We start from the raw sequence: 144,179 nt of genomic DNA on the forward strand, positions 1-144,179 counted from the left end.
CGACCTTTTTCGTTCCACTCACATCCCACTTCAAGTATTCCCTATGCCATCGATGCTCTGTAATTAGTAAAGGATTGTTGAAGGTGGTATGTGGTGGAAAGAAAAAGTTTCAAAAACACTGTTTTAATCGTGCCTAATTGACTCGTTATGTGCACAGTTTCATAACTCCAAAGGAAATGGACGAATGACAATTTTCCTCCAACAAAATATTTCAGAAACAATTGGGCCTAGAGCAGTGATTCTCAACCTTCCCATCCCACTCACAGATCACCTTAAGCAATCTCTTACTCATCACAGAGCACCGATGGCATTGGAATTCGTTAAAGTGGGATGTGAGTGGAAAGAAAGAATTGAGAACCACTGGTGTCAACAGTTTCTTCGCTCTTTCAGCATTATCAGTTCCTCAGCCTGGTGGTGGTGGATCTGATGCTCCAATATCTGTTTCCCAATGGGAGCAACCGAAAGACGCTGTGCGTGGGGTCTTCAAAGATTTTGCGTGTCCTCTTCAGGCAATGATCCTGGTCGATCACATCGATGCTGTGGATGGAGACTCGAGTGATCCTCTCTGCCACTCCTGTGGTCCTGTGGATTGACTTGCGATCCATTTCTCTGCAGCAACTGTACCACACTGTGATGCAGCTGGCCAGGACGCTCTCAATAGAGCTCCTGTAGAAAGTTGACATGATGATGGCCGATAGCCTTGTCGGCTTCAGTCCTCTCAGGAAGTGCAGTCACTGTTACTCCTTCCTGACAAGTGAGGGGATGTTGTGTCTCCATGATAGGTCACTAGATAAGTGAACTCCAATGAACGTTGTGCTGAACAGTATGAAGTAAGAAAGTCTGCAGGAGCTGTGATTATAGTTAATGCCAAAAAGAGCTGGAGAAACTCAGCAGGTCCTGCAGCATCCGTCAGAGGCAAATGTAATCAACATTTTACCTTGACGAAGAGCTCAGGTCTGAAACGTTGATCATATATCTTTGCCTCCCTATGAACGCGTGGGATCTGTGGAGTCTCCCCAGCACTTTTTCAAAATTAAAAACAAATACGGATATACAGCTTGTTAATGGGCCATTTCGGCTCACAAACCCATTCAGCCCAATTTACACTCAAATGACCTACAACCACCGTGCGTTTCGAACAGTGGGAAGATACTGGAGCCCTCGGGGGAAACCCATGCAGCTACGGAGAGAACGTACAAACACCTGACAGACAGCACGGGATTTGAACCCCATTCCCAACTGCTGGTGCTAATGTAGTGTTGCACTAACAAAAAAATCGTATTTATTAATTATTTTTTAATTGTTCCAGCATTCAAAGGAATGCTGAACGTTTTTTGAGGAGGCCTTATCAAAGGCCTTACTGAAATCCATAAAAGACTACACCAACTGCTCTAACCTCATCAACCTTCCGAGTCACCTCCTCAAAAAACGTTCGGCATTCCTTTGAATGCTGGAACGATTAATAAATAATTAATAAACACGATTTTTTTTTGTTAGTGCATTCAAAGGAATGCCGAACGTTTTTTGAGGAGGTGACTTGGCAGGTTGATGAGGTTAGAGCAGTTGGTGTAGTCTTTTATGGATTTCAGTAAGGCCTTTGATAAGGCCTCCTCAAAAAACGTTCAGCATTCCTTTGAATGTTGGAACAATTAAAAAATAATTAATAAATACGATTTTTTTGTTAGTGCAACACTACATTAGCACCAGCAGTTGGGAATGGGGTTCAAATCCCGTGCTGTCTGTCAGGTGTTTGAACGTTCTCTCCGTAGCTGTATGGGTTTCCCCCGAGGGCTCCAGTATCTTCCCACTGTTCGAAACGCACGGTGGTTGTAGGTCATTTGAGTGTAAATTGGGCTGAATGGGTTTGTGAGCCGAAATAGCCCGTTAACAAGCTGTAAGGATCCCATGGAAGGTTGGTGAGGAAAATTCAGGCGTTAAGTATTAATGTTGAGATAGTCAGATGGATTCAATGGTGGCTAGAAGGTAGATGCCAGAGAGTCATGGCGGATAACTGTCTGCCAGGATGGAGGCCGGTGACGAGCGGTGTCCCTCAGGGATCAGTGTTGGGTCCCTTGTTGTTTGTCATTTACATGAATGATTTGGATGACGGAGTGGTAAATTGGGTTAGGAAATATGCAGACGACACAAAAATAGGGGGAGTAGTGGATAGTGAAGATGGTTTTCAGAGACTGCAGAAGGATTTGGAATGCATAGACGAGTGGGCTGAAAGGTGGTAGATGGAGTTTAATACCGACAAGTGTAAAGTGCTTCTTTTTGGGAAGAATAATCAAAACAGGACGTATGCAGTGAAGGGGAGGGCGTTGAGGAACGCAGAGCAACAGAGAGATCTTGGAATAATGGTTCATCATTCTTTGAAAGTGGAATCTCATGTGGAGAGAGTGGTAAAGAAGGCTTTTGGTATACTGGCCTTTATAAATCAAAGCATAGAATACAGGAGCTGGGAAGTGATGTTGAAACTGTTCCAAGGCATTGGTGAGACCAAATTTGGAATACTGTGTGTAGACCTGGTCCCCAAATTATAGGAAGGGTATCAATAAGGTAGAGAGGGTGCAGAGAAGATTTACTAAAATGTTGCCTGGATTGCAGTATCTAGAATACAAAGAAAGATTGAGTGGCTGGGTCTTTATTCATTGGAGCGTAGAAGGTTGAGGGGGAATTTGATAGAGGTATTTAAATTTATGAGGGGGATCGATAGGGTTGATGTGAATAGGCTCCTCCCCTTGAGTGTAGATGAGATTGGAATGAGGGGTCATGAGTTAAGGGTTAAGAAGCAAAAGTTTAGAAGTAACATGAGAGGGAGCTTCTTCACTCAGGAGGTGGCTGCAGCAAGGTCAATTTTTTTCATTTAAGAAATGTTGGATGGATGCATGGATGTGAAGGAATTGGAGGGTTATGGGCAGGGTGCAGGAAAGTGGGACTAGAGGAGATCACTTAGATTGGTACGGACTAGAGGAACCGAGATGGCCTGTTTCTGTACTGTAATTGTTATATGGTTATATAGTCAGAAGATCACAAGATGTAAGAGCAGAAGCAGGCCAATTGGCCCATGGGGTCTGCTCTGCCATTCAATCATGAGCTGATCCTCATCACTCAGCCCTACTTCCTGGCCTTCTCCCCGTAACCCTTGATCCTCTTGTTAATCACATACCTGTCAATTTCTCCCTTAAATACACCCAATGACCTTGCTTCCATTGCCGCTTGTGGCAACAGGTTCCACAGCCTCACAACCATCTGGATAAATAAATTTCTCCGCATTTCTCTTTTAAATTGACTGACACCCTTTTATCCCGATATTGTGGCCTCTTGTCCCAGACTCCCCTACCATGGGAAATAAACTTGTCACATCTACTCTGACAGGAGTTTCTGCATTTAAAATTTCTCTATGTTGTCCCCTCTCATCCTTCTGTACTCCATTGACTACAGTCGATGAGCTGACGAAGCTTCTTCATATGCTAACCTGGGTTAAATAATGTTTTTGGAATTTTGTTTGAAGATAATTGGGTGTTACCATTTACAAAACTGGATTGCAAGTCCAATCTTGCCTCTGGGCTATTTTTACAGCATGTATTCAGCAGAGAAGCTCTATGTTACAATACTGTTAGCAGTCTCTCTATTTCATGTCAAAAATCTAATTTTCTTTGATTGAATACTTACAGGATCAGGTCTCACTTTGTCCCTGGGCAAGATATCCCAATTTGCTTTAACTGACAGACTGTGGTCTACAGACCTTGATATTTGTATCTCTGGGAGAAAATTATGCAAGATTAGTACATGCTTATATTTTCAAGGTTATCATCCAGTTTCCTTACTTAATCCATTAAAACTTGTTAATGGGTTTAAAATAAAGTAGGGGGAGGATTTCAGGACAAGATAACTGCCAAAGATTGCTTTCAGTCTCCTTCAGAACGATGATCTCCCTCTCCCTCCCCTGTCCAAACTCATCACGACCAACATTTCCAAGTGAGCATTCCAGAGAGAACAACAGGAACCCTTCATCGGGAACCATACTAATTGGGATAATGGTTCTTTGGAATCAAATGCTGAGGGAATTTTAAAGAATTGTTATGCACATTCGGTGGTTGTTTGGCCCATCGGGCCTCTGCTGCCTTCTAGTCAAACATTCCTTGCTGTTTTCTTGACAGCCCTGCGAATTATTCTCTCCAAGTCACTCTTGGCCTGAGGTAATCCCACTGAGAACACCGAATTCCAGACCTTGACTACGCTTCATTGAAAGAAGTTTCTCATTGCTTACCCTTGAAACATTTCTTGAGGGAATTTTTCTTGGCAACCACCTCTCTAGAATCTGCTTCCTGCCTCTGTGAATTAAATATTAACTTAAAAAGAGTATTCCAAACAGACATAGAAGCATTAAAATCCACCATGAGTCCTACGGTGCAGAAACGGGCCTCTCAGTTCCCACAGTCAATATCAATTCATGAACCTTACCCTCACCCTACGTTGCTCACCCCACATGCACTTTCTACCGTTATCTGTGATTACAGTGGCCGACTTATCTATGAGCCTGCACATCTTCGAAATAAGGGGCTTGTGAGAGGAACCCAGGAGGGTCAGGGGACAATACTGCAAACTCTTCATAGATAGCACTGGAGGTCAGTACTGAACCCAGGTCAGTGGAACCGAACTTTAGAAGGGAAGCCCAATGAACTGATGAGACCTTTGATGCAATCAACAAAAGGGTAAATTTAAATCCCAGAGTTTTGCATTCGCATTTTCTTTGCGCATTTTCACCTATAGGCGTAGTGGGCTGTTACAGTTAGTTATGAGTAAAACACAAAAGTCTACAGACACCATATTTGAAGTACTAAGACCCCTAATAAAGGCTGAGAGCCCGAGTCTCCTCCCTCATATCAGCCCTTGGACTTGAGCCAGCAGCATGCTGAGGCATACTTGGATCTGCAGATCAATAAAATCTTTGGGCCTTACTTCATGTCTGTGAGTGGTCATTGATCATGCTAGAATCTATTGATCTAAATTTTAAGCACCATGGACAAGGAAATTTGGTTGGAGATGCTGGAGATTGACCCAAAATACCCAGAGGCCTCTGTGAAATTTGACATGTGGCTACACTGCTTGAAGGCCTACTTGAGGCGCCACAAAATCACAGCAGACAGCGATGAAAATTACCTACTATTCGCAACAGTAGGCCATCACGCGACCAACTGATCCGCGATTACATGGGGCATAAAGAGACGATGGCCCTGCTCTGGCTACAGTACGGTGCGCTGAGGAACGCCATGCACGCGCGCTTCCAGCTTGGCTCCCAATGCCGAGACTCAGATGAGTTCAGTTGACGAGTTCATGTAGGCCATACAGGAGTTGGGACAAGACTGCAGCTGCCAGAATGTGATGGCGGCGGAGTACCAGGAAGAGCTCATCCGCGATTGGCTGGTCACTGGGTTCTGCTCGCAATATATCCACAAGCAACTCCTGGAAAAAGGTGATTGGTCCCTACAGGAGGTCATGCAGATGGCCCGGGCCATGGAGATGGCACAAAAGAACTTGGAGGCCTATGCCAAGGGTTATGCAGTCCCCAGATAAGCAGAACGGGCAGCGCCATCTTGGGATTCTGGGCCCCTGCCCCTGATGGCCACCGCATCTGCCAAGCACAGGAGATACAACTATTGTGGCCAGATCAAGCATCCTTGAAAGTACTGTCCTGCTTGAATTGCCAGTGAAAATGGCACTACATAAGGGTATGCCAATCTAAGTCCTCTATTAGCAGTGCCACATGCGGCCCGCAACCCGCATCAACATTTTGGCTCGAGCAGCTCCAGTCATCACTTCCGATTGTGGAGAACAGGACTTCCAGGCCCATGTCATGACAAGGAGGGACGTCACTGCTGGCTTCACTTCTGGGCTCCACCGCGTGCGACCAATAGGGGCGGGCATCTTTGCAATCTTCTGGGCAGTCATCTTGGCGGCTGCCGACTCAACAACACTGCAGTAGCAGATCAGACAGCGATTCGACGTTAGCTTTGATCATCTTGGACCAGAATCAACCACATCAGCTGGGACGTTTGATGATGGACATAAAGGTAAATGGTCACAGCGCAGATTGCCTGTTCGACACGGGGAGCACCAAGAGCTTCATACACCCGGGCACTGCCAAACACTACTCCCTGACCGTATCCCCGGTGAAGTGCCAGGTAGTGCTCGCCTGAGTCCCTCTCGACAGAAATTCGTGGGAAGCGCTCCATGAACATAACCATGGGGGCGGGCGGGGGGGGGGGAAAATACAAAAATTTCAGACTGTTGGTGATGCCCCATCTCTGTGCCCCTGTCATATTAGGATTGGATTTCCAGTGCCAGCTAAAAGGGGTGTTGATGCAGTTTGATGGCCCCCATCCCCGCTCACAGTCAGGAATGACCAATTCCAGGAGGTCCCCCTCCCTTCCTGGAGAGGCCCAATTACACAACTGAAGGCTGGGCAGTGGTACGAACTTGCGGCTAGGCACTAACAAACCGTTGCCTGGCACTACCAACCTGCGACCTGGCCACCCTATGAGTCCTTCCACACCCGCTGTTTCAAAATCTCACCCCAGACTGTTGCCTGGTGGCCACTAATAGCAGATGGTGCAGCCCGGAGGACAGGGGATTCATTAAGTCTGAGGTGGAATGGTTGCTGAAGGAGAGCATAATAGAGCTCAGTAATAGTCAATGGAGGGCACAGGTGCTGATGGTAAAGGAAGGCAGAGAAGAACCAGATGATGATTGACTACAGTCAATCCATCAATTATTTCACCCTATTGGATGCCTGCCTCCTGTTCTGAATTGATGACATGGTGAATGAGATCACAAAATACAGGGTCTTCTCTACCATAGATCTCAAGTCAGCGTACCATTAGAAACAGAAGATACGAGCAGGAATAGGTCATTTGGCCCTTCGAGCTTGCTCAGCCATTCAATGAGATCTTGGCTGATCTTAAAGGTCAGTACCCTGTCCCCGCCTTCTCTCTCATCTGCCCAAAGGACTGACCCTACACAGCATTTGAGGCTAACGGTCAACTGTATCAATCTTTATGGGTCCCTTTTGGCCTCACAAACGGGGTGTCGGTGTTCCAAAGGGAAATGGACCACATGGTGGATGACAATGAGTTAAAAGCCATTTTACCCATACTTGGATAAGCGACCCTAGTTCATATCTGGTGCTGTTTATAAGGAGTTTGTACGTTCTCCCTGTATCTGCGTGGATTTCCTCCGGACACGCTGGTTTCATCCCCTCATTCAAAGTGTACCGGGGTTGTATGTTAATTGGAGGTAATTGGGTGGCATGGGCTCGTGGGCTAAAAGGGCAGTTGTATATCTAAATTTAAAAACTTTAAAAGAAATTAAATTTACTTTTTCAAACAAATATCCGGGATGAGGGAATCGAAAGCTACTTGACTGACCCAATCATTTGGTTAATGATGTGAGATTATTCAAAATCTGATTGGCCAGGCGTAGCTAAGGTACAGAGGGGTGGACATGCCAGGTGACCAATGGGCAGAAGAGGCGGGATAGTTGGTGGAAGCAGTCATGTGATGACTCTTCTCAGAATACATCCAGAATAATTCCCCAATGGTGGTAATGGGTTACAACTGATCTCACTGTGGTGGTAACCACCAAGTTACTCAGATCATGATGAAACAGGCAACCCAAAAGTAGTAGAAGAATTATTAACCATCCGGTAAAATAAATATATAATTTGCTTGCTTAATACTAACTATGAAATTCTTGAACCAGAGGTTTCACTGATATCCTTCAGGGAGCTGATTTAAGAAGCAATAGTCCAAAGACAATATACATTGCCCATGCCATCAATGTCTTGAAGCCTGTGGGTACGTGCTTTCTCACTATGGAGCTTTTTCCTCCAGTGAGAGAAGTGAGAAAAGAGTGTCTCCGGGGTTGTGGATGGTCTCCTTTCGACTCCCTTCGTCCAGATCCAGGATGGTGCTCATTTCTTTAGGGAATGGAGGACTCAGGCACTTTGCTTCCCCATTCTCCTTTATTACACACAAGCTTGGTGGGAGTACCGTCAGCCCCGTAGGGGATCAAGGGGCACTCCGAACATACAAATGTTAAATTTTAAATTAAGTTTGATATTGCTCTGTGCGCGCGCGTGTGTGTGTGTGTGTGTGTGTGTGTGTGTGTGTGTGTGTGTGTGTGTGTGTGTGTGTGTGTGTGTGTGTGTGTGTGTGTGTGTGTGTGTGTGTGTAGATAAATAGATACATCGGCTATAAATACCTCAAGATTCAAGATTCAATTTATTGACATTGTAATAACAGTGTGATATTACATGAAATTGCTTTTGCCTACTGTAAGGCACACAAATTCACCATCGGCAGAAATTTCCTGAAGCACCTCTTACAGTCAGAGAAAGAGAAGCAAAAGAGAGTTCCCCCAGAGTCACTGAGTGTCTGTAGATTCGCCTCCAGAGCTTCTGCAGCCACACAGTGTCCACTTCAAACCATTGCCAACCTGAGTTGTCCAGAGACATACAGGGTTAGTAGATTAATTGGTCACATGGGTGAATTTGGGCAGCATGGATACATGGGCCAGAACGGTCTGTTACCATATGTCTAAATTTTAAAAATAGATTGATGTGAGGGACAGAATTGCCAGCAATCTAGAGCAGACACCATAACCGCACGCAAGGTGGTCTCGCTGGATGAAACAGAGTTCTGATTTTTGACACTGACAGGTCACCTCTGTAGAGATATACAAGATTTATATTTTCCTTCTGCATAGATGTTGTCTCAGTATGCAGATCTCTTTTGCTTGTGGAATTTCTGTAAAATACTTCTTTGAGTAAAATGGAGAGACCCAATACTGCTTTCTCCATAATATGAGCTGCATAATCTGAGTTGCAGTTTAATTTGACTGTATCTTTACAATTCAGTCATTCAATGTCCTGTCAATGCAAATTAGCTCACCGAGCACTTGGTGCATTTTTGGAAATGAATACCACAATGGCAAATACTGCTTAAAATAATGTGGATGAGGCTGTTTTTGTAATGGTGTGTTTTAATAATTCACTCAGGTTTAAATGGTGGATGCCATCCAGCTGAGCCTCCACTCAAGGAGGCAACTCGCACCGTAAAAGACCCCTCACAACCTCTTCTCACTGCTACCTTCAGGCAGCAGGCTCACGAGCCTGAAGGCCAGCACGTCCTGGTTCAAGAACAGTGTTGTTGAACTGTTATCTTGCTCCTGAACCTCCCCTTGATAGACTAATCAAAACCAGCCCTGTGCTGACCAAAAATAATTATCTGAGCAATTGAAAAACTATTTTATTTTAATTTGGCGTAGAATGGAAAGGCTGAAGGGCCCATTTGTGTTCTGTAATGTTCTATAGTTCTACGGTTCCCCACATTCCAACGATGTCAATAAAAAAAATCTCAAGAGGTGTCAGTTGATGTTAATATTTCAATTTGGACATATAGAGGGTAACAGGCCCTTCTGGCCCACAAGCCCTGGCTGCCCAAATCCACCCATGTGATTATTTAATCTACACACCCGATATGTTTTTGGAACAGGGGTTGAAAGCAGAACCCCCGGAGGAAACCCACAAGGACAAGAGGAGAATGCACAAAACTCCTTACAGAAAGTGCCCAATTTGTACCCCGGTCGCTAGTGCTGTAATAGTGTTCCATTAACTGCCTCGCTCACCGTGCCAACCTCACCGGCAATGCTTTATGCCACAGTCTTCATCCCAATGTTCCTCAGCCACTGTAACATCAGTACATACTCCAGATAGCTCTGAGGACATTCCCTGCAACAAGATTCTTTCAAGTATTTTTTTGCTGTTGGCCAAGGAGCGAGTTAGCAGGGTGCTTTTTTTGTTCCTTTGCCAATCACTTGTTCTAAGCTCCTAATTACAGAGGACAAACAGGTACCGTCTCTGATTAATACAAGGTGCAAAGAGGCTTTAGGGGATATTTCTCCTGATTTAAAATCATCTTCTTTAAATTACCTGGTAATTCTTTGTTATGAAGGGATAACTTCCTAATTTCCTGTGCAACCTTTAAAAAAATGAGAGTGAGATTCAAGCCCATTCATCTCAAAGCAGCATGCCCTTAAAATAAAGAATTAGCTGAGTTAGTCACCTATCTCTCTTCCAAAAACTAATCTTAATTTCAATAAGCCACCGTTGTTCCCTATTGATATCCAATGCTTAAATTCAAAGTGAATGGAGAATATGAATGCCTGACTAGTTCCCCAAAATTACACACTTTCCCATGATGCACGGAGAGAGTCACCAAACACACTCAAGGATGTGGCCAGATGTTCCTAAAAGAAATGCCGCATCCCCACGTGCACCAGGGAATACTTGGATCTGGCCCACTCAAAGTGCAGGAGCATTGGGAATAGCCCAGAGAACCCGGGGACCACAACTTAAAGAGAGCTGGATGTTTATGAATGTGGCAGAAGGGCGTTATCTAACAAGGTACCTCTGCTGCCCGCCCGGTCGGACAACTGCTCCTTCTGCAGAAGAATATTGGATTCCTCAGTCCACACTGGGATTGATTTCCAGAAGAATGAAATAAAAAAGCAGGGATATGATTTATAAGGCACTGGTGAGACCTCACTTGGAGTATTGTGAGCAGTTTTGGACTCCCCATTTAAGAAAGAAAGTGCTGATGTTAGAGAAGATTAAAAGGAGGCTCACAAGGATGAGGGTTATTATAATGAGGAGGATTTAGCAGCTCTTGGCCTGTACTCACTGGAATTTAAGAGAATGGGGGGGGGGGGGATCTCATTGAAACATATTGTAGATGTAGAAAGGTTGTTCCCCATGGTGAGAGATCTCAGAACAAGGTGGCGCAACTTCAGGTTTAAAGGGCGTCAGCTGAGAACAGAGATGCGGAGAATTTCCTTTCGCTAGTTGAATTTGGTACCACAGGTGGACGTCGAGGCCAAGTCATTGGGTGTATTTAAGGCAGAAATTGATAGCTTCCTGATTAGCCAGGGCATCGAAGGTTACGGGGAGGTCGGGGAGTGGGGCTGTGTGGCACGTGTTTCCTAGATGGCTGTTGACCCGATGAGAGAATTTGTTCCCCCTTTTGACAGGTTTTGTTCTTCAAGCTGCAGGGTGTCTAGCCACCCTCCGCACCAGACAAGCCTGGTGGGGGAACCGGTTTAGTCACCGACCACCCGACCATGTGACAGGTAGTACTGGGTTACATGGTCATTGTACAATGTACATAGGCACTGAAATTCTTACTTGCCGCAGCTGAGCAAGTACCTTATATACATGTGTAATAGTTGAATTTTGTGGATCAATTTTTCTTTTTAAAATATTTTTATTGATATTTTACAATAAAAATGTTGAACAATACAATTACGAAAAGTGCTACGAAAGAAACAACATTAATCAAAAGTACAAGTTACAAAGCACACTTATAATAACAAAATAGAGCATAACAAAAGAAAAAAAGATATAAAAATCAAAACCCCTTCCCCTAAACAAGGTTGAAGATTAGCATCCATAAATCCAAGTGGTTCAGTCTGAGAGAGAGACAACTCTAAATCTTAAGATTATGGTAGACGTCCAAGAACGAACCCCCATATCATTTGAAAATTAATATTTCAGTTATTAAATGTATATCTAATATCCTCTAGACATTGTGCATGTGTAGGTGGAGTATTATCATTCCATTTAATCAACATGGTATGTTTGGCCATCAGCGAAGAAAAAGATAAAATTTGGCATTGAATTGAGGTTAGTAACACATCATCTTCTCGGAATGTTCCAAAAAGAGCAATTAAAGGGCTAGGTTCCAAATTTAAATTTAAAATTGTCGATAATGTTTGAAAAACTTCCTTCTAAATTTTTTCTATGTTAGGGCAGGTCCAAAACATATGAATTAAGGAAGCATCGCATCAGGGATTTATGTCTGAATAAAAATGAGACAATTTTAGTTTAGACATAGGTGCTCTGTGAACCACTTTAAATTGCAGCAGACAATGCCGTGCACGAAGGGAAGCCAATTTTAGGCTAAAATTTAGGGGGTCAACTATTACTGTTGACCTGCGGTAAGAACCTGGATTGTTCAGGGAGTTTCGACGGCGGGCGGTGGCCAGGACCAAGTGGTAAGTCTGCGTTCGAAGAGTCAGGAGCTCGGAATGGTGGGTGGGACCAGCTGTTAATTCTGCCTTCATGGCATCAGGAGCTCGGATAGGCGGGCAGCCTGGGCCTAGGTGAGAGTCTGCGATTGAGGCATCAGGATCTCCATTGGGGCAGCAGCTGTGGTGAAAAATAAAGGAGCACTGTGTATGGCAGCTTTTACATGAGTATATATGGTACCATTAAAAATAAAACTGCAATAGTATTCATAATTTGAATTAAAATGAGACAATAGAAGATTGATAATAAATATTCACAGTAATCCTGGTGCAAGAAAAAGTGACTGCAATCTTGCAGACTTTTGTGTTGCAGGAGTTAGAGCAGTCCATGATTCGTGTAACATGGGGAGATTCCTCAACAGTAACTTGTTCAGCGATGCCTGATTTTTGTCTTGTCCAGACCACTTGGTTCCACACTGCAGAGCAGCCTTGGCCCAATCTTGGATCAAGGAGCTGAACTCCAGTGCTGAAGTGAAAGCAACTGCCCTTCGCATCAGGCAGCTGTGGGCATCAGGGAACCCTGGAACCGCTGAAGCCAATCGACAAAAATCACAGCACTTCAACTACTGTGGGATGATAGTTGTTAGAGGACAATTACCTCAGACCCAGAACATCGCTCCAAAGGGCAGGAACTTTGGGCCGTTCAGCTCCAACTACTTCATCAAAGATCTTGCTCCCATCATCAGGACAGACATAGGAATGCTTGCTAAGGATAATACAGTATTCAATCCCATTAATAACTCTTCAGCAAATGTACATAGAACAATACAGGCTCTTCGATCCATGATGTTGTTCCGACCTACAGGATATAAACCTACTCAGCAAACTATACCTTCCTAACCACCCACCCATATCCCTCTATTATTGTTGCATCCATAAGCCTGCCTAAGAGTTGCTTAAATGTCCCTATTTGTACCAGCCTCCACAATTACTCCTGGTAATTCACTCCAGACACCTTCTACTCTGTGCAAAAGAATCACTCCTGATGTCTTCCCTCACCTTGTACAGATGTCCTCTGGTGCTTGATACTTATGCCCTGGGGAAAAGGTACTGGATATCAACTCTATCTATGACTCCTACAATCTGTTGTCCTTTATTAACTCATCCTTCTTCATTCCAAAGCCGTAGCTCAGATAACCTTGCCTCATAAGACACGTTGTAAAACTTGAAGATCTGCAGCTTCTCTGATTGTAGTAGAAATACACATAAATTGTGGAGGAACTCAGGAAGTCTCGCAGCATCCATAGGAGGTCTGGACACATTCTCCACCACCCCCCCCCCCCACCCCACCCCTCCCCAGCACATCCCGCCCTGCCATTCTTCAGTTTTTATTCTGATTCCTTCCTGTTCTTTGCTTCTACTTTGAAGAAGGGCTCAGGCCTTCAGTAATATATTTTTACCTCCTGTGCTCGCTGCGAGACCGGCTGAGTTCCTTCAGCATTTCTCTATGTTTTCACTCATGACATACATTCTCCAATACAGGCCATGTCCTGGTAAATCTCCTCTCCATAGCTTCCACGTCTTTTCTATAATGAAACAGTCCTTTTATGTATAGAGCATGGCCAATACAACAATTAAGCATGGGCAAATTATTGGCAAGTAACATTCGTGCCGCTATCTTCCCATTACCCTTGCTGCATGACTCATGAGCAATATTCTGGGATTTACCACTAACCTGAAACAGATGGGTGTGTTCCTCACCTGCCTTGGCAAGCACATTATCGGTGACCACACCTGAAGCTCAACACCAACAAGACAAGGTCGATCCATCCTCAGCCATTGCACTAGAGCACAGAGGCTGCGGTATGTACACACTGCATGAGGCACTGCAGTTAGTGGGCCAAGTTCCTCTAATAGCAGCTCCCCAACAATGCAATATTGATGACCAAGGGGAATGGATTGGTGGCCAGTCCACCAACTGCAAGTTCATCTTCAAGTCATATACCGTCATCACTTGGAAATATTGGGCTGAAACTTCATTGCCCCTGGGTCCAAACCCTGCAGGCCATTCCCATAAGACCGTCAGACATATGCTACTCATGCCTTCAAATCTGGCCCTCCAATTCCCAAGTTAGCCCCACAGCCTGGCATTCTCCTCATAACTTTTGATGCCCTGGTTAATCAAGAACCTGTCAGTCTCTGGCTTAAATACTCCCAACGACCTGGCCTCCATAACCATCCGTGGCAACAAATTCCACAGACTCACCACCCTCTGGCTAAAGAAATTCCTCTGCATCTCTATTCTAAGTGGACACCCTTCAATCCTGAAGTCATGCCCTCTTGTCCCAGACTCTCCCACCATCTACATCTACTCTGTCAACCTTTGAAATATTTCAATGAGATCCCCTACTCACTCGCCTAAATTCCAATGAGAGCAGGCCAAGAGCTGTCAAACGCTCCTCATATGATAACCCTTTCACACTCAGAATAATTATTGTGAACCTCAGCATATCTTAAATGAGGAGCCTAAAACTGTGAAATAAGTAAGGTTTCACGGGTAATACTGCAGAAGCACCTTTACTGGAAGGACACCAGCTCTCCCCAAATTTACTGCCATTGGCAACAAAGTGCCTTGAGACATCTTGAGGTCGAGAGAGGTGTGACATCAACCTTACTCCATAAGGTGCTTCTTTACTTTTAGTGGAAAGGTATTTAAATTCTAACTTGATCAATCTGAAGAGAAAATTTATAATGACAAGATCAGCAATTCAAATCTAATCATCCAAAGACAGAATAATTGAGTTCGTGCGCAGCTAATGAGTTAAACATGATTTGAAAATGAAACCGGCAATAGATTCCAGTTACCCTACACGAAGCAAACTTTGTGCAAATCTCTCTCAAATTTCATTAGACCTTGGCAAAATGAAATTTAAAATAAAGGTCGGCTTATATGTTGTTCAAATGCCATCTATGAATTTTCTGATGTCACCACGGTCGACATAGACGGCAATGAGGAAGCGCACAGGAGGGAGATAGATCAGCTAGTTGAGTGGTATCACAACACCCACCTTGCACTCAATGTTACCAAAATCACTTGTGGACTTCAGGAGGGGGAAATCAGGAAAACAAGAATCAGTCCTCATCGAACTTCAAATTCTTAGGTATAAACAACTCCGAAGATCGTGGGGCCTCCATGCCAATGCAATCTCGAAGAAGGCACAGCAGTGGCTATACTTCATGAAGAGTTTCAGGAGATTAACTATATCTAAATCATTAGATTTCACCAAATACTCTGGAAAATTCCTACAGGTGTACTGAGGGGAGTATTTTGACCGGTGTGGAGGTGCCAATGCACAGGTCAGGAAAAACTTACAAAGAGTTTTAATCCTGACTAGCCCCATCACAGGCACCAATCATCACTCCATCAAAAGCACCCTCTATCTTCAAGGACCCCCACCACCCCAGGCCATGCCTTTTTTGCCCTGCTACCATCAGGAAGGAGGTACAGAAGCCAGGGCACAAAAAAAAGCAATGAACCACAGGCACGATCTCAGTTACTCTTATTTCTGCACTAATTTGTTTCTTTTATAAACGTAATTTTGCTCCATTACAGCCATTACAGACACTCAGTGTCTCTGCCACACTCGCTTTTGCTTCTCTTTCTCGTGCTGTTAGGGGCGCCGGGCAATGCTCATGGTGACTCTGTTTGTCTTGCAGCAGGCAAAACCAATTTTTTTTCATATTATTGCATGACAATCAAAGGAATCTTGAATATATGTGAATATTATGTGCTCTGTATTGTGTGTGTGTGTGTGTGGTGTGTGTGTGTGTGTGTGTGTGTGTGTGTGTGTGTGTGTGTGTGTGTGTGTGTGTGTGTGTGTGTGTGTGTGTGTGTGTGTGTGTGTGTGTGTGTGTGTGTGTGTGATTGCTTCGTGGTCCAGAGAATTCTGTTTCATCTGGATGGATATGTACAATCAGAAGATGACAAACTTGAACTTGAAGAGACCATTCATCCCATCAAGTGTCTTCCTCTGGTTAATGTGTTCAGCCTAATAGCCTGAATACACATGAGATTGCCTGATTTCGGAAGCTAAGCAGGCTCAGTACTTGGAGGGGAGACCACCCAAGAACACCAGGTGCTGTAGGTTTCTGTGAGGGGCACTGGACAGTGTGGCGCCTCTCTTTGGTCTGCCTTACAGTAGACAAAGTTAAAGAATTGCATTACATGGCAATAATGGAACCTTTAGCCCTAATTTCATCAATTCTGGTGAAATAAATAAATAAATTGAGAACTTGTGGAGAGGCTGAGAGAACAAAGAAATAAAACTCGGATGAGTTCAGGGTGTTAGATTGTGGGAGCAAAGATCTGCGGTAAGGCAGTGGGCAGGACTGTGATAGATGAGAGGAAAGCGAGGCAGGAGTTTTAACAGGGCAGAGGGAGGCGCCAGGAAGGACAGAGAAATAGGAACTGATAAGCAGAAGCAGGAGAGGTCTCTATGAGAAATAGGAGGGGTTGCGATATTCCAAAGAATGGGGGTATTATAGGGTAGATGGAGGGACTGATGGGTAAAAGGGATGTGATAGTGCAGAGAGAAGGGGGCAGTAATAGGATAGAGGGAGGGACTGTTATGGACCATGCCCCGAATTCACCTGAACCCGCATGCTGACGGAGGGTGGCAGTGAGGAAACAGCAGAAAAAGACCCAAATTCCAACTCGGCGCCATCATGATCAGAGGATTTCATTGCCGCACCATGAGATCGATGCCATCTTACAGGGCAACCCAGGATGGTGGAGTCTGCAGGGACCTAGCCTCAATGGTCCTAGATCATTGACTGTGAACGTAAATGGATATTCCACTAAATGCTTAATTGGCACGGGCTCTACTGAAAGCTTCATAGACTCACGGACTGTGCAAAAATACAACCTGAAGATGTATCCTTCTCACATTCACATTCTACAATGTTCAACAACATCTGTTGTTTGAGGGGGGGGGGTGGGATTTCTGTAAATTTTGCTTGTATATACTTGATGAATTGTGTGCTCCGGTGTTACTTCCTGTGTTACCTTAAAAGCGTGACCTTGGAGTATTCTGATCCCTTCCCCGCCGGCAAAGGTTCGGAATGGAGGGCCCCTAAAATCAAAACCCACGTGCAGCCTCTCCAATCTAAATATTAACCCCCCCCCACCCCCATCTTCCCGAATCTGTCCTCAGACTGCAAACTCATTGCTATCAAGAGCAGAAGGTAAAATACAGCAGACCAAGATTTTATAAAGTCTGAGACACAACGTCTGCTCGACGAAGGTATCATTGAACCTAGCACCAGCCCATGAAGAGTGCAAGTGGTAGTGGTAAAGGGGTAAAACAAGTCCAATCTAGTAAATGACTAAAGCCAGACTATTAACCGGTACATACTCCTGGACTCATACCCTCCCCACCTTGAATTTCGAACATGGTGAATGATATTGTGCAATATCGGGTCTATTAGACCATCCACCTGAAAACTGCCTATCACCAGCTGCCAATACATTCCGAGGACTGTCCTTATACGGCATTTGAAATTAATGGTCATCTCTATCAATTCCGGAGGGTCCCTTTCAGTATTACTAATAGGGTTTCTATCTTCCAGAGGCAGATGGACAGAATGGTGGTCAAGTATGGATTGAAGGCTACCTTCCCCTATCTCGATAATGTCACCATCTGTGGCCATACCTTGGAAGACCATGACACCAACCTCCATGTGGCGAAAGCCCTGATCCTCACTTATAACTCTGATAAGTACATATTCAGGACTAAACGTCTGGCTATCTTTGGCTTCGTGGTGGAGAATGGCATCATTGTCCTCGATCCTGATAGGATGTGCCACCTGTTCCCAGGACCATGAAGGCTTTGAGGAGATGCCTGGGGTTTTTCTCATATTACGCCCAGTAGATCCCTCAATACGCTGAGAAGGTTTGCCCTCTCTTAAAAGCCACTAATTTCCCCCTCTCGGCTGAAGTGCAAACGGCTTTTAACCACCTCCAGAACCACATTGCAAAAGCCGCCATGCACACAGTGGATGAAAATGTACCTTTCCAAGTGAAAAGTGACGCTTTGGGCGTAGCCCTGTTTACTACCCTCAACTAGGCGGGGAGGCCAGTTGCATTTTTTTGGCGGATATTACAAGGCCACGAGCTCCAGAACCCAATGGCTCAAGCCATTGCAGAAGTTGTAAGGCACTGGAGACACTACCTGGTTGGTAGGAAATTTACGTTCCTCACTGACCAGCGCTCAGGCATATTCATGTTCAATAATGTCAAGAGGGGAAATATCAAGAATGACAAGATTTCTAGATGGAGAATCGATCTCTCCACCTACAATTATGACTTTACCTATCGGCCGGGAGCCCTTAATGACCCTCCAGATGCCTTATCCAAAGGAAGCTGTGCCTCTACCCACACCGGCTAACTGTGGTCTCTGCATAATGAGTTCTGTCATCCAAGGGTTACCCGCATGGCTCATTTTGTCAAGGCGCGCAACCTTCCCTACTCCATGGAAAATGTCAAGGAAATGACCAGGTCTTGCCAGGTCTGCGCAGAATTCAAGATGCTCATCTTGCCCAGCGAAGGCACACCTGATCAAGTCATCCAGGCCCTTCAAATGACTCAGTGTCAATTTTAGGGACCTCTCCCCTCCACAAATGGGAACACCTTTTTCCTCTCAATCAATGACGAGTACTCCCACTTTTTGTTTGCCATTCCATGTCCAGACACGTCCACTTCGTCAGTCATAAAGACCCTGTTTGGGTATCCCAGCTATATCCATAGTGACCGGGGCTCAGCCTTTACAGGCATCTCATCCAGCAGCACTACTAGTTACAATCCCCGGGGGAATGGGAAGGTTAAAAAGGAGAATGCCATGGTCTGGAAGGCTGTCAAACTGGCCCTGAAGTCAAAAGGCCTTCCAGACTTACGCTGTCAAGATGTCCTCCCCATGGCGCTCCATTCCATCTGGTCGCTACTATGTACTGTGACCAACACTACTCCTCAAGAACTTCTATTCACTTTTGGCATCGGGAACTACACTCCCAACCTGGCTCACCACTCCTGCCTGGTCCAGTCATTCTCAGGAAGCATATGAGGAGAAGCAAGACTGACATCCTCCCCACCAGTGGAAAGGGTGAAACTATTCCACACCAATATCACGTATGCCTATGTGGAGTACCCGGATGGCAGGAGGACACCGGCTCCATCAGGGACCTGGCACCTGCCAGAACAAAGGGTCCATTGCCACAAATGCCCGGTGAGCCACAGAGTTCATTCTCACCACCCCCAGTCAGGGCCTCAGGGAATCCAGTTCTGGAGGAAAGTGCATCCCACTCCACCGTAGAGCTGGAGAACCAGCTCACCTCTCCTCTCCCACAAGGTGGCCAGGAGATCCAAGGAGTCCAAGGGCCCCCAGTGCTAAGGTGCTCCACCAGGATCTCCAAATTCCTAGATCGCTTAAATCTGTAAATTTGTAAATAACTGTATATTTTTCAACCATTTTTTTCTGAACCCATGTTTTCTGTTTTCCTAAATTCTATAGGAAGGGATGAATGCAGTGAACTGGGATTCACTGGTAGGGTGTTGTGCTGATGGCTGGCCCCACCTCCCGGTTCTTCCCTATTTGCTCACTTATAACCCTGGTTTCCTGCCTAAACCCAGAACCCTTCTGAAGATGACTGTGAGACCCTACCCTTGGTTATAAGCTAATAAAAGCATTTGTTCTCCCTCTAGTCGAGAGAGCTTTTATTCACGCTACAAAGATAAATCTGGATAAGAGTGAAATCATGCCCTTGACAAAGGGGGATTACAGACAATACCAACAAAGGAGTCTATATAAATGGCCGTAAGAAGACATTAAATATTTGGGGATAAACTAGATATGGATTTACGTAATTTATATAAACTCAATTATCTCTCTTTGTTCCAGAAGATTGAGGAGGACCTTGGTAGATGGAGAACCCTGCCCATAACTTTGATGAGCTGAGACTACAATGTCTATTTAAGTCCTTCCCCATTCCATTGCCCCAGGGCCTCTTTAAGATGCTCAACCCATGTGTCCATACGTTCTTCTGGAATGGTAAAGTGGCTAGAATCTTCATGGAAAAGTTGACAGGATTATAAATTGGGAGTTCTGAAATTGCTGGATTTAAAAAAATATTATTGGATAGCCCAGTCGAGGTTTATCGCTTCTCTCTATGAGGGAGGCAGTAACTCCTCCTAGGTACAAATTGGACTACACATAGTAGGAGCAAAGTTCGCAGGAGAGTTTATATATAAAATAGGACACTAAACTGATATCAAATAAAACGGATATAAGGTACTGGTGAGACCACACCTGGAGTACTGTGCCCAGTTCTGGTCTCCATATTTGAGGAAGGATATACTGGCTTTGGAGACGGTCCAGAGGAGGTTTACTAGGTTGATCCCTGGGATGATCTTCAGCTAAGATCTCTCTTAAGGAATAATTTGGGACCATCTATGGCCCTGCCCATGTGTCATAACATGGAGATTCTAATTCAAAAGGGAAGTATGTATATGTCCATCTCTATGATATATCTCCTACTCCAAAGTGAGGGTCCAAAGCTGGGTTTACACAAGTTGAAGGAAAGGTGGGAGATGGACATAAGCACAACAATCCACGAGCAGTGCTGGTCAGACTGGTATTGGGACAGCATGACATCGGTTATTAAAGAAAGGTACAGATAGTTCTGCAGAACTATACCTCACACCACAAAAAATTGCAGAAATTTAAATCAGAAATTTTGGAAATGTGCTTTAGGTGTAATGTGGAGATTGGAATCTTTATCCATTCAACCTGGCTGTGTACACAGGTAAGCTCCTTTTGGAAGGACCTGGGAGACATTTTGAACTAAAAATTACAGAAGTGGATTTTCCACAGGATCTGGAATTGTGCCTTCTGGGAAACATTATGGACATGAGCTATAAACTGTCCAGATTTAAATTCAGTTTGTGAAGGTCGCCAGGAAGTGATCACGTGGAAGTCCGACTTCCAACTGAATATTACATAATGGAATAGGGAAATACAGAGCTGTATTCTCCAGGAGAAAATCATGTACAATTGAAGGAGAAAATATGGCACATTGGTTAGGGTGTGGGAACCCTATCTGAAACACATTGGTACACAGATATAATTATACCCCTTCTGAATAAAGGAAATGCAACAATCCGTGCCAGGAGATCGATAAAGTGGGTTGTGGCTTTTGTATTTTGTTCCTTAGCTTTTTAATTTTAGGTATTTTTGGGTTTTTCTTACATTCCCTTAAGGGTTTGTGACTTTACCAACATTTGGTTCTTTGTTTAATTTATTTAATCTTTTATTTGTGGTGTTATTATGTGGGAGGGAGGGAAGAGAGGTGTCGGAGAAATTTAGACTCTGCATGTTACATACTATTGCTGAAAGAGATTGTGTTGTTTGGTTGGATTTGTATGAGTCTTAGAAAAAATGAAATATTAAAAAAGAAATGTATGTGCTCTGACAATAATCTTGAACTTTGAACTGTGAATTAGATTGTCCCTTTTTGATTTCATAGAATACAAGATGTGCCACAGCTCAGGAATCTCTAGATTCAGGAATAGTTGCTGTCCCTCAACTCTCAGGCACCTGAACAACATAATAATTCTGATACTCATTAAAGGACTTGTAATTTTCTTCATTATTTATTACTGAATATTTACATTTCTGTACTTGTACAGTATTATTGCTTATAGGAACATAGGAAGTAGGAACAGGAGTAGGCCAAAAATGGCCCATCGAGCCTGCTCCACCATTCAATACGATCATGGCTGATCTAATTTATGACCTAACTCCACCTACCTGCCTTCTCCCCATATCCCCTAATTCCTCTTACATTTCTTTCTTTTTCAATAACTTTATTAACATTGAAATTTCACATCCATAAATACAGAGTAGATGGGGACATATGTTAAAATTCAGAAAGATACATTACACTTAAATCATATCATTTCATCCAAAGTACTCCACATTTTAATCAAATAGATCATTTTGTATTGACATTTTATTATAATAGAAGAAAAATTTTAAACCACCACCAAAAAAGTTGTTCGGCTAAATAAAATCGGAAAGAGAGAATTCTTATCAGAGTGATGAATTACCTCATTAGTCAACATTTCTACCTCATAACAAATCAAAGATTATAAAAATAATTCAAAAAGGGACCCCACAGTGTTGGAAAATTTACATTCAAATAAGAAATTGAGCATCTAATCTCTAAGTTTAAACATGACATGACTCACAGAGCCATTGAACATGATTAGGCGAGGTAATGTCCCTCCATATGAGCAACACCGTCCACCTAGCCGTGAGAAAAACGTGCAGCTCAGATGTAGTTAACATTATATCACTCTCTCTAACAATACCAAATAAAGCAGGTAAGGGATTTGGTTTAAAATTAACTTTAAAAAGTACATAGGAGGTTTGAAATATTTCAATCCAATTCTTCTCAAGACTCTGGCATGTCCAGATGAGGCACCTCAATTGTTGCATTTATCTCAATGAGGAAATACATCTACATAAAAATAAGACAGATTTACTTTGGACATGTGAGCCTTATGGACAACTTTAAATTGTAGGAGGGAGTGACGAGCATATAAAGAAGATGTATTAACCAATTTGAAAATTACATTCTAAAATTCTTCAGGAATTAAAAGCTGTAGGTCTTGTACCCAGGCTTTAAAAAAAAAATATCTGAATGAGCTTATTTTATTCCCAACAACACATCATAAAGGTTGCAAATTAAAAATACATCATTTAAATTCCTATCAGTCCTCTGAGGAAATGTATGTAATTGAGATCATAAAAAATTCTCTAATTTGTAGATAACAAAAAAAGAGTATTTGGTACACTGTATTTAACTGAAATTTGTTCAAAGGAAATGAGACTCCCTTAACAAATAAATCTCTAAAACATTTAATGTCCAATATATACCATTCTTTAAAAGATACATCAATCATGGAAGATTTAAAGAAATAATTGGAAAAAAAATAGGACTAGAGAGAGAAAATCTCAACAACAAACTCAATGAGCGACTTAATTAATGACTCTTATTTTTGCACATTATTGTTTTTTTTATCTGTATTGCAAAGTCAGTTTGTTTACATTTCTTTGATTATATGTTTGGACTACCAATGAGTGGTAATTCTGCTTTGACCCCCAGGCAAAAGAATCTCAGGGTTGTATGTGATGTCATGTGTGTACTCCACCAATAAATCTGAAATCAGTCTTTTCTGAGCCATCCCTATGACTGTGTTCACGCAGTGGCCACATGGCACCAGGATGCTCCACAAGAGGTTGTGCCTGCAGCCACACAAGTTTGGAAGGCACAGTCCAAGGAAGGTGAAAGGGCAAATTCTGGGCAAGGGGTGACCAGTCCCAACGTGTTTCTTGCATCAAAATATTAGCTGGGAAAAAAAAAATCTCTTCAGTAATCATTTACCAAATTTCTCACAAGATGTTGTCTCAAACAAGCAACTGCTGTGCAGAGAAAGAATGCAGTAGAAAAAATCTGTCTAGGGAATAGAAACTTAAGGCTTTATATATTCACCCGTGGAGTTGAAAAGATCTGACATTTAGACATTTACTTTTACATTTAGACAAACATACAGTATGGTAACAGACCCTTATGGTCCATGAGCCCAAGCTGCTCAATTATACCCAATTAACTTACACCCCTGGAACGTTTTGAGGGTGGGCGGAAACCGGTGGGCGAAAACCTACGCAGACACAGGAAGAACGTCTCTCAGCTTAGCGCTTCCACCAAAAGAGGGTCGTCGAATTGTTCAGTGCTCCCCAGTACCCCACCTTATGTTTCAAGTTCAAGTTTAAAAATCATCTGCCTGTCAACATCCAACCAGATGAAACAGTATTTTTCTGGCCCACGCACACACTCACAATACATTACACACGCAGCACATACTAATCACATACAATCATAAAAAAATATATAAAATCAACAAGTATAAATATTCAGCGATAATTTACTTTTTCATTTACAATGTTTCAGAAGTCCATCACACAGCCTGGGTGGGTGGGGGGGGTGTGTGGGGGGGGTGGGGGGGGTGTGGGAAGAGCTATTTCTCAGCTCGGCAGCCTTGATTTTGATGTTCCTGTACCTCCTTACCTGCGAGTGGAAATTAAATGCACCATGTTCTGATTCCGAAGAGAGGGAACAGATAAGGTGGCAAAGGGTTAATGCACCACAAAATTTCAATACTGCTTGATAATTTAAGATTGGTCCTGAGGCCACTACAAGACTCCATGCTCATCTGATAGATCTCACTGCAGGAACTCTTCAATTTTATTGTCTTTAATTCATCAATTAATGTGGAATCTAATCTAATTAGATCCTCTAATGTTACCAGAGGACACCTGTGTAAGGCAAGGGAGGAAAGTTTAGGGGAGATGATTCTCCCATGGGTAGTGAGACCACAGAATGACTGTTGGACTGCTTAAACAGATCTCTGAGTCTCTACTATTTATTGATAATATATCTATATATGTATTGTGTATATGTATTGTTCATCTGTTTCTAATTGTGGATTTGAGAACACTGCAATAAGAACCAGAGAATTTATTGTTGTGAACAAGTCAAGATATTTGGTGTTTTACAACAGCATCATATAGTGCAAACATTCATATTATAACCATCTTACCACGTTACTATAAAAATAATCATGGCTTTGGTTCATTGATCATTCAGGAATCTGATGGCAGCGGGGAAGAAGCTGTCCTTGTGCCACTGAGTGCTTGTTTTTAGGCTCTTGGACCTTTTTCCCAATGGTAGCAGAGTGAAGAGGGCATGGCCTGAGTGGTGGGGCTCTTTGAGGATAGAGGCTGCTTTTTTTAGACAGTGCCTCATGTAGATGGAGTGAATTCTGATGTCTGTGATGAAAAAAGGCTGAGTTAACAACCCTTTGGAGTTTATTCTTCTCCTGAGTGTTGGGGCCTCCATACCAGACAGTGATGCAACCAGCCAGAATGCTCTCCATGGTAAGATTATACTGGTACAATTGGATGATAAGTAAACTTGAACTTCAATATGTTTTTTACACAGACTAGTGGATGCCTGGAATGTATTGGTAGGGTGGTGGTGGAGGCTGGTACAATATGGGGAATTGGAAGAACTCTTTAACAGGCACATAGATGGAAGAAAAATAGAGGATTATGGATGTGAGGTAGGGAAGGATTCGACGGCTGAGTAGATTCCTATAAGTCCACATTACTTTCCTTCTTTGAGTACAGTTTAGAGATACCAGTAAATAGAAATTTTAAATTAATTTTAAATGTAGACACACAGCATACATTTCGGCCCAAGTGTCTGTGATGCCACTCAATTTACACCCCAAGTACAATTCGGACGGTGGGAGGAAAGTAAATCCCCTGCAGAAAATCCATGCAAGACATGGAGAGAATGTACAAATTCCTTACAGACAGCATGGGATTTGAACCTCGGTCCCAATTGCTGGTGCAGTAAAGGCATTGCGCTAACCCACAGGAAAAAGTATCTTAGGGTTGTATGTGATGTCATGCACGTATTCTGTCAATAAATTTGAATTTTGAACAAAAACATTTGTATAAAGCAAAATTTATTTTTTAATTTATTTGTACAGAAGAAGGTTTTCAAAGATTTCAAAAGGATTTGGAATGCTCAGAAGAGTGGGCTGAAAGATGGCAGATGGAGTTTAATATTGATAAGTGTAAAGAGCATCATTTTGGGAGGAATAACCAAAACAAGACGTACGTAGTGTTATGAGACCAGAGGCCCCCAAAACCCAGCAGCAATGGATATTCACCAAGACAAAGGGTTACTTAAACAAAAGTTGCATTTAATTATCTTTAAACATGAAAATAGAATCAAACTTTAATTTATTTCTATTGACCTACTTAACTCTCCTAATTCTAAGTGCATGTGTATGTAATGTGTGTGTAAGTTCAGAAAAGTTCTTTGGTTCACAGTCCAATCTCACTTCTCATTCCTCCAAGTTCACTGGTTGCAGGCAATTCTTATATTGTGCACAGAATTTAACATTTATAAAGTTCATCAGGCTTTGATGCTTGAAAGGTAAATGGTTACCGCTCAGGAAGGTTCTTGTCAGTTTTCAGAGAGAGTTTTGTTGTTCCAGGACATCCACAACTGATGTACTTCCACCAGCCACTCCACTGTCTTGCTGACAAAACTTGCCCCTTCAGGGTTCTCCAGATGATAACATCTTTCTTTCAGGTCACTACAGAGTTCCTTTTAGTTTTTCTTATTCCAAGTGAAACATTACACAGCCAGTCCTCTCCTCTTGCATGAACCACAAGGGCTTTGACAAGGCCATCTTACAAACAGGCTTGCCAGCTTATCCTGTTCCAGCTATCTCTCTCTCTCTCTCTCTCTCTCTCTCTCTCTCTCTCTCTCTCTGACTCTCTGAGAGAAAACCTGTTTGACTTTCTCTGCCTTGCAAAAACCACATGACCCTCTCAGTACAGCACATTCTCTTCCAGACAGCAGTGACTCCGACATGCTCTTTCATCTGTTGCCTTTTGTAAACAACAATCCATTAGTGAAGTCTCTTGAGCACTCTCGAAAAGCTCTTGTAAAAGCTCTGGAGCCGATACATCTACCATGGGGCAGAGATCCAGTATTTCAAATAAGATCTGTTTTAAAGTGTTTGTACGTGATCTACTCTAACAAACCTTTCCCAATTTATCTCCCAAAATATATCTATATACTCTGTCACAGTAGTAAATGAGTGGCCATTGAAGAATCCAGTGGAGCATAAAAATCTAGAAATAACAGTTTATCGTTCCCTGAATGTAAAATATCATGTAGATAGGGTGGTGAAGAAGGCTTTTAGTATGCTGGCCTTTATAAATCAAAGCATAAAATACAGCAATTAGCAAGTGATGTTGAGACTGCTCAAGGCATTGGTGAGGCCAAATTTGGAAAAATGAGTGCAGTTCTGGTCACCGAATTATAGGAAGGATATCAACAAGGTAGAGAGGGTGCCAGAGAAGATTTACAAAAATGTTGCCTGGGTTTCAGAATCTAGATTGCAAAGAAAGATTGAGTAGACTGGGTCTTTATTCCTTGGAGTGTTGAAGGTTGAGGGGGGATTTGATAGAGGTATTTAAGATTATGAAAGGGATAGATAGAGTTGCTATGGATAGGCTTTTTCCCTTGAGGATAGAAGAGATTGAAACAAGAGTTCATGAGTTAAGAGTTAAGGGGCAAAATTTAGAAGTAACATGAGGGGGAATTTCTTCACTCAGAGAGTGGTAGCTGTATGGAATGAACTTCCGGGAAAAGTTGTGGCAGCAGGGTCAATTTTGTCATTTAAGGAAAAATTGGATGGGAGGGGAATGGAGGGTTAAGGGACTAGAGGAGAGTACTTGGTTCAGTACGGACTAGAAAAGCCAAGATGGCCTTTTTCCATGCTGTAATTGTTATATGGTTATATATAGATAAAATACTTGTTCTGCATATGTATTATTTGTCTGTATGTGTTTTGTGTCTAGTTGTGTGTCTGCTTGTTTCGAACTGAAGACTGGAGAACAACTGTTTCATCGAGTTGTACTTGTACAACCAGATGGCAATAAACTTGAACCAGATTGTCCCTTTTTGATTCAGTGAAATGCAAGACTCATCCAGTAAACGTGCCAATAAAAGGGACTCGGGGAAATTGAATAGGACCATAGAATCATAGCATACTACAGCATAGAAAACAGGCCATTTGGCCCTTCTGGCCTGTGAAACATTATTCTGCTAGTCCCATCCATGTTGTGGTTATTAAATATATACATGATTGCAACATTGCTAGAGGGTTCTGGTTAATCTTCTAAAGCAATGGATTACAAACTTTTCTTTCCATTCACATAGCACCTTAAGTAATCCCTTATTACCATAGATACTCTGTGATTAATAAGAGCAATTTACTTTTAATTTAGACATTCCACAAGGTAACAGGCCATTTCGGCCCCCAAGTCTGTGCCGTCCAATTTAGACCCCATTAACCTACACCCCAGTACATTTTTGAATGGTGGGAACCCCCACAGAAAATGGATGCAGACATGGGAAGAATATACAAACTCCCTAGAGACAGCGCGGGATTTGAATCCGGGTCCACTCCCAATCGCTGGTGTTGTAAAGGCATTGAACCAGATGCTACGCAAAACCATTGAATTGCCACGAACACCTTTCAGGTTTATATTATTATAAACATTACTAATAATAATATATTATTATATTATAAAGTTTGTAATCCACTGCTTTAGAAGATTAACCAGTACCCTCTAGCAATGTGGTAATATTCCTTTGAAAGGAAGCCTCGCATTCTTCCCTGGCTGACCAGAAGGTCATTCCAAACCTAGAGCCTTGTGATTAAAGTAACTTTGCAAGCCTTTCTGCTCAGTGACAATGAGCGATGGGTAATAAATATTGGCAAATGCAAAAAATGAATAAATGAGAAAGAAAAATCCATTCTCCACATACTAATCATTATGCAAAGTGAACAGAATGAAAGGAGCAGTATCTTTCTAAACCTGTCCAGAATCATTAAGCCAGCATTGACCAATGAAATAATATGATGCCAAACATTCCCCAACATGTGTTGGCAGAGAAATCGATCAGAGGTTAATCCATAGGACCATAAGAGTGGCAGATAGGATCACTGGAGTCTCTCTCCTACCATCGACATGATCTACTGCGATCATCGTCTGAAGAGTGTCCATCTAGGACCGTTGAATCACTGAAGACCGCTTACACTCCGTACACAGCATCTTTCAGTTGTTCCCATCGGGAAAGAGATACAGGAACATCAGAGCAAGCATCTCTGGGCTGAGGAACAGCTTCTTCCCAGTGAGAATGCTGAACGACTAAAGGAACTGCTTACACTAGCCACCCAAGACGCTCATATTTCAGAAACATTATTTCTTTGTATATATGAATACTTGTCCTGCATGTGTATTGTTTGTCTGCATGTGTGTTCTGTCTGGTTTTGCATCTGCGAGCTTTGCACCAAGTATTAGAGAACGCAGTTTCAACGGGCGTACTTGAGAAATCAGATGACAATAAACTTGACGTGACTTGACTTGACACCAGGAGGGATTTTTGATTCCAGGATTCTCTCCTCTGATTTTTCTTGTTTCATTCAGAGAAATTTACTTTCAGATGTTTTTCCCCCCTCTAACTCTTTGTAACTTCCTGAGCTTGACTCTCTACGTTTCATTTTGTTCTTCAGTAATTAATCCTGAAGTGTGTGTACCTTGACTCCTTCTTGTTAATTGCTGAAGCTCTGATTGGTTTCCTGTTTGGCTCTGCAACTTACTTAATTATAATGATTGTCTTTCTGCCATCTGGAACGACTGTGTTTGATCTTTAGTGGAGAAAAGGTAACTAGATAAGGCTTTTCGCCAAAGTACTCAAAATGTCACAAAACAGAAATTTTCTGGACAGAACTTGAATGCATCAACTCCATCCTTCAATTTGATTTCCTGTTCTCATTTTTTTAATTTTAATTTTTTTTTTAATTTATAGCGGTCAGCCCAATGCTGTTACACTGTTTACTGACTGTGGTTCGAATCCAGTGCTAGTTGTAAGGAGTTTGTACATTCTCCTCCCACCGTTCAAAACATACCAGGTTGTAGGTCAATTGGGGGTAATAGGAGTAAGATTCGGCCATTTGACTGCCTCGAGGTCATGGCTGACTTGGCCATAGGATCAGTTCCTCTTTCCTGCCTGTTCCCCATTACACAAAGTTTTCCACATCTTCGAATATCCATCTATCTGTGTCTAAACGAGGTAGCCCCTCCTGTGTAATTAGGCAGAGAATTCCATAAATTCACTGTTGTCTGGGATAAGACATTTCTCCTCATCTTTGTCCTAAATCAAATCCCCCAATCTTGTGGCTATGTTGATTTTCTCTAGTCTGACGCACCAGTGGAAACAACCTTCTTGCTTCTATCTTATCCATTTATTTCATGACCGTATCTATCTCCATACTTGCGCCTGAAGGATCCGACGCGGGCTGAAGGCCGCTGGTGACTGGTTCATGAGAACCAGGATTCGGGAGGCGACTGAGGGCAAGAACGGCTCCCGTAGGGGTCTCGGGTACTGAAGGCTTCCTGATTGCGTTGGAGGTTTGGATCTGGAGCACGGGTTGCCGATGGAGTGAACAGAAGTCTGTGCGACTGCAGAGGGTACAGGGATGCTGGAAGTGAATCCACACACTCACTCAGTGTCTATTGGCTTTTTCATCTTTCATACTATAAAGGGCGCTGGGCAACACTAATGGTGACCCTTTGTCTGCCTTACGGCAGGCAGAAGGCAATTTTATGTAACTATTAAATGACAAAAATGAATCTTAAAGCTGGAAGAATCTTCATGCAGCCTTCCAATCTCCAATGAACATGGTCCCAGGCTACACATGAATAAATTCCAGAGGGTTGTTAACTCAGCCTGCGACATCACAAGCCCCAGACTTCACACAATTGAGCATATCTACAAGAGACGGTGTCTTAAAAAAAAGCAGCCTCTATCCTCAAAGACCCCACACCACTCAGGCCATGCCCTCTTCACTCTGCCACCATCAGGGAAAAGGTACAGGAGCCGAAAGACAAGAACAGGGACAGTTTCTTCCCCACTGCCATCAGATTCCTGAATAATCAATGAACCGAAAACATGGCCCTACTTTTCATGCACTCGTATTGTTATTATTTTTTCACAGTAATGTTGTAAAATGGTTATAACATGTATGTTTGCACCTATCATTCTGCCATGAAACACCGAATTTCATGACTTGTTTATGACAATAAATCCTGATTCTGATTCTGAACTCCTACATTTTTAAAATCAACCTGGTGAACCTCGTCTCCAAAGTCCATATGTCCATTCTCAAATGAGGAGACCAGAACTGCAGACCACACTCCAGGTGCATCCTCGCCAGTATACTTGCAGCAGAATCTCCCTGCTCTTAAGTTCAACGGCGACAATAAAAAAAAAACCCAGAAAACAATGGAAGACATCAGCAGGTCAGTGGAAAAAGACACAGTTAATGTTTCAAACTGAAGCCCCCTCATCAGATCTGGGACAGAGGAATGAGGCTCAAGTGAGAGGAAAAAAAAAACATATTTCTGCAGAAACTCAGTAGGCCAAGCAGGATCTGTGAGTGGAAACGGATTGTCAATGTTTTGGGTCGAGATTCTACATCAGGAGCACTCCCTTTCTGGACCCTGCCTCACACCTCCCGCCTCATCCAACTATATCCCCCATTCATGATCAGAAACTTTGACAGCTCCTTGCCCCTCTGCAGGGGCTACTTGACCCATGAGCAGTTCCTCCTTATCTCCCCCAATTCTTCCCCCAGTGGCTGGTCTTTTGCTCTTGATTTCAGCATCTGCATTCTTTTCTGTCTCTGCCAAAAAGTAATATGTTCTCTCCCTTGGGAATGATAATAGACACAAAGTTATGGAGAGAAATCACCCCCCCCCCCCTACACACAGAAACCGGCTCGCTGGCTATCAAGTGCCCACATTTACAATAATCTTGCTCTAACCCAGGTCCTGACTGAGTCTGGAAAGGGTCCTGGGCTTGAAACATGAACTGATTCTCTTTCCACAGTTGAGACTCAGGTTGTTGATCTCTCATCATTTTAACGAGCTTTTCAACCTTCTCCCTCTAATGCATTTTTTCTGATGTGGACAATGGCTATTGTGTCATCTGCAAGTTTGATGTTCGATGCTCTATGATCTAGGTTGTGTGTTCTATGATCTACACCAGGCAGCACCTCCAACACAGAGGAGACCACACTGTGATCACCCAGTGTAGAGCATGTCATTGTTGCTTCACTTGGATGGGGTATTTAGGTCCCTAGATGATGGAAAGAAAGGGCAGAGGTCAAACACCTCAAGTGAAAGGTCAGTGACCTGAAACATTATTGAATATTTTAAAAATTCAGAAACACAGCCCTTGTGCCCGATCCCCACAAATACACCAATTAACCTATGACTCCAGTAAATTTTGAAGGGTGGGAGGAAACTGGAGGACCCACGCAGACTCGAGGAGAATGCACAAACTCCTGACAGACAGCGCTGGATTCAAACCCAAGTCGCTGTCATCGTAACGGCCTGCTCGCTACTGCGGTAACCATGCTGTCCTGTTACCTCTGCTTCTCTCACTAGAGTTACTGCTCTGTGGACTAATTTTAAATTCAAATTGCAGATTTAAACTCATGAGCACAGCAGGTTTAAATGTACTTCTGAAAAAATATTGCCTGATGATCCTGAATAAAATTAATGCTAATTTTAGTCAAGGCAGCAATATACTGAAGCAGCATTGAGGGTAAAATGTGGCACTGAACTACAGATTCTGTCATTTAATGAAACAATGAGCACGTATTGAATAAGTATTTCCAGCATCTCGATTTTCTGCAAAAAAAAAATTATTGCAATGATCTTGGGTAATAACAGTTTAGCCTAAGGCAGCCTCTCTGGGGTTATAAAAGAATGTATTTGCTCTCAACTGCTCTCTGAGCTGTTTTCTCACTGAGCACCCTTGGGGACCAAAAAACCCAATAAAAAAGGTGAAGTGCCACAAGGTCACCAGATTTTTTAAAATACAAAATGGCTGATTTACTGAGAGGTAACACATGTAAGGGCTCCTCATTTTAGAAAAGATGTGCCATCGTTGGTGAGGGTTCAAAGGAGGTTCGGGGAATGGAAAGTTTATCATACGAGGAGCGTTTGACAGCTCTTGGCCTGTACTCATTGAAATTTAGGAGAATGGGTGGGGGGGGGGGTGTTCTCATTCAAACATTTTGAATGTTATAAGGCATGGATAGAGTAGATGTAGAAAGGTTGTTTCCCATGGTGGGAAAGGGCACAACTTCAGGATTAAAGGGCATGTGCTTAGAACATTTCTTCAGCCAGGGAGTGGAATATGTTTCCAGAGGCCAGGCCATTGAGTCTATTTAAGACAGAAATTGAGAGGCTCTTGATGAGCCAGAGCATCAAAGGTTATGGGGAGAAGTCTGGGCAGTTAGGCTGAGTGAGAAAATGGATCAGCTCATGATTAAATGGCAGGACAGATTCGATGGGCTGAATAGCCTATTTATGCTCCTATATTTTAAGGTCTTAGGGGTTAAACAAGAAAGTTTCCAGACACTGTCATTGTAGGAACATACAGGAACATGCTAGAGAAACTCAGCTGGTCACGCAGGGTTATTTATGACAAAAATGGTTAGCCAACGTTTGGGGCCTGAGCCCACCAACAAGCTAAGAGCAGAAAGCAGGCAGGCACCTGAATAAAGTGGTGATGAGAGGAGCAAGGAGAGGAATGCAAGAACACAGCAAGAGGACGTAGGTGGTATGGATGGGAGAGCAGAAGTGAAAAAAAATGCTCCAAGTGAAAGGGGGAGGGGATAGTTTTCTAAATAGAGAGGGGGAAAGAGGGTGGGGGACTGTAGGAAAGGAGACAAAAGGATAGGGAAAGAAAGAGAGAGGGGAGGAGCCCAACGGAAATCTGAGAAGTCAATGTCAATGCCGTCTGATTGGAGAGTGCCAAGACGGAACATTAGATGTTGTTCCTCTAATTTGCGGGTGGCCATGGTTTGGCAGTGTTTGAGGCAGGGACAGACATGAAGCCATGTACCAGTCCAAATTAAATGTCCAAATAGAATCCACATTTACCACTTCAGCTGACAGCTCATTCCACACTCTCACCACTCTCTGAGTGAAGAAATTCGCTTTAATCAGCATTTCTTTCACACTTAACCAATGCACTCCAGTACTTCTTTCACTCAATCTCAGTGGAAAAAGCCTGATTGGTATTACTCTATCTATCCCCCTCATATTTGTGAAGAAAGCTTTTGCGGGGGTTGGGTATGACATAGGAAACCCTGGCAAATTACTTCAGAGGTGTGGAGGAAAGTGTGCTGACCGGCTGCATCCTGTTTATGGAGAAACCAATACCTATGAGCATAAAGCCCTGCAAAAGATAATGGACGCAGCCCAGGACGTCACAGGCAAAAAGTTCCCCACTATCGAGAACATTTACAAGGAACACTGCCGTCAGAGAGCAGCAGCAATCATCAGGGATCCGCATCACTCTGAACGCGCACTGTTCTCGCCGCTACAAACAGGTGTAGGGGGCCATAAGAAGTGCGCCACCAGGTTCAGGAACAGCTGCTCCCCCTCCACCATCAGACTCCTCAACGACAAACTCAATCAGGGTCTCATTTAAGGACTCTTACTTTGCACTTTATTGATTTTCTTTTCTCTGCATTTCACAGTCAGTTTGTTTACATTTCTTTATTTGCTTGCATGTGTTCATTGAGAACAGTTTCCTTGCACCACCACTAAGTGGTAACTCTGGTGATATTGTGACAATATATCTGAAATCTGATCTAAATCTGTGTACCTCTAACATATCAATAAAAACTGCCAGAGCTTCAGTAACGGCAGCGCTGCTGCTGCTGACCTGCGAGGGCAGAGAATGGGGACACAGCTCTGCACCGCAGAGCTTCACTGCCCAGTCCTAATGCCAATTGGAATGATCGTGATCATTCTAATGCCTTACTGTTTGATTAGACTTGGCTGCCAGCAGGGGGCTGACACACAGTAAGCTATAATGGAGGCTCGCAGCCTCATGGCCTGCCTTATGGTGCTGTTTACAACAACTTTAAAGTAAAGAACCTTTTCCTTCATAAATATGTTGTCTAAAAACTCACACATACAAATATAAGATGAAACACCACTGGCACTGTACGGGCTTTAAATGGCCTGTTCAAGGAACTGACAGCATTTATTTTAAAATCCTGCAATCATGGGATCTGTGCCCAAGATGGCAGCACCTGTGCTGGGCATATTACCACGAGGGGTTGCAGACTCTAGGGAAAGCAGTGGCCTGTTGCAGGGCACTAGAAATACTCATCGTTGATAACGAAAAACACAGGAGGCGACCCTGCAGGATGGTAACGATGGCAGGAGACCAGCGAGGGGCTCAGCAGCTGAAGGTGCCACCCAGGCTGCAGGTGGTTGATGAGTTGCGGTCGAAGGACTCGCACAGAACCAGGATTTGAGAGTGTTGAGGGCAAAAAGGGGCTCCCGAAGGGCCTCGGGTGCTGAAGGTTTCTGAGTCGTCTGGGAGGATCGGAAGCTCAGGTTGCCGATGGATTAAACAGGACTCTGTGCAGTTGCAGAGGTGGCGGGATCACTGGAGGAGAATCCATGGACCCTCGGTGTCTCTGAAGGGATTCTCTTTTGCTTCTCTTTCTCTTATTATTAAGGGTGCCGAACAATGCTCAAGGTGACTCTTCGCCTTATGGCAGGCAAGAGTTGAAGTATATAATGTATGTTACATATTAAGTGTATGATTACATGACAATAAAAGTACCCTTTAACATCTCCCCTCATTCTTCAGCATTCCAGGGAATAAAGTCCTCACATGTTTAACCTTTTTCTGTAACTCAGTCCCTCAAGAATAATAGAGCAGGTGGCCACTCGGCCAATCCCACCACTCACAGCTGATCTTTGCTGTCCTCAACTCCTCCTCTTCGTTGCCAGTTCCCTATCACCCTGAATTTCTCACACTTTGATACATGTCCTATAATGTAATTGATATCCATTTGAAAATGATTTCAGTTGGATTTTTAAATTCTCATCCTTTTTGTCATGTTCTAAAATATGTGATTCTCTCCCATTCTAAAATCTTCAGCAATCTCTACATTGCTCCGATTCTGGTATTGGACATGTTACTGGATGTAATCTCACCACAGAGAATAATGTTCTTGCGTTTCTAGCCGTCAGCTCGCTCCCTCCTCCATCAAAGTGTGAGATTTTTTTAGATGATGCTTTTTGGTCATCAGCTTTGCCTTTAATGCTCTTGTTACAATTAGAAAGTCCCTTGGAGAGATTCGACCAGGACTATTTTATTTTGATCTCTTGACCTAAGCAAAGATGGATATAACAAAAGGAGAGTGAAGAGAGGGTTAGTTTAAGAAATATGACCTGAGCTATGAATCATATTTTATGGCAAAGAGAAATGTAACCTGGTGATTAACTGACAGGAAAAAACAACCAAGGCCCTGAACTATTGATCGAGAAACATGAATCAGAAACTCACCATTTATATAATTATTTGTATAATTTTCACATTCAATATTGATTTTGTATTTAATTGCTTAATTATTATAATTATAGAATTTGATGTCCTGAATGAAATAAGTTAATGTAATAATTATGGCTATGTATCTAATTTACAATTGATATCTATATATATATAAGAGAGAGAGAGAGAGAAAGAGAGAGAGAGAGAGAGAGAGAGAGAGAGTGAGAGAGAGAGAGGGAGGGAGAGAGAGAGAGAGAGTGCGTGTGTGTGTGTGTATGTGTGTGTGCGCGTGTGTGTATGTGTGTGGATGTGTGTGTGTGTGTATGTGTCTGCGTATGTGTGTGTGTGTGTGTATGTGTGTGTGCGTGTGTGTGTATGTGTGTGGATGTGTGTGTATGCTTGTGCAAGTGTGTGTATGTGTGTGTATGCGTGTGTGTGCGTGTGTATGTGTCTGCGTATGCGTGTGTGTGTGTATGTGTGTATGCATGTGTGTGTATGTGTGTGTATGCATGTGTGTGTGTGTATCTGTGTGTATGTGTGTGTGAGTGTGTGTGTTTGTGAGTGTGTGTGTGAGTGTGTGTGTGTGTGTATGCATGTGTGTGTATGTGTGTGTATGTGTGTGTGAGTGTGTGTGTGTGTGTGTGTGTATGAGTGTGTGTGTATGAGTGTGTGTGTGTGAGTGTGTGTGTGTGTGTGTGTGTGATTTATGTTGTTTTTAATATACCTTGTGTAAATAGTCTTGTGAAACTCAATAAAAAATATTTTTAAAAGTAAAGAAACTCACTATGAAAAGTGAGGATTGAAATATAAACTGCATATTAATCTGAAATTGAAGACCTAATCTCAATAGGGACACGATGCTCATTGAAATATGCAACCATATTGCATAACCGCACAGAAACAGGCCCCTTCGTTTCTTCCGGTCTGTGCCGAACCATTTTTCTGCCTTGTCCCACTGACCTGAACCCAGTACTTAGCCCTTCATAACTCTCTCATCCAAGTGCCGGTCCAAATTCTTCTTAAATGTTAAAACTGAGCCCGTATTCACCACTTCAGCTAGCATCTCGTTCCACGCTAACCACTACTCTCTGTGTGAAAAAGTTCCCCCTTATGTTTCCCCCTAAAATGTTCCCCTTTTAACCCTTAACCCGTGTCTTTGAGTTTGTATTTAATCTACCCTCAGTGGAAAAAGCCTACCTACATTTATTCTGTCAATACTCCTCATAATTTTAAATACCTCTATCAAATCTCCCCTCATTCTTCTGCACTCCAAGGAATAAAGTCCCAACCTGTTTAACCTTTCCCGGTCAACTTCCTAGTAAATCTCTGCATTCTTTCCATCTTATTAATATATTTTCTAGATGACCAAAACTGCACACAATACTCCAAATTTGGCCTCACCAATGTCTTATTCAGCTTTAACATAACATGCCAACTCCTGCACTCAATTCTTTGATTTATGAAGGCCAATGTGTCAAAATCTCTCTTTCTACCTATCTACCGGTGACACCTTTTTCAAGGATTTATGTTTCTGTATTCCCAAATCTCTCTTTTCTACTACACGTCTCAGTGCCCTACCATTTACCATTTATGTCCTTTCTTGGTTTGCCTTTCCAAATGCAACACCTCACACTTGTCTGCATTAAATTCCATCTGCCATTTTTTAGCCCATTTTTCCATCTGGTCCAGATCCCTCAGCAAGCTTTGAAAACCTTCTTTGCTGTCCACAACGCCTCCAATCTATGTGCAAACTTGCTCATGGCGACCCTTCATTTCTCTTACGGTGGACAAAAGTTGAAGTATATCATGCACATTACATGAAATTATTCCATGACAACAAAAGGAACCTTTCAGTAGCTGTGACCTTGGAATGACTGAACTGTTGTTGGAACTCATTGTCTTTCAAGTGAAGGAAAATTGATTCTTGTCTCTGTGTAACTCAGCTTCAACACTGGGCAATAAACTTCACCTTGGCCAATAGTTTCAAGAAAAGTTTATTTCCTTCTGTTATCAGACTGTTGTATAGTCCTCCCATTCCCATAAGGTGATGCCCTGCCCTGTACTGTTCTTTTTAATACTGCTCCCTCCATTTTGTCCTATGTTTTACAATACACTACACTTTGCTTTATTGGCACACTACGAAGGCGGAAGGCTATCAAAGCAACAAAGAAGCAATTCTGGAAGAAACTAGGGACAGAGATAAGTACTCGCCAGCTATGGCAGGGATTGCAGGCCATTATATCCTTCCAAGAGAGGCTGAACACCATAAATGTCTGTGATGCTTCACTACCCATGAGCTGAACGCCTTCTATGCTCGCTTTAAGAAGGAGAATTTCAACAGTGCCTTTGAGAATCCCTGCATAGACTAATGATACTGTGATATTTGTCTCTGAGCCCGACATCAGAACATAATTCAAGAGGATGAACCCTTGCAAGCCCTGTTCACTCGAAACTGTGCTGAACAAAGTATTGTGTGAACAATCGGAACAAAGTGGTTCAAAGTATAGAATAAAATCTTAAATAAATTGTAGAATGCAATCATACTAGTGTTGTATTAAAACATGCCAATACAGTTTGATTAGCCATGAGAAATAGGCTGTGCCAAAATGATCTTGGAACATTTTCAAGTTTACATTCAGTGCACCTATACTTCTGTCACAGGAAAAAAAATTGGCACAACATAAGATTTTTGTGCACTCTTAATTACTAAAAATTAGAAGGAATATTGCTTGCAAGGCATTGTTTGCAAATTTTCTTGCAAATGTGTTGTTTTGCAGCAGTAGTAATTGTGCATTACACGTGCAAAAATTGCTATAAATTCATTTGTTCAGGTGCCTTGCAGTTTGGCGTGGGCAATCAAGTCTTTCTATCCATCACGATCTCTGACCCTCCGAATTGTAGTTGTTTCCTCCCCATTTCTCCTTTGGTAAAGGCTCCATGTTTGAGCTGAGACCGTAGTCAATGTTGAGATCAGGATTATACAAGGGAAAAAAAAACTGAAGTGGCTTCCCGTTGCCTTCATCAGTTGCAGTGTCCGTACTGGGTGGGTAACCCTGGCCATTGATCAGCAGATTTTTCTGCCCCATGTTTTTAGTTTTACAACCAGAAATTCCAATTAGTAGAATCTGCTTGCAAAAACCATCCACCATCTGCAATCCATGGCTTCATATGACCCTGATTGGGAGGCTAACCAGGTACTACACCTTGCCCAAGGGTGACTGGTAGGCTATCGGACGGAAGGAGCATCTTACACCTCAAAGACACAGCAACAACCTTATGTACAATATAGAAAGAATTTTAAAAAATCAATAAAGTACGGGTCCTTAAACGAGTCCCTGATTAAGTTTGTTGTTGAGGGGTCTGACAGTGGAGGGGTAGCAGCTGTTCCTGAACCTAGTCGTCTGAATCTTATGGCATCTAAACCTCTTTCCTCATGCTGGCTGCGAGATTAAACCATGTGCTGGGTGGTGTGGATCCTTGATGATTTCTGGTGCTCTCTGACGGCAGTATTTCCTGTAGATGTTCTCAATGGTGGAGAGGGGTATACCTTATAACCATATAACCGTTTACAGCACAGAAACAGGCCATGTTGGCCCTTCAAGTCCATACCGGTTCACTTGAACAACTCCACTAGCTCCTCCGCAAACTCCTGAGGAAGTAGAGGCTTTCTTCATGATGCCATTGGTGTGTTGGTTCCAGAAAATCTAGGAGGATGACTGGGGTGTCATCAGTATGTGAAGTCCTGGGCTGTGTCCACTACATTTTGGAGTGAAGTAATGAGACTGAGGAGGGAGCAGAATACATGGAGTCACTGTGTCCAGAAACAAGCCCTTCAGCTGATGAATTCCACGCCAATCACGAGGCGTCCATATGTACTCTTCTCTACTTTCCTCCTTCATTTCCCATCAACCCTCCTCAGATTCTACCATCGACTGACATTTGAGGGCAATTAACAGCAGCCAATTTACCTCCCAAGCTGCATGTCTTTGGGATTTAAAAGGAAAATGGAGCACCCAAAGGATATCACTCACAAGCAATTTCCAGCTCGAAGGACCAGTGGCTTGTTAGCATAACGGTTAAGGTAATAACCTCTTCTCAACCCTGGCCCCAGCCTCCTTTCATTGCTACCCTCAGAAGCCTGAGAATCAGAACCTCTAGGTTCAGGTTGGGAGATGGGGGGAGATGGCTTCACCAAAATCGACCAGGCACAGATTGGGAGATCGCTTCGCCTCTCGGGTTTATTTCCTACAGCTATTGGACCTTGGACCTCCACTAATCAGGGGCTCCTCCATCACCCACAGAAGGTCTATCTGCACTTTTTTCTTTGCACTTGAATGACCGTGAATATTTATAACCCATCTATTTTGTGTATTCGTGCTTTCTTTTAATTTAATTCAATTAGATCACCATTTCAGTTTTTTTTACAAGTACCTGTTCAGCTGCACCAAGTAAGAATATTTGTACAAATGTACATAATGCATGACAATAAACTCATTATTATTTATATCCATTCGCATCTCCTTGCATAAAATACTCTCATCTCCCATTTTATTTTGCTAATTAACTTCTATCCATCCACTGGTCACTGTGGAAACAATTTCTTTATTTACTCTATGAATCACTTCATACTTATGAACAACTGAAGTGAAATGCCCAGCTTCTCCGAACTGAGTGCAAAAAATGTGAGGGTATCTATATTACCAAAGGACAAATGCGCTGAGCTTATTTCCTCTTGAGAAAAGAAAGGTGAAGGGAGGGCCAACAGAGGGATTTAAAATTATGCAAAGTTTTGATTGCAGAAGCAGAGAGGATGCTTTTCCACTCCAGGGTTGGGGGGGCAGAGGGGGGGGGAGGTGGAGAGGTAGGGAAGACGTCATTGACGTCAAATTTTCATCATTCCATTGGAGAATTCGGCAGACGTTTCTTCAGAGAAGGAGTGGCGAGCTGGTGGAAATGGCCACTTCACGGAGTTTGAGGGTGAATCCAGAGTGACCTTCAAGGAAAGACACAAGGCAAATGCAGATGCTGGAATGAGGAGCGACAAACAAGTTGCAGGAAGGACTCGGCTGGTCAAGCAGTATTTACGGAGGGAAAGGGATTGTCGATTGTTGGTTGTTAAGATCCTGCACCAGGAATGAGAGTAACTCACAGTCACCCCAGCTCTCTGAATTCCTCCAACAGTTGGCTTTCTTGGCCAACTACGGGCAGATTGACAAGCACACGATGGTCATGCAACAAAAGCACTGGAGGAACATGTATGCCACCTCCAAATTCAACCTTTCAAAGTGCATCATTTCCAATTTATCTGAATAGAAGACCACCTGCCACATCTCCACCTAACTCTGCATCCTTCTAGCATCTACGGCAACCTTCTTAAATATCCACAACACTACCAATTATTTTTATATAATTGTTTTTAATTTTTCACACTATGAACCATATCAGCCAAAATATGTAAAAATGTTTCTCATTAAATTTACACAGTGGCATTTTCTCCCTTTTTTTCCCTTTCCCTCCCTCTCCTCTTCTCACCCCCCTCCAAAACCCATAAATATTCAACATATACAATACAATAAAACAATATCTTCATACAAAGGAAAATTATCAAGAAAAATGCGTCATCTATTTGTTACACACTGAATCTAGTCGTTTTGACTTCTTTTAATTATCATTGTGTCTGTTATCACATATTCAAAGCTGCTTCCTTCAGGTAATCTCAATCTGTTTCCCAATTTATCCTTTAAAAAGCTTTCAGTTGACGATATGCAAACATTGTACCATAAGTTATTCATATTTGTACTTCAACTGTTCAAATGTTAATAAGTTATTTCCCAAAAAAGCAATTTTCTATTCTTTTGATTCCTTTTCTCTCCCATTCTCTAAAGGAAAGGTTGTCTATTGTAAAAGGGATTAGTGGGTTTTGTGTCAATAACAATTTTGTTTTTTTTTCCTTTCTAAGTGGATCTTCTTCCATGTATTAAGTAAATTATGCAATATTGGTGAGCTTTTATATTGCACCAACTTTTCATCCCACTTATAAAGTATATGTTCCGGTACCTTCTCCCCTATTTTTTCTAGTTCTACCTTAGTCCAGTCTGGTTTTTCCCTTATCTGGTAAAAATCTGATAAATACCTTAATTTTGCGGCTCTATAATAATTTCTAAAGTTTGGTAACTGCACACCACCTTGGTTATACCTCTCTGTTAATTTATCTAACGCTACCCTCGGTTTCTTTCCCTTCCGCATGAATTTCCTTATTATTCTCTTTAGTTCATTAAAGAATTTCTCTGTTAAGAGAATTGGTAATGTTTGAAATAAGTATTGTATCCTTGGGAACACATTCATTTTAATGCATTTTACCCTCCCTATCAACATTAAAGGTAATTCTTTCCAATGTTTCTAAGACTTGCTGCAATGTCTTCATTAGTGGCTGATAATTTAGTTTGTACAAGTGGCTTAAGTTATTATCTAACCTGATCCCTAGGTATCGGATTGCTTGTGTTTGCCAGTTAAGTGGTGATTCTTTTTTAAATTCTGTATAATCTGCATTACTCATTGGTATCACTTCACTTTTATTTCCATTGATCTTGTACCCCGATATTTCTCCATATTCCTTCAATTTCTTATGTAATTCTTTTATTGATATCTCTGGTTCTGTTAGGTATACTATGATGTCATCTGCAAATAAGCTGATTTTATACTCCTTCTCCTTTATTTTTATCCCTTTTATTTTATTTTCTATTCTTATCAGTTCAGCCAAAGGTTCAATTGCTAAGGCAAAGAATGAGGGGGATAATGGACATCCCTGTCTAATTGACCTACTTAATTTAAATTGATTCAATACATATCCATTTACTGCTACCTTCGCCAGCGGTCCATTATACAATGTTTTAATCCAATTTATATATTTTTCTGGTAGATTGAACTTCTGTAATACTTTAAATAAGTAGTTGCACTCTACTCTGTCAAAGGCTTTTTCTGCGTCTAAAACAATGCCCACTGTTGGTTTAATATTTCCTTGAACTGCATTAATTAGATTAATAAGTTTACAGACATTATCCTCTCTTTGTCTTTTCTTAATAAATCCATTTTGATCTTGTTTTACTATTTTTGGTACACAGTCGGCCAATCTGTTTGCTAATAATTTCGCAATTATCTTATAATCTGAGTTAAGTAGAGATATTTGTCTATATGAAGCTGGTGTTAGTGGATCCTTCCCCGACTTCGGTATTACTGTAATTAATGCTGTCTTACATGAATCTGGCAAGTTTTGTGTTTCTTCTACCTGGTTCATTACTTCCAGGAGAGGAAGAATTAATAACTCTTTAAATGTTTTATAGAATTCTATTGATAATCCATCCTCTCCTGGTGTTTTATTGTTCGGCAGCTTTTTTAATATATCCTGTACTTCCTCTATTTCAAATGATTTTATTAGTTTGTTTTGTTCCTCTTCTTGCAATTTTGGCAATTCAATTTTAACTAAAAACTCTTCTATTTTTATCATCTTTCCCCTTGTTCTCAGTTTGGTATAATTGTTCATAATATTCCTTAAAATTTTCATTAATCTCTGTTGGATTATATGTAATTTGTTTGTCCTTTTTCCTTGATCCCAGTGTTGTTCTTTTAGCTTGTTCTGTTTTAAGTTGCCAGGCTAATATTTGTGTGTTCGTAATACTTTTGCTTTTTTTCATTATGTTCTTCTCCACCTTATATGTTTGTAATGTTTCGTTTTTTTATTTTTTTTGTCCGCCAATTCTCTCCTTTTCGTTATATCATCCCTTTTAATAACATAATAACATAACAATTAACAGCACGTAAACAGGCCATTAGGCCCTTCTAGTCCGCACCGAACCAAACACCCCTCTCTAGTCCCACCTCCCTGCACAATGCCTATAACCCTCCATCTTCTTCTCATCCATATACCTCTCCAACCTTTTCTTAAATAATACACTTGACTCCACCACCTCTATTTCTCCCGGAAGCTCATTCCACACGTCTACCACTCTCTGAGTAAAGAAGTTCCCCCTCATGTTACCTCTAAACCTCTGCCCCTTATTTCTTAACTCATGTCCTCTTGTTTTAATCTTTCTTCCTCTTAACGGAAATAGTCTATCCACATCCACTCTGTCTATCCCTTTCATAATCTTAAATACTTCTATCAAATCCCCTCTCAACCTTCTACGCTCCAAAGAATAAAGACCTAATCTGTCCAATCTCTCCCTATACTCTAGATGCTTAAACCCAGGTAACATTCTGGTAAACCTTTTCTGCACTCTCTCCACTCTGTTTATATCCTTCCTATAATTAGGCAACCAGAACTGCACACAGAACTCCAAATTAGGCCGCACCAACGTCTTATACAGTCTCAACATCACCTCCCAACTCCTATATTCCATGCAATGATTGATAAAGGCCAGCATACTAAAAGCCTTCTTCACCACCCTATTCACGTGAGTTTCTACCTTCAGGGAACGATGTACCGTTACTCCTAAATCTTTCTGCTCTTCTGTATTCATCAATGGTCTACCATTTACCACGTATGTCCTGTTCTGATTCTTCTTACCAAAATGAAGCACCTCACACTTATCAGCATTAAATTCCATCTGCCATTTTTCAGCCCACTTTTCTAAGCAGCCCAAATCCCTCTGCAATCCTTGAAAACCTTCTTCATTATCCACTATTCCACCTATCTTAGTATCGTCTGCATATTTACTAATCCAATTTACCACCCCATCATCTAGATCATTAATGTATATAACGAACAACAATAGGCCCAATACAGATCCTTGAGGCACACCACTGGTCACCGGCCTCCAACCTGACAGACAATTATCCACTACCACTCTCTGGCCTCTCCCTTTCAGCCAATGTTCAATCCATTTGACTATCTCAAAATTTATACCTAAAGACTGCACCTTCTTAACTAACCTTCCATGTGGTACCTTATCGAAGGCCTTACTGAAGTCCATATAGACAACATCCACTGCGCTACCCTCATCCACATTCCTAGTCACCTCTTCAAAAAATTCAATCAGATTGGTCAAACATGACCTTCCTCCCTCAAATCCATGTTGAGTGCTCCTGATCAGACCCTGTCTATCCAGATGTTTATAAGTACTATCTCTAAGAATTTTCTCCATTAATTTACCTACCACAGACGTCAAACTTACAGGCCGATAGTTGCCAGGCTTCCTCCTTGAACCCTTTTTAAATAACGGAACCACATGCGCAATGCGCCAATCCTCCGGCACTATCCCCATATCTAATGACATTTGGAAAATTACCACCAGAGCCTCTGCTATTTCCTCCTTCACTTCTCTCAATGTCCTGGGGAAGATCCCGTCTGGTCCCAGAGACTTATCCACCTTTATATTCTTCAAAAGCCCTAAAACTACATCTTTTGTAATCTCTATATTCCCCATATTTACCCAATTTGCTTTTTTTTAATCTCACGTCTCCCAATATCCTTCTCCTTAGTGAATACCGAAGAAAAGAAACTGTTTAATATCTCCCCCATTTCTCTAGGCTCCACACACAGTTTTCCGCTCTGATTCTCTAAGGGACCAATTTTGTCTCTAGCTTTCCTTTTACCATTAACATATTTGTAGAACTCTTTTGGATTAGTTTTCACCCTGCTTGCCATAGTTTCCTCATACCTTCTTTTAGCTTTCCTAATTTCTCTCTTAAGATTCCTCTTACATTCAATGTATCTTTCAAACATCCCCTTAACTCCATGCTTCTTATATCTAATGTATGCCTCCCTTTTTCTTCGAACCAAGTTTCCAATATTCCTTGAAAACCACGGCTCTCTCAAACCTTTTGCCCCTCCTTTTAACCTAACAGGAACATAAAGCTTTTGCACTCTCAAAATCTGATCTTTAAAAGACTTCCATCTCTCTACTACATCCTGCCCATAAAACAAATTGTCCCAATCCACACCCTGCAAGTCCTTTTGCATCTCCTCAAATCTAGCTTTTCCCCAATCAAAAACCTCAACCCTTGGCCCTGACTTCTCTCTTTCCATAATGACATTGAAGCTGATGGCATTATGATCACTGGACCCGAAGTGCTCGCCAACACTAATCTCCGTCACTTGACCCATCCCATTTGCCAACAGTAGATCTAACACTGCTCCTTCTCTGGTTGGCACCTCTACATATTGTTGTAAAAAACTATCTTGCACACATTTCACAAACTCTAACCCATCCAGTCCTTTCACAGAATGTGTTTCCCAATCTATATGTGGAAAATTAAAATCTCCCATAATTACAACCCTGTGCTTATCACAAATATCTACTATCTCCCTACAGATTTGCTCCTCTAGGTCTCGGTCCCCTCCGGGTGGTCTATAATACACCCCTACAAGTGTAACCTCTCCTTTCCTACTCCTCAGTTCCACCCAAATAGCATCCGTGGATGTGCCCTCTAATCTATCCTTCCTAGGCACCGCTGTAATATTTTCCCTGACAAGCAATGCAACCCCACCTCCTCTTGCCCCTCCGACTCTATCACACCTAAAACAATGAAACCCAGGGATATTCAGTTGCCAATCACATCCCTCCTGCAACCATGTCTCACTAATCGCTACCACATCATACTTCCAAGTATCAATCCACACCTTCAGCTCATCCATCTTTTTTACTAGCTCCTTTTCTGTACTATCTCCCCTTCCAGCTGTTCTATTTCCCGATTGTAATCCATTTTCATCTTAGTTACGTAACTTATTATCTGCTCTCTAATGAAGCTTTTCATTGCGTCCCATAATATAAATTTGTCTTTCACTGATTCTGTGTTTATTTCAAAATATGTTTTAATTTGGTGTTCAATAAATTCTCTAAATTCCTGCCTTTTAAGTAGCATGGAGTTTAACCTCCATCTATATGTTCTTGGTGGGATGTCCTCCAGTTCTATTGCTAATAACAGGGGCGAATGATCTGATAGTAGTTTAGCTTTGTATTCAGTTTTCCTAACTCTCCCTTGAATATGGGCCGACAACAAAAACATATGAATTATTGAGTATGTTTTGTGCCTACTCAAATAATATGAATATTCCTTCTCTCTTGGGTGTTGCCTCCTCCATATATCCATAAGTTTCTTTTCCTGCATTGATTTAACCATACATTTGGCTACTTTATTCTTTTTGCTTGTCTTTTGTCCAGTTTTATCCAACATTGGATCCAAATTAAGGTTAAAATCCCCTCCTATCAATATATTTCCTTGTGTGTCTGCAATCTTCAAAAGAATATCCTACATAAACTTTTGATCCTCCTCGTTAGGTGCATATATATTAAGCATATTCCAAAATTCTGAGTATATCTGACACTTTATCATTACATATCTCCCTGCTGGATCTATTATTTCCTCCTCTATTTTGATTGGTACATTTTTGTTAACTAATATGTCTACACCTCTAGCTTTTGAATTATATGATATTGCCACTACGTGTCCTACCCAGTCTCTCTTTAATTTGTTGTGTTCCACTTCAGTTAGATGCATTTTCTGCACAAATGCTATATCTATTTTTTCCTTCTTCAATAAATTTAGTAGCATCTTCCTTTTAATTTGGTTATGTATTCCATTAATGTTTATAGTCATATAGTTCAATGTGGCCATCTTATATCTTGCTTATACCTCTTTTCAACTTCCTCGCCACCTCCATCCCCCTTTTTACCATTTTCATCTCTTAGTTTTCCCTTATTAAACTCAATGTACGACAACACATTTAAAACATAAAATACCCCAATAGTTCCCACACCCAATAATACCTTAACCCCAAATGCTGCCCCCTCTCTGACTTGCCCCTTATCCCTTGCCGGGCAACCACAACTCCCCTTTCCATTTGGATTGCGATCCTGCTCGCAAGCGTCAACTGATTTTGCAGTGACGGTTATTCCCTCTCCTCCCAGCTCCCCCAGAAAACTTTTTTTTTCACATATAACAAAGCTCTCTCTTTTTGTTCTCCTTACTTCCTTCCTTCCCTTCTCTTTTCCCTCTTTAGTTCTTTACATATACATTGCTTTTACATCTTTAATTATACTTTATTGCCATTCTTCTTTCTTGTTACATCTCTTCATCTCTTCTTCTGTCCTGCAAAAGTTCTGCAAATTCTTGTGCTTCCTTCGGATCAGAGAACAGTCTGTTTTGCTCCCCGGATATAAATATTTTAAGCACGGCTGGATGTCTTAACATGAATTTGTAATCTTTTTTCCATAAAATCGTTTTCGCTGTATTAAACTCCTTCCTCCTCTTTAAGAGTTCAAAACTTATATCTGGGTAAAAATATATTTTTTGACCTTGTATTCCAATGCCCTATTATCTTCTCTAACTTTATTCCTTGCCCGCTCCAGTATATTTTCTCTTGTCGTATATCTCAAACATTTTACTAAGGTGAATCTTGGTTTTTGATGTGCCTGTGGTTTCGGAGCTAGTGCTCTGTGTACCCTTTCTATTTCCATTTCTTCCTGCATTTCTGTCATTCCCAGGACCTTCGGGATCCATCCTTTTATAAATTCCTTCATGTCTGTGCCTGCTTCACCCTCCTTCAGACCCACTATTTTTATGTTGTTCCGCCTCCTATAATTTTCCAACATATCAATTTTCTGAGAAAACAACTCTTGTGTCTCTTTAATTTTTTTTGTCGTTTCCTTCCAATTTTTCTCTTAGATCATTTACTTCCATTTCTACAGCCGTTTCTCGCTCTTCCACATTCTTTACTCTTTTCCCTATTTCTGTCATTACCAGTTCTAAACTTTGCATTTTATCTTCTGGCTCTTTTCATTTTCCTTTTAATTGCACTAAATTCTAATGACAACCATTCTTTTAATTATCTCATTTGTTCTTCAAAAAAAGCTTTATCTATATTCTCTCCATCAGTTTTATCTTCTATTTCTCTGTAAAGATCTTGGCCTTCTTCTTCCTCTTCTTCTCTGTCTGTATCTGTGTTTGTGTCTTCTTCTTCTCTTTGTTTCTGTGTCTCTTCTGTTTTTCCTGATGAGCTGCTTGTATCTCTTTGTCGGGCCTCCTCTTGCTGGGCCTCTTGCTTTTGGTCCTCCCCTCCTAAGCTGCTCGTCTGTCGGGCCTCCTGTCATTGGTCCTCTTGTCGGTCACCCATCCATCTTTCTCCCTCGTCTGTTTCCTCACTCCCTCCTCTGCCGCCTTCTTTGTCCTGCAGCTGAGTGCCCTGGTGTCGGGTGTCCCTCAGCTGTTCGTGCTGTGGCTGCCCTCTCCTCTGTTGAGCCTCCCTCCCATCGGTGTCCCCTTTTTCCTTTGATTGCACACTGCGCATGTGCAACTCCTCGCGCAACCACAGTTGCGCAATTTTGTTTGGCTCCGAAAGCCATTTTTGAAGTCCACTTGCCGAGAGGTCGCGATCCCCAGGGCAGGCACTAATCTCGGCGATTGGGCACTCCTCGCCACCACAACTCCCTGTTCCTTCGTACAGTTAAGGCCTTCTTCTTTCTTCTCCAGTGACTTTTCTACATTTTTTGGTTGTTTTTACTTTCTCCATCTTCTTTGTGCCATCTTCTTTCTCTTCTCTGAAACTTTATCTTCTATTTCTTATATTTTATTTTTGTTGTTCTTTGTCTTTTCCTAACTCTTTTCCTATTTTTCTGGAGAGGGCTGGTATTCCCGACCGGCCACCTCTCCATCACGTGACTCCTCCGACACTGCTGATTTTGATAGGGTACACTTCATACCTGGCCCCTCAGGTTTACTCCAGCCACAGTTATCAGACGCGGCATTTTTAGTGATGCTACGGGCCCTCCGAGTGAAATATTTGCCTCTCAGTCCATCTTCAGTCTCTCCTCTGCTCACATCTTAAACCTATGCCATCCAGTTCTGGAATCATCTACCCTGGGAAAACAACTGTGAGCATTCACTCAAACCATGCCCCTCGTGATTTTATAATCCTCAGTATGATCTCCCTCAACTTCCCACTCTCTGAGGAATAAAGACCCAGCCTATCCAACCTCTCTCTCTCTAACTCAAGCCCAGTAGCACCCTGCTGTATCTTCTATGCACCCTTTCCAACTTATATAGCTGGGTCACCAGAACCACACGTGGTACTCTGAGTGTGTTTTGCCCACATCACTGGATGGACCTTATAAGATTCAAGATTCAGGACTCAAGATTCCTTTATTGTCATGTAAACAAACTGACTGTGCAATACAGAGCGAAGAATAAGAAAATCATTATATTAGACAAGTAATAGTCCTTAAATGAGTCCCAGATTGAGTTTGTTGTTGAGTACTCTGATGGTGGAGGGGTAGCAGCTGATCCTGAACCTGATAGTGCAAGTCTTGTAGCCCCTGTACCTCTTTCCTGATGGCAGCAGCGAGAACAGAGCATGCACTGGGTGATGTGGATCCTTGATGATTGCTGCTGCTCTCTGACGGCAGCTTAACACCTATGCAGAGCTGCTGGCATTGGGACCGGGGTGGTTGAACCCTTCAGAGTAGCTCTCTGATCCCCTGGGTCCACACAGCAACTGGGCTGCCCTTACAGCAGTTCGAGAAACACAAGTAAAACCACAGCCTCAAAAGTCTTTTCGATCTTGTGACTGGTATGGGCAAGAATCTATGCAAATGAATTCAATGTGTCAAGGCTTGTCAGCTCAGGCCTAATGTAACAATAAATAGTTGCTATCCCTTACTAATCACAGAGCACTTATGGCATAGGGAATACTTCAAGTGGCATGGGAGTGGAAAGATAAAGGTTGTGAACCACTGTGGTAAACAGTCATTGTCTTTTTTTTCCCCAGAGTCAAGGATCTGAAACTCGTGGGCATAGATTTGATAGAAGAGGGAAAAAAACTTGAGAGGCACCTTCATCATGCAGAGGGCAGTGAGCATGTGGAATGGCCTGCCTGAGGAAGTGGTAGACACAGGGACAATTGTGACCATTAAAATACATTTGGACAAGTGCATGGGGAGAAATGGTTTAGAGGGTCATGGGTGGAGGGCAGGAAAATGAAGCTTGTTAATCGACTTGAATGTTAGCCTGAGCAGCCTGGTTCCATTCTGTAGAGATGTATAACTGAAACAAATTAGGTCAGAATTATCATTTTAATATCTATGGGAGGTGCTTTACTCATTGTAGCTGCCCAACTACACACTTCACTGATGATAAATTGCTTCAGCAACATGGTCAAAGGTTCTAAAGGAACGCAGTACTTTCTGTTTAAATTTCTTCTATTTGTGGTTTCATTCTGAGGAGACACAGGATGGAAACTAGCTCTGATTTGCAACCAAATGCCCTCGAGACACAGTGGAATGGTTGTGTAGATTACAGCTATGCCTTTATTGAATGATCAAAAGGCAAAGGAGGAAAAACCCAACACCCAACCCCAACCAACCAATTTTCCCTTGCAACCGCTGCAATCGTGTCTGCCTGTCCCGCATCGGACTTGTCAGCCACAAACGAGCCTGCAGCTGACGTGGACTTTTTTTACCCCCTCCATAAATCTTCGTCCACGAAGCCAAGCCAAAGAAAGAATAATCACACCCCAGCCCTTTCTTTCTTCCCGTCTTGCCGTTTGTACTGTGCCCTTGGCCTTTTGCGCCAAGATTTTCTGGATGAGCGGCATGTCGGAGTCTGCTGGTTAAATCACACTGTGTCTGCATCTGGAAAAACTTCAGGGGACCATCCCGGGGAGCTTCTTCGCACAGAGAGTTGTGCGGAACGAGCTGCCAGCTGAAGTCATGAATGCCGGCTCACTTTTAGCAACAAATAAAAAATTTGGTCCGGTACACAGATGGAAAGGGGATGGAGAGATATGGAATGGGTGCAGGTCAGTGGGACAAGGCAGGATAAATTTCGGCACACACTGGAAGAGCTGAAGGACTTGTTTCTATGCTATAGTTCTTTGGCTCGATGCAGAGATACTGTTTAATGCTTATAACTCCCGACCCCATCACCGCATCTGGAAACTGTAACTTCAATCTGTAAAGCAAGGCACGCCTTGTCCCTCAGCGACTTGTATGGGTGCATTATTGAAAGCAGGCTTGCTGGATGCATCACAGCATGGGACGGGACCAGCTCTGCTCCTCCAGGTTGGAAGAAACTACGTAAGGCAGCTCAGAACATCAAGCAAACTTCCCTCCTCTCCGTGGACTACATCTCTATTTCCCACCCTCAAGGAAAGGCAGCCAATGTACTGAAGGACCCATCACACTCTAGCACACTCTCTTCTGCCTCCTGCCAGTGGGAACAAGGGTTACCATTGTGAAAGCACACGCCGACAATCTCTTCCCACAACTATCGGGCTCCTGAATTAACCCCTGCCTTCTGCCAGTGGGAACAAGGGTTACCATTGTGAAAGCACACACCGACAATCTCTTCCCACAACTATTGGGCTCCTGAATGAACCCCAGAACGTTGCTACCATACTGCCCTTGCATGGTGCTAATTGCAATTCTATGAGATGGTGATTTGTACATCTCTGAGGTAACACGTCAGTCTGCTAGCACTGACGTATGAGTTAACTTGTGACAAGAAAACTTATTCCAACAGCCCAGCATCTCTTTCTTAATTTTTAAAACTAATTTCTTATTGGAAAACTAGCAGGGTGGAATTTGAGCTGCGCCTTCTGGATTATCAGAGCCTGCACCACCAGGCAGAGGAACAATTTCTTTACACGGGTAGTGTGAGAATACTGAACGACTAACTGCACACAATGACCATCCGAGACTCTCATTTGTTCAAAGCAATATTTATTTATTTACAGACCGAATACTTGTCCTGTATATGGATTATTTGTCTTGATGTGTGTTATGTCCGGTTGAGGACATTTGCACCGAGGACCGGAGAACGAGCTTACATCAAGTACAATCAGATGAAAATGAACTTGACTTGGCTTGATAGCCCAGACCTTTGGATTACTTGGCTATTATCGTAAATACAGCAATGAAATTTGACTAAACTACACTGTATAATTGAAGATTGCCTGATGGTGGGAAATTTTTTGGATACGTTAATTTTAAATCCCTTGGTAGTCGTATCCATTTTATGTACATTTTATGTACAATGAAATCCCTCAAACCTGCACCGTTATTTGATTATTAAGTTAGATTAAAATTCCTCACAGCACAATTAGTTCAATAGGAAAGAAAAATCACCCAATCCCAACTGCAGGCCAGCATCAGTTTCACCCCAGCGAGCCACAGCCACCTTGGTTCAAAACTAAAAATTTCATTTTTTAAGAAATAAAAATATGAATTAATAAAACATGAGAAATGATTGCCGTTGCAGCTGACACCTGCAGACATGCTCCCCAAGATAAACATGCTGAAGGTTTCAAAATGCCTAATTAGTTATTTAAATGTTTACAGGTAAAAGTTTATCCTTTATTATAAGTGCTAAAATGTGCAATGTGGTGTGTTTTATACATACTGTACACCCACATCCACACACACAGATGCACACACACACGCACACAGACACACATACAGACACATGTTCACAGACACAAACACAGACACACACTCACACACACATTCACAAATACACACAGCCACATATACAGACACACAGAGACACACACACTCAAACATGCAGACACCTACAAACAGATAGACAGACAAACACACACACACTCTCTCTCGCACATACACACACACACACACACACACACACACACACACACACCACACACACACACACATACACACACACACACACACACAATAAAGAATATAATTATTCCCGCACAGCAAACACCTGACAGCACAGTTAGCATTTTGTTTAGTATTGTTTAGATCAAAACTTAAATGGGAAGAAAAATAATGAAATCATCATAAATCCTCGTTAAGAAATACATGCCACAATTTCCTTTCAGTGTTTGTCAACATATTCTCTTCAATCCTACCCCTTTCCCCCTCCCCAAGTTCCGTCAGGAAGAAGATTCATGGGTCTGAGATCACCCACCACCAAATTCAAGGACAGTATCTTTCCCCCCATTGTTAGACTCTTGAATGAATCTAAAAATACTAAAGTTATGTTGATGTTGCTCCGTATTGACTCATCTTTGTAACTCTGCTCTTCTGTTCTATATCTTAATTGTACTATGTATGAGATGTCAATCTGGACTCCTTGAAAAACAAACTTTATCACTACATGATGGTACAACTTAAACTTGAAGCAATAAAATTGCTTTGAGTTTCCTAAAGAATGACCTGAAAATCTCAGATTATTTTGTAGTTAGTGCCAGGGGTGCAGTGCTAATTTTTAGACACTGGACCTCACCAAAAGTGACGACAAGGAGGTCTCACGAGACTTGGCCTTGGTGGCCGCCATGTTGTATATGGCATTGTATAATTGGCAATAAACTGTAGGACTATGACATAGGACGACTGGTCATGGAAGAAACAGGTATGTACAGAATTTTCTTTAGAATTAGTGCTCAGCTTCGGCACCATGGCAACAAGCACTCGCATTTCCTTGGCTATGGTACTGGCAGAGCGGTTACAGCTGCATGGGGGATTATGAGTAACGAAGATGGCCACTGATCTCACATTGAGCCGCTGTCCTGGGTGGGCCTGTGAGGTGCCGGAGCAGCCCCGAAGGGGCCCGATGAGGTACTGGAGCACTGGTCCAGTGAGTTTTGGCACCACTACAACCCTGGTTAGTGCCGTTGTAAGAGATTTGGGCTATAATTTTAACTGCCCCATCAACTTCACCTTACCTCTGCTCTATTTTCACCCATGCCCTCCTCGACATCCTCGGGTGGGTGTGGGGAGATGTGAGGAGGAGAAACCAACTTTTCTTTTCATTCCCAGCCTGACGTGATGCAGCTGTGATTTTATCCAGGAGGTAGTTGATAGACTGACATCAGATCAGACTTTGATCTGGAGCAAAGGTGGGTGGCCCCTCAAGTAGTTGAGGGCGATTGGTCGCCTCAGTGTTGCTATTGGCAATGCGAAGAAACAGTCCTTAGTCACTTGGCATTGCCTGAAACAGAATTTTGCTGTCTGGATTGCCACCATGACCCATAAAAACTGTTAGGAAACTTTTGAATGAGAAAAGCAAATGTTAGGGTGGGAGGAGCAGATAAAGTAAAATAACAACAGAGAGAGAGAGAGAGAGAGAGAGAGAGAGAGAGAGAGAGAGAGAGAGAGAGAGAGAGAAAGCACATCAGAATGCTCCGTTTAAGCCATGGCTGAATGACTCAGTGGAGTCAATGACTGATTCTTGCAACTTTATATTCTCTCTTCTTTACAACTAATGAAATATTTTTTATTAAATTCATAAATGCTATTAATCTCTCTTTGAAGCAATAAGATGAATATATTATTCAGAGCTTGTGTCTCAGATAATTTCAAGTAATACAAGCAAAGACATTTGTAGACAGTAGGAAAGATGGTTACGCTTTGCTTCCCGAGGATACTGTATGACCTGTTGAGTTTCCCAGCACTTTTGTGTATTGTTCGGCTATCACAACATCTGCAGACCTTCCTGTATAACTATTGGTCAAATGTTATGTGATTAAGCATGACATCAGCAGAATTACATGACTGAACATTACACGATCGAACCTCTTGGAAAACATTGCATCAGAGCAACCACAAGGCGCGCACAGAGCTGGATTAGATGTGTAAAGAACTCCAGCAAGCTTTGCTCCTCTTTGAAAAGAGCTTCTGTTTACTTCTTCAGGCCTGACTGGAAGAACTTCAGCTTCTGCTGCCTCACCCTACCTTCTTGTCCACCTGGGGTCTCCAATTCCTCCATGACCCCCATCGTCGGGACTGTGTCATTGAGGAATGCTGTTTCTCATTGGGAACGGAAATTGGAGCAATAGCATGAGTTGGACGGGGAAGTCTGTAGACGCTGGGTTCATAGTGCAATGCACAAAAGTGCTGGAGAAACTCAGCAGGTCACACAGCATCTCCAGGAGGTAAAGGATAACGAACGCAGGTCCCTTCATCAAGATATGAGCAAAAAGTAGACAGACACCTAAATAAAAAGGTGAGGGAGGAGGGGAGAGGAGGGATGAAGGAAGGGGCAGGGGGAGGAGTACAGCAAGAGGACATAGGTGGATATGAGTGGGAGGGTAGAAGTGGAAAAGTTGAGGTGATGGGGGAGAGGGTACCCCTCTAGTTGGAGAGGGAAGGGAGGGGCGTGGAGAACTGGATGAAAGGAGACAGAGGGAAGGGAAGGAGAGAGACAGGAGAATTGCTTTAATGGAAACTGGAGAAGTTGATGTTAATGCCATCTGGTGAGAGAATGACCAGATGGGATATTAGGTGTTCCTCCAATTTGCGGGTAGCTTCAGTTTGGCAATGCTTGAAGCCATGTACAGTCATGTTGCTGTGGAAATGTGGTATAGAATTAAAATGGTTGGTCAACCCACTGGGAGGCTCCTACTATTGCAGCTGACAGAGTGAAGGTGCTCAATGAAACGATCTCCCTGTGATAGTACAGATTCTATCACCAATGTGTATATGTACAGATGGTAGTGTAGGATGACTGTGATTGGCTGAGAGTGTAGCCACGCCTACTGGCAGGTCTTAAAGGATTGCTCCTAGCCAGACCAGGTCATTCTGGACTGGTCGACCTACTTGTGATATGCTCCAGTCTTTTAGATAATAAAAGCCTTGGTTTGGATCAACAAATCTTTGGTTCTTTCGAAGCGCTCTACACTCCCAGAGTGTGTCCAGACTCTCTGATGTAGAGAAGGCCACAACGGTAGCACTGGATTCAGTAGATGACCCCTATAATTTAACAAGTTGTGTGTTGCTCCTTTTGAAAAGACTGTTCCGGGCCCTAAATGGTGGTGAGGGAGGAGGTGTGGGTGCAAGGGTAGCATGGTCCACAGGGGTAGGTAGAGAAGAGGCGATTAGAGGAAAGGGATGAATGGAGGGAGTCCTGAAAGGAGCGGTTCCTGTGGAAAACAGAGAGGGGGATGAGAGGGGAAGATGTGGTGGGGTCACATTGCAGGCGGTGAGAATTGTGAAGGATAATAGGTTGGACGCAGAGGCCGTTAGATGAGAACAAGGGCAATTCAGTCCTTGTTGCATCATGGGGCAGAGGGGACTGGGGCACATGTGCGAGAAATGGAGGAGATGTGGGGTGAGGGCTGTGTTAAAGAAAGGCCTTGGAGTCAAAGTCTTTGAGAGCTCTGTAGAACCCACAGGAAAATCTTTCACTGGATTCAAAAACTGATATTTTATTATTCATATAAAAGCATCACAGGATATAAGAAGTAGAACTCTGCGGCATATCTCATTGAACATGTTGTCATTCAATATCACTCCACTTTGTTGTTTGATCCCCTTCAGGTTCAGATTTCAGATTTATTGTCAAAGTATATGCATCACGTACCACCCTGAGATTCTTTTTCTGCAAATGAGACAGAATTACCACTTATTGGCCGTGCAATAAAAAACTACACAGCATATACATGTAAATAAACTGACAGAGAGAATAATATTTTTAAAAATCAATAAAATGCACAAGGGTCCTTAAATGAGTCCCTGATTGAGTTTGTCATTGAGGAGTCTGATGGTGGAGGGGGATAGCAGCTGTTCCTGAACCTGATGGTCCGAGTCTTGTGACACCTAAACCTCTTTCCGGATGATAGCAGCGAGAACAGAACGTGTTCAGAGTGACGTTGATCCCTGATGATTGTAGCTGCTCTCTAACGGCAGCGGTCCCTGTAGATGTTCTCAACAGTGGGGAGGATTTTGCCTGTGATGTCCTGGGCTGCGTCCATTACTTTTTACAGGGCTTTGCGCTCAGGGGTATTGGTGTCCCCATGCCAGACCGTGGGATGCAGCAGGTCAGCGCACTTTCCCAATACACCTCTATGCCGCCCCTGGATATAAATCCTCCTGCATCCCCACCCTCAGCCCCTATGGATGGAACTGAAGAGAGGCTCTGCATCAATAATTTGGAATGTTGCCTTCTAATCTGATAATACTCTAAATAGAGAGTGAAGGCTCTGGGGTGGGGAACTGAAGGAAAGGAGAGAGAGGGAAGGGAAGGAGAAAGACAGGAGAATCAGTTGAATGGAAACTGGAGAAGTCAATGTCAATTGGTTAGAGAGTGCGCAGATGTTGTTCTTCCATTTTGCGGGTAGCCTCAGTTCGGCAATGAATGAGGGCATGGGCAGACCTGTTGGTGTGGAAATACGGCATTACCGTTGTGGCCTCCTCTACATTGGAGCAACTGGATGTAGTCTGGGAGCTCGTCTTGTTGAGCACCTCTGCTCGGTCCTTCCCAATAATGGAGGCCTCCCAGTGGCCAACAATTTTAATTCTACCAGTGTGGCACTATATTTAAAGTGATTCAGTTAATAAAATCGTAGAGTGGTTAAATAACCAGATTAAAAGGCAGAAATCGCAATCATTGAGCAGAGCATCTCTTCATCTCCGACCATAATGGCTGAGGGTGGGTGATGGGCTGGGGAGGATTTACATGCTGAGGTAGCAGAGGGATGTATTGGGCAGACACTCGCAGTTTCAGTCATCTGGCTACATTCCTGAGCTCTGGTGCACATTCAAAGCATCACAGTATATAAGAGATATCAGTGACTTAGTGTGGATTTCATTTGGATGCTTTGGTTTCCTTCAGCATCCCAAGTTGGTTGATCTATAGGCTACAGTAAATTGCCTATCGTGCCTCGGTGAGTGGGTAGAATCCGAGGGGGGCAATGAGAAGGCAGGGGGAATAAGATAAAACTCCATCTTGGTACACTGAAGCACCTGCTTCTATTCTCAAAGACTGACTGAATTAAAGAACCAGAAAAAAAAACACCTGCAGCGTCGGAACAGAGCCTTCGCATCTCCATTCTGTGCAAACCTATCATTCTACCTCGTCCGATTGACTTGTGCCCGGACCGTAGCCCTCCATACCCTTCCCATCCAATTTTTCTTAAATGCCAAAATTAAGTCTGCCTTCACCACTTGAACTGGCAGCTTTCAACTCTTCAACTTTCACCAATCACTGTGTGAAGTTCCCCTGAGATTAGGTTCATTATCATCTGACTGTACATACTCAACAAATGAAAGTGTTTCTCCAAACCCCAGTGCATACGCCTACACACACAGTACACAATGCACACAAAAATAATCACATATATAAGTAAAAATATAATTTAAAAATATAAATAATTTGGGATGATTTACTCTGTTGCAGGATCAATCTGCAGGAAGAAGCTATTTATCAGCCTGACAGCCCTGATTTTCATGCTCCTTCTTGATGGTAGTGGGTCAAAGATATTGTGTGCTGGATGGAAAGGGTTTCTATAAACACATAGCATCACAAGAGCCCTAATATTCCTTTGAAAATTTTCACCTTTCACCCTTAATCCATGTCCTCTAGTTCTTGTCTCACAGAACCTAAGTGGAAAAAGTCTGTTGGCATTTGGTCGATCTATACCCTTCATCATTTTGTATATCTCGATCAATTTCCTCCTTTTTCTACGCTTCAGTGAATGAAATCCTAATCTGATTACCCTTTCCTTGTAACTCAGTTCCTCAAATCTTGGCACCAATCCTACAAATCTTCTCTGCCCTCATTCAATCTTATTGATATCCTTCCTCGAATGAAGGGATCTAAACTGCACCCAATGCTCCATCTTTGGCCTCATCAATGTCTTGTACAACTTCACCATAAGGCCACAACTCCTGCACTCAATACTTTGATTTATGAAGGCTGCAACATTTTCTACATTACAGAGAAAGACTCACATCCCATTAAGTACCTACCTGGTTCACTAATGTAGCTAAAGAAAGAGAATCTTGTCTGACTTGGTCTGGCCTGAGAAGGTCTCCAAACTCTACGATGCGACTGAGCACAAACTTGAAGAACATACATTGAATTTTCTAGTTTCAGGTAACCCCCACCTCTGTCAAGTTCCAAAGTTTCCATCTCTCCATTACCTGCTCCCACTCTCTCTAAGCTTTCTCCTCTGCCCTCAATGGTCTCCTCCCCTATCTGCATTTCTACCTCTCCCTCCTTCTTCTGTCCTCTCCCACCTCTAGACCTCCCTCCGCTCATGTACTTTCCCTCCCCCCTTCAGACACTTGATATCTCCCCTCCTTACTCGATAAAAGATCTTCGCCTAAAACACTGACTGGCCATTTTGCTCCATGGATGCTGCCTGACCTGTTGAGTCCCTGATCCTCCCTGTGTTCACCCATCAATGTCGTTGACTGAAAACTCATCTGAATAACAGTTTGAGATGAACAATAAATTCTAAGACACATCAGCATCCTTTCAATCAATACAGTCACAAATTCATACAACGTAGTGTATGAGCCCAAAGGACCCCAAAACCCAACAGCAACAGATATTAACCACAGCAAAAGTTGTTTTTAATTATCTTTAAAAATGAAAACAGAATCAAACTTTAACTTATCTCTATTAACTTAACTAACCTTAACCCACTTCTAATTCTAAGCGTACGTGTATGTAATGTGTGTGTAAATTTAAGAAAAGTTCTTTGGTTCACAGTTCAATCTCACTTCCCATTCTTCCAAGTTCTCTGGTTGCAGGCAATTCTTATACTGTGCACAGAATTTAACATGTTTAAAGTTCAGCAGGCTTTGGTGCTCGAAAGGTCAATGTTTACCGCTCAGGAAAGTTCTTTGGACGTTTGCAGAGAGAGATTTGTTGTTCCAAGATTTCCACAACTGAAGTACCACTATTAATCACCTCAATGTCTTGCCAATGAAACTTGCCCCATCAGGGTTCTCCAGATGATAATCTCTTTCTTTCAGGCTACAACAGAGTTCCTTTCTGTACCTTTTATTCCAAAAGAAACATCAAACAGATAGCACTTCCAGCCATCCGCCTCTCTGGAGCTTTCTGTTTCAGTTCAAAAAAGCTTTTCCTGTTTGCTTCAGCTGTGACCGTTCATTCTCTCTCTCTTTTCATCTTCCAACTGCTGGAAAGCCCATGTGACTCTCTCACTTGCCACAAAACCCACACCTTTTCCAGCAAACAATAGATGCTCCCATCTGTCGTCTTAGGTAAACAAAACCTCATTGACCTTTGAGTGAGCACCTTGCAGAAAGGACAGAAGTCTTGTAAAAATGTTCAACACAGACAACCTGTCTCCAGTCGATTCATTTCATGATCATCATTTCAATTAGCACCTACTTGGGGAATGTGCATAGCATTCTCCATAGTTTCTGTAAAGTTCACTGAATATGAATTCTTCAGTATTTCAAATAAGATCTGTTTTAAAATGTGTGTATGTATATAACCTACTCTAATTTTTCCAAACTCTCCCAATATTTATCTACGTTACAAAAGAAACAATAAAGTGAACAAGTAAGTGTACTTTATCATTGAGGAGTCTACTGGTGGTGGGGTAGCAGCTGTTTCTAAACCTGGTGATGCGAGTTTTGTGGCACCTATACCTCTTTCCTGATGGCAGCAGCGAGAACAGAGTGTGCCCTGGATGGTGAGGGTCTTTGATGATAGCTGCTGTGCTCTGACGGTGGCGTTCCCCGTAGATGTATTCAACAGTGGGGAGGATTTTTCCTGTGATGTCCTGGGCTGTGAACATTGCCTTTTGGAGGGCTTTACACCCAGGGGTATTAGTGTCCCCATACCAGACCGGGATGCAGCCGGTCAGCCCACTTTCCACTACACCTCTGTAGAAATTTGCCAGGGTTTCTGGTGTCATACCAAACCTCTGCAAACTCCTGAGGAAGTAGAGGTGCTGACGTGCTTTCTTCATGATGCCATTGGTGTGTTGGGTCCAGGAAAGATCCTCCCAAGAATCTAAATTTACTCACCTTCTGATTCCCCCAATGGTGACAGTGTCAAGGTGAAAATGTGAGTAGAGCAGAGAGTAGAGGGTTTGAGAAGTAATTTGGACACAGAGGAGTCGGGAGTAGAGTCAGCAAATGAGGAGGCAGCCACTACCTGCTGTAAATATGGAGTAAAACAAGAAAGTTTGTAGATGCAGTGAATGAAGTAAGACAACAAAGCTGGAGAAACTCAGCAAGAGCATGAAACATCAGTTCTGTATCCTTATCTTTGCTACATAAAGTTTGATCTCCTGAGTTTTTCCAGCTTTGTGTAATTAAGTATGGGTTGACTTTCCTAGATTGCACATAAAACAAGGGTTTTCACTATATCTTGGAACATGTGAGAATTCAATTCAATTCACGTCTTGATGCCATTGAAACACAATGAGGAGGTGGAAACCATTTGGCCCTTTGAATCTATTTCTCCACTTAACCTCCAGGATCAACTTCCCTCTCCCTACTAATCCCTAAAACTCTCAAATCACTTGGAGTCAAATGGATAACAAGCAGCGGCTTTTCAAAAATGAAAAATAAGCCTTAGAAATGCTGAGAAAGTCTCAGTATCTGGGGACCGCTATTTCTTCCCAGTTTATAAAAGGTTAAAATGCTTGAGGGAACAGGAAGATTTGGAGCCAGGGAGATGTTGGATAGTTGGGGAGACATTTTGAGTGGAGCCAAAACACAAGGAGGGAATACCCTGGGATGTAAATTCTACGTGGCTCTGAGGTATTCTGTATGATATTGTGTTGCCCTTGACTCAAAGTACGTTAACAAACTTGGCTGATAGCAATTGCATATCAAAAGAGCTTCTTTGTGAAAGAAAAGCAATGGGTCATCCCGAGTTTGGAAGTGTGAAGTAGGCATTGCGTTGTGAGAGCCAGGTGACCTCTCTGGCAGTGACCTGATCGGATGCCACCACATCTGTCAATCAAGGTCAAGACCATCCGGCTGAGTACACACCCCGCATTTGGCCTTTTCCAAAGATCACACATGTCACCTGGGCTGGCTAGCAAGGGGGGTATAAAGCCCAACACGTGGAGCAGGTGGGTCCTTTTCCCCAAGGAACGAACCCAAACTCCACTCCAGGTCATGCACCAGAGCTGACAGTAGAGAATCGATACAAAGATGTGTGCCAGTAATGGGTATGGGACTTCTCAGCATTTTATGGGTGCTTCATTTTCTAACATAATCTTAATGCTGTGCCTGCATTAGGTGCAAGGGTGGTGGGAACTGCTGTGGCATCTCCCTCCACTTTATATCAATATCTAGCGCTGTTTATAATTATTGCTTGTTTAGTTGCGTCCGATGGGATTGTTGCATGCACTCTGTGCGAGACAGTGAGTGATTGTGATTCCCTGTGGCAAATTTTCCTCATGGGCAAATAAAGACTTTTGTTACAATTGATCTGTGTCCAGGCTCATTGCTTCCCAGGCCCATCAAACTTGCTCCGAACATACCAGACATCAACATTTTTTTAATTCTAAAGGGGTACTTCAGTCTTGGGACCATAGAAGCATAGAACACTAAAGCACAAAAACAGGCCTTTCAGCCTTTCTAGTCTGCACCAAACTATTATTCTGACCTGCACCCGCAGCATATCCCTCCATGGCCCCACCCATCTACATACCTGCTCAAATAGGCCTTAAATGTCATAATTGAGCAATTCAACTGATGGCTTGTTCCATAATCACATTAATCGTCTCTTCCTTTGAATAAGTACTTGCTCAAACAAAACTTCCTCTGGTATTTCTCTAAGGAATTGGGATTTGAAGCTCCTTTCATACCCTGTTTGATGCACTTTATATTTCTCACCTTTCTTATATTTAGAAAAGGAGACCATTATCTACATCTAATCTATTCTGGCTGTCACCACATCCCTACCTCCGAACTCCAGTGACCCCTAATGCAATTCAGGACTCTGACATCTAGGTCATATCGGAAGTTTGGATCTGGAGCTCAGGTTGCCAATGGTTTGAACAGGGGTTCATGAGGCTTCAGAAACTGTTGGATCACTGGAGGCAAGTCCACAGACACTCAGAGACTCTTTTGCTTCTATTTCACCTATTATTGGGGGTGCCAGGCAACGCTTATATTCTCCTCCACGTATGGCAGACAAAAGGTGAAAAATACATTTTTATATCCTAACACATGACAATGAAAGGAGCCTTGAATCTTGAAATTTGACACTATTGCTGTGAAGTTTCCATGTTCTCACTTTCATTACATGGTGCCTTTACACAGAGGGTGGTGGGTGCATGGAATGTGCTGCCGGCAACGATGGCGGAGGCAGATACAATGGGATATTAGATAGGTACAATGAGCCAAGAAAAATGGAGGGTAATGCAGTAGGGAAATACCATGCAATTATGTCGGCTCAATACTGTGGGCCGACGGATCCGGCCTGCGCTGTAGATTTTGATATTCTATTGTTCGCCAGGTACGCTATTTTCCTCTCACATCCAAAAAATAATGCAGCTTATGAGGTGAATTAATTGCGGTAAATTTTCCACAGTGTGTAGGTGAGAGGTAGAATGGGAGGAGGTGTGGGGTCGGGGGGGTGGGGGTTGTTGACAAGAATGCAATGAGAATAAAAAGTGAGATTAATGGCAGATTAGTGTAATGGATGGGATGGACTTGATGGGTCAAAGGGCCTGTTTGCATGCCATGACTGTCAAGGCAAGGTCCTGGGAAGGAGGAGGTGCTCTGGATCTCACAGCTGGATTTCTGAAATGTCCCTGAAATATGGAAGACGGTTTGTTTAAATCCAGGCCTTGCAGTCTCTTAGTCATTCATTCTCTTGTGATTGGTCAGGTTGAGAGGGGGGCAGGTGGGCGGAAGGCATCAAACTGATATAAAATAGAAAAAAATTTTTTTTCCTAAAGGATAAGCAAGAAACAAAAAGCTAAAATAATGTGACATGAATTGCTGCAAAACAAACAATGATAAAGTTCAATAGATTTTAGGTGTTCTTGGAAACAACTGTTACGTCAATTTGATATTTATACTCATTGCTAAATTAAACATAAAATCCAAACTCATTATGTTATAAACTAATGGAATATTACACTTGGTTACACATTTTATATTCCAACGACTGCTGCAATAGTTCAGGAGCTTTCCAATACAAATAATGATGACATAATTCTCAGTTAATCATCTTGCAACGATGTTCATTGTGAGACTTAAAAAAGGGAGATCACTAAAGCTCTTTTCCTTTTTTAAAATATTTTCATTGAGTTTAACATGTAAACTTAAATATGTTTTTTTAAGGAAAGCACGTAACATCTTGTATACATGTAAACATTAAAAAAGGAACAAAAATGATGAAACTACATCGAGAATTCCTTGATCAACATAAGAAACTAACGATTTAAATTGATTATTACAGTGTACGCGCTACGACGTGTGTGGAAGGAAGACACACGTACAAGGAGTCAAAATCAAAGACTGCTTTTCTGCACTGGCTGCTCTGCTTATATGGGCCCCTGGCGCTGATATCAGAGGTCCACATCATCGGAGTGCCGACCTCAGGTTTGCCAGTGTTCCCATTGGAATTCCTCATTCTTCATGCCGTGTGGAGGTCATCTGGGATGACAGCTGGTGTCGCCCCCAGATCCGCACAGTCACTGCGTTCGTCGGCCAGTCTGCGTGCCGGTTCACATCCCTGTGTAAGGGCAGCTAGACTATAATAACCCAGATTTGCCAAGTTATACTTGATAATTTAAAAAACAGAAAAAAAAACCTTAAATGTTCTAATCTACCCCCTCCCTCTAATCAAGGTTACCTTGTGTGTATGTGTATATATATATATATATATATATATATTTATATATATATATATATATATATATATATATATACATCAGCCAGCTCCCCACCATGACTACCAGCCCCCCCACATCTCCATCGGGCACACAAAACTCAAAACGGTCAACCAGTTTACCTATCTCGGCTGCACCATTTCATCAGATGCAAGGATCGACAACGAGATAGACAACAGACTCGCCAAGGCAAATAGCGCCTTTGGAAGACTACACAAAAGAGTCTGGAAAAACAACCAACTGAAAAACCTCACAAAGATAAGCGTATACAGAGCCGTTGTCATACCCACACCCCTGTTCGGCTCCGAATCATGGGTCCTCTACCGGCATCAACTACGGCTCCTAGAATGCTTCCACCAGCGTTGTCTCCGCTCCATCCTCAACATCCATTGGAGCGCTTTCATCCCTAACGTCGAGGTACTCGAGATGGCAGAGGTCGACAGCATCGAGTCCACGCTGCTGAAGATCCAGCTGCGCTGGGTGGGTCACGTCTCCAGAATGGAGGATCATCGCCTTCCCAAGATCATGTTATATGGCGAGCTCTCCACTGGCCACCGTGACAGAGGTGCACCAAAGAAAAGGTACAAGGACTCCCTAAAGAAATCTCTTGGTGCCTGCCACATTGACCACCGCCAGTGGGCTGATATTGCCTCAAACCGTGCATCTTGGCGCCTCACAGTTTGGCGGGCAGCAACCTCCTTTGAAGAAGACTGCAGAGCCCACCTCACTGACAAAAGGCAAAGGAGGAAAAACCCAGCACCCAACCCCAACCAACCAATTTTCCCCTGCAACCGCTGCAACTGTGTCTGCCTGTCCCGCATCGGACTTGTCAGCCACAAACGAGCCTGCAGCTGACGTGGACTTTTACCCCCTCCATAAATCTTCGTCCGCGAAGCCAAGCCAAAGAAAGAAATATATATATATATATATATATATATATAAAAGGAAAGTGTGCATCCGATGGTGACCTCCAGATTTCAGATGGAGAATCTCTGGGGCATTCGAAAATTGTTAATTCTTCCACTCATGATAGTATGAATGGGCCCCACATCTTTAAAAATTGAAACTTTCTATCTTTAATGTTGTATCTAATTTTCTCCAAGCTTAAATAGGTCATTACATCCTATAACCATTGGGTATGGGTAGGCGAGGAGTCATCTATCCTTTTCAATAAAATTGCTCGTCTGGCTATCAGCGTGGTAAAGGCTAAAACTTTCTCCTGAGTTGCAGACAGAAGTATATCTGGATCACAAAAAAATACAAAGCAATTAACAGACAAGGATCTATACTCATCTTAAAAACTGTTGACAACGTTTGGAAAATGCCTTTCCAGGATCTCTTCAAATATGGGCACTATATTATATAATCAGGATGATGTGAACTAGTTTGTAACCATGTAAGAATACCCCCTTCTCATTGTAGTAACTATGTTGCACCACTGTGGGGTGTATGTACATGTATATGAGTGTGTGAACAGTTTCCAGAGATGGTGGAAGGCATCAGTATGTAAACTCTCTTCTGTTATTTGAATCTTGCATCTCTAAGTTATTTAAGAAGCCTCCCAAGAAACAGAGAGACATAACATGGTGACAGTAGTATAAGAGAACAAGAAATAAAGCCATACAATTGATTATAAGTCACTGAAATACAAAGGGGAAGAAGAGAAAAAACATCATTGAAAAATAAATGGCTGGAGCAGCAGTAATTCACTCAGTGGTGGACGGGGAGGCTGAAGACATTGTTGAATCATTTAAAAGGTTTCAGCAGAAGTGCAATTTATCATTTAAAAGCTATTTTACAAATGCAACGCAAAGGAGAAGGTCAGTTATATACTTCTCTGGACATGGGAGTGAGGCCTTGACTTATTTAATAGCCGGGAGCTTACAGAGGTGGAGAAAAATGATCCAGAGCAGATATTTACAAAGTTTGCTTCTCACCTTGAACCCAGGTCTACTCATAGAATTTCAAGACTTAATGCAAGATATTGATGAAACTGTTGATAACTTCCTCACTAGACAAAAATTATTGCTGAAAAATGCAGATTTAAGGATATAGAGGAAAGATTAGTTGATCAACTAATATGGGGAAGTACCCATCCCGAAGTGCAGAAGTCTCTTATAGGGAAGGATATAGCTTGAAGCTGGCTGAAGCTATAGACATAGCCAGAGGCTTCGAATCCATGAGGACACAAATGAAATCCCTATCTATGCAGACCCACCCTCAACAAAGAGAAGGAAGGGTTGCTACTATAAAGAACACAGTCAGAAAAGTGCAAACCCCCCCAAGACCTGCAGGAAGTTCGGCAGACCCCTTCGATGACCGAAATAAATGCCCCGCATACGGTTCTAAATGTCGCGCCTGTGGTAAAGCAAACCACTGGGCGAAGATGTGCAAGTCTGGTATAAAGAAAACACTAATACCAGTGAAGAATAAGAATATCCACCACATAAAAGGAAACAACAATGAGGTCTCCGACAACAAGATTCTGGACATGAATCCATACCCCTTCATGAGATATCAGGTGAGATGAAAGAGTACACAAGGATCCAAATACAAAGGACAAAACAGAACAAGTTTATATAACCTAAAGGTAAAGCTGAATACTGAATCACAAAGCAACATCCTTCCACTCAGACTCTACTGCTAGATGTTCCCAGAGAACATAAGAAAAAGGGTCTCCAAAAGACAGTGCATTGGAAACAGCAAATGACATATTGATGTCCTAAGGTGGACACATGATCAAGCAGCTATGGAGAGCGAAGATCAATGGCTGCCATAAGGGGAAAAAAAAAAACATCCTCTGTACATTCCACGTGGTAGATGCAGACGGACCAGCAATTCTCGGTCTGGATAGCTGCCAGGACTTGCAATTGATCTCTGCCAATTATGAGATCCAGAAGAAAATAAATATGCCAAAAGTACATAAACACACAACAAAAAGAGGAAATGATTTCCACTGAAATACCTACCAGGCCATGGCACACAATGGGGAAAGACTTATTCACCGAGAATCAAGAGTGGTATTTAATAGCAGCCCGTTACTACACTAGGTTTCCATTCGTCAAAAGGGTGAAAGACCTGAAAGCATCAACTATCACCTCAGAAATGAGAGCGCTCCTTGCTGAACATGGAATACCCGAGCAAGTAATAGGTGACAATGGGAACACAGTTCAGTCACAAGAATTCAGAAAGCTGGCTGCAGAGTATGGGTTTGTTATCACCACATCATCCCCATACTACCCCAAAGGTCATGGGTTCATTGAAAGACAATTGCAAACTGTGAAATCCACACCAGTTAAGTGTCACAAAACAAAAGGAGACCCAGACCTCGCTCTTCTGTAATTACGAGCAGCACCTTTAAGGGCTGACATAAAGTCCCAGGCAGAACTTCTAAATGGCAGGAGATATAAAACAACTCTGCCAAGCAAAATACACCCTCCAGAAGACCAGGAGGAAACCAGAAGAAGACCGGCTGACACGCAAGAAGAAGGACGCCAGCATGCTCAAACATTGCCAGAACTCTTCAGAGGACATCATGTGCATATTCAAGAGCCGATGTTGAAAACATGGACCCCAGCGAAGGTCATCAGAGAAGCTGAGACACCAAAGGTCATACATTGTTGAGACAACTGAGGAGGAACAGAATTCACATCTGGCCGACACAAGATGTGATGAAGCTGAAATTTTAATACCAGCAAACCCTGAAGCACCAATATCAGGCAAGGTATCAAGTGAAGAGAAGACAACCATTAATACCGAAACATCAACACAGCAGTTGTCAGGTGAAACACAACAAGCTACGTCACCTACATGTGTACCAGCAACTCAAAGACCAACGGTCACAGCCAAATCCACAAGATGGTGAAGGAACATACTGCCGCCAGTGCGATATCGATAAGAACTATTTAAAAAATAGTTGGGTAAATAAATTAGCCAACAAGTTCAGTTACTTAAGTTACATTGAAAAGAAAGTGATAAAGAACATTACATTTTTCTTTATCTTGAGAAGGACTGATATTATTTAGTCAGGATAATGTGAACTATTTTCTAACCACACAAGAATACCCCCTTCTCACTGTAGTAACTGTAGTGCACCACTGTAGGGCATATGTACATGTATATGAGTGTGTGAACAGTTTCCAGAGATGGTGGAAGACATCAGTATGTAAACTCTCTTCCGTCATTTGAATCTTGCATCTCTAAGTTATTTAAGAAGCCTCCCAAGTAACACAGAGACATAACAGGCACTGCCACAACATAAGATTTTAAGATTTTAAAAGGGACAGACAGAGTAAATGTGGATAGGCTTTTTCAATTAAGAAAGGGGGAGATTCAAACTAGAGGACATGGTTTAAGATTGAAGGGGGAAAATTATAAGGGGAACATGAGGGGAAATTTCTTTACGCAGAGGGTGGTGGGGATGTGGAATGAGCTTCTGGCAGATGTGGTCGAGGCGGGATCATTGGTTACATTTAAGGAAAGACTGGATCGTTACTTGGATAGGAGGGGACGAGAGGGGTATGGACCGGGTGCTGGTCAGTGGGACTAGGAGGGTGGGGATTTGCTACGGCATGGACTAGTAGGGCCGAACTGGCCTGTTCTGTGCTGTAAGTGGTTATGGTTATATGGATTAGTGAAGTTTCAACATTTTTACACTTCTCACATAGTGGATCAACATCTGCATGAAAACAAGATCATTTAAGTTTGGCCACATACGTATTCTGTGTACCACCTTGAATTGTATTAAGAAATATATTGTTAATTGTAATTAGCAATAGTTTTGGCTAATGGGTGATTAACATATATAATTTACTTTTATTTATTACATTTGGATGTCAGTGAATCTCTTGGGCAAAAAAAAACTTCTCATGTTGGGAATTTTAAGATTTTTTTTGTTACCATTTTCCTTTTCTAAATTGTCACACAATCCATTAATGAGAAATAGGTTAAGAATATGGGCTCAATTTAGGAAATTTTGGGGGGCTTAATTGTTTTTTTCCTGCCTGGTCACATTGTCAAAAACCAGAGGGTGGTGTGGGTATGGAATGAACTTCCCGCAATGGTGGTACAAGCGAGATTGATATTAATATTCAAGGAAAGGTTGTATAGGTATATGGGCGAGAGAGGTGTGGAGGATTATGCGCCGAATGCGGGTCAGTGGGACTAGATGGGAAAAGTTGTTGGGCATAGACTAGTAGGGCAAAACTGGCCTGTTTCAATGCTGTAAATGGTTATATGGTTCGCTAAAGATATGTACTCTTGGCTTGATTAATAACTCTTCATCTTGTGCAAAGCAATGCTTATTACAATTTAAGGAGGTAAACTTTATTTCTTTTTAAATATCTAATGTTGATATTATATTGAACAATACTGTGTCCTTTATGTGATACAAATGAGTGTGGAATCAAAATTTAGTGCCATTGTGTCTGAACAATGTTGCAGGGTGTTAACAAACCCTTTCAGAGTCTGGTTTCATCATTTCAAGCACAGCTGTTCTTAGATTGATAGTTTGTGTTATGTGCATGACCATTTCACAAATAACTAATCAGTTGTCTGGAGTGATATCAGCTGGATTGTGCAAGAAGAAGAGCTATTGAATATTTCCCTTAGAGGGAATGAAAAGAACACCAATCTCAAAACAGCACTGGATACACCACATGTTAAAAACAGAAAAACAAAGGAATTAAGAGCAGGAGTGGATCATCTGATACTTCAAGATTGTTCCACCAATCAGAACCAAACAGTTCAGACTCTTCAGCCCACAATGTTTTGCTGTTCAATGTAAACCTACCCATAACATAACATAACATAACAATTACAGCACGGAAACAGGCCACTAGGCCCTTCTAGTCCGCACCGAACTAAACACCCCTTTCTAGTCCCACCTCCCTGCACAATGCCCATAACCCTCCATCTTCTTCTCATCCATATACCTGTCCAACCTTTTCTTAAATAATACAATTGACTCCGCCGCCACTATTTCTCCCGGAAGATCATTCCACACGGCTACCACTCTCTGAGTAAAGAAGTTCCCCCTCATGTTACCTCTAAACCTCTGCCCCTTAATTCTTAACTCATGTCCTCTTGTTTTAATCTTTCCTCCTCTTAACGGAAATAGTCTATCCACATCCACTCTGTCTATCCCTTTCATAATCTTAAATACTTCTATCAAATCCGCTCTCAACCTTCTACCCTCCAAAGAATAAAGACCTAATCTGTCCAATCTCTCCCCATACTCCAGATGCTTAAACCCAGGCAACATTCTGGTAAACCTTCTCTGCACTCTCTCCACTCTGTTTATATCCTTCCTATAATTAGGCGACCAGAACTGCACACAGAACTCCAAATTAGGCCGCACCAACGTCTTATACAGTCTCAACATCACCTCCCAACTCCTATATTCCATGCAATGAGTGATAAAGGCCAGCACACTAAAAGCCTTCTTCACCACCCTATTCACGTGAGTTTCTACCTTCAGGGAACGATGTACCGTTACTCCTAAATCTTTCTGCTCTTCTGTATTCCTCAATGCTCTCCCATTTACCACATATGTCCTATTCTGATTCTTCTTACCAAAATAAAGCACCTCACACTTATCAGCATTAAATTCCATCTGCCATTTTTCAGCCCACTTTTCTAAGCAGCCCAAATCCCTCTGCAATCCTTGAAAACCTTCTTCATTATCCACTATTCCAGCTATCTTAGTATCGTCTGCATATTTACTAATCCAATTCACCACCCCATCATCTAGATCATTAATGTATATAACGAACAACAATGGGCCCAATACAGATCCTTGAGGCACACCACTGGTCACCGGCCTCCAACCTGACAGACAATTATCCACTACCACTCTCTGGCCTCTCCCTTTCAGCCAATGTTCAATACATTTGACTATCTTAAAATTTATACCTAAAGACTGCACCTTCTTAACTAACCTTCCATGTGGTACCTTATCGAAGGCCTTACTGAAGTCCATATAGACAACATCCACTGCGCTACCCTCATCCACATTCCTAGTCACCTCTTCAAAAAATTCAATCAGATTGGTCAAACATGACCTTCCTCCCACAAATCCATGTTGAGTGCTCCTGATCAGACCCTGTCTATCCAGATGTTTATAAGTACTATCTCTAAGAATTTTCTCCATTAATTTACCTACCACATTCTATTTTTTTCCCTACCTCATACATATCTTCTTCTTTGGCTTGGCTTCGCGGACGAAGATTTATGGAGGGGGTAAAAAGTCCACGTCAGCTGCAGGCTCGTTTGTGGCTGACCAGTCCGATGCGGGACAGGCAGACACGATTGCAGCGGTTGCAAGGGAAAATTGGTTGGTTGGGGTTGGGTGTTGGGTTTTTCCTCCTTTGCCTTTTGTCAGTGAGGTGGGCTCTGCGGTCTTCTTCAAAGGAGGCTGCTGCCCGCCAAACTGTGAGGCGCCAAGATGCACGGTTTGAGGCGTTATCAGCCCACTGGCGGTGGTCAATGTGGCAGGCACCAAGAGATTTCTTTAGGCAGTCCTTGTACCTTTTCTTTGGTGCACCTCCGTCACGGTGGCCAGTGGAGAGCTCGCCATATAATACGATCTTGGGAAGGCGATGGTCCTCCATTCTGGAGACGTGACCCATCCAGCGCAGCTGGATCTTCAGCAGCGTGGACTCGATGCTGTCGACCTCTGCCATCTCGAGTACCTCGACGTTAGGGGTGTGAGCGCTCCAATGGATGTTGAGGATGGAGCGGAGACAACGCTGGTGGAAGCGTTCTAGGAGCCGTAGGTGGTGCCGGTAGAGGACCCATGATTCGGAGCCGAACAGGAGTGTGGGTATGACAACGGCTCTGTATACGCTTATCTTTGTGAGGTTTTTCAGTTGGTTGTTTTTCCAGAGTCTTTTGTGTAGTCTTCCAAAGGCGCTATTTGCCTTGGGACCAAGGTAAACTGCCTCAGGATCTTCGTGATGCCACCATCATCACCCTGTACAAAAACAAAGGCGAGAAATCAGACTGCTCAAACTACAGGGGAATCACGTTGCTCTCCATTGCAGGCAAAATCTTCGCTAGGATTCTACTAAATAGAACAATACCTAGTGTCGCTGAGAATATTCTCCCAGAATCACAGTGCGGCTTTCGCGCAAACAGAGGAACCACTGACATGGTCTTTGCCCTCAGACAGCTCCAAGAAAAGTGCAGAGAACAAAACAAAGGACTCTACATCACCTTTGTTGACCTCACCAAAGCCTTCGACACCGTGAGCAGGAAATGGCTTTGGCAAATACTAGAGCGCATCGGATGTCCCCCAAAGTTCCTCAACATGATTATCCAACTGCACGAAAACCAACAAGGTCGGGTCAGATACAGCAATGAGCTCTCTGAACCCTTCTCCATTAACAATGGCGTGAAGCAAGGCTGTGTTCTCGCACCAACCCTCTTTTCAATCTTCTTCAGCATGATGCTGAACCAAGCCATGAAAGACCCCAACAATGAAGACGCTGTTTACATCCGGTACCGCACGGATGGCAGTCTCTTCAATCTGAGGCGCCTGCAAGCTCACACCAAGACACAAGAGAAACTTGTCCGTGAACTACTCTTTGCAGATGATGCCGCTTTAGTTGCCCATTCAGAGCCAGCTCTTCAGCGCTTGACGTCCTGCTTTGCGGAAACTGCCAAAATGTTTGGCCTGGAAGTCAGCCTGAAGAAAACTGAGGTCCTCCATCAGCCAGCTCCCCACCATGACTACCAGCCCCCCCACATCTCCATCGGGCACACAAAACTCAAAACGGTCAACCAGTTTACCTATCTCGGCTGCACCATTTCATCAGATGCAAGGATCGACAATGAGATAGACAACAGACTCACCTCATACATATAACCCTCTATTTTTTAACATTCATATGCCTATCTTTTTTATTTTTCACACTATGAACCATATCTATCAAAATACACAAAAACATTTCCCTCTTAAATATACACAGTGGCATTTTCTCCCCTTTTTTCCCCCTCCCTTCCCTCCCTCCTTCCCACTCCCTTCCAAACCCACTAAACATTCAACACGAACAATACATTAAACCCATTAAACAATGTCATCACACAGTGAAAATAAACAAGAAAATTGTGTCATCTACTTTTGCACACTGGTTCAGTTCATTTCGTCATCTTCTCATTCTATCATTTTAGGGGGTGGAGGTCCACGGTAGGCCCTCTCTGTTAAATTCCATGTACGGTTCCCAAATTTGTTCAAATAATGTGACTTTATTTTTTAAATTATATGTTATTTTTTCCAATGGAATACATTTATTCATTTCTATGCACCATTGCTGCACTCTCAGGTTCTCTTCTGATTTCCAAGTTGACATTATACATTTTTTTGCTACTGCTAAGGCTATCATAATAAATCTTTTTTGTGCTTCATCCAGTTTGAGGTCTAATTCCTTACTTCTTATATTACTTAGAAGAAAGATCTCTGGATTTTTTGGTATGTTATTTTTTGTGATTTTATTTGATACCTGATTTAGATCTTCCCAAAAGTTTTCCACTTTCTCAAACGGCCAAATTGCATGTACTGTTGTTCCCGTTTCCTTCTTACAGCGAAAACATCTGTCTGATACTGTTGCGTCCCATTTATTTAACTTTTGGGGCGTGATATATAGCCTGTGCAACCAATTATATTGTATCATGCGTAACCTCGTGTTTATTGTATTTCTCATAGTTCCAGAGCATAACTTTTTCCATATTTAATTTTTTATCTTTATGTTTAAATCTTTTTCCCACTTTTGTTTGGGTTTACAGCTTATTTCATCATTTTCTTTCTATTGCAGCTTGATGTACATATTCATTATAAATCTTTTAATTATCATTGTGTTTGTAATCACATATTCAAAGCCGCTTCCTTCTGGTAACCTCAGTCTGCTTCCCAATTTGTCCTTTAAGTAGGCTTGTACATTGAGTAATTCCATATTTGTACTTCATTTGTTCAAATGTTAATAAATTATTTCCCAAAAAATAATTTTCTATCCTTTTAATTCCTTTTCTCTCCCATTCTCTAAAGGAAAGGTTATCTATTGTGAAAGGGATTAGTTGATTTTGCGTCAATAATAATTCTTGTAGTTGGTATTTTGTTTTTTTTTCCTTTCTAAGTGAATCTTCTTCCATATATTGAGTAAATGATGCAGTACTGGTGAACTTTTATATTGAATCAGTTTTTCAACCCACTTATAAAGTATATGTTCTGGTACCTTCTCCCCTATTTTATCTAGTTCTATCTTAGTCCAATCTGGTTTTTCCCTTGTTTGATAAAAATCTGATAAATAATTGTGCTGTTCTATAATAATTTTAAAAGTTTGGTAGCTGCAAACCACCTTGGTTGTACCATTCTCTTAATTTATCCTACGTTTCCCCCCATTTCCATAAGAATTTCCTGATTATTCTCTTTAGTTCATTGAAGAATTTCTCTGTTAAGGGAATTGTTGACGATTGAAATAGGTATTGTATCCTTGGGAAGACATTCATTTTAATGCAATTTACCCTCCCTATCAGTGTTAGTGGCAATTCTTTCCAATGTTCTAAGTCGTCCTGTAATTTCTTCATTAATGGCTGGTAATTTAATTTGTATAGGTGGTCTAAATTATTATCTAATCTAATACCTAGGTATCGGATTGCTTGTGTTTGCCATTTAAATGGTGATTCTTTTTTAAACTCTGTGTAATCCGCATTACTCATTGGCATCATTTCACTTTTATTTGCTTTGATCTTGTACCCTGATATTTCTCCATATTCCTTCAATTTCTTATGTAGTCCTTTTATTGATATTTCTGGTTCTGTTAAGTATACTATGATGTCATCTGCAAATAGACTGATTTTATATTCCTTCTCCTTTATTTTTATCTCTTTTATATTATTTTCTGTTCCTATCAGTTCTGCCAAGGGTTCTATAGCTAAAGCGAACAGTGAGGGAGATAGTGGACATCCCTGCCTAGTTGACCTACTTAATTTAAATTGGTTCGATACATATCCATTTACTGTCACCTTCGCCAATGGTCCCTTATATAATGCTTTCATCCAATTAATATTTTTTTTCTGGCAGGTTGAACCTCTGTAATACTTTGAAAAAATAATTCCATTCTACCCTGTCAAAATTCATGTGCCTATCTAAGAGCTGTTTGAATGTCCTTAATGTACCAGCGTCCACCACCACCCATAGCAATGCACTCCAAGTACCTACCAGCCTCTGAGTAAAAAAAACTCCGTGAAACTTTCATCCACTCATCTTAAAGAGATGTCCTCTGGTATTCAGTGTCCCTTCTGTCTCTTATCCCAATACAGTTATTTATTACATTCTACCTAGAAAAATGAGAAGGGTTCTCCTACAAGCAGTTCAAAATCTTAATTCTAACATTCATGCAGTTGTCTTCTTTGGCTTGGCTTCGCGGACGAAGATTTATGGAGGGGTAATGTCCACGTTAGCTGCAGTTGTATAAAATAGAAAAACACAATTTACAGAGTATACTGTGACAGAGTATATAGGTATGTTTTTGGGAGATAAATGGGAAAGGTTTATTAGTGTAGGTCACATACAAACACTTTAAAACAGATCTTATTTAAAATACTGGAGCTCTGCCTCATGCTAGACATATCGGGGCCTCACAGCTTTGCAAGCGATTTGAAGACTGCTCAAGAGACTTCACTAATGGATTGTTGTTTACAAAGGGCAACAGATGTAAGAGCTTACCGGAGCAGCAGATTGTCTGGCGGAGAGCTTGCTGCTGTAAGAGGGTCGTGTGGTTTTGCAAGCAGAAAGAGTCAAACAGGCTTTCCTCAGAGAGAGAGAGAGAGAGAGAGAGAGAGACACACACACAGATCAGTTCTACAGTGTTACCACCAGCAACAGTAGCTGGGACTGGAACAGGACAAGCTGACAAGCTTGTGAAAAACCCCATTTTGGAAGATGGCCTGGTCAAAGCCTTTGTGTTTCATGCAAGAGGAGAGGACTGACTGTCTAATGTTTCACTTCGAATAAGAGTAACTAAAAGGAACTCTGTGGTGACCTGAAAGAAAGAGGTTATCATCTGGAGAACAATGATGGGGAAAGTTGCTTCAGAAGACACTGAAGTGGCTGATTGAAGTAAAAGGAATAACAAATCTTTCCGAAAACCAACTAGAACCTTCTTGAGCGGTAAACATTAACCTTTTAAGCACCAAAACCTGGTAAACTTTATAAATGTTAAATTCTGTGCACAGTATAAGAGTTGCCTGCAACCAGTGAACTTGGAGGAATGAGGGGTGAGATTGGACTGTGAACCAAAGAACTTTTCTGAACTTACACAAACATTACATACACGTGCACTTAGAATTAGAAGGGGGGGGGGGGTTAAGTTATGTTAAGTACGTCAATAGAGATAAGTTTAAGTTTGATTCTATTTTCTTGTTTGAAGATAATTAAAATCAATTTTTGTTTAAGTTACCATTTGTCTTGGTGAATATCTATTTCTGCTGCGTTTTGGGGTCCTCTGGGCTCGTATCGATACAATCACTTTGAAAAGGAAGATCCTGGCAGCTTGACGGCATCTTTCCCATGCCTGAGTGACCAGAACACACTCAATTTGATAACTAAACTGAACAATCTTCTGATCATTCCAGCCATGAGTTCTTATGAACTGTTGTGATGAGAGGTCATTAGCTTTAAATGTTCCCACCATTTAAGTTTGTTTGTCCGTATCAATCCAGCTCTCTATTGAAGATTTTCCCATTTGTTGGTGTCCGTCCAGATCCCGCAAAACCTGTCCAATCCTTTTAACATTAAATGTTTCAATTGTACCCGCCTCTACAACTTCCTCTTGCAGCTCATTCTATGTCACCACCATCCCTAGGAACTGCACACAATATTCCAAACATACAAGAACACTGTTTATTTTACCAAAGTGGATGACCTCACATTTATTTCTCCACATTATATTCCAGATGCTGCCTCCATGGGTTGAGAGAATACCCCTTGGTGTTGCCATCCTGCGAGTCCTAATTTTCTTTGCGCACCCGCTTTAGCAGTTTCCCACCACTGGAATGATGTGATGGAACTGTAGAGAGTGCAAAGGGGATTGATCAGGATGCTGCCTGAGATGAAATGTTTCAGATTTGAGGAGAGACGAGGTCTACTTTTCCAACAGCAGAAGGTGCAATTGTGGTATACCGCATTATAATGGGTTACAGCTTTACCATCCAGAGAGCAGTGAGTACCTAATGGAAGCAGAGATGCTGACAGCATTTAAGAAGAGCACCTGAAAAGTCTAGATATGAAAGATTATGGGCCCACAGCTGGAAAATAGGATGACCAGGCGTTGACTGGTCAGCATGGACATGGTGGGCTGAATGGCCTGATTCCATACTGTATCACTCTGACAGTAACATTTCCTGATGACTTTTCCTTTAGAGATGCAGGCCTTTCCGGCTCTCGAGCCCACGCTGCCCAAATACACAATCTATTGCTGAAGTTGTGTGACCAATTAACCGAATTAACCCCATACGTCTTTGGAACGTGGGAGGGAAAGGAACCCCCTGTGTTTACCACGTGGTGACGGGGAGAATGAGCAAACTCCTTACAGACAGTGGCAGATTCGAACGTGGGTCGCTGGGGCTGTGAGAGCGATACACTAGCCGCTACGCTTAAAAATGGTTCATTCTCATTCAATTTCAGCCTCTGATTTATTGCAGAACAATACTGCATGTTCGCTCTTTTTCCAATCAGTATAAGGACTATCCCATTAGTCCACCATCCTGCACTTCACACATCACCTTGAGAGTTTTCCTTCGGTTGTTGATCCAGTTCCTTTTTGCGAGCTACTGTTGGATTGGCTCCAATTGCACTGTCAGACAGTGGCCTAAATTTATCACTAAGGGCAGGAAAAATAATGGAAGCACTCCCGAGAAAATCATAGTTAGAATGTAAAACAGAGCAGAAATTAAACAGCATAAAAAATCTAAGAAACAGAAGCAGGAGTTGGCCATCATTCAATAAGATCATGGCTGATCTGGCCATGGACTCAGTTCCACTTACCTACCTATTCCCCATAACCACCCCCCCCCATACCTCATCCGTCATATTCAACCATCTATCAATCTGTACAAAAGGTAGTGAGCACACCACAGTACATCACAGGCAAACTCTCCCCGTCACTAAGGAAATCCATATGGAACGCTGCTGTCGGAGAGCGGCGGCAACCGTCAAGGATCCACACCACCCAGGACATCCTCTGCTCTCGCTGCTGCCATCACAAGAGGTATAGGTGTCACAAGGCTCTTAACACCAGGTTAAGGAACAGCTGCTACCCCTCCACCATCAGACTCCTCCAGGATAATCTCAACCAGAGATTTATTTAAGGACTTTTACTTTCCACTTTATTTATCATTGAATTATTTTCTGTATTGTGCAATCATGGTTTGAACTTCTTTGTTTACACTTCTCTCTTTTGTGTGTGGATGTATTCTTGATTACAATATTTGCACTACTCAGAAGTATAAATTCAGCCTGGTCCACAGGGTATGTAATCTGCCAATCTATTGGAAATCAAGAACATCCAGTGAGTTTGCCTCATCTGATTCACTGGGCAGAGAATTCCACAGATTCATTGCTGTTTGGATGAAGCAGTTCCTTGTCATCTCTGTCTTCAATCTCTAGTTCTCAACTCACCTGCCAGTGGAATGTGACCAACATCAGGCTGCTAACGCAGGTACGAACCAGGGTGATTGCAGAAAATGTGTTTCCAATATTAAGTATCCTCATACGGAATTTGCAAGGTGAGACATCAAGTTGCAGTTTAACCTCGAAAAAATATGTAAATGGGAAAGCAAATGCATCCGACACCAAGCGTGGCGGTGGGGCGACAAATCCTTTCTTACTACTCTTCATGGATTTGTTGCCTTCATGCATTGGGTACTTTCCATCCTATCTTCCCCTATACCTGGTTCTGTGTACATCTGGCACGTCTCTGTTGCCAAGTCAATTAGTTGTGTTAACTGGAACATAGTTAATTGGTGTTAACTTTTATTGTGGTGTGGCCGTTGAATGTGCAGATGGAGAATAATCCCATATTGCACATCGGCGCTTCTACAGAAGGTCTCCCAAATCAATCTGCTCTTCCATTAGATCACAGTTGTAGTCCTTGCCCTGTCTTCTTTGATGCTCATATCCTACAAAATTTCTGCGTTGCTCTATATCTCCGTATCTTTTTTTCACCTGTTCTTGATTGATGCCTGGAAGGAGGAACAAAAAAAAGACGATTCTTTGCAACCTGATGCTCCCAAACAGTGCATGTGCCCTGCTACTATGCTCAGATGTCTGACTTGTTGGACTGCTCACAGAAGAACACTTCTCATTGTACCAGCACAATGCCCTTAATGAAGAGCTCAGGCCAGAAACTTAATCTTTACTTTGATGAGGGGTTCACACCCGAAATGTTGATGATGTCTCTTTATCTTTGCTTTGATGAAGGGCTCCGGCCTGAAACAAATCTTTATCCTTGCTACATAAAGGAACACTGCGTGACTTGCTGAGTTTCTCCATCATTTTTGTGTAAACTACAATCACAATGTATGCAGACTTCTTTGTCTAACTTCATAATGGGACCATAGAACAGTACGGCTCAGAAATAAGGCCCTTCAGCCCTTCAAGTCCATGCCAAACTATCATTCTGCCTAGTTCCACCAACCTGCACCCTGACCATAGCCCTCCATACCCACCCCCCACCCCCCACCCAATACATGCATCTGTCAAAATTCTTTTTAAAAATTAAAATTGAGCCTGCCTTGACCACTTCAGCTGGCAGGTCGTTCCACACCCCCACCACTCTCTGTGTGAGTAAGTTCCCCCTAATGTTCGCTTAAACCTTTCCCCCTTCACCCATAGCTCATGTTCTCTGGTTTGTATCTCACCTACCCTCAGTGAAAAAAATCCTACCTACATTTATTTAGTCTAGACCCCTCATAATTTTAAGTACCTCTATCAAATTTTCCCTCATTCTTCTACACTCCATGGAATAAAGTCCTGACCTGCTTTGCCTTTCTTTGTAACTCAGTTCCTGAAGTTCAGGCAACACTTTATATAACCATATAACCATTTACAGCACAGAAACAGGCCAGTTCAGCCCCACTAGTCTGGGCTGAACATCTTCTCCCACATAATAACCCTTCACACCTCTCCTGTCCATATACCTATCCTTGAATATTAACATTGATCTCGCTTCTACCACCTCTGCCGGAAGTTCATTCCATACCCCCACCACCCTCTGCGTAAAGATATTCCTCTTCATGTTTCCCCTAAATTTTTCTCCTTTTATTCTCAATCCATGCCCTCTTGTTTGAATCCCATTCTCAGTGGAAAAAGCCTATCCACAATGACTCTGTCTTTCCCCCTTATAATTTGAATACCTCTATCAAATCACCCCTCCGCCTTCTACACTCCAGGGAATAAAGTCCCAGCCTGCTCAACCTTTCCCTGTAACTCAAAACTTGAAACCTTGGCAACATTCTCGTAAACATCCTCTGCACTCTCTCTCTATACTTTGGCGTCCAAAACTGCACACAATATTCCAAATTTGGCCTCACCAATGCCTTATATAACTTCAACATAACATCCCAACTCTTGTGTTCTATACTCTGATTTATGAAGGCCAACATATTAAATGCCTTCTTCACCACCCTATCTACTTTCCCTCCATCTATGTTATTGTTATCTTTCCTGCAGTTAGGTGACCACGTCTGCACACAATACTCCAAATTTAGCCTCTACTTGTACAACTTTACCATAATGTCCCAACCCAACACTCAATATTGTGATTTATAACCATATAACCATATAACCATTTACGGAGCGGAAACAGGCCATGTTGGCCTTTCGAGTCCGCACCGATTCACTTTATGAAGGCGAAAATGTCAAAAGCTCTCTTCATAACCCTATCCACCCATGATGCCACTTTCAGGGAATTATGTATCTGTATTCCAAGATCCCTTTTGGTTTTACTACACTCTTCAGTGTCCTACCATTTACCCTGCATGTTCTTTCCTGGTTTGTAGCATACCAACTAGAGCCAAGTTCTTTCTTGGTTTGTCCTTCCAAAATGCAATATTTCACACATGTCTGCATCTGCCATCTGCCATTTTTCTGCACATTTTTCCAACTAGTCCAGATCTCTCTGCGAGCTTTGAAAGCATTCCTCGCTGTTCGCAACACCTCCAATCTTTGTGCCATCTGCCAATTTGCTGATCCAATTTACCACATTATCATCAGATCAATGATCGTTGATCTATAAATGTGAAACCTTTTCTAAATCCAAAGTTCAAAGTTACTATCAGAGCACATACATCACATACAACCCTAAGATTCATATTTCTGTAGGCCAGGCTTAATATTCTCCGTATCAGTAACTGTAAACTGTTCTCAAAGAAAGAAAGAGCTTTAAACAAACTGATGGTGCAAATGCAGACAGAGTATAAATATAAATAAACAGTTAAAAAATAAGGAATATATGTGTCTTTAAATGAGTCTCTGAATCAGTGAACTGTTCAAGAGTCTGATAGCTGAGGGGTGACAACTATTCCTGATCTGCACCTGCACTTTCTTCCTGATGGCCGCAGCGAGAGCAGAGCATATCCTGGCTGCTGTGGATCCTTGACAATTGCTGCTGCTCTCTGTTGGCAACGTTCCATGTAGATATTCTCGATGGTGGGGAGAGCTTTGCCTGTGATACACTGGGCTGTGTCCATTATCTTTTGAAAGGCTTGCCAGACAGAAATATTGTTCCCACCACCCCCCTCCCATATCAAGCTGTGATGCAGCCAGTCTGCACACTTTCCATCAGTCATCTGTAAATGTCTGCCAAGGTTTCCGAGGTGATACCAAAGACACCTGAGGAAGTAGAGGCATTAATTGGATGGGTCCAGGACAGGACCTCAAAGATAGAAATGTAAGGTTGCTGACCCTCTCCACCTCTGATCCCCCAATAATTACTAGATTGTAAACCTCTCGTTTGCCTTGGCTGCACCACTAAGGACCATCTATAACAAAACCCACCAGTAATCGATAGACCACAGGCTCAGAAACACTTGTCTATAGTGCAGCAATCCTACATCAAGCCCCAGAGAAGCCAACCTGTGTAAATTGGGTTCGTTTGGTCATAATAATTCTCTCCTCATGGTGCTGGCAGAAGCTGACAAGTCAGGACTTAATAACTTGGCTCCAGTTGGTATGCTACAATATAGGGACTGCACATGGGTTCCCCAGAGTAGTTAGCATTGTGTGGCAGATCTATTTCCAGCCTAGTGCTTTGAGTAGAACATTCTGAAAGGAAGTTTCCAGGATCAGCCTGACTGCAAAAGGAGATAGAAAAGAATGCCTTTGTATATGGTCTAAATGTTTGAACGTCTCCAGAATTGAGGACCATCACCTTCCCAAGATCGTGTTATATGGCGAACTCTCCACTGGCCACCGAGACAGAGGTGGACCAAAGAAGAGGTACAAGGACTGCTTAAAGAAATCTCTTGGTACCTGCCACATTGACCACCGCCAGTGGGCTGATATCGCCTCCAACCGGGCATCTTGGCGCCTCACAGTTCGGCGGGCAGCAACCTCCTTTGAAGAAGTCCGCAGAGCCCACCTCACTGACAAAAGACAAAGGAGGAAAAACCCAACACCCGACCCCAACCCACCAATTTTCCCTTGCGACCGCTGCAATCGTGCCTGCCTGTCCCGCATCGGACTTGTCAGTCACCAACGAGCCTGCAGCAGACGTGGACGTACACCTCCATAAATCTTCGTCTGTGAAGCCAAGCCAAAGAAGAAAAAGAAGAAGAAGAAATGTTTGAACTTAAACACATAGAAGGATATGGATGAAATGAAAGGCTCTGGGATATGCTTGAAGGTCAAGATGGTATGAGCAGTGTTTGATGGCTCTAGGCCTATAATCTCTGGAATTGAGAAAGATGAAGGAGATCTCATTGAAACATACCGAATAGAAAGGGCAGGATAGAGTGGAAGTGGAGAGGATGTTTCCAGTAGTGGGAGAGTCTGGGAGCAGAGGGCACAGCCTCAGAATAAAAAGGCAATCACTTTAGGACAGAGATGTGGAGAGGTTTCTTCAGCCAAAGGGTGGGGAATCTGTGGAATTTGTTGCCGCCTATGGCCAAGACATTGGGTAGATGTGAAGTGAAGGTAAGTTCCTCATTAGTAAGCATATGGATATGGGGGAGAAGGTAGGCAAATAGGGTTAAGAGGAAAAATTCATCAGTCTTAATTTGAATGGTGGAGCAGACTCAATGGGCTGAATAGCCTATTTCTGCTTCTTCAACTTACGGTCTATTGAGCCAAAGGGCCAGGACGTATTGGCAAACACACATTTAAGATATAATTTTTCAGGTTAAATTTGAACAAGTTCTGAGTCCCATATTCCACTTTGATTGGTTGTGTTTTTATTTCAACAGCTGTTTGGAGGGTCAAGGCATCACTAACATTTATTAGAGTGGATGACTGACCTTCTTTAAATTTTTAATTTGTCTAAAATTTTTTTTTTACAAAAATTTAGACATACAGCACAGTAACAGGCCCTGTTGGCCAATGAGCCAACTGACCTTCAACCCCAGTACATTTTGAACCATGGGAGGAAACCAGAGCAGGCAGGGAAAACCCATGTGGACACGGGGAGAGCGTGCAAACTCCTTACAGACAGCTTGGAATTCAAACCCCGGTCACTGGCGCTGTAACCATGTCACCCCTGAACTGCTGCAGTCCTTCTGATGAGGGATCTCCCACAGTACTTTCACCCCAGTGAATGACCAGCAATATATTTGCAAATCAGTATAGTTTGGGACTAAGAGGAGACAGTAGTGTTCCAATGCACTTGATGCCCTTGCATCTTTGATGGTCAAGATGGCAGCTCTGAGACCTGCTGTTGGATAAATAGCTGTAGGGACTTTTGGAGATGATACACTAGAAGGACTGAAAGTTCAGGGAGTTTTAGTTGGCGACGCATCAAACAGGATTCTCTCCTGCTGCAGAGGCTGAGGGAGTGCTAGAGGCGAATCCTCGGACACTCAGTGTCTCTGAAGGGACTCTCTTTTGCTTTCTTTCTCCTATTGATAGAGGTGTAGGTATAGGCTCATGACAACTCTTTGTTTGCCTTAAGGCTGACATAAGTTCAACTATATTACTTTTTAATATATTATTATGTGAGAATAAAAGGAACCTTAAACCTAATTTTATAACTGGAATCAATCACGTTTGTAACAGATGGCCACAAGTTTAAGCCTCAGACAGGATTCACACTTCAAGGTACCAGTGAAGGCAAAGATCAGAATATTTTCTCAGCTGCCAGACTGGCTCAGAAGGAAAACTAGTTGACAGACTGGAGATATCTGAACTGAGTATTGCTCCTAGGGACCACCATCAGTTCTCCTACTCTCTGGAAATCAAGTGGAGCTGCGCTCAAAGGAGTGGACAGAGTGACAGGTCAGAGTGGACAGGTCTAAGTGCTTGCCTGTTATACATTCAATTATTTTTTAAAAAAACATATAGCCCACACCATGCCTCAATGACACACCTTCCTCTACAAGGGCCTCCTGCACAGAAAGGGTATGAAATGTTTCCACATCCCTACACGATTTTGCAAGTTCCAAGTTGAAATCCCACTGTTCAACCCTCCACCGAAACATCGAATCATAGAAAATAGGTGTAGGACGAGGGTATTCAGTGCTTCGAGCCTGCACCACCATTCAATATGATCATGGCTGATAATATGACTTTAGTTCCCTCTTTCTCCTTTTTCCATCCCCCTTGATGCCTTTTGATCAGTGGTTCTCAACTCACATACCACTTTAAGTAGTCCTTATGCCATCCGTACCCTGTGATTAGTAAGGGATTGCTTAAGGTGGTATGTGGGTGGAAAGAAAAAGGTTGAAAACCACTGTTTTAATCATCCCTCATTGACTCGTCATGTGTACGGTTTCATAACTCCAAAGGAAATGGGCCAATGACAATTTTTCTCAAGCAAAATATTTCAGTAACAATTGGGTCCGAAGCAGTGATTTTCAACCTTCCCTTCCCACTCACATACCACCTTAAACAATCCCTTACTAATCACAGAGCACCAATACCATAGGGATTACTTAAAGTTGGATGTGAGTGGAAAGAAAAAGGTTGGGAACCACTGCTTTAGTCACTAAGGCAGCATCCAACTCCATTTTGAATACATCTAAGGAAATAACCTCAATGACACTGTGGTCACGGTTATCATGTCCACAACTCTCTGAGTGAAGATGTTTCCTTTCATCTCAGCCCTAAATGGCTGACCCCTTATCCTGAGACTGTGACTCCTTGTTCTGGGCTTTCCCAACATCAGGAACATTCTTCCTGCATCGATCATGACTTGTCCTGTCAGAATTGTATGTGTCTCAATGAGATCCCATCTCTTTCTTCTGAATTGCAATGAGTTCAGTGAAATCATTGTCTGAAGAGGGCATGCAAAATCATTAAGGACCCCTACCACCCTGCACACAGCACCTTTCACATCGGGAACATGTTTCCTGCCTCTAGCATGTCCAACCCCTTAATAATCTTATATGTTTCAATCAGGTCCCCTCTCATCCTTCTAAACTCCAGTGTGTGCAAGCCTAGTCACTCCAATCTTTCAACATGACAGTCTGCCATCCGGGGAATTAACCTCGTGAACCTACGCTGCACTCCCTCAGTAGCAAGGATGTCCTTCCTCAAATTTGGAGACCAAAATTGCACACAGTACCCCAGGAGTAGTCTCACCAGGACCCTGTAGAACTGCAGTCCCCACTTCTAATCGAAACCTTGATTCCAGTTGCCTTGCATTAACTGCCTGAGCTGAAACTTTGGGCTTCCTTTATCCATTGTGTAGAACTTGACCCTTGACCCTAACATCCGCATCAAGTAGATCACAGTCAAAAAGAGTCCAGTTATCAAGAGACTGGAATGTGGAGCAAAAATAAAACGAGTAGCTGGAGGAACTCAGTGGATCGGACAGTACCTCTGGAGGGAAGTCTTAAGCCCCTTAATCAAGTTATCGGGAAAGATTAAACAGGTTAGGACTATACTCCTTGGAATGAAAAAGAATGAGGGGAGACTTGATGAACGTTTATAAGATTATGAGGGGTATAGACAGAGGAGATGTGAGTAGGACGTTTCCATTTAGATTGGGGGTGATAACTACAAGGAGTCATAGCTTTAGGCTGAAAGGGGAGAGGTATTAGGTGAACATTAGGGGAAAATCTTTCACTCAGAGAAGTGGTGGGGTGTGGAATGAGCTGCCATCTGATGTAGTGAATGCAGATTCAATCTTGAGTTTTAAAAATAAATTGGATAATTACATGGATAGGAGAGGTCTGGAGGGTTATAGAATGAGAGCAGGTCAGTGAGATGAGCTAGTTTTATTGGTTGGCACAGACCGGAAGGGTCGAATGGGCTGTTTTTCTGTGCTGTATTGTTCTATGGTTCTATTTCCCTCCACAGATGCTGACTTGCCTGTTGAGTTCCTCCAGTATCTCATTCTCTCTTTGCTTCAGTCTAGTCATTTTGGAATGTTTTATTTCATTGAAAAGGTGCCAAGTAAGTGGAAGCACTTGTTAACAAAAGTAAGGTTCATACAGGTGATACTAGACATTAAGGTTAACAGATAAAAGAGTTATTGTAGCCCCTTTTATACTGCAAAGCCGTGGTATTCCTGTATACATGACCTGTCTTAGGAAGCTGGCTTGCGTATTCACACAGAGCCGAGAAAAGCCGGCTCCGTGAGTTCTTTCACACTGCAAGCCAGCTTCCCAAAGCAAAAGAGGTGAGAAGCATATTTTAGCAGGCATCGGCTTCAACTATGACTGCTGGGCACTCAAATTGGCGGTGGAACAACATATGCATTTGATAGCCTCGTAGATTCTGTGCAGTCTTCAGACTCAATCAAAGCTACTGAGCATAGTAATCAGAATTCTTAAGCAAGTTTATTGGTACTTGTGAAGTTGCTATAATTTGAATTTCCTGCACATGCCGCTTACTGAAGATCTAATCTCAACGTCATCAGCCCTTCCTGTTTCAACCCGACAACACAGGTCGACCATTTTAGGTAAGTCCTGCAGTGCTACCCTCCACCGTTAAGAGAGGAATGAAGATGGGTAAGTCTGGACCACCCAATCCACCTTTGATTTTTATTTTACACAGAGCTCGAAAGGCGGATAAAAGCCGACTTTATGGCTCTGTGTAAAAGGGATTTTGGTTAAGTAATCCAACTGCACTGTCTCTCAATGGACTGGCTATAGTCCCAATTGACTCTATCTGTCCTGCTAGGCTAACCCCCTCATCTCTGAAATCAACCTGGTGAACCTCCAAAGCCAGTATATCCTTCATCAATTAAGGAGACCAAAACTGCATGCAGCACTCCAGATGCAGCCTCACCAGTACCTTTTATATCGTTGCCGCATAACCTCTCTGCTTCTAAATTCAATCCCTCTAGGAATGAAGGCCAGCGTTACATTTGCCTTCTTGATAGCATAAACATGTGTCCATAAAAGCCACTTGAAGGCTAGTGGGGCTCCTGTTTATGATGTGTTTTGATTGATTCACCTATTACGGGCCCAGAGGACCCCAAAATCCAGTAACAATAGAAATTCACCAAATGGTTACTTCAACAAAAGCCATTTTTAATTTTCTTTAAAAATAAAAACAAGATCAAATGTTAATTTATTACTGTTAATTTAACCTAACTTAACCCCCTTCCAATTCTGAGCACACATGTGGATAATGTGTGTATAAATTCAGAAAATGTATTTGATTCACAGTCCAATCTCACTTCTCATTCCTCCAAGTTCAGCAGTATAAGGCTATTCTTATATTGTGCATAGAATTTAACATTTATTAATTTTCACCAAGGTCTGGTACTTAAATGGTTACCGTTCAGAAAGGTTCTTGTCGGCTTCAGAGAGAGATTCGTTGCTCATTGGACACACACAAACTGATTCCTTCCAATCAGCAATTTCAGTGTCTTGCCGATGAAACCAGCCCCATCAGGGTTTTCCAAATGATAACCTCTTCTTCTGTAGGTCACCACAGAATTCCTTTTTGTTTCTCTATTTCAGGTGAAGCACCCTAGCCAGTCAACCCACATGGGTTGTTTCAACAGGCTGAACTCAGAACTCACAACCCGTCTTCAAAATGGGGTTTCAACAAGCTGCCAGCTTGCCATGCTGCAGAGACCAGTTCTCTCTCTCTCTCTCTCTCTCTCAGATAAAACCTGTTTAGACACCTCTCTCTCTCTCTCTCTCTCTCTCTCTCTCTCTTTCACTCTCTCTCCTTCTCTCTTTCTCTCACTCCCTGCTTGCAAAACCACATTACCTTCTTAGAACAGCAAACTGCATTTGGACAGATTGCGGCACCGGACCCAATCTTCTAAATCTGTTCATCTGTTGCTTTCAAAGCAATAATCCCTTACTCCACAGTATGTACAATTAACACCTACTTGTGAAGTCTCATATAGGCATTGTTCAAAGATTCTGCAAAGGCACTTGTAGCCTGGACTGTCTGGTTTGAGCAGAGCTCTGTCATTTTAAATGAGATGTTTTGTGAAGTGTTTGTGTTTGTTTGTGACCAACACTACCCCCACAATCTATCACCTTCAAAAACATATCTATATACAATATAAAATATGATATAATCCATCACACACCACAAAGTTCAGATGAGTTTAATGGTTTATTATTAACACATAAAAGACTTGTAGCAATCTCTAATAGTGTAATATTCCAATAATAAGGAATATAAGGACTGTTCTAACGATCTTCTTTAATATTTTTCGAAATGTCTATAAATAACGGTAGTAGCGGTCAACAAAAAATATGCGAGCTTCACTCACCCTCCCAATACAACCTGCCACCCCAGTTGGTGGGCTAATGAACTACGAGACTCTTGTGCCCAAACCCCTGTGCATGCACCAACAGACAGAAGAGAAAAGCGCATGCATGGATACAACACTGTGCAGACTGGCAGTTTCGATCCTGGGATGCCACCGAAGCCTGCAGCTGACTCAACGAGACACCACCGACTCCCGCAACATACTCAAGGTAAGTAAGTAACTCCCTTTTGCCCCCTATAACAACCTTTTGCGGTTCATACACAAGCACTCCCGTGTTCTTCTGCACGGCAACATGTTGCAATTGCTTGCCATTTAAATAAGAATCTCATTTTCCATTTGCTATCAAATGCATATGTTGTTCCACCTCGTCCTGGGTAAACTTGCACCTCTCACTTTGTTCATTTTAGATTGGTCACAGTGTTTGAGCTACAAAAAGAAAATAGACACCCACACCAAGAGCAGTTCAGTTTATACAAATGTTTATTACAAATTCAAAAGCTGATTTCAAATTACAATATGCAAGCCCTTCCCAATTATACTTATCAACGCCTGGACTGATCCCAACTGCCGAAGCAAGGCAATGACCGCACACTTGTAGTAGGTTGTCGGGGCGCCGGTAGCAGCTTCTCCACCTCCCCTGACCAGGACTTTAGCTGGACTCTAGAAGTTCTTCTTCTTGCTGAGAGACGGTTCCACCTCTCTGAGAGTCTCCACTTCAGCAGTGGGACCATGGCTTATATTACCCAAAAGTTGTTTACTCATAGCTTATCTCTTTGAATAAATGATTTAATTATCTTCAAGGTCTCCTGACAGTCTGTGACCAACAAAAGACAACTGCATTTCTGGGCCTCATGGTGGAATTTAGATGTGTCTACTAATTCATATGCATCCTGGGCCTCATGGTGTAAATTAGATTATGTCTTCCTATTCAAATGCATCCCTGGGCCCCATGGTGGAATTTAGATTATGTCTTCTGATACAACTGCATCCCTTCTTGCATAAGCTGGTCTAAATCCTCCATTACACCTCATATTTACCAACTTTGTGTCTATCCTCTGGATCCTTGCCCACTCACTTAACCTATCTATATCCCTCTGCAGACTCTCCACATCCTCTACACAATTTGCTTTTCCACCCAATTTAGTGTCGTCAGCAAATTTGATCCACCGCACTCTGTCCCCTCTTCCAGATTGTTAATGTATATCATGTATATTGTCGGACAGACTGACCCTTGCAGCATTCCGCTCATCACCGACTGTCAACCAGAAAAATACCCCTGTATCCAACTCTCTGCTTTCTATTGGTTAAACAATCATCTATCCTATATCCACATCATCCCCATTAATGCATCTTAATGGCATCTTTCCTACAGCTGAGTGACAGAATGACATTCAATTTGATAACAAAATGCCAAGTACAGTGTGAAAGACCAACTTATGTCTCCCCTAAACTTTCCTCCTCTAATCTTAAACAGATGTCCTCTGCCATTGCTATTGAAGGGCATATTATTAATTCCATATCAAAGGTATTAAGGAAAATGGTTTAAAGGAAATGCATTTAAGTTGCAGATAAGTTCATTATACAAGAGAGAAGTGGGTGCTTGGAATGCATTGCCAGGGGTGGTGGTGGAGGCTGGTGCCATAGGGACATTCAAAAGGTTCTTAGATAGGGATATGGATGCAAGAAAAATAAAGGGTGTGAGGTAGGGGAGGATGCGATTGTTGAGGAATAGGTTCACATAGGGCCGAAGGGCCTGTACCGCGCTGGAATGTTCTATATTTTAAACACTGTGGAGATGTGCCTCAAAAGCTCAATAATCTTCTTTAGTTCCTCATCCTTCATGACCTACTGACCGCCGACTGATTGGGTACAAACAATGTGGGCAACCTAAAATTTTGAAGGTTAGTTTTACCCAAATAGGAACACATTGACTCAAATGGAGGGCAGGCAAGGTTTAACTTCTAAATGAAAAATTGCCTAACAATAGCTCATCAAAAAAAGGCATCCAATAACATTTTGTCAACGTTGAACACTTTATATTCATCAGTCGATAAACATGTTCTCCATGTAAAATGTTGACATTGATTTTGTTTTCAGTTTCTTGGAAGCAAATCGTAAGTATTCATTCCTGTTATGTCAATCATTTTGATTAACTGCAGGGCCATTTTTAAAATAACATCGAAATGATTAAAGTAATTACGAAAAACACAATACCAGGGGCAAAATATTATATTTCTATGCAAATCAAAGAGAAAAGGCCAAAATCAATCTTGTCATGACAGAGACAACGTTTTCTTTCAGAATCCCTTCTCAGACATGTGTTAAAACTGGGAAGTTCCACATTATTTTCTTCTCCCTTGCAAGTGACTTCCTTCCTCCTTCTCTTTCTGTTCTTTGGGATTGAGGTAGAATTGCTTCTGATTTGGTTCTGTGGTGACTTTTTATTAATAATTGTCGTACACATTGCACAATGGACATATGCACGGAAATTCTAACTTGCTGCAGCTGACCAGGTGATTATGAAAGACAAACAGCTACAAAAGCTACGGGCAGCACAGTTAATGTAGAGGCTACTGTGATGCCATTGCCAAGCCAATGAACCAGGTTCACAACCGGAGTTTGTACATGTGATGCGTTGTTCCAGCAGTAAGCAGACACAAAATTCGAGAAAGAATGTACAACAGGCTTTATTCTGTTAAAAGTCTCTGCTACAGGGGTAGCTGTACTGGTGACTCCTGAGTGACTGGCTCAGGAGGGGCCGGCTCAGGATTATATCCCGGGCGGTTGATTGACAGCCGGCCGGGTGGAGTTAGGTCTATTCAGGTCGGCTGTTTGACAGCCAGCCAGGTGTGATCTGTCCTTTGGTGATCTTCCTGCAGGTACAGAGATCACCCCCCCCCCCACCCCGCTGTAGGCTAGTGGTGTATCACCACAGTATGTTCTCCTTGTGACCTGCGTGAGTTTTCCCCGGGTGCTCTGGTTTCCTCCCACCCTTCAAAGCGTACCAGGTTTGGTAGGTAATTGGGCCGCCATGGGTTTCATTGTCTGGAAGGGCCTTCCATCATGCTGAATTGTTAAAATAAAAACAAAATGAACACAACTACAGTGTAAATAGTTAATTGTACAAAAAGATGATTAATACACAAAATATGGATAGATTATAAATATTCACTATTTTCCTTGCAGAAAAAAATACTGACTTCTCAATGGTGAGGACAGTCTTTCTGCAGCATTATTATAATGGGCCATAAAAATCATCCCATGCTAATCGCATTTTACTGAATCCTTGTGCATGTTTGCAATTCAAGTACTTGACCGGATACGTTTTACATGATGTGAGAGTTGGCGCCTCTGTCATTCCTTTCCTGAGCCCCGATAAGGTGGGCGAGTGAGTAATTTGGTCATTTTTCGGTCATTTACACAGGGCTGCAGTAGAGCAGAAAAGGTTCAATGATGTTCACAAAGACTTTCAAAAAATAATGCAACATTCCCACTTGCACCATACCTTGATGGAGACCTCAAGCCTGAAACGTGGGTTATGCATCTTTATCTTTGCCATCTAAAGCAAATGCTTGACACCACTGAGTTTTTCTCCAGCATGGTGTGTCTCACTTCATCCACGGTGTCTACAGATTTTCATGCTTCACTTACATCTGTTAATCCCTGGGCCACAACCCTTCCAATTCAAGAAGGTGCTGGGTCAAAACATATATACTACACGCACACACACGCACACATGCACACACACATACACACACACACACACACACACACACACACACACACACACACACACACACACACACACACACACACACACACCAGTAGACAGAGAGAAGGAATGGCCCTCGTTTCGCCTCAGACTCTCGATGAAAGTGCCAGACCCAAAATGTCAATCAACTTGACCTGCCGATTTCCTGCTTCAAATGTTTTCTTTTGCTCCTTTTGTCAAGTGGCTTGCTAAATATTTCAGTCAAACACACCGCTGTTATCTGGAGTGGCGTGGACCCAGATCAGCTAACAAATGAAAGACATCTTTTCATCAGGGAGATTTGTGAAGCTTCTAATGTCAAACCAGTGGAATACTGTTCTTAATAGAGTTTCAACACGCTCTGTTCTCGCTGCTGCCCATCAGGACTCGCACCACCAGGTTCAGGAACAGATGCTACTCCCTCCACCATCAGACTCAACAACAAACTCATTTAAGGACTCTTATTTGAGCACTTTATTGATTTTTAAAAATTCTCTCTGTATAAATACGGTTTGTATTTATTTGTTATCTGTTTACATTCTTTAATTATTTACCTGGATACGCTGTGTGCATTTTTTTGGCACTACCAATAAGTGGTAATTATGTCTCGCCCGCAGTAAAATTGTCTCAGGGTTGTATGTGATGTCAGGGGTCGATTTATATGCTGGATAAACCATAAGACCCTTAAAATGAGGCTGAAAAATGGGGGTCGACTTGTACGCCTAAATATACGGTTATGTATTCTGAAAATAAAATCTGAAGTCTGAACTTCTGAATTAATTATGAAGTTGAAGTGATGTCCATTATTTCCTTGGGTCTTTCACTCTGCTGTTCAGAATGACAAGAAGTGTTGAAAGACTAATGGGGCTTGAGAGTGTGGACACTTAGAGAAATTGGAACTTGGTTCAGAGCAAGGGGTTGAACATTTAAGGAGTAGATATGGAGTTATTTTTTTTTCTCCCTGGGGATCATTACCACATGCCCCAGAAAAACAAAGTGCAGGTAAAGTGCAGGTAAAGTGGTGCGCAGAATGTAATTTTTATAAATTGAATTAGAGATTAGAAAGGGGCCGTTGGAAGAAAATAAAAACGTGAAGATGTTTTGTTTTTGACAGTGAGTTTTTGGTGTCTAGCAAGTCCTGAATGTGGATCACACATAGCCATCAACATGAAGGCAAGTAATACATCAGACCTTATTGTTAGAGGATTTGAGCAAAAGAGTGGGAGCTTCCTGCTTCCACAGTACATTTAAGGTTCTGCTGATCCCACATCTGGAATATTTGGTGCTGCCACACATATATCCATACAATTACAGCACAGAAACAGGCCAACTTGGCCCTTCTAGTCCATGCCGAATACTTTCTCCCACCTCATCCCACTGACCTACACTCAACTCGTAACCCTCTATTCCTTTCCCGTCCATATACATATCCAACTTCTCCTTCAATGCTAACATTGAGCTGCCTCCTCCACTTGGTCTGGAAGCTTGCTCAACACACCCACCGCTCTCTGAGTGAAGAAGTCCCCCCTCATGTTACCTCTAAACTTTTACCCTCTAACTCTCAACTCATGTCCTCTCATTTGTATCTCCCCCCTTTCTTAAAAGAAAAAAGCCTCTCCACATCAACTCTATTTATACCCATAATAATTTTAAATATCTCAATCAAACCCCCTCTCAAAAAAAATAAAGGCCTAACTTATTTATCCTTTCCCTATAATTTAGACCCTGTCACCCCGGCAACATTCTAGTAAATATTCTCCGCACTCTCTCCAAGTTGTTGATATATTTCCTATACTTTGGTGACCAAATTTGGCCTCACCAATGCCTTGTACAATTTTAACGTAACATCCGAGCTCCTATACTCGATGCTCTGATTTATAAAGGCCAACATTCTATAAGATTTCTTCACACCCTATCCACATGTGACTTCACCTTCAGGGAACCATGTACCATTATTTTTAGATCCCTCTGTTCTACTGCACTTTTCATTGCCCTGCCATTCACCATGTATGTCCTATTTTGATTAGCCCTACCAAAATGTAACAACTCACACATACCTGCATTAAACTCCATCAGCCCACTCTTCTAACTGGCCTAAATCCCTCTGCAAACTTTGAAACCCCTTCTTCGCTATCCACAGCTCCACCTATCTTAGCATCATCCACATACTTACTAATCCAATTTACCACCCCATCATCCAGATCATTAATGTATATGACAAGTAGTAATGGACCCAATACTGAACCCTGAGGCAAACCACTAGTCACCAGCTTCCAATCTGACAAACAGTTATCTACCACTACTTTCTGGCATCTCCCATTCAACCATTGTTGAATCCATTTTACCTGTTAATACCTAATATTATATATCATCCTTGCTGATTCCACATCTGGAATATTAAATACAGATCTAGTTTCTTCCCCAGTCAATAGAAGGAATGCAATGATGGTCCATCAAATTGATTCCAAGTCATTGAAAAAGGAGAAATTAAATGGATTGGACTGATATTCTCCTCAGTTTAGAAGAAGTCTCCAAAGCATATAAAATTCTTTCAAGGTTTGATGAATAAATGTGGGTTGATGGCATGGCCAGAACCAGGATTCACAATCTCAAACAACTGATCACCCAGCAGAGGGTGGAGGGCTTTTTAAAAATTCCACCCATGAGAGTTTTGGAGGCTCAACTGTGGAATTTATTCAAGTTGGAAATCAAATGTTTTTGGATATTAAAGGGTATGAGGGTTAGTAGTGAACTGTAGCACTGAGATCAACCACGATCTCAGTGAATAGAAGCCTGGGAGATGACCTAACAGGGAAGGGGATCACGGCAACTGGACAGTAAGGGGCTCAGCAGCTGAAGGCCTCACACAGGTTGCTGGAGACTGGCTCGTGGGACTAAAGCATTGGGACCGGGATTTGTGAGGGTGCCGAGGGCCCCCAAAGGGCCTCGCTGCTCACAGCTTCCTGACCATCTTGGAGATTTGTAGCTCATGGCCCTGGCTCACTGATGGAATGGACAGGAGGATGTGTGACTGCAGAGATTATGGGAGCAGAGGAGATGAATCCACGGACACTTGGTGACACTCAGGGGCCTCCCTTATTGCTTATCTGATTAGTGTGGGTGCCAACCTAGTGGAGCCTCTTTGAATGCCTTTACCACAAGCAAGGTTTGACAAGTTTTGTGTATTTATGTAGAGTACATTAATATGAAAGGAATCTCAGTAATATCCTCAGTTCAGGGGCACACAATAAGAAAATGCCAAGATCTCCCTTTTCATTTTTGTTCTGCCAATTTGAGTCACCGGAAGATTGGCAAAGTCAATGCAGAAATCTCTTTCTTAAATTAATTGAGCCTCTCAACTCCCCTGTAACCTGCAACAGCACAAGAAAGCCATGAATCACTTGTGTTGATAGAAATGCAAATGATCTATTAAATCTTTCTTCTCCTATGTAAATGAACTTTTGAGGCAAAAGGAATCTGGGACAGAGCAAGATCTCACCTTTCTCTGATTTAAATCACAAAGGCTCTTTATGATAATAAAAATGATCAGGTCTTGTTTGAAAGGTTGCAATTTGCTTGATCTACATTAATTTGCCCCCATTTCCCTTCAACCCAACCAAGGAAGGTCAAGAGTGTGGAGAATAAAGAATAAAGAATAAAGGAATAAATAAGGAGGGCAATTGACAACTTGGCTGACAACCTTGCACTCAATGAGGAAAGGAAAGACAAGAGGTATACAGACCAGTGGTCATTGGGGGATCAGAGGAGGAGAGAGTGAGCAAATTTAAGTTCTTGGAAGTCATTTTGGGGCAATAATAGGAAAGCTGAGTATTATTTAAATGGAGACAAGCTAGGGAGTGGGGAGGAGCAAATGGATCTGGGAGTACTTGTTCACCGGTCACTGAAGACTAGCATGCATGTTCAGAAAGGTGTGAAGGCAAATGGCATGTTGGCTTTCATAAAGAGGGGATTGGAGTATAGGAACAGAGACGCCCTTCTGCAGTTGTACAGGGCCCTGGTGAGACCCCACCTGGAGTATTGCGTCCAGTTCTGGTCTCCAATTTTGAGGAAGGACATAATAGCTATAGAGGGTGTGCAGCGCAGATTTACAAGGTTAGTTCCAGGGATGGCGGGGTTGACATATGCTGAAAGGCTAGAAAAACTGGACTTGTATCTGATGGAGTTTAGAAGGATGAGGGGGGACATGATTGAGGTATACAAAATCATCAAGGGGATAGACAGGGTGAAGTCGGATTACTTGTTCCCAATGATGGGGGAGACGAGGACTAGAGGGCATAGTTTAAGAATACAGGGTAGGCCCTTTAGGACGGAGATGAGAAAACATTTTTTGACCCAGAGAAGTGTGAATCTGTGGAATGCTCTGCCACAGAGGGTGGTAGAGGCCGATTCGCTGATTATGTTCAAAAGAGAGTTAGATAAGACTCTAGTGGGCAAAGTAGTTAAGGGTTATGGGGATAAGGCTGGAAAGGGGTACTGATGGTAGTGATCAGCCATGATCTGTAAAATGGTGGTGCTGGCTCGACGGGCCGAAGGGCCTACTCCAGCTCCTATTGTCTATTGTCTATTGTCTATTGTCATTACTGAAGGATCTTGGACCCAACACACTAATGGCATCTTGAAGAAAGCTCGTCAGCACTTCTACTTCCTCAGGAGTTTGCAGAGGTTTGGTAATGACACCAGAAATCCTGGCAAATTTCTACAGAGGTGTGGTGGGAAATATGTTGACCGGCTGCATCACGATCCAGTATGGGGACACCAATATCCCTTAGCGTAAAGCCCTCCACAAGGCAGTGGACAGAACCCTGAACATTTCAGGCAAAACCCTCCCCGCTAATGAGTATATCAACAGGGAACGCTGCCGTCAGAGAGCAGCAGCAATCATCAAAGACCCTTACCACCCAGCTCACACTCTGTTCTCGCTGCTGCCATCAGGAAAGAGGTATAGGTGCCACAAGTCTCAAACTACCAGGTTCAGGAACAGCTGCTACCCCTCCACTATCAGACTCCTCAACAACAAACTCAATCAGGGACTCATTTAAGGACTCATACTTGTGCACTTTATACATTTTCTTTTTGTTCTCTCTGTATTGCAGTCATTTTTCTGTTTAGAGTTCTTTGTTTGTTTACATGTTTATGCTGTGTACAGATTTTTTTTTGCACTACCAATTAGTGGCTGTGGCCACAGGGAAAAGGAATCTCAGGGTTGTATGTGATGTCATGTATGTACTCTGACAATAAATCTGAAATCTTTCTGCAGACCAAATTAGATTTTCCAACCATGATTCCACCCTATGTTCCCTCAACCTCAGTCACGGTCAGGTGTGGCCCCATGTGTATACATGGAGGTCTGACCTTATTGCCATGCAATGGTCCATTAAATCTGAAATCTTTCTGCAGACCAAATTAGGTTTTCCAACCATGATTCCACCCTATGTTCCCTCAACCTCAGTCATGGTCAGGTGTGGCCCCATGTGTATACATGGAGGTCTGACCTTATTGCCTCGTAATGGCCCATTCATCTGGCCATTGCCGCCTCATACCTATCCTCATGAGAATTGTTTTCCAGAGATCAAATTCGGATTTATTGTCAGAGTAAATACCTGATATCACATACAACCCTAAGATTCTTTTGCCTGCAGGTCAGGCAAAATTTCTACTTATCGGCAGGACAAAAATTGTACGCAAAAACAAAAAAATGCTGGAGAAATTCAGCCAGGAAACCAAGGTATATTGTCAACATTTTGAGCCTGAGATCTACTTCATGGAATAAACAGAATGAGCAAAAAAACAGGAAATCTCAGAAGACAAACAAATACGTTAATTGATAAGAAAAGAGGTAAGAATTGATTATGTTTATGCGAAAGGAGACAGGGAAAAGGGAGCAGGGGAAGAAGTGAGGGGGGGGGGGCATGTGTAATGAAAGCCAGAGAAGTCAATATTAATGCCACCTGGTTGGAGTGTGCCCAGTCAGAAAATTAGGTGCTGTTCCTCCAATTTGTGGGTGGTGTCAGTGTGGCAGATGCAGTGAAAAACTTGTACGCTATCCTGTCAAGTCAACATACACTTGAGTACAGTGGGTAGTGAAAAATAAAGCAAAAGCGTGGGATAGATTATACATTGACCACAACACAGAGGGCCATTCACCCATCAAGTCTGCTACACCACTCAAGTCTGATGTATTTTTTGTCTCACCCCATAACCTTTGACATTCTTGCAAATAAACAATCTCCACCTTAAATCTACCCAGTGTCTTGGCCTCCATTGCCATTTGTGCCACAGATTCACCTCCCTCATCATTTCTGGTCTCAAGGGAATTCCTTTTATTCTGAGACTGGTCTGCACTCTCCCACTATTGGAACCACTGTCTCCATGTCCACTCAGTCTAGACCTTTCAATCTTTGGAATGTTTCAATGAGAGCACCACCACCCCATCACCCCCCATCAAAACTCCAGAGAGAACTGCCCCAGATCCAACAAATATTCCTCCTCATACCATTAACTCTCCCTTCTCTAAACCCCTTCAGGACCCTCAGCAGGGCCAGCACATCCTTCCTTCGAAAAAAGGGCGTCTGATTCTCCAAGTGTGGCCTGGCCAACGCCTTGCAAAGCCTAAGCACTACATCCTTGCTTTTATATTCTAGTCCTCTCAAAATGAATGAATCTGCAACTTAACCTTCAGGGAATCCACCACTAGGACTGCCAAGAAGCTTTGGACCTCCACTTTTTCAATTTACTCCCTATTGAGAAAATCCCGATAAAGCCTCAATAAAAAGTTTTGGCCTAAGAAGTTGACAGATCATTTCTCTTTGACGATGCTGCCTGACCTTCTGAGTCCCTTCAGACTCTCTTTGTTCAAGAGTGGTGAGAATTTTGTGACAGAGAACTATTTCAGTTAAAACAGTGGAAGGGCAGTATCACTTTATGATTGAGAGGTACGCTGAATCTAACAACGAAGAAGAAATTGACCTTAACTCTGGAGGTTTGTGTTTTCAATCTTAAAAAGCTTCTTTTCAGAATTCAGAAATTCAGAATTGGTTTGCCTGTAGAAAGCAGAGAGTAATAGTGGGCAGGAAGTATTCTACCTGGAGGTCAGCGGAGTTCCACATCTGTTCTGAGACCCCTAAATGACTGAATGAAGAAGTAGAGGGATTGGTCAGTAAATTTGCGAATGGCATGAATCTTTGAAGTGTTGTGGATATTGTTAAAGGCTGTCTTAGGTTACAACAGGATGTAGACAGGATGCGGAAAAGTGGCAGATGAAGTTCAATCCAGGTAAGAGTGAGGTGATGCATTTTGGAAGGTCAAACCTAAAGGCAGAGTACATGGTTAATATTTCGATACGTAACAGTGTGGAAGAACAAGAGTGCCTTGTGGTTTAAAACCATAGCTCTCTCAACATTCCAGATCAGGTTGATGGGAGAGTTAAAAAAGGCCTATGGGATGATGTGCTTCATTAGTCAGAAGATTGAGTTCAGGAGTCGTGAAGTTATGTTGCAACACTGTAAATCTCTGGTGAGACCAGACAGAATATTGTGTTCAGTTCTGGCCACCTCAATGCAGGAAGGATGTGGAAGCTATGGAGAGGGTCCAGAGGAGATTTCCCAGGGTGTGGCTTTGATTGGAAAATAAGTCATATGAGGCAAGTTTAGCAGAGCTGAGACTGTCCACCGAATTATCAGAAGCATAGACAAGGTCGATGGCCAGCACCAATTTTACCAGGGCGGGAGTAGCAAACACCATCGGACATCTGTACAAAGTGAAGGGGGGGGAGGAAGGTTGATGAGAGACGACCCCGATAATTGCTCTCTTTGCTTTTTCTCATGACTCAGATAAACCTTTATCGGCATCTCAGGAAAAAAGTTTTTATATTGATAGCCAGACAAGCAATTTGAAATGGAAAGGTGATTCATCCCCTGCTCATATGCAGTGGCTATATGATGTCACATCCTATTTAAGTTTAGAGAAAATTAGATATAATATTAAAGATAGAAAGTTTCAATTTATAAAATTATGGAGCCTATTCTTAGAATTTTTTTTATAATTGGAAGAATTAATAATTGCTGTAGGTTCCAGTGATTCTTTGACTGTTCTCCGGGGGAAGTCGCCAGTGATTCCACATTAATGATTTTTTTAATACTCAAAAAATAAGGTATCCTTGATGAGAGGGAGCGGTTAGATTAGTTTAACTTAATTTGTACTTTTTTTTCTTTTTGTCCTTTATTATTTGATCAAATTATTTCAATAAAAGAATTTGACACGATTCCATACATTATTTCTATTAATTGTTCAAGATTCGAGATGTAGTTTTAGATATTGTTTAATTATTTTTTTCTGTTTACTTGTGTACAAATGAATCACAATGTAATTGTCTATTTTTATGTATGCTTAGATGTTAAGCTCAATAAAAATATTTTTTTAAAAAAGAAAATGCTTGCACTTCCACCTCATTAGACCCAGAGAGAAATGAAAGACTCCAGTGTTTTCCTAAATCCAAAGAACAAACCCTTTTATTTACAATTAGAGAACTATGTATAGTATTTACAATGCCCTTGATCCCGAGGGAATCCTCTCGAGCCATCTCAAACACGTATGATTGGATTAGTTGATTGGCGATGGCGAGGTCACCCAGTTTAGGGCATTCTAGCAGAGAAAAAAGGGAGATGCCAGAGGCAAACTATTTACTCGGAGAGTTGTGGGTTCCTGGAATATAATGTCAGGGGTGGATATAGAGGCTGGAAAAATTGGGGCATTTAAGCGACTCTTAGATAGGCACATAGATGAAAGGAAACTTGAGGGTTATGGGGTAGGGAGGATTGAGGTTTTTTTGGCACAATATCCTGGGATGAAAGGCCTGTACTGCGCAGTCGTCTACTATGTTATATATTCTCTCCAGTGAGGGGATGGAGTGGGTGCGATGGGGAGATTGTTTCATTGAACACCTCGCTATCTCCTCTGTGGGAGCAAGGATCTCCCAGTGGCCAGACACTTTAATTCCACATACCAATGCCACACTGACATGTCTTTTTATTTTACAAAATTTATTTTAAAAATGTTTCCATATATGTAATCATAACTGTATGCAAAATACAGTAAACAAATATCAGTATCAATTCTATTATATATGGTAGTAAAAACCCAACCCTCCCAACCCCCTCCCCTGAACAAAACCCCAAGAAAACAAATGAGAAGAAATGAAAATAAGAAAAAACTTGGATATGAAAAATAAAGAAAAATAGGAAAACAAGAATAGAAACCTGGTTGCCACATGGTTCTAATCATTTAAGTCTTTTAAAACTTCCAAGGAGGTTAAAACATCTATAAATTAATTCGATATGGACGCCATATTTTCAAAAATGCATCATGTCTCTTTCTCAGATTATAAGTAGTTTTCTCAAGAGGAATGCAGCTGTGCATTTCTGCAACCCACCACTCCATACCTTGGTGGGTCTCCGATTTCCATGTCACTGCTATACATTTTCTTGCTGCAATCTTTACAAATTATTTTTGATATATATATATATATATATATATATATATATATATATCTTATCCTTTCAATATGACCAAATAAAAAAATAACATTGGGTTTTGTGGGAATTTAATTCCTGTAACCTGTTCTAAAAAAAATTGCCAAATTTAACCAAAAAGATCTCTCTTTAGGACAGGACCAAATAGAATGTAAACAAGCACCTAGCTCTTGATCACATCTAAAACACTGTTCTGATAAATCTGATTTCAATCTATTTAACTTTGGCTGTGTGAGATATAATTGATGTCAAAAATTATATTGAACTAATCAATACCTAACTTTTATAGTATCCATCATACTGTCTTGGCACAGATCTGACCAATTTTGTTCCTCTATGTTAATATTTAGATCCATTTCCCATCACTGTCTGGAAACACTGACATGTCTGTCCATGGTCTCATGTACTGCCAGACTGTGGCCACATGTAAATTGGAAGATCAACACCTTAGATTTCAGTGTCCAAACAAACAGCATTAACATTGACTGCTCCAATTTTCATTCACCCCTCCACCAGTCTCTCTCTTTCCATTCCCCTCTGCCTCGCTTCCTCCACTCTCCACCACCTTCCTATCCTTCCCCTATGGCTAAGTGTTACACATCTTTACTCTGAGCCCTCTCTGCCTATCACTTTTTGGATTACTTCTCTTCTACCCTCCCCACAAAGTGCATTTGTTTACATCTTGCTAGCTTGCGCTTCTCCCCCTTCCTCCTCATCTCCACCTCTCCCTCACCCAACTTTTTATTAAGACAGCTGTCTGAATTCCCACATTCCAGATGAAGGGCTCAGGCCAGAAATGTTGACTGCCTTTTATTTCTTTTGGAGGTTGTGTGATCCGCTGAGTTTCTCCAGCATTCTACACCACCGGGCGGCACGGATAGTGCAGCAGTTAGCGCAATGCCTTTTCAGTGCCAGCAAGTGGGACGGGGCTTGAATCTCGCGCTGTCTGTAAGGAGTTTGTATGTTCTGCGTGGATTTTCTCTGGGGGCTCCAGTTCTTCCCACCCTTCAAAGAAAGTACGGGGGTGTCAGTTAATGGTTGTGAAATGGGCACATGGACACAAAGGACCGAATTAGCCTGTAACAATGCTGTATGTCTAAATATTTTTTTAAAATTAAATTTAAATTAAAACAAAAATTTAAAAAAAAATTAAATTAAAAAAAAATTCTGTGCCCTGTACTAGACCCCACCGTTATTTCCCAGACTAATTTTGATTCTCCTGTACCTCTTTCCTTAAGGTAGTAGGTCAGAGATACCATGTGCAGGATGGAAAGGGTCCTCAATAATTCATTGAGCCCTATTGAATGAATACTCCTGGTGAATGCCATCAATAAAGAAAGTAAGCTTTCAATCCCAATCCTAATTGGCCTTTCCCCTATTCAGAGACAGTAACCCTTGGCTCTAGACTCTACAGGGAAAACACCCTACCTGCGTCGACTCTGTTGAGCAGTTGTAGAGGTTTGTTTCAGGTGGCCCCACCCCCTTTACCATTGACCCAATGATTTTCCCTGCGTGTGGCTTCATCCAATCCCCTTTGAAAAGTCACCAGTGAGGAATTTATTTCCGGAGATAACAGCTCACTGCATCAAAAATAGATAGCTCTGATTTTAACCTTGCACCATAAAAATCAATGAAAACTTGTTCCTCGGGAGCTATTCAGCACATTTTACAGTTTTCATTTTATTTAATGTCTGTTGAACAGCTGGCTTTCTACCAGACTCACCTGGGATGACTTTCTCAGGTAGATAGAAAGTGTACGGGCATGTACATTGGTGGAAGAATTACAGGGGCAGACTATTATTTCGATGGGGAGAAAATTCAAAATTCTTAGATGCAAAGGGAGTTGGGAGTGCTCATGTCGGATACCCTAAAAGCTAACCTCCAGTTTGTGAAGAAGGTGAATGCAATGTTGGCATTTGTTCTAGTGGTATAGCATATAAGAGCAGGGATGTGAGGGATATCTCTACATCGAAAGGGAATTAAGAGATATGGGGGAAAAAAAGTAAGTAGGTGGAGATCACATCTGCCATGATCACACTGAAAGGGAGAGCAGGCTCGATGGGCCGGATGGACGACTCCTGCACCTATTTCTTGTGTTCTTGTGTTCTGATGAGATGTTGAGACTTCATAGGGCACCTGTAAGACCTCACTTGGAGTATTGTGTACAGTTTTGTACACCTTATTTGAGAAAGGATGTACTGGTGTTGGAGAGTGTTCAGAGAAGATTTGCTAGAGTGATATCAGGAATGAAATGCTCAGCACATGAGGAATGTTTGTTAGCTCTTGGGCTATGTTTGTGTGAGTACAGAATGATGGGGGAGGGGGGAAACGACACACCTCATAGAGACATTTTGAATGCTAAAAGGCCTGGGTAGAGTGATGTGGCAAGGATTTTTCCTATGGTAGGAGAGCATAGGACCAGAGGGCACAACTTCAGGATAAAAGGGCATCAATTTAAAACAGAGATGCAGAAATATTTCTTCAGCAAGAGGGTTGTGAGTCTATGGAATCTGTTGCCACAGGTGGCTATGGAAGCGAGGTTGCTGGGTGTATTTAAAGCAGAGATTGACAAGTATTTGATAAGGGTTAAGGGAGAAAGCCAGGGAGTGGAGCTGAGTGGGTCAATGGATTCACAGAACATATGTGGATAGTGTACCATGGACTTTTACAGTATACAGTATTTTAATGTGTTTAACTTCTGTTTTAACTTATCGTTATGGAAATATACTCCATGGTCCTGGAGAAAAACCTTATCTCATCTTTACCGTGCGTGCATGGTTGAACGATAAATAAAAGTGACTTGACTTGACAATGCCTCTCACAATTTTATAGCCTATCAAGTTCAAATTTATTATCATCCAATTGTACAAGTACAAACTGACGAAACAACAATCTCTGGTCCTCAGTGCAAAAACGTGCTAACATCCAGAAATAGCATGCATATATTTATAGGTCTATAAATATATAAAAATAAATGAATATTGTTAAATTAATAGCAGAGTTTTGGAGAGTTGGTATGAGCAGTTCATTCATCATTCAGCAATCTTACTGCCCATGGGAAGAATCAGATCTCCCCTCAGCCTCTGACCCTCCAGATAAAACAAGCCAAGTTTGTTGGTGTGAACCCTGTCTATACCCTTTCTAAAACCTCTGCATTATTTCTATAATAGGGCAATCAGAAAGGCACACAGAATTCCAAGTGCAGCCACACCAAAGCTTTATACAGTTGCAATGAGACCTGCTTTATACCCAGTGCCCTGCCCAGTGAAGCCAAGCCTACCATATGTCATCTTTACTATCTGATCTACTTGTGTGACCACTTTTAATGAGATATGGATTTTCACCTTCAGTTTTGCTTGCACATTAAGGTTTTTACGAGTCCTGACATCAACAGAATACTTCGCTGTGACATTTGACCTCCCCAAATGCAACCCCTCACACTTAACCAGATTAAGCTCCTTCTATCAATTCTCTGATTGATCTGCTGTCTTCGATGAGAGCCCTCTTCATTGTCCACAACTCCACCAATCTTTTTAAACTTTCAGCATTCGCCTTATTTCTATTGCCGATATTTACTAACTTCCCTCCTCCAGCTGATTCATTCTTATTAACGATGGCTGTCATGAAGAATTAAATTGGAATAGTGGCCCTCTTTCTTGGGTACATGACACCACTTGGTGATGCCTGATTTCCTTCACGTCTGCACCATCTTCAGCTGCCTGATATGAGCTCCAGAATTCTGAACTTCTCTCCCTTTCTGACATTGAGCTTTTGATCCTCCAACATCTCCTTGTGACCCACCGAGGTTGGGTGTATGTTACGCGGCCCCTGCTGGATATTGCTGGATGTGCAGATTTTTATTTAAAAGAATGAGACGAAATCTGAAAGCAAATTTCCGAAACATTTTGGTTATTCCACTGCACAATCTATGAGAGCCCACTTTTTTCTTCTTTGGCTTGGCTTCGCGGTCGAAGATTTATGGAGGGGGTAAAAAGTCCACGTCAGCTGCAGGCTCGTTTGTGGCTGACAAGTCCGATGCGGGACAGGCAGACACGGTTGCAGCGGCTGCAGGGGAAAATTGGTTGGTTGGGGTTGGGTTTTTCCTTCTTTGCCTTTTGTCAGTGAGGTGGGCTCTGCGGTCTTCTTCAAAGGAGGTTGCTGCCCGCCGAACTGTGAGGCGCCAAGATGCACGGTTTGAGGCGAGATCAGCCCACTGGCGGTGGTCAATGTGGCAGGCACCAAGAGATTTCTTTAGGCAGTCCTTGTACCTTTTCTTTGGTGCACCTCTGTCACGGTGGCCAGTGGAGAGCTCGCCATATAACACGATCTTGGGAAGGCGATGGTCCTCCATTCTGGAGACGTGACCCACCCAGCGCAGCTGGATCTTCAGCAGCGTGGACTCGATGCTGTCGACCTCTGCCATCTCGAGTACTTCGACGTTAGGGATGAAAGCGCTCCAATGGATGTTGAGGATGGAGCGGAGACAACGCTGGTGGAAGCGTTCTAGGAGCCGTAGGTGATGCCGGTAGAGGACCCATGATTCGGAGCCGAACAGGAGTGTGGGTATGACAACGGCTCTGTATACGCTTATCTTTGTGAGCCCACTACACTGTCCACAACTCCATCAAGCCTTGGAGCTTTCAGAATTCATTTTATCTATATTGCCTCTATGTACCAACTTATCTCCTCCAGCTGTTTCATACTCATTCTGTTAAGCATTACACTCAGGAGGAGCACAGAGCTCTTCAAACAGGTGTTGTCCAACTTGAGGGCATGTCAGAAATAGAAGCCTCTGTGATGTTCGATGGAGAAACTCTCTTTCCATTGTTATTATTAAATGTCTACTAACTTTTCCTCTGGGGAAGCATCAAAAAAGGTCTGCATCTTTAGGACTGTGAATCCTTACGAGGATATTATAGACTATGAAGGATTTGAACAATCAAATTGTTCTACTGGGGCATGCCTGCTATTGGTTACAAGCAAGTTTCATGATACTGAGTGCAAATGTCTCATGATTTTCACATCAAGGCAAAACTAAAGCATTCAGGAAGAAGGGCACTGAAAATTAAAACAGAAAATGGTGGAAGCTCTCAGCAAGTCAAACCACAAATGTGGAGAGAGAAACAGTGCTCCAACTTACCGGGTAATTACTCAGCTATAAATATAGTTCCAACTCCATCTTCGTATTTGCCTGCATCACCACAGCAGTGGACTGAGTATTAAATAATGATGAGACGGAATATAGGAAAGAGATTGAAAGTCTAGCAGCATGGTGCCAAGAGAGCAACCTCTCCCTTAACGTCAGTCAAATGAAGGAGATAATCATTGACTTTTGGAGAAGGGACAGAGCTGACACCTCTGTCCATGTTTCCGGTGCTGAAATTGAAAGGGCAGATCTGCACAAATTCTTAGGAATAAATATCACCAGTGACCTGACCTGGGACAAACACTTTAACGTAACAGTCAAGCAAGTGCACCAACATTTTTAACTTTCTTAGAAGATTGTGCCCCTGTGCATCAACAACATCAACAGGTGCACTCTTCTGAGCATGCTTGCAGGTACCTCACGCGTGGTGCGGGAGATGCTCTACTGATGATCGTAAGAAGCTACAAAAGGTGGTGAATGCAGCTCAAAGTTTTCCTCCTCTCCATTAACTCCATCTACATCTGCTGCCTAGGAAAGGCAGCAAACTCGCTGAAACTCCCACATCACATCTGTTCTCCCACCTCATATTGGGAAGGACGTGAAAACATGCACCAACAAGCTTAAAGATATTTTTGTCCCCTGCAGCCATCAGGCTCCTGAATCAACCCCACAACCATGCCATTTTTTGGTGCTTACAGATCTTTCTTTTCATTGTAATTCAATTGCACATTGTGCTCTTTACACAACTGTATGAATGCTATATATAGTCTGTTAGTCCATTTGCAGAAGAACCCTTCTCACTGTACGAGGTCTTTTGTGATAAACAAACAAACAAAATTAAACGATGGGAACCTTCAAAGTCGATGACTTCTCAGCGAAACAGTTCATTACCAAATTTAAGTGGAATAACCACAAGATTGTCAAGGTCAGCAATGCGGTTAGCACAAGGTTATTATGACACCAGTGACCCAGGTTCAAATCCGGCGCTGTCTGTAAAGAGTTTGTATGCTCTCCCCATGTCTGCCTGGGTTCTCTCCTACTCTCCTAAACTTACGGGGTTGTAGGTTAATTTGGGTGCAATTGGGTGGCACGGGTTTATATGGCCGAAATTGGCTTCTACCATTTTAAAATAATATATGCATACATTGTTCGGGTGCCTGCTGGCATTCTCTTATTCCTTGATGAAGGGATCAAGCCCAAAATGTCGGTGATGTATTTTACCTTTGATACTTAAAAGAACACTCTTTGACCTGCTGAAGTTCTCCAGCATTTTGTGTTCTTATGAAGTGATTATGTGCATTGTTTGTGCGTATGTATGCAGTGTGTTCCGGTGAAATGCTGTTTTGGCTGGTTGTATGTGTACAGGGAGATGATAATGAATTTGAACACAGATGCCGATTGACATCAGAGAGGGAGACGGCAAGAAAACAGGACTATCGGTCCACTGCTTGTGTACCATATAGCACTGATTTACACTAATCCTATTTTATTCTGCACACACATCCAGCAACCAGATTTGACCATAGAGTTTTCATCAAGATAATGTACGGCAGGGGTGTCAAACTCAAATTCACGGAGGGCCAAAATTAAAAACTTGGATTAAGTCGTGGGCCAAACTAAATATTTATTGAAAATTTTCAACAACATCTGCATGTTTTCTCTTCTTTCAACATATATAATGTTAAACTTTTTCTTATTAAAATAAATGTTTAATAATAGTTTTGGTTAAACTTTCCAGAAGAAGCATTAATAAATAAGAAATAAAATATATAATAAATAATATTTCTCTATAGCCTTTAAGCTCCTTTTAAATGCTTTTTTTTCACAAGCCAACAAGTCAAAAAAATAACATCTTGCTTCAATGACAAACAGGTTTGTCTTTTAAAATGATGAACATATTGTTTGCCTCCCACCTGTCTTGAAAGGTCCTGTTTTCTGTCTTTCGTTTGGCCATTTCTCGTAAGGGGTTTATTACACGTGAGTTGGGCGACAGGTCGCAGATGCTAATAAAAGTAAAGAGAGGAGGTGGGGGCGATTAGCGGGCTGACGGGCCGGTGCCAATGCATTTGCAAAGCATTCTGGGATTTGTAGAATTAGCTGTGCATGCGCTATACTGGCGTGGTGGCCAGCGGGCCAGCTCTAATACATATTTTATATGATCTTGCGGGCCAAATATAATTATATCATGGGCTAAATTTGGCCCGCGGGCCTGAGTTTGACATGTGTGATGTATGGTGTCCGATTAACATAACAATCTACACATCTTTGAGGTGTGAAAGGAAACAAATGCACTTGGAGGAACAGGGAACAGTAGAGCGCATGCAACAGAGAACAGTGCAGAACAGGAAAAACCCTTTGGCCTGCAGGTTTGTGACAAATCTGGTGCCCATATTGAACTATAACCTGCTGCTCGCACTTGATAGATATCCCTCCATCCCCTTCATGTCTCTGTCTGGAAGCCTCTTCATTGCTATCGTTGCATTTGTTTCCACCACTACACCTTCCAACCCCATTCCAAAGTTAGTAGACATTCAATAAACAGGTGGAACATTTGCAGTGCACATTTCATTTAAATCTCCTCCACGTCACCTTAACTGCACGTCCTCTCAAGTGTAACGCTTTAGACCCAGCTCAGTGCCCCCTATCAGTGCCCCTATGAACCTTGATTAGGTCTCCTTCACTCCAGAGTAAACAAGCAAACAAGTATGGCCGACTAAGCATCATACCCTCTAAAGAGGCAACTTCGTTTCTTTGCTCTAGATTGCAATATCTGCACTCTCCCTTGTTTCATTCATCATGATGTTGCTTGGTCTGGAGAATTACAAGGAAAGATTGGATAAACTGGGATTTTTATTTCGATTGAGCAGGATTTAACTGAGGAACATACAAATTGTGGTTGCCATGAATGTATGATGAGAGGTTAGAGTGACTCAGTAGATCAGGCACCATCCACAGAGAGAAATGAACAATCGATGTTCAGTTGAAACTTTGATTCAAGAATCAAGATTATTTTATTATCATGTGACAAAACAGGGGTTATATCACACAAAATTGCATGGCAGACAAAAATTTGCCATCAGCAGAAATTGCCCAGCACCCCTTACAGTCAGAGGAAGAGAAGAAAAAAAAGTTCCTTCTGAATCACTGGATGTTGATTGATTTGCTCCCACAGCCTCTGCAGCTTCAGACTTCAGTCCAAAACCATTGGTACCCCAAGCACCAGATCCAAAGCTTTGACGTGATCAGGTAGCCTTTAGTGCCTGAGGCCCCATGGGAGCCCCTCCCACCCTCAGCACCCTCTCGCATCCAATTTAATTTACCTGGTACCCCTTCAGCCAGTCCAGAGCCAGTCTCCAGCCTTGTGTGACTCATTTGATAGAAAGCCTGTGTGTTCTTCAGCCACAGATCCCCTCACTGGTTCGTCACCATGGTTATCGTACCATAGAGTCATCTCCTCCGCCTCTCCTTCTTAAATGGAGGGTGCTCTGTCCATTTACAAGTGCCCTGTGCCAGTCCTCTGCTTCGCTGTAGTCTGCAACCCCCTCGAGGTCGGTGCCAGCTCTACTAACTTTACACCGACAGCTGTGTGGCTCGGTACAATAAATAACACCATCTACAAATTCGCTGATGATACCACGGTAGTGAGTTGTATGAAGAAAGGTGACAAGTCAGCGAACAGGAGGGAGATTGAAAACTTGGCTGGATGTTGCGCCAACCAACAACCTTGCACTCAATTAAATGATAACTAAGGAGCTGATTGTGGACTTCAGAAAAGGGAAGACGGAGGTATACAATCCAGAGGTCATTGGGGGATCAGAGGTGGAGAGGGTGAGCAAATTTAAGCTCTTGAGAGTGACTATCTTGGAGGATCTTTCCTGGACCCAACACACCAATGGCATTGTGAAGAAAGCACTTCACTGCCTCTACTTCCTCAGGAGTTTGCGGAGGTTTGGTATAACACCAGAAATGCTGACAAATGACTACAGAGGTGTGGTGGAAAGTGTGCTGACCGGTTGCATCACAGTCTGGTATGGAAACACCAGTACCCCTGAGTGTACACTGTAATGAGCCCAAAGGACCCCAAAACCCAGCAGCAATAGACATTCACCAAGACAAGTGGCTTTCAAAATAAAAGTTATTTTTAATTAACTTCAAACATAAAAATAGAATCAAACTTTAACTTAACTCCATACTTAGACTATACTCTATACTAACCCAAATTACCCCATTCTAATTCTAAGCGCACATGTATGTAGTGTGTGTGTGTGTGTGTGTGTGTGTGTGTGTGTGTGTGTGTGTGTGTGTGTGTGTGTGTGTTTGTGTGTGTGTGTGTGTGTGTGTGTGTGTGTGTGGATTTAAGAAAAGTTCTTTGGTTCACAGTTCAATCTCACTTCTCCTTCTTCCATGTTTTCTGGTTGCAGGCAATCATCATACTGTGCAAAGAATTTAACATGTATAAAGTTCACCAGGTTTGGTGCATGAAAGGTAAATGTTTGCCACTCAGGAAGGTTCTTGTAGGGTTTACAATGAGAGATATTTGTTGCTCCAGGATTTCCACAACTGAGGTACCACCACTAGTCACCTCAGGGTCTCGCTGATGAAACTTGCCCCATCAGGGTCTTCCAGGTGGTAACCTCTTTCTTTAAGCTACAACAGAGTTCCATTCCTCCCTTTATTTCAAGAGAAATATCAGACAGATAGCACTTCAAGGCATCTACTGCTCTGGAACTTGCTTCCATCAGTTTGTTTATTCTGGATTGCACTTTTCAATTACTTGTCAGTGTCACATGCACTGACTGACTGAGCTGTTAACTCAACTCTCTCTCTCACTCTCTCTTTCAACTGCAACTCCAAAAAGAGCATGTGACTCATGTCTTGCAAAACCCCCACCTTCTCCAGCAAACAACAGGAGTTCTTTCTTCTTCTCAAGTTGTTATCTTAGGTAAACAATCCAGGAGTGACCTTACTGTGGCAAAACCCTTGAAAAGAGCTTCTACTAGCCATCGTGTCTCCAGTTCCAAACAATGGTCATTCATTGTATGACCGTCAGTTCAATTAATACCTACTTGTGAAATGTGGTTACATTCTCCAGAGATCTTGAGTATTTCTTCAGTCCTTCAAATAAGATCTGTTTTAAAATGTGTGTGTATATGTGACCTACTCTAAATCTGATAATTTTTCCCCAAATATTAATATTGTTACAACACCAAGCCCTCCAAAAGGTAGTGCACTCAGCCCAGGACATCACAGGCAAAACCCTCCCCACTATTGAGCACCTCTTCATGGAGCACAGCTGCCAGAGGGCAGCAGCAATCATCAAAGACCCTCACCACCCAGCACGTGCTCTGTTCCCGATGCTACAATCAGGGGACAGGTGTAGGTGCCACAGGACTCGCACCACCAGGTTCAGGAACAGCTGCTACCCCTCCACCATCAGACTCCTCAACAACAAACTCAATCAGGGGCTCGTTTAAGGACTCTCACTTCTGCACTTTATGGATTTTTAAAATTCTCTCCATTTTGCACAGTCCATTTGTTTGCAGTTCTTTATTTGTTTACATGTGTACATTGAGTCAGGTTTATTTTTGCACTTCCAATAAGTAGTAATTCTGCCTTACCCACAGGAAAAAGAACTTCAGGGTTGTACGTGATGTCACGAATGTACTCCGACAATAAATCTGCAATCTGAAACTAGATGCAAAATGGATCAGAATTGAATGGTTTTAATCTTATTTTTGAAACTATGTATTTTTAATGCTCAATTGCTTCCTTACTGAGTCAAGATGCCAGCAGGCTACTGTCCTTAGAATAAAGACGTCATTTGATTCTGGTTTCATCACTGGCTATTACATTTGTTACAGTGACAACAAGGTGATGAACAGAGGAAATAGAAGCAAGTGCAGGACATCCAACCCCCTTGTTCCTGCATTACCTTTTAATATTTGAACCCACCCCTACTTCACTGCATTCAGCTGTACCGTTCATTCCCTGAACATTTAAGCCTACACTGATCTCTCTCTTGAAAATACAGAGCTGCTGAACTTTCTCAACCCTCTTGGGAATAGAATTCTACAGATTTAAATTTAAATTTCAACATACAGGATTGGTAACAGGCCCTTCCAGTCCATGAACTTGTGGTGCCCGAATGTTCCAATTTACCTACAGCCCCTATATACTTTGAAGGGTGGGAGGAAACCGGAGCACCTGGAGGAAACCCACGCAGGCACAGGGAGATCGTACAAACTCCTGAAGGAAACCCACGCAGGCACAGGGAGATCGTACAAACTCCTGAAGGAAACCCACGCAGGCACAGGGAAATCGTACAAACTCCTTACAGAGAGCGCCAGATTTGAAACCGGGACGTTGGCGCTCTAATAGCGTTCTGCTAACTGGGCCGCCCCTCCACCTGAAGAAAAGACTTTGCATTTTGTCCCTGGTGGCCAACTCTTACTCAGAGACTGTGACCTTAACCAACCCAACCAGGGTTCTCATCCGTGATGCCAAATACTGTCAAAATGTCATGAGGAAGGGACGTTACAAATGCAAATTGTTTCCTTCATTAAGCCAAACAATCCTTACGTGGCGGCTTGAACTCAAATCTTCCCTGTTTCACTGATGAGGTATCAGTTGTTATTTATTAAAAAAAATTAGGTCTCTCCCACTGCCAAGCTAACGTTCCACCTTCTAGTTGAAGCCGTGATCAGGAATGTGTCACCCACCATGCAGGTAGCACCATGCCAACTTCCCTGCTTTAATTGGTCTAGGCGAAGACCTAAGCCTGAGACAAAGGAATAGCATTTCCTACAGGAGCTCTATCGAGAGTGTCCTGGCTTGGCTGGCATCACAGTGGCTGCAGAGCAATGGATGGGAGGTCAATCCACAGGGGCATAAGAGAAGATCACTGCAGTTTTCCTCCCCCACCATTGACGCGATCTATCGGGATCGTTGCCTGAAGAGGGCTCGCAAAATCACTGAGGACCCCTTCCACACTGCACACAGCATCTTTCAGCTACTCCCATTGGGGAAGAGCTACAGGAGGATCAGAGCCAGCACCACCAGGCTGAGGATCAGCTTCTTCCCACGGACAGAGAGAATGCTGAACGACCAAAGGAACTGCTCACACTAACCATCCGAGGCTTTCATATTTATGAAACAATATTTAGTTATTTGTACGCAGACATAACACACATACAGACAAAAATTGCAGATACAGGATACATATTTATTTTGTAAATATGTATCCTGTATCTGCAATTTTTGTCTGTATGTGTGTTATGTCTGCGTATTTTGCACCGAGGACCGGAGAACGCTGTTTTGTTTGGTTCTACTTGTCAAATCAGATGACAACAAACTTGACTTGAACAGAGTCTTGGCTTCGAACAGAGAAGCCTCGGAATTTCTTTAGCCAGTGGGTGGTAAATCTTTGGATTTGTTGCCACAGGCCATTGTGGAGGCCAGGCCATTGAGTATATTTATGGCAGAGATTGACAGGTTCCTGATTAGCCAGGCCATCAAACATTATAGGGAGAAGGCTTGGGTGTGGGACTGAGTGGGAAAATGGTCAGCTCATGATTGAAAGACAGGTCAGACTCGTTAGGCTAAATAATCTATTTATACTCCTATGTTATATTGGTCTATCGCCCACTTAGGTCGAATATTCTTCCAACTTCAATAGAAGAACACAAGGCCTGGCAGAGAAAGACGACTACTTGCTGGTTAATTTACATCTGCACAGTGAAAAGCATTCAAAGAAATGGCCAGAATACAGCACCACAGTGTCCCTGGACAGGTGACAGTCAAGAATAACTAGCGCTGGCATCAAAAGATGTCGAGAGTTGGAGCTGAAGGAAACAGAGGAATAGGGTGGAGAGGGAGAACAGGGAGTGGTGTAGAAGAAAGCAGTCAGTTACTATACTATTCAAATCTCAGAATCAGAATCAGAATTTATTGTCGTGAACAAGTCATAAATTTTGGGATTTTGTGGCAGCATCAAAGTGCAAAGATTCATATTATAACCATCTTTAAACATTACTACAAACAATATTAAAGTAGTGGTGTACAAAATGTAAGGCTCTATCTTTGATTATTCAGGAATCTGATGTCAGTGGGGAAGAAGCTGCCCTTGTGCGCTGAGTGCTTGTCTTTAGTACTTTTTTCCCGATTGTAGCAGAGTGAAGAGGGCATGGCCTGGGTGGTGGGGATCGTCGAAGATAAGTCACGTGCATCTTGTAGATGTCCTCGATGGAGTGAAGTCTGGTGCCTGTGATGTCGCGGGCCGAGTTATCATCCCTCTGGAGTTTATTCTTGTCCTGAGAGTTGGCGCCTCCATACCAGGCAGTGATGCTACCAGCCAGGATGCTCTCCACGGTACACCCTGTGTAAGTTTATGAGAACCTTCAGTGACATACCGAATCTCCTCAGACACCTCACAGAGTCTAGCTGCTGGCAAGCCTTCTGTGTGATTGTATCAACATGGAGGCTCCAGGACAGATCCTCGGAGATGTTGACACCCAGAAATTTGAAGTTCTTGACTCTCTCCACTAGTGAGCCTTGATGAGGGCTGGGTTGTGTTCCTCTGATCTCCTCCTGAAGTCCACGCTCGCCTCTTTGATTTTGCTGACGTTGAGCACAAGGTTGTTGTCATTACACCATTCAACGAGTTGATTTATCTCCCTCCTGTACACTTCCTCATTGGTGCTTGTGATTCTTCCGACAACTGTGGTGTCATCGGCAAACTTGGAGATAGCGTTGGACCATTCATCAAGTTATGGAAAAAATGTTAGCAGGCATCCGAACAAAATGGTGGGGGCAGGGGCAGGAGGAGGACCACCGTCCCACAGGTAGGAGGTCATAAATAGATAAGAGGAGGACGGCACAAGACAAAACAGGGGGAGGTGGGATGGCTCGATGAATGGCGAGAGAAAGGGGTGGAGAGGGATAGGATAGAGAGTGAAAACAGGGAGTGATGTAGCAGAAAGCAGAGGTCAATTACATCGGCAAACTTGTAGATAGCATAGTTATGGGTGCATAATAAATAAAGCAGTGGGCTAAGCATGCATCTGTGCGGTGCGCCTGTGTTAATTATCAGTGAGGAGGAGACGTTGTTTCCAATTCATACTGATGAGAAAGTCAAGGATCCAGTTGCAGAGGGGTTGCGGAGGCCTAGAGTTTGTAGCTTCTTGACCAGCACTGAGGGAATAATGGTGTTGAAGGCCGAGCTGTAGTCGATGAAGAGCAGCCGTATGTACGAATTGGTGTTTTCGAGGTGATCCAGAGCTGAGTGGAGAGCCAACGATATTGCATCTGCCGTGGAGCAATTGTGATGATAGGCGGATTGTCAGATCTTTACTTAAATATGTGTTAATTCTGACCATGACCAGCCCCTCAAAGGATCTTATCAAAGTAGAAGTTGGTGCTACTGGGCGGTAGTCATTCAGGCAGCTTCCTGGGTACCAAGATGATTAATGGCCTTTTCAAGATGGTGGGAACCTGATTGCAGCTATGAAAGGTTCATTGGCACAGATTTTCAGTACCCTGCCAGGTATACCATCAGGGACTGACGCCTTGTGAGGGTTCACCCAATTCAATGAGGTTCTGCCGTCGCCCTCGGAGACAGATATCACAGGGTCCTCAGCCTTTTCAGAGATTGTTGTAGACAATTCTGGTTCTGGATGATGTCAGCGTGGCACGGCTGCAGCGGCCTCTCCAGACTGTGATCTACCGAAACAGTCTAAGCAGGGTGCCGTGCTCCATTTTTAAAGGATGAAGATTGGACAGTAGCGCAATGGAAACGGGAAGCTGAGAAGAACCGCAAAGTAAGATGAAGGTGTGGAAGAAGTGGCGTGATCGGGTCTGCTGGGGTCGGGGCTCTGTGGTGGAGACGAGGCTCCCAGACGTCAGGTGCTGCCAGTGGCCGAGGAGAAGATGCCATGGCGTGTCTGCGGAGCAGCGTCGGGGTGTCCAGAGCAGACGGCATATGCCTGGCTGGCTGTTCTGCGGAGAAAGTGTCCGGGAGCCTGGAGTGGCCGGGTCGTGTGGCTGGCCTGGAAGTTTGGGAGGCTGTGGCATCTTGGAGGGCGGGGCCCTGCGGTGGTTGGTGGGGTCGGAGAAGAAGCCGTGGTGGGGTGGGGGGAGTCTCTCTACCATTAACGATGCCAAAGCTGATGGGCCTGTGTGGACTTGTGAACCGTGTGGCGGTTCTTCTTTTCATGCCACTGGACTTACTAAAATCTAATTCTCTGAAATGTGATTGTCTCCACTGTGCCTATTGTCTAGTTTTTCATCTTTTACTGTAATGTTAGAACTTCACTTATTATGTAGTTTTGTGTAGGAGTGTTGTAGTCGTGTGTAGTTTTATCTTTTGTTTTGTCTGGGGCAGAAATGGCGTCTTGTGTTGTCTGATGTGTAATCGCGGTTATGTGGGTGACATTGTGGTTTCTGGAGGACGTAATTTCATTTTTAACTATACACTGCATACTGGTTTTAAATGACAATAAAGGCCCTTTCCTACTACTACCGTTTGGTTCTGCTTCTCAAAGAAGGTGTTCAGCTCATCAGGTAATGAAGCATCACAACCATTTATCGTGTTCGCCCTCACTTTGTAGCCCGTAATGTCCTGCACTCCCTGCCATAGCTGGCGTATCTCTGATTCTAGCTTTCTCTGGAATCGCCACTTAGCTTCAGAGATGGCCTTCCACAGGTCATACTTGGACTTCTCGGTCTGCCCCACCCCCCCCCCACCATTTTCTTCAGACATTTGCCCACATTTTGCACATACCTTGACGAAGGGCTGAAGCCCACAATGTTGGCTGTGTATCTTCTTTGCTGTTTGACCTGCTGTGTTTCTCTAGCGTTGTGTTTTTATTTCTTGCACGATCACGTAGCAATCTTACAAAAATATCCAACGATAAAATAAAAAATGCTGGTATTTGATCGCAGGTTGAATGAAAATCATCAGAAATAACAGACACACGATTTTAATCAAATTAAAATTTAATTAAAATTAAAAGGATATTTACTAGTGTAAAAGCTCTCGAACCTCTTTGTGAATTGGAGAGGGTTAACAGGATCATTTTGTAACAGCAGGTTTGAGGATACTTGCAATCTCATTATCCTTCTACACTCCGACATACATCCTCATAGGATATGTCAAAGAGAATATGTTATGTGCAAAACTATAGGGAAGTCACTGCAGACAAGTGCTGGCACTAGATAATAACCAAAGCATTTCTTCCACAGTTGGTCCATCAGAGGAAGGATGAAGAAGTTGATGTAACAGAGAATGCTGCAGGGTAGAACAGCTGTTGCCATGACAATGGCCAAGAGAAGACAAGTTTCCAAAACCTACTTAATGTACATTGCAGAAACAAATGCCATTGCTTCTTGGACATTTAATTGCCAAGACCTCTGATGTGAATTTGGTTTTCCTCAACTTTTGGCAATAGAAAGAAACTCCTTCTCTGATCAAAGTTTGGGCAGCGCAATGACGCAGAAGAGGGTTCTGCTGCCTGACAGCGCTAGCAACCCTGGTTTTATCCTGAGCTTGGGTGCTGTCAGTGTGGAGTTTGCAGGTCCTTCCTGCAATCTTGTGAGTTTCCCTTGGGTCCTTGCATTTCCTTCCACATCGCTGCCATTTGCTAGGTCAAATAGCTACTTGCCTATAACCTTCAGTGCGGGTGGAAGCCAGAAGACGGAGAGTCAGGGGACGTTGAAGGGCTTGTGCGAGAATGCTGCAAGGAGATGAATTGGGAAATGTGATTAATGAGATGGTTGAATGCCAGCATTGACGATGTGCCAATCTGCAGAGAGTTGGGAACGGAGTCACTGGGCTCCTGAGGGGTCCAACTGCCTAGTCCAACTGCTGTCAGCTCTGGGCAGGCTTTAAACAGCCTGTAAATGAAGCTGATGGAGATATCAGGAACCGAGGAGTCTGTGCCCAAGATGGTGGCATCTACCACCAGGAGCAGCCGTGAGGGGTTGCAGACTTCGGGGAAGCAGATGACTGGGGACCAAAAAATATGGGGAGAACACAGTTTGAGAAGGAGAAGCAGAAGAGACAACCCACAGGACAGGGAGCACATCGGTGGACCAGTGAAGGACCCACAGGCGGCAGGGCTGTGGGCAACTCGAGGCGAATAACCCATGTAAGGCTGTGGGCTGCTGGTGACCGTGGTCAAGGGATTCTCACCAGGCTGCGGGCTGGTGGGGACTGGCTCAACACTGGCTGAAAGGGTACCAGGTATCAGAAATAGGATTCAACAGGATGCCAAGGGCACTGTTGGAGGTTCAGATCTGGAGTTTTGCGCTGCTGACTGGACTCTGGCAGCAGGGGTTCAGGAGCACTGGAGGTGAATCCATGGACACACGGTGACTCTGAGTGGATTCACTTTTGCTTCTCTTTGTCTGACAGTAGGAGGCACTTCAGGCAATTTCTGGCAATGGCGACAAATCTCTCTGCCTTTCGGCACACAAAGACATATTACATGTAATATTGTGCCGTCTTTATTACATGACAATAAATTGAATCTTGGATCATGGAATATAGAAACATCTTAATAATCAATGACTTCCTTGTGATTGTTAGTTACATGTGGTCCAATTATTTGCCACGCCTTTGGGCTCCCATTGTGAAGTGAATTTAAGGTGAATTAATTGAGTTTCATGCCAACATTAGGAAATTTATGTTGCCTGAAATGTTTCTGAAGATTGCCAGGAAGCAGGATTGGAAAGAGTTGGGTTGGTTAAAAGAGAATAAGCCAAGGAAACAAGAGGGGAAGGGGTTGCTCTGCTCAGAGCTGGCATTGACCTGATGGGCCAAATGATCTCCTTGTCTGTCGTTAAAAGGTAATTAAGTGCAGTACTGCAAAAACTGACTTCAGAAGCCATGAAGAGATGCCAGGATAGAGAGTTTAATTAACACAGGGATGAGTATAAGGATTGATTTTCAGAAAAATCAGTGTTTGAACTAGACCAAAAAGCATAAAATATTACTGGAAATGTTTAAATATTTTGCACTCTAGGTTCACCACATCAGTCGTTAAACATCTGCACAAGGTCACTAGAAAATAGGACCGGGAGAAAATCATTCAAATCTCCAAACTTCTCCTGCCATTTTCTATGATTGTGGCTGATCTGGCCCATACCCCATCTCCTCTGTCAATTCCCCATAGCTCTAAAAACTGGTCTTTTGAAAGGTTATCCATTCCCACTTTAAATAATCCCATTGACCAAGCCCTTCACAAAAGTTAGCACTGCTGCTATTGCAACGCTGGCAGCTCCAGTATCCCCGGTTCGAATCCAAACCAGATTCAAAACAGTTTTAGTCTGTAAGGAGATTGTACGTTCTCCCCATGACTGTGGGTTTCCTCTGGCTGCCCTTATTTTCTCCCATGTTTCAAAGGCATATGGGTTAAAAGGTTAAATGATTGGGTGCATTTGGGCTTGTGGGCTAAATTAAATTAAATTAAAAATAATAAACTCTTCATACCAGTGAATTCTAGAGATCCACAACCTTCTGAGAAAAAGAAATTCTTATGTATGTTAGACATTAACGTTATATTTTAATTTTTTTTAAATTCTTATTTATTTTCACAAATAAACACGCATAGACAAAATATTTATGAAATGCATCATATGACAAATTAGATAACTCACCAAACTCTAAAACATATACAACAATAATTCAAAATTACATGAAGAAAGATTTTTTTAAAATCACATATTTCGTGTGATTCTAAACCCCATGCCCTAAGGCAGTGGTTTTCAAACTGCACCCCCCCCCTCAATTCACATTCCACTTAAAGTGATCCCTATGCCAGCAGTGCTGAGTGATTAGTAAGGGGTTGCTTAAGGGGGTAGGTGAGTGGAAAAGGAAGGTTGAGAATCACTGCTCTAGACCCAATTGTTACTGAAATATGTTGCTTGAGAAAAATTGTCATTGGCCCATTTCCTTTGGAGTCATGAAACCGTGCACATAACGAGTCAATTAGGTACGATTAAAACAGTGGTTTTCAAACCTTTTCTTTTCACCCACTTACCACCTTAAGCAATCCCTTACTAATCAGATAGCACAGATGGTAGAGGGAATACATAAAAGTGGTACATGGTTGGAAAGAAAAATGTTGAGATCCACTGACTTATGGCATGGGGATTGCTTAAGGAGGAATGTGAGTTTAGGGGAGCAGTTTGACAAGCACTGCCCTAACCCAAGGTGTACAACTAAAAAAAAAGTACTTTGTTCGTGAAATAAAACTGCAACCACTACAATTCAAAAATAATATTATGCCTAGACATTATGAAAGAAATTCAGAAAAGATCCCCACAACATTTGAAACCTTATCCTTGAATTATTAATCGAATTATGGATCTTTTCGGGATTTAAACAGGACATAATGTCCCTCAGCCATTGAGCATGAGTGGGCGGGGCAGTATCCTTCCAGCTAAACAATATCGCACGTCTAGCCAAGAGAGACAGTCTGACCTTTAATTGGAGTTAGAGGAATATCATCCTCTGCAGTTGTACCAAAAAGAGCAACCAAAGGATTAGTATCTAAACTTAACGTCAAGGATTAAAGATCAAGTTTGAAACACCTCTCTCCATTTCAAGTAGGACACATCCAGAACTTACAAATTAAAGAAGCCCCATAACTCTTACATTTATCACAACAAGAATTTACACCTGAATAGTTACTTTAGGCATATGGGCCCTATGTACAACTTTAAATTGTAACAAACCGTGACGGGCACATAAGGATGTACAGGAACTCCCTGACTTACAACCTACTTGACTTGTGTCCATCCACACATACGACCCATTTAAAAAAGATTACGTGAAATATAGTGCCCGGCCTGCAATCATCATTCTGGAGGGCGAGAAAGAAGGCGAGCAAGAGGAAAAACCTTGTCAATAGATTGTCTCATTCCACCATTTCAACAACTCTGAAAATGATGACGATGAATTTAAACCAGATATGGCAATATGGTTATGACGATGGGAATCATAATGAGTTTCTTGCCATATACATTTTCCAATGCGCCAACATTCTTACTTACTGCAGCTGAACAGGTACTTTGAAAAAGAAAACTACAAAGGTATACTTTATTGAATTTAAAAGATTTGTATTTACTAAAATATAAAATAAAATGATTGATAAGAAATATTCACACAGTTACAGTGCAAACAAAAATTGATGGCATCAAAGCAATCACTGATTCATGTTACAAGGGGAGGTTCAAGAGCCTGATAACTGTTGGACAGAAATGGTTCTTGAGACTGTTTTCTTGAATGTGTTTTGGTCTTCAGGCTACCTTCTCCCCCAAGGGAGCAGTGAGAAGAGGTTATGCCCAGGGTGATGAGGATCCTTTATGCTGTTGACTGCCTTCTTGATACTTTCAATGGATGGGAGGTCTAAGCCTGCTATGGACCTGTTTGCTTGTTGCCCATTTGGAACCTTCTGCCTTCCTGGGCCAGTCGAATTCCCAAACCAGGCTGTGATACAACCTGTCACTCTACTTCCCACAGTAGAAGCTTCATAGAGTATCTGATGACATGTCAAATCTCCTCCAATGCCTTAGAAAGTAGAGGAGCTGGTGTGCCTTATTCACAGTTGCCTCAATGTACTGGTTCCAGGAGTTTCATTCATCAATGGAGTCATAGAATGGCTCAGACTTGAAGTGGCTGCAAAACACGGAGGAATAGCTGACCCTGTACTTCCAAAGGTCAGGGCTCCAAACAAAGTTTCTACTCATTTTGATTATTATGTTCAACTTTGCAACTGAGCTTTAGGAAAGTTAGTTAAAAAAATAGTTGAGCATCAGACAGAACCAAGGAAACGGCCAAAGACACATTTTTTTCCTACAAAGGCAGGCACCGAAAAAAATTGAATTAAATAAGAAATTTCTAAGTGAACTTAAAATGTGTCAATAGAAGATAACAGGTGGACGTTCAACCACACTTGTGAAGAGAGAAGCAGAGTTAATACTTCACCAGCATTTATTCCAGAGGAAGTTAATGCAATGAAGGATGACAGTTGGGTAAAAAAAGCAGTTGCCATGACAATGGCCTGTGGAAGTCAAGTTTCCCAAATCTAATAATTATACCAATGATTATGGAGACTTATGCACCGACCGTAAGGTTCACCTTCTATGCCCGCTTTGAGAAGAAGAACCAAGCAGTGCCTACTAGAATCCCTGAGAAGGCTGAGGACACTGAGGACGACATCATTCACCTCGCAAGGTGTCGTCAGGCCCTGATGGCGTACCTGGCAGGATGCCGAAAATCTGCACCTGGAGTGTTCACGGACATTTTCCATCTCTCATTGCTGCACTCAGAGGTTCCCACCTGCTTCAAAGGGCATCAATCATCCCGGTACCCAAGAGGAGTGGTGTGAGCTGCCTCATTGACAGCAGCCCACTTCTACTGTGATGAAATGCTTTGAGAATCTGCTCATGGCCAGAATTAACTCATAACTAAACAAAGATCTGGACCCACTGCAATTGGCCTATTGTCACAATTACTCCACAACAGATGCAATATTGCTGGCTCCCCACTCAATGCTGCACCACCTCGAAAACAGCAATCCATACATAACGGCTGCTCTTCATCGACTACAGCTCAGCCTTTGACACCTCAGCGTTGATCAAGAAGCTACAAACTCTAGGCTTCTGTACCCGCATCTGCAACTGGATCCTTGACTTTCTCATGGGAAGACCACAGTCAGTACGACTTGGAAATAACATCTCCTCCTCAAACAACATCTACACCTCACTGTTTTATCAGCACAGGGACACCCCAAGGATGCGTGTGATGAGTCCACTGCTCTACTCATTATACACCCATGACAATGTGACCAGGAACGATTCAATTGCAACATTCAGTTGTCGGCAGGATCATAAACAGTAATGAGGAAGGGTACAGGAGGGAGGTAGATCTGCTCATTGAATGGTGTAATGACAACAACCTTGTGCTCAACATCAGCAAAACCAAGGAGATGATTGTTGACTTCAGAAGGATGTCAGGGGAAAACAATTCAGTCTTCATTGAGAGTTCAATAGTGGAGAGGGTGAAGAACGTCAAATTCTTGGGTGTCAGCATCTCTGAGGATCAGTCCTAGAGCTTCCACGTTGATGCAATCACAAAAAAAGGCTCACTTTGGGAGTTGTTTGAGGAGATCTGGCATGTCACCGAAGACTCTTGTCAACCTCTACAGGTGTATCGTAGAGAGCATTCTGGCTGGTTGCATCACAGAGGACAAGAATAAACTCGAGAGGGTTGTTAACTCAGATTGCGACATCACAGACACCAGACTTCAATCCATCGAGGACATCTACATGAGGCGTTGTCTTAAAAGATCAGCCTCTATCCTCAAAGATCCCACCACCCAGGCCATGCCCTCTTCACTCTGCTACCATCAGGAAAAAGGTATGACCTAAAGACGAGCCCTCAACGACACAATGACAGCTTCTTCCCCTTTGGCATCAGAATCTTGAATAATCAAGCCACAGGCCCTGCCTTAATTTTTTTTAATGCACTGTTATTGGGGTTTTTTTATAGTGATGTTGTAAGATGGTTTTCACTCTGATGTTGCCGGAAAACACCAAATTTTAGGACTTGTTCATGACAATAAATTTTGATTTTGAGCTGTGATATCGATGTTGATAGGTTTCCATTTCTAGAAGATGGCCTGCATAATCTTTCATTACACTTTAGAGGACATCACTCCCACATCTGCTTCTGTCTGTCCATTATCCTTCACCCTGGTTCACCATTCACTTACAGCCTCCTGTCTCACCCCCGTCCCACCCTCTCCTCCCAAGATTGGCCACCAGCCCCTCTCCACAATCAGCTGTGATCGAGGTTTTAGAACCAACAACTTCCCCAGCTCAACCAGCAGAGAACCTCCAGCAGAATTTTTTAATGATAGTCGCATCTTCCAGCAATAGTCAATGGTTGATTAGTGATTAATGGATTACAGAAAATTACATGAAGACCACCAGTTGTTTCTTTTGTTGGGAAAAAAAAACTCTCCAAACTAATCCTACCTTCCCACCACTGTATTTGCATTCTGCAGCTCAAATGTCTTCAAATTCACATCCAAACACTGTTCAAATGTTGCGAAAGTATCTGCCTCTCGCCCGATGGACGAGGACCCAAAGGCCTTTCAGCATGGTAACAGACCCTTCCTGCCCACGAGCCTATGCCGCCCAATTAACCTACAACACCTGTAAGCTTTGAAGGTTAGGAGGAAACCGGAGCACCCGGAGGAAACCCCCACACACAAGGGGAGAATGTACAAACTCCTTATAGACAGTGCTGGATTCGAAACCAGGTCTCTAGCGCTGTAACAGCGTTGCACTATCTGCTACTATGGCTTAAAATCCTCCCATATTAACAAATTGCCTTGAAATTTGACCTACCAAAATGAACTACTTCACACATTTTTATGTCCTGCAAAATTCCCATCCTCTGACATCCATTATTTTCTGAGAGTAAAATCTACCCTGTCCTCGAAATATTCCTATGAATCTGTTCTGTACCATTGTGAGTTCAATTACATCTTTTCTGCCGTGTGAAGTTCTCATTTATGCCACTGGATTCTTCACATCTAAATATCGTTGCAAGGATTTTAAGATATTTGTTCAGAAAACACTCTTGGCTCTGCCAATATCGGCATTGATGGTTCATGCCAAACTGCCCCTCAATTCAGGTGAGTGGGAGTTAACAATTTTGGAGGTACGCACAAGCCCTTGTCACACTGTCAACGAGCTACAGATTTCAACATTGATGGTACACAGCGGAGGGATTTGACTCAAACCAGAGGCCAACAGAGTCATGAGGTTGTACAGCTCAGAAACAGGCCCTCGGCCCACCATGCTCATTCCAACCTTCAACGTGATCTATCACTGGTCCCATTTACCAGGCCTTCTATGATTGAAGTGTTCATCAAGAAATTTTTTGAAGTTGTAAGAGTATTTGCCTTCACACCCACTCAGTGAATTCCAGATTCCACCTATCCGCTGGGCGAAAAAAGACTTCTTCCTCAGGTTCCCCCCGAAGCTCTTGCACCTTACACTAAAATCCTCTGTCCTGGCTACTGCTTTGGGATAACGTTTACTCCCTTAAACCTTCTTTTTGAACACCTCTATCAGTTTCCTGCCCTCGGCCTACTCCACAACCACTTTTGAGGAGAGGTCAGAGGTTGGAGGGAAATTACTGAAGACAGATGATGACAGGGAGATGGTGCAAACTCCACACATACAGGGCTGAATCCAGCTCCTAGGAGGCAGCAGTTTATTGTCCAATCAGATGGGAAACACTGGAGGGTCCTGTCTTGGCATGCCATGGGATATTTATTGATGCAATTGAAAGAAACCCCCCCCCCACTGATCATGGTGTTGTTTTCTTCAGATTTGTCAGAAAGTTCAGTGAAGTTAAGGACATCTGTATCTCACAAATGGAGAGTCTAATTTAAAAACATAGCAGAAGGAGAGTCCACGGTACCACACTTCAGCAAGGATGTGAAGTTCCCATCAAGGCTGCAAAGAGATTAACAAAAGCACTCCAGGCATATGGGATTTCAGTGGATTACAAACATGAGCATAAACTGGAGGAAAATTGTGATCTCCATCAACCAGAACAGACTGTAAGATGAGTTGAAAAAGGTATACAAAACAATTTAAAAGTCTGGATAGAACAATTGTTAGTCAATGAGCAATAATAAAAATAATTGTTAATAAGTAATTAATAATCATAGGGCAGTGCTTTTAAACCTTTTTCTTTCCACTCACCTACTACTTTAAGTAATCCCTATGCCATCGGTGCTCTGTGATTAGTAAGGGATTGCTTAAAGTGGTAGGTGAGTGGGAAGGGAAGGTTGAGAATCACTGCTCTAGACCCAATTGTTCCTGAAATATTTTGCTTGAGAAAAATTATCAATGGCCCATTTCCTTTGGAGTTATGAAACCGAGCACATAACGAGTTAATTAGGGACGATTCAAACAGTGGTCTTCAAACTTTGTCTTTCCACCCACATCCCACCTTAAGCAATCCCTTAGTAATCACAGAGCACCTATGGCACAGGGAATACTAAAGTGGTGTGTGAGTGGAAAGAAAAAGGTTGAAAACCACTGTTATAGGGCATGTTGTTGAAGAGGGCAAGAATAAAGACGCAATACACAAATAGGCTGGAGAAACTGAGCAGGTCCTGCAGCATCCAGAGAAAGTAAAAGGTTACCAATGTTTTGAGCTTGGAACAAATTTTGAATTTGAGCTTGGAACAAAGCACAGTGCCTGTGCTTTGCAATGTTCAGTTTTACGGCAGCTGGATGCAGATTGAACAAAGGTTTAGAGGGCTGAATTTTTAAAAAAATGTATAAGCATTTCAAAGAAAAAAATATTTGCAAGGAAAAGTCGAAAGAGCAAAGAAATTGGACGGACCAATTGGCTCTTGAGCAAAGCTAGCTCAGGAGGTGACAGGTCGAAGGGGGGGCCTTCTGAGACACGTTGCTCTCTCGATTTTGCAGGGCCAGTAACAGGTTGTTCATCCTCGGGCTAGTTGTATTCAGCATTGATTGGTACATCGAGCTTCGCTTACCCTTCATATCCTTCCCAACAATATCAACCAACCTTAGACATGAACCTCAGAGAACTTGGCATCTGACCTTTACATTCTCCCATGAGTTTAAAAAAAAATGCTTCCTTGATTTTGGTTCCTGTCAATGTGGTTCTAATTTTAAGACAGCAACTGCAAGCTATTTAATTTTTATTTCATGGTGTAGTTATGTAGCACAGAACAAGCCTTTTGGCCCAGCTTGTCCTTGCCGACCAAACTGGCATTCTGGGCTCATCCTTGGAACATAGGAACAGGAGTAGGCCAAAAATGGCCCATCGAGCCTGCTCCGCCATTCAATACGATCATGCCTGATCTAATTTATGACCTAACTCCACCTACCTGCCTTCTCCCCGTATTCCCTAATTCCTCTAACATGTAAAAATGTATCTAACCGAATTTTAAATATGTTTAATGAAGCAGCCTCAACCACTTCCCTGGTTAGAGAATTCCAAACATTCACTACTCTCTGGGAAAAACTATTTTTCATCATCTCTGTCCTAAATCTACTCCCCCGAATCTAAGATACTTGCCCTTAAATCTGTCCAAATGAGGTATGGTGATCAGTGGTAATGTTGATATCTACTGTGCATCCGCTCAGAAGAGGCAGATGAGAGTCAATCACATTGGTAGTCCACGTGCAGGCTAGATGAGGTCTCTTTGTAGGTCAACAGCAATCTGGGTGAGTACATGAGAAATTCCAGTAAGTAATTAAATCTGGAATTTTTAAAAGCTAGTTTCAGTAAAAAGTAAGCCATTACAATTGTACCTTTGAATCCACCATTGATATATAACCAACGTTTCAGGGCTTGAGCCCCTTGTCAAGATATGAGCGCAAAAGCAGGCAGGTTCCTGAATAAAAAGGTGGGGGGAGAAGGGGTAGGGGATGAGCAAAGGCCAACAGGCAAGAGGCCAAGGTGAACATAGATAGGAGGGCAGGAGAAAAAAGCTGATAATTGATCAGGGAGGGGGGTAGCTCTGTGAGTGCAGAGCTGGAGGATAGGAGGCAGAGGGATAGGGAGTTGGGGAGGGGGGCTAGTGGAAACATGCGAATCAATGTTAATGCTACTGGTAGGTAGGGGCCCAGACAGAACATGAGATTTTGTTCCTCCAATTTACATGTGGTCTCAGTCTGGTAGTGCATGAAAACATGAACAGAAATGTCGACATATGAATGGGGCGGTGAAGTGAAATGAGTTGCCACTGGGAGATTCAAAATTATGTTCCTGGATCCACTATCATTCATCCAGTGTGCCATTGTACCTTCCCAAGGATAGCACAGTGGCACACCCGTTATGCGCTAACAATCCTTTTCATTATATTTGCGACTAAAGGGACTTTGTTAGCACTAACAAAGCAATGGTAAATTCAAAAGAACAGTTCCTTATTAAACGATTAATAACATATTACACTATTAATAATTCTTACCCATCTCCAAACTCACTTAACCCCACTATCCGCAAGTGTAAAATGTGTGTGATAATTCAAAATCCCACTCTGAAAAGTCAATCTTTAAAAGTTCAGCATCATTTTAGGTCTTAAATTCTCAGTTAAAAAATAATTATAAAGCTTCTTTAAACATACATCTTCAGGCCTCTTTTACTCACAATGTGATTTTCCACATGAACGATCGGCCCTCTTCTCAAAGACAGTATTTTCTTCCACGACTAAGTCACAAACCCAGACAAGGGTTAAATGAAGTGGCCAAACATAAAAATAGACCTAGTAGAATTCTGTCCTCTTTTCCAAAGAGACAGCAAAGTGGTCTTCATTAATTCAATACCCACGGATTCTGTGTTCCCCTTCTTCCAGGAATAACAAACAGCAAACAACACCAATTCTGGTTACTGTAATTCAACCCTGTCTTCAACAAGGTTTCAACCCCTGTTTATCACAGGATTTTGACTTCTGTGAACTCCAAGCTGAACTGTTCCAAAAGTAAACTCTTCCAAAACTAAACTCAAATATCTGAATTTGATAGTATATATTTCCCCAAGTCATGTGTCAGTTACATCATGGACAAGGTCATCCTGAATTCTTGGAAACCACGTGACCATCAGTCTTATTTCCACCAAAATTCTGTTCCTTTCATAAAACCATTCCATATCCATAACAACCTCATCTCTGTTCAAGAGACTTAAGTGGCTTTGATTAATAACAGATGGCTTCCTCAGCAGTTCTTGACTAATTAAGACCCACTTGAAATCCATTAGTTCTGTCTGTCCATGACTCGTTGACTCTGAGAATGAACTCTCTTCTCTGAAAACAATGGTTCTCTATAAATATGTCATTACCTGTTTGTGACCCTTTACCAACCCACAGCTAACTTATTAAGAATACAGATTCAATATTTTAACTCTATAATTTACTAAGACATTTTTATTAAAAAAATATAGTTTAACATTAAATTAAAGATTAACATAAATCCATCACATGCCCAGTGAAGCCAACGCTTCACTGCCCCAGTGACCCGGGTTTAATCAAGTGCTGTCTGTGTGGAGTTTGCACCTTTTCCCTGTAACCAGCTTGTTTTCCTTCAGGTGCTCTGATTTCTTCCCACATCCCAAACAAGTGTGGGTTGGCAGGTTCAATGGCCATTGTAAATTAACTGTAGTGTGTGGGATGAAAGGAAGGATCTCACTGAGTCATGAAGCCATCACCGTGCAGAAACAGGCCCTTCGGCCCAGCTCATCCATGTCAACTATTCTGGCACTTGCACTCCAGGGTAAAATGCCACAAGACCATAAGATATAGGAGCAGAAAGAGGCCACTCAGACTGAGTCCACTCCGCCATTACATCCTGAGCTGATCCATTCTCCCACTCAGCCCCATGCCCCTCCTTCTCTGCATAACTTTTGATACCCTGACACTTCAGATACCTATCAATCTCTGCCTTAAATATACCCCACAACCTGGCTTTCACAACTGCCCATGTAAGAAAATTCCAGACCAGCTTCTCCTTGACACTCAAGCTCCCAAGACAAATCATACATTTTTAAAAATTTATCATTATCTGACTGTACATATACAACCAGATGAAACAGTGTTCCTCCGGACCACGATGCACACGTCACAGCACCTAAAAACCACATACACACATAAAGATACTGTGTAATATAAAATAAATAGCTATAAATATTCTGGAATAATTGGTTTCGTAAGTGTCCCAAGGTTAAAGGATACCGTTCATTAATCTCACTGCCTGAGAAGAAGCTATTTTCCAGACTGGCAGTCCTGATTTTGATGCTCCTGTATCTCCTTCCTGATGATAGTAGATCAAAGACACTGTGTGATGGTTAATAGGGGCCCTCAATAATTCTTTGGGCCCTATTTAAGCATTGCTCCCAGTCAATGTCATCAATGGAGGAAAGTGATCTTCTCAGCCATTTTGATGATCCTTCTTATTGACTGCTGGTCCGATGCTTTGCAACTACCAGACCACACAATGATGCGGCCAGACAGGCACTCTCAATTCTGATCTTGTGAAATGTCATCACGAGATGGGAGCCGGCGCTTCTCAACCTCCTTACGAAGTGTAGGCATTGCTGAGCCTTCATGACAAAAGAGGTGTTGTATGTCCAGAATACGTCATCCATTATTATGAAATAACAAGGAACTTTTCGCTCTCTATTCTCTTCATTGATGTGCAATTGAGAGTGGTTGACCTGCATCCTTGCAACCCTACCCATTGATGGCTCTTTATGGAATTATAGTTCCAGAAGTGGGACGAGTTCCCATTTCCAACACATCAGATCATAGCCTTCTCTACATTGTTGGCTGGAACAGCTATTTTATTTAAATAGAAAGATTCTAATCCACCTACTGTGCTTCAATGGCTCTTTACAAATGATGTCATGTTTAAGTTTAGAGAAAGTTAGGAGACGTACATTTGGTACTTCTGTTAAATTTGAAGAGACTCGACAACCTTTTATAAATTATATCCGCATGACTTAGTTAGTATAATTATTTTCCCTTCCAGACTATATTTAACTTTATTTCTCTTCTCTTTGTTGGTGATGACCAGACGATTAACTTTCATTAATAAATTCTCAGGATAGGCTGCCTAGTCATTTTTTTTTGTTTGTTTTTTTCTTCTTCTTAGATTAGGTGGGGTTTTATATAATAAACATTTTTCTCTTTTTTTGAAGATTTCAGTTTGAGGAGATGAGAATGTATTCGTTAATGCAATCCGTTACATCGTATGATGTCATACAGCGATATTTTCTTCCTCTCCTTCCTGATTATCTACTCCTATCCTCCTCATGCCTTGTTTACCTACAATATGATTAATAAAAAGATTGAAAAGGAAGGAAGACCCTCATCCTCCTTTGTCTTTTCTCCATTTTACACCCTTTCCAGCTCAATGGCATCTACCACAAGCAGAACTTCACATAACTCTCCAAAACATGATCCCACCAATGGCTTGTACAGTTTCCTTTTACATTCCAAAAATGTGCTGGTTGATTGATTAATTAGTCACTATAGATGAGCCACAGTTCATTGATAGTAGCCAATTAAGTCAAGTAGATGAGTGGTTGAATCTGGAGGTTGATGGTAATGTGGAGAGAATAATGTGGGCAGTAATAATATAAATAGATGGTTAAACAAAAAGGTTTGTAGATGCTGGGGTCAAGTACAATACACCAAGTGATGAAGAAACTCAGCAGGTCATAGCTAGTAAAGGGTAACCAACATTTTGGGCCCTGGCCCATTGTCAAGTACAGTGGTTCCCCCTTGTCTGCTTTCCGTGGTTTCAGTTACCTGCGGTCAACCGTGGTCCGAAAATATTAAATGGAAAATTCCAGAAATGAATGAACGATTCTTCATTTGTAAATTGCATGATGTAATCTTTCACCGGCCTGACTGGGACGTGAATCATCTCCTTGTCCAGCGAATCCACACTGTATATGCTACCCGCCCTGTAGTCACTTAGTAGCCGTCTCGGTTATCAGATTGACTGTCGTGGTATCGCTTGTGTGCTAGTAACCTTTTTTAGGTTTCAGTACTATCCATGATTTCAGGCTTCCACTGGGGGTCTTGGAACATATCCCCTGTGGATAAGAGGGCGACAACGTACAAGCAAAACCAGTCTGAGGCCGAATTGTGATATCCCACATCTTCCATCCAATACTCCCCCTCTCCCCATCACTTCTCAGCTTTTTTTTCTCTTCCACCCTCCCTCCTGTTAGCTTGTGCTCCTCCATCTGCCCCTTCCTCCCTCCTTTTCCCTCCACATCCCTGCATCTTTTTATTTAGGTACCTGTCTGTTTTGGCTCACACCTGATGATGGGCCCAGACCCGAAACTTTACCCTTCACTACCTCTAGCCGCTGCATAACCTGCTGAGATTCTCCAGTACTTTTATGTATCGTAAATAAATACTTGCTGATTGGCATGAACATGTTGGATCATGGGGCCTGTATCCATGCTGTATTGTTTTCCTATGAGTACCTATGATATAATGAGAATATAAATTTTAAATGAAAATGTAATTTTTTAAAATTTAAATTTAGACATACAGCACGATAACAGGCCCTTTCAGCCCATGAGTCCAATTGACTTCCAACCCCCGATACATTTTTGAACAGTGGGAGGAAACCGGAGCACCCAGAGGAAACCCATGCATTCACAGGGAGAACATACATCCTCCTTACAAACAGCGCGGGATTCAAACCCTAGACCCAATCGCTTGCACTGCCACAGTGTCGCACTAAGCAGTACACTAACCTTGCTGTGTTTATTGGATATGCTGAATTTTAGATGATAGATTGCACTTGTTCAAAGCTTGTGTTTTACAAGTATTGAAATTAAGAAACACAGTTAATGCAGACTTGAAAAAAAGTTAGGAATTTAAATGATATGATATAATGTGTGCATTGCTAACTTTGGCAGTAATTCCACGTCCCATACTGAAATTTCCTCACGGGCCTGAATAAGGCAATCTCACACAAACTAGCAAGTATTGCATTGAAATCTCAGTAGCACGGGTCAGGAGAGGAGAATTGAGCACGACCCCCACTTCCAGAGGAGGGCTGGCTCTAGATGTGGCTCCAAATCCCACAAAAGAGATCTTTAGGTTGCCAGTTCTAAACTCTAATAATCTAGCAGGATTGAGACTTTGATGGTGGCTTTTCTAGACTCTTAGATATAATTCCTATTGACTTCCTAAACAGATAAATATAATGTTGTCCATCTGAACTCATTCATTTGCCTGTGTTTGGCCTCCAAATCTTTCTTAACTAAGTACCTATCTGAAAAAATTTTAAATATTATGACTGGACCCACCTCTACCAGTTCCCTTGGCAGCCTATCCTTTGTGATAATGTTTCCCCTCCAATCTTTTTACTATCACCACCCTCTCATTTTTAACCTAGGGCCACTAGTTTTAGACTGTACTACCCTGGGAAAAAGACGGTGACCATCCACCTCATCCATCCCCTTGTGACAATTTTGATCAGGTCTTAAATACGTTTATTTATCACATTATACCATGTACAGTGAGAATGTTCTTCCATGAGCAGCCTAACAGGTCAATTCTAACACACACATACAGCCATATGAAGCATCAATTATAAAAAAAAACAATTATGACAAATGAGAGCAGGGGGTTCATTCAGGAGCCTGCTAGCTGCAGGGAAGAAACTGTCTTAATGTCTGATTTCACACTCATGATCCTTGTCCCCAATGTGAGGTGTGCTGCCTTTCCTAAGTGTTGGCAGTGGATAATCTTGTTGGAGTCCACGGAGGGGAGCAACGATTGTGTGATACTCTGATGCACCTTCACCACCTTCCGATCTTGAGTAATAGAGTTCCCATAGCATGAGGATTACTTCTCACCCTCCTGTGCTCCAGTGAAAAAGTCCCAGTCAACCCAGTAACTCAAAACACCGAACTCAGCCGGTCTCCCAGCGTCCGTAGGAGGTAAAATTATATTACTGACATTTCAGCATGACCCCTTCCTCAAGGCAATGAGCACAAAATGAAACAAGATGGAATTAACATCGACATCTCACTTGATGATGTGTCAGTTGATGGTCTCGTACACTGCCAGACTGAGGCACCCCCCACCCCCAGCAAATTGGAGGAACAACACCTCATATTGCATCTGGGCAACTTTCAATCGAATGGCATTAGAAACACATCCCCTTATCTTTACCCTTGTTTCCTTTCCTATAACTCCCCATAACTCTCTCTCTCCCCTTTTCCATCTGTCTCCCTTCACAGAGCTAAGATCAATTCTCACCTGTCCTCTTATCATATCCAATTAACACCTTTTGTCTGTTGGTCTGTACTCCTCCCCGTCCCATTCTTCCTTGTTTTCCCCCAGCTTTAAATACAGATGCCTTGCTCGTTCCATGATGAAGTGCTCAAAACCTGAAAGGTCAGTAATATATCTTTACCTGCTGTGGACACTTTGAGAATGCGTGAGTTCCTCTAGCATCTCTGTGTTTTGACTAAAATCACAGTGTCTGCAGACTTTTGTGTTTCACCCAATTAACTTCAGCCTTCTAGTCCCAGTAACATCTTGGAATGGCAGCCATCCTAACAGACAATTATAGGGAACCACAATGGTGTGAGCCTGGTCTCACATTTAGATTGGTTTAGGATGTAGGTACATTTCCTCCCACAAAGGGTGTAAGTGAATATTGGGGTCCAAGTCCTCAGACACCTCGAGGTTGCCAGGCAGTTTCAGAGGGTGGTTAACAAGGCGTATGGTGTGTTGGCCTTCATTAGTCAGGGGATTGAGTTTAAAAGCTGTGAGATGATGTTGCAGCTCTATGAAACTCTGGTTTAGTCACAATTGGAATACGGTATTGTATTCAGTTCTGGTCATCTCATTATAGAAAGGTTGTAGATGCTTTAAAAAGGGTGCAGAGGGATTTACCAGAATATTGCCTGGATTGGAGAATATGTCTTATGAAGCAAGGTTGACAGACCTAAAGGTATTTTTCTTTGGATCAATGAATAGGCGATTTAATAGAGGAATATAAAATTATAAGGAACTTAGATAGGATGGAGAGGCCACACCTTGGTCAGAAATAGGTGTTCTTAGTCAAAGAGTGAGGGAGCCTGCAATGAAGTGGTGGTAGAGGCTGGTACAATAACTCTTAGATAGGGATATGGATGTGGGAAGAATAGAGGGCTCTGGGTGTGAGATAAGGAAACATTAGATTGTTGTGGTGCAGGTTTTCATCAGGTAGTACAACATAATGGGCTGAATGGCCTGTAATTTTCTATGTTCAAAGTAAACCTGATCATCTTTAAACAGAGTATAATAGTTTTTAGCCATCATTACTGATACTGAGACACCTTGTAGATCAGGCAGCATCTGTAGAAAGTGAAACGAAACAAATGTTTTAGATCCTTAGGTTCCCTCTTGAAATAAGGTGAAACACAAAAGTCAGAAGGATGCTGAGATTGTGGTAAAAATATGTAGAAATGCTGGAGGGAGTCAGCTGGCCTCACAGCGTCCACAGGAGAAGCTATATACCCGACATTTCCATCTGGGCACTCTCCAACCAGATGGTACTAACATCAGTTTCTGCATAGAAACCTGCCCCCACCCCTTCTTCCCAGTCTCCTATCTCAAGATCTGTCTCTCTTCCCTTTGCCCTGTTTCCTTTCACAGAGCCAAATAAATTCTCATCTTTTCTCTAATCATATCTAATTAACACCTTTTTGCTGTTGGTCTGGTCTCTTCTCCCAATCCATTCTTTCCCCTTAATCTCTAGTCTTTTATTGGGGCAGCACGGTTGGCGTAGCATTTAGCGGAATGCTTTTACCATGTCAGCGATCAGGACCAGGGTTTGAATTTGCACTGTTTGCAAGGAGTTGGTACATTCTTGCCAGGTCTGCATGGGTTTTCCCCGGGGGTTCCAGTTTCCACCCACTGTTTGATATTTACCAGGGGTGTAGGTTAATTGGGTGTAAATTGAGCAGCAAGGACTCATGGGATGAAATGGCTTGTGACCATGCTGTGGGTCTAAAATAAATGTCTGCTCACTTTTTGCTTATACCTTGAAGAAGGGCTCAGGCCCGAAATGCCAGAAATATAGCTTTACCTCTTATGGATGTTGTGAGACCAGCTGAGTTCTTCCAGCATTTCTGGGTGTTTTGGCCTCTTGAAATAGTATTTGATGGTTTATATGTCAGTTTATAATTAGAGATTTGCAAAGTTAACATTAGCAAAACCAAGGAGATGGTTGTGAACTTCAGGAGGACACGGGAGAACACAAAACAGTCCTCATCAAGAGGTCAGCAGTGGAGAGGGTCAAAGAAATTCAAAGTCCTGGGTGTCAAGATCTCTGAGGATCTGTCCTGGAACCTCCATGTCGAAGCAATCAGAAGAAGGCTCGCCAGCGGCTATACTTTGTTTGGAGTTTGAGGAGATTTGATATGTCACTGAGGACTCTCGAGACTTCAAATGGTGCAGCATGGAGAGCATTCTGTGTGGTTGCATTGCTGTCTTGTTTGGAATGCTCAGGACAAGAAAAATCTCTAGAGGGTTGTCAACTTGGCCTGCAACATCATAGACACCAGTCTTCACTCCATCATGGACATCAACAAGAGGCGGTGTCTTACAAAAGCACCCAGGAGTCCTAGCTCCCAGGCCATGCCCTGTTCCCTCTGCTACCATCGGGAAAAGAGCCTGAAGACAAGCACTCAGCCATCAAATTCCTGAATGAACAATGAACCAAAGACACTACTTTACCTTGTCTGTTTCTTTTTCTTGCACTATTTTAAAAAAAATAGTTATATCAATGTTGGCACTGTGTGCTGCCACAGAACAACAAATTTTGTGACACGTTCATGACCATAAATTCTGGTTCTGAGATGCCCGTAGGACACCACAGGGAGAGTTGGTCATAAATCTGCATCCTCACTCTTTCCAAAGGGAGGATCAAATAAATGCAGATGCTCTTCAGTGAAATGTGCTTGAAGAGCTGATGCTCAGTTTGATCAATCACAAAACAATGCAGAAAATATGGAAGGAAACCAATGGCCCAGCAAAGCATCATTAATCACTCTTCATTGCACCTTTCTTAGAAACGCTATTGTGTTCCTATCTCATCAATCACAATGAAATGAGCCTTGTTCCTTTTGCACCCCATTCAGGACAATAAAAGACCTTATGGCCAATTAAATACTGCAGGAAATACAGGAGGTGATGTATGCAAAGCAAACCCCCCAGTGAGTAATGGGACAGTCAGAAGAGTTTCATTGTGAGGAGAAAAGGGTGATTATGGCTTGAATCACCGGGAGTAATCCCCATATCGTTCTTCAGTGTGTACCCGGCTCCACAGTGGTGCCGTTGAGTCTTTCAGAGGAGACGGGACCCCAGTCAGTTAACGTCTCATTCCAAAGACAGCAGCTCTGAGAGCGTGCACTCCCATTGTACTGCTTCGTGAGGGGGGAGCATGAGATCGCTGTGTTCCAGTTTTCGCTATGGGACTTTGCGTGATGAACTGGATAAAAGGGGACGTTGTTATGGACTGAAACACAGCTGGTAGGTATGTAGAGAGAGAGCAATGTGTGGCTTTGATCAAAAGATATGGCGAACCAAACGTCTGGCCAAGCCTTCACTGGCCTGACGGAACCGCGCTGCGACAAGAATCATGGCTGAGAATCTCAAATACCAAACCCCTGTGTAAGCAAGTAGGAAGAGCCCACAACATCTCAAATGACCCACCCACCTGTCCCATGTGTCACCTCCGGCCCCATTTGTCAAAGAGCCTGCAGTTCCCACAAACTTTTCTTCATTAATTCGAGACAGGTGGCTTCACGGCCTGTGAAAAGATTAGTAGGTTTACACAGGTTAGCACAACATCATGGGCCGAGGGGCTTATACACTGCTCTTATGCTTCATGTTCTATTGTTCTACACAAATTAGCATAACATTGTGGCCCGAAGGGCCTGGACTGTGCTGTAATATTCAATGTTCTATGTTCTACATAAGTCAGACCAACATCGTGGTCTGTATTGGGCCTGTACTGTCCAGTAAGGTTGTATGTTCTTTTACATGGAAGTGAGCTCCCTTTTTGAATCAATGTGGCCTTTCAGGTGTGGGTGTCTGTCAGGGAGAAGGAGTTCTAGGGTTTGGATCCAGCATAAACTATGTAACAGCAATGTTGTTCCACATCAGGATGGTATGTGCCTTGGAGAGAAACTTCCATGTGGTGGTGTCCCATGCTTTTGCTGCCCTTGCACTGGCTAGTAGGCATTGTGGGCTTGGAAGGTGCTCTTGAAAGAGTCTTGGTGAGTGGCTGCAGTGAATCATATAGGTGGTACAAACTGCGGTGACAGCACGTTGGTGGTAGAGTGAGTGAAAGGTTGTGGATGTGTACCAATCAAGGGGATGTCACGTCCTGTATAGTGTCAAACTGCTTGGTCTTCAGCTACTCAGGAACCTACAAAAGTCAGGTAACTTTGGTAGAAGAACTAGATGGGCAGACTATGATTTAGATGGGGAGAACATTCAAAATTCCAAGGATACTCGGGAGCCCTTGTGTAGGATCCCCTAAAGGTTAACCTCCCAGTTGAGGTAGTGGTGAAAAAGGTGAATACAATGTTGACATTCATTTTAAAGGAATAGCTTAGAAGAACAGGAATGTAATGTTGAGACTCTATAACGCACTTGGAGTACATGTATAGTTTTGGGCACCATATTTGAGAGAAGTTGTACTGGCATTGGGGAGGGTTCAGAGAAGATTTACTAGGATGATACCAGGATTGAAAGGGTTAGCAGATGAGGAATGATTGTTGGCTCTTGGACTGTACTCAATGGAGTACAGAAGGATGAGGGCGGACCTCACAGAGGCATTTTGAATGCTGAAAGGCCTGGAGAGAGTAGATGTGGCAAGGATGTTTTCCATGGGAGGGGATGCTAGGACTAGAGGACATAACGTCAGACTTAAAGGGCGTCAATTTAAGATGTGGAAAAAAAAATCTAGTCAGAGGGTTATGAGTCTATGGAACCTGTTGCCAGCAGCTGTAGAAGTGAGGATGCTGGGTGCATTTAAGGCAGAGATTGACAGGTATTTAATTAGTCAGGGCATCAAAGGCTATATGGAGAAAGCCGGTGAGTGGGGCTGAGTGGGAGGTTGGATCCAGCTCATGATTAGAATGGCGAAGCAGTCTCGATGGGCCAACGGATCTACCTCTGCTCCTCTATCTTGTGAAATGCACAAGTAGAAGAAAACACCAATGGTCAACTCAGGATAATACTTGGCGTAACCCCATTTCAGGGTAGCTTTGATCACCGTACACTTTTTTCACCTGTAATCTGCTCAGGCAATCAATGCCTTGGGGTTAAATGTCGGGACAATGTTCAAACCTTGAAGAAGGGCTCAGGCCCGAAACATTGATCATATATCTTTACCTCCTAAAAATGTTGAGCAAAATACAGGCCCTTCGGCCCACAAATGTTGTGCAGACCTCGAAGCAATAAAGCTGAGGAATACCTCAAATCACCCATTTAGAACCTATTTCCAGAACCTGAATCAGGAAACATGAAGGATCTTTTCATATTAATTAATTTTTTTTAAAAAAAATAGTAACAGGCCATTTTGGCCCACGAGTCCATGTTGCCAAATTTACACCCAATTAACCTAAATCTCCAGTATGTTTCGAATGGTGGGAGGAAACCGGAGGCCCCATGGAAAATCCACGAATACACGGGGAGAACGTACAATCTCCTTACAGACAGCACAGGATTGGATCGCGGTCCCGATCGCTGGCACTGTAAAGGCATTGCCCTAACATTTCAGTTTTGATTTTGGAGACATAGGGCACCGTCAACGCTTGGCACTGATTCTGAAGAGTTGTCCTGAGACAATGAGGTAATTCATACTTCCCGTGGCGTAGAACAAAGCTATTCGGCCCTTTGAGGCTATGCTGGCAGTCAGAGCCACCCCACTGGCTTCCATGTCACCTTCCTTCCTTCAAGTGCTCATCAACTTGTGTTACACCCACGCTCTGGGCAAACCACAGTGGATGATGAACAGACGATCCTTCGTATCTTCGGGATGTGGGGAAAAACCAGAACATCTGAAGGAAACCCAAGCCATCGCAGGGAGAGCAGGTGAACACATGCAAATAGGTGCAGGAGAAGGCCGGTCAGCCCTCCGGTGCCTGCCCCACTGCTCAAGATGATCAAGGCTGATCGATGATAGCCTCAAGTTAACTTTTATTTTCATTTTGAATTTAGAGATACAATATGGTAACAGGCCCTTCGGCCCATGAGCCCATGCTGCCACTTTGAGGAAACCTACAGGGAGACAAAGAGAAGGTACAAACCTCTTACAGAATCAAATCTGAATCATGGGTGCCAGTTCCCTCAAACCCTTTTATTTCTTTATCTTTCAAATGCTTATCTCTCTTCATCTTGAATATATCTTTGGACACTGGTCTCCACAACACCCAGGGGTGAAGAATTCCAGAGATTCATTGCCCCCGAACGAGGAAATTCTGCATGGACTGCAACCCACGCCAAGATTGAACCTGTGTCACTAGAACTGTGAGGCAGCAGGCACAACGTTCCACACCAGTGCATGACCCTGTAACCGTCTTGTCACATTCACTCGAATGACAAACATCCAGTCTTCGCATTTCGACCTCTAAGAACTGGACTGGATGCCTAGGTCCCAAAGGTAACGGACCACTGAATCTGTGGTCTAGCTGGCAATTAACAACATGAGTTTCTTCTCCAAATGATTTGTTTTTAATCTTAATTTACTGCAGTTACGTATTATTAACCGGGCATTTCTTCATGGTTCCCATTGAGCTCTTATACTAAACTGTGATTAAATGGTGCTCTTGTGAAGACCGAGAGACACATTTAGTACCATTGCTATTTAACATACAACATTTTTGTTCATTGGATCAAGGTCAGCTGCAGTTCAAGGCATTTATCTCTCAGCTGGCAACATTGTCAGCAAGAACTAAGGAGATGCTGTACCTGTGAGCCAATTGCCCACAAACCAGCCTCTCATCTCATAAACGTGACTTCGCAACAACTCCCTGAGCTGCCATGTGGTTCGAAGCTTCATGAAAGATGATTAATAAAATTGAGGAGAACTTCTCTTGAAGAGATTTATTAGTGGAATCTGCTTGATAAAGTGCCTTGTTTTCATGAAGAGTTGAATGCAGCTTGACAAGCAATGCTCCTGCAAGTGGAAACCCGAAGTTCACACTGAACCAGCAGGGCGGTGGATTCAAGATGGTGGGCACACTTGAACCGACCTTTCACAAGGTAAAGCTTTGGTGCACAAAGTGAATATGGTCCAGTTGTTCCTGGAGGGTTGGGGGCTATCTTAAAATGTCACATTAGTACAATATGGTTCAGATCCAATCGCTAAGTTATTAGTCAGAAATAAACAAGCAAGTCAAAGAAATTAAGAGTTTCTACTTCATGAGGGTGGC

The sequence above is a fragment of the Narcine bancroftii genome, chromosome 1 (assembly GCF_036971445.1).
Source record: "Narcine bancroftii isolate sNarBan1 chromosome 1, sNarBan1.hap1, whole genome shotgun sequence".
Taxonomy (NCBI): domain Eukaryota; kingdom Metazoa; phylum Chordata; class Chondrichthyes; order Torpediniformes; family Narcinidae; genus Narcine; species Narcine bancroftii.